Source organism: Furipterus horrens, unplaced genomic scaffold (assembly GCF_987537825.1).
Source record: "Furipterus horrens unplaced genomic scaffold, mFurHor1.1.pri manual_scaffold_10, whole genome shotgun sequence".
Taxonomy (NCBI): Eukaryota; Metazoa; Chordata; class Mammalia; order Chiroptera; family Furipteridae; genus Furipterus; species Furipterus horrens.
The window spans coordinates 99,909,410-100,037,146 of record NW_028327180.1 but is presented as its reverse complement, the minus strand read 5'-3'; the positions used below and the strand labels follow the sequence as shown (position 1 = coordinate 100,037,146).

The 127,737-nt window shown below is 55.2% G+C and overlaps 4 protein-coding genes and 2 long non-coding RNA genes across 7 annotated transcripts; 3 read left to right on the top strand and 3 right to left on the bottom strand.

Annotated features, from left to right (window-relative positions):
* Nucleotides 1-3,726: 3,726 nt before the first annotated feature.
* On the bottom strand, nt 3,727-7,142 carry LOC150001052 (oncomodulin). Its single transcript, XM_090290269.1, has 5 exons — nt 7,065-7,142; nt 6,371-6,438; nt 5,698-5,830; nt 4,918-5,027; nt 3,727-3,842 (listed from the first exon to the last, which is right to left on the bottom strand). Exons 2-5 carry the CDS (start codon nt 6,429-6,431, stop codon nt 3,727-3,729), a joined length of 420 nt encoding a protein of 139 aa, XP_090146395.1. The 5' UTR covers nt 6,432-6,438; nt 7,065-7,142.
* A 29,480-nt stretch (nt 7,143-36,622) lies between these two features.
* On the bottom strand, nt 36,623-40,311 carry LOC150001051 (uncharacterized). Its single transcript, XR_016513623.1, has 3 exons — nt 39,995-40,311; nt 39,435-39,665; nt 36,623-37,025 (listed from the first exon to the last, which is right to left on the bottom strand). It is a non-coding gene; the product is annotated as an uncharacterized LOC150001051 (long non-coding RNA).
* Nucleotides 40,312-45,908: 5,597 nt separating this feature from the next.
* LMTK2 (lemur tail kinase 2) lies at nt 45,909-96,024 on the top strand. 2 transcript variants are annotated; one of them, XM_090288614.1, is made up of 14 exons: nt 45,909-46,208; nt 61,832-61,956; nt 63,137-63,281; nt 64,038-64,111; nt 66,911-67,029; nt 68,701-68,788; nt 77,951-78,084; nt 82,298-82,382; nt 83,533-83,654; nt 85,241-85,390; nt 86,583-89,571; nt 94,033-94,165; nt 94,415-94,657; nt 95,540-96,024. In XM_090288614.1, the coding sequence occupies exons 1-14, from the start codon at nt 46,130-46,132 to the stop codon at nt 95,566-95,568; spliced, it is 4,515 nt and encodes a 1,504-aa protein (XP_090144740.1). In that variant the 5' UTR covers nt 45,909-46,129; the 3' UTR covers nt 95,569-96,024. The 2 variants fall into 2 exon arrangements, with proteins under 2 accessions (XP_090144740.1, XP_090144739.1); XM_090288613.1 differs by having other exon boundaries at nt 45,909-46,214.
* A 3,796-nt stretch (nt 96,025-99,820) lies between these two features.
* Nucleotides 99,821-102,457, top strand: BHLHA15 (basic helix-loop-helix family member a15). The gene is made up of 2 exons (XM_090288610.1): nt 99,821-99,889; nt 100,501-102,457. Exon 2 carries the CDS (start codon nt 100,554-100,556, stop codon nt 101,115-101,117), a length of 564 nt encoding a protein of 187 aa, XP_090144736.1. The 5' UTR covers nt 99,821-99,889; nt 100,501-100,553; the 3' UTR covers nt 101,118-102,457.
* Nucleotides 102,458-102,461: 4 nt separating this feature from the next.
* LOC150001048 (uncharacterized) lies at nt 102,462-103,406 on the top strand. Its single transcript, XR_016513345.1, has 2 exons — nt 102,462-103,017; nt 103,065-103,406. It is a non-coding gene; the product is annotated as an uncharacterized LOC150001048 (long non-coding RNA).
* A 1,142-nt stretch (nt 103,407-104,548) lies between these two features.
* On the bottom strand, nt 104,549-123,829 carry TECPR1 (tectonin beta-propeller repeat containing 1). Its single transcript, XM_090288611.1, has 24 exons — nt 123,600-123,829; nt 123,061-123,243; nt 122,680-122,802; nt 121,641-121,766; nt 119,893-120,067; nt 119,693-119,793; nt 116,982-117,083; nt 115,822-115,967; nt 113,412-113,902; nt 112,974-113,119; nt 111,962-112,117; nt 111,347-111,496; nt 111,073-111,230; nt 110,199-110,326; nt 109,281-109,383; nt 108,763-108,859; nt 108,606-108,685; nt 107,760-107,816; nt 107,148-107,325; nt 106,783-106,918; nt 105,941-106,033; nt 105,146-105,252; nt 104,882-105,001; nt 104,549-104,717 (listed from the first exon to the last, which is right to left on the bottom strand). Exons 1-24 carry the CDS (start codon nt 123,822-123,824, stop codon nt 104,568-104,570), a joined length of 3,531 nt encoding a protein of 1,176 aa, XP_090144737.1. The 5' UTR covers nt 123,825-123,829; the 3' UTR covers nt 104,549-104,567.
* Nucleotides 123,830-127,737: the final 3,908 nt, after the last annotated feature.

The window sequence follows — 127,737 nt, the reverse complement described above, 5'->3', positions numbered from 1 at the left end:
CCTGGTGATTCCAATTTCATCTGTCTTCTTGAGTGTTTGCAGGGTAATCCCATACCTCGGCGTTAGCAGGGAGATGGAAGATAGGTTTTTTGCGGAAACTGGATTCCGCGGGGCTCGTTACCCAAAGTTAAACTGCTGTTGTCACACAGAATTAACTATGAAGCATGTAAACCCGAACAAAGGGATGAATATTCAGAAATTGTCACCGTTTTGCCACCCTTTTTGCTTGAGCTGGAAAGAACAGCGAAAGCCTATACATTTTTTTTATCATAAATATTTTAAATGGGCTGTGCTGAAGCAAAATACCAAGTAATGTTTGAAGCATTTTAATCATTCTTATTAGCCTCAACAACTAAACAGAGTCATGAAGCTGGCATTGAGATTATATTCCATTAAATTATCAAGTACCCAACCAAACTGTAAGCCACAAAGATAAGTAAAAATAACCCAAATTAAAGTCTCTGTTGCTTCCCTATTTTGTAAGCAATCAGGGAAAATAACAGATATCAGGTTTTTTCAGCTCTGTAACCCAGGATGCCACCCAGACCCTCATCTCAAAGTTAAAATACACCCTTCCATTGCTGAGAACATGCTCTCTCGGGGGAGGTCGGTGGTCATCTGCAAATCAGGTAAACAGAGGAACAATGACGGAAATACAGTGGTTTAGCTGTTTGCCCACTCCTTTTTCGGGACTGTTGGAATTTCATGCAGGGTTTTTCCCATTTTGATTTGACTCTGGATATGTTATATTTAAAAGCTTTCCTTGGTACGTAAATGTACAGTTGAGTCTAAAAAGGCACATATGCAGGGCTTTCAGCGACTTGAGTGCGGGGTGAAAGTTTTTAAAATCAGAACTTATTGTTACCTTGGCTTCATAATAATAACTGGGTAAACTCTACATCTCTGTGTTTAGTTTTCAGTGACTGCTGCACTCCGCTTTTAGAGAGGCCAGCCTTATCTCACTGCTCTGTAACCCTAGCGGCCAGAGATAATGCCGCTAACGGTTTGCTATATATCCTTTCGCCCTTTTGTTTCCCTCTTAGGTACATGCTGACCAGGACCCATTTAAAAATGAATTGCTTTGTATGGAATTTATGTAGTGGCTAAAGTCAGGTAGTTTTTGAAAATATTTTTTTGTTTTCAAATCATACTTCACCGAAGATTTGTAAATGCTAATATTTCGGCAATATTTCAACCTGAAAAATGACCAAAAAAAAGTGCTAATTAACAAATATGATCAGATGCCCAGAGCTGTTGTTACCTGCATTCAGAGGCGGAATACCTACCCCCGTGCCCCCAAATACCCAAATCCAAACAGCATAGTTAAAAATTGATACGAGCTAAGACAAGATTACCGTTTCATTTACGTGTACCACCCGGCACTTTCTGAGCGTTAAATTCAGAGAGATGTCATCTCTGGTTGCCACTTCTTGTCTGTGGGCAGAGACTCTAAAATTAATTTCCTAAAACTGGGTTGGAAGCATGAAAAATGACTATATTTGAAATGGGCCAAAATAATTTGAACTATACTTTTGAAACAGCAGAAAGAACAAAGCTCATCCTATCTGTGGAATAATTGATCATTCTATCTGTGGAAAATTTGGGGCAGTATATCCTCTCATACCCTCCAAGACAGTCAGAACATCAGTATGCCCCAATGACAGTGTCCCATGGGTGCTCCACATAACCCACCCAGTCATTGTTCCTACACAGATGCTGTCCTGAGTGACAGAAATAATGGAGACCCGTGAGCTTTACCTCGATTGAGGGCTGAGGGGGCCTTTGCTGGTCCAAGGGTGTTGGATGGCTTTTAATTGAGAATGGAATGTGGGAAAAGGGCTCCGGGACCCCTGTGTGTCATTCAGAAGTGTCGCCTTGCTGAGAGAGGCCAGTGCAGTGAATCCGAAGTAGGGCATGGGTCTGCGCACCCACGTGCGGTGCGGAGGTGCAGGCAGCGTGTGCTCTGCGTTCAGAACCAAGGCTCTCAGGTCACCAGCGGGGGCCAGGAAGGCCCTCTTGCTACCTCTGTTCCAAGGGGCTCGCGAGTGCATCTGGGGGACAGTTTACACAGCGGGAGCAGCGGGGGGCTGGAGGTGGGCTGGAAGTGCAGGCGTGTGCCCGGAGAGGCCGTGAGGGGGCTGGCCGAGCCCCAAGGGCTTCTGCATTTTCAAGCTGCGTCTCCCCGTGTCGACTCATCTGAAAGCGACCTTTGTGATTTTTGTCCCCCAGATGCCACCTCTGATATTCCTCATTCTTCTTCAAATCGCTGCGCCCCCAGATGCCTGCACCTCCCCTCAACCTCATTCCAAAGCACAGAAACCACGTGTTCATGCTTCATTTTTTCTGATGCATGTTAAAATAAGCACAGTTATTAAAGGAAAAAGTGTTGACACCTGACCCCCTAAAGTCACCTTGAAGCCCCCTAGTAGTCCGTACCCCCCATTTTGAAAAGCTGCTCTCACATGACCCTCCAAAAAAAAATAGGGGTTCTTGGTCACTGAGTGACTTAGGGTGCGGGAAGAGCCCAGGGCCTCTGTGAGCTTAGGACTGGGGTGAAAGGCGTGCGTCTTTAAAGGCGCCCCAGGAGGCCTCACCCCCTAGGGCCAGTGAGCGAGAACAGCCTTCGCTGCCTGCCACCTGGAAGTGAGCCTAATGAGAATTTCCTGGCTCGGGGTCACCCCACGCCCACGAAAACCCTGTAATAGGACCCCCAGGCCCGCCTCAGATGTTGGGCCGGTCGGTGCTGTAGGTTCAGGTGGCATCAGGTGCGAGCCAGGAAAATAGTGGCCGAGAAAGGGGGGGGGGGGGGGTCAGGGCCGGCCAGCCCCCAACGGCTTGGTTTTCTAAGAGAAGAGAAGAGAAAGGTTGAAGGCCCTGCAGCCCCAGCCCTCGCCGCAGCCTCGCGCTGCTGGCGTTTCGCTTACCCGTCGCTGCGGAAGTCCGACCCCAGCAGCGGAAAGCACACAAGCAGAAGCAGCCGTCCGTCCGCTAACACTGCTGCCTGTTGGCTTCCCGCTCGGACAGATCGCTGAGAAAACCCTCTCTCGACAAGGCCCCTGATTTGTGACCTTTTGTATCGGCCCGTTTTCCCCATCTGCTCAGGCACAACCCAAACGCCACTCGCTGAGGGCGTGGCGGGACCAGACCTCTTTCTGAAAGTCCCCGAACTGCCTTCGCCCACCTCCCTTCCTGAGAAAAACCACACCCACGCGTCTGCACATGATGAGAAACGGGTCTTTATTGGATGCTTTGTAAAGGCGTTGTCTGCTGAGGGCCTTCCCGGGGTCACCGCGCACACCCACCACCAAAGTCAGGGACCACCGGCCACTGGATCGCCTCGCCACAACACCGAGCAAGGCGCCCAGCGTTTCGGGGGGAATTAATAAATAACTTAGGGGGACGACGTGGGGTATCCCATTCTCCTGGGGTTCTGGAGGCCCTCCAGCTGCTTGGGTCTAGCTCCGTGGTCTGGGATCTTTAAGAATGTACCATTTCCTGGAATTCTACAACAGAAGAGGTGAGAACAGGGTCAGAGGGGACGGCCCGGCACCTTCCAGGCCTGCTCCGGCCGGTGAGCGCGCCGAAGAGCAAGGGACACGGGCCAGCTGTCGGGTGATGGCGCAGCCCCGATGGGCCCAAAAGGGAGAAAACGTGCGCGTCCCCGACGGCAGGGCCATGCCGTCTAAGTGCCTCCCTGTCCCGCGCAAGCGAACTTAGCAAACGGCGCTAGCTTGGCGACAGGCCCTCGTGTTCGAACTCGACAGCCCACAGCCGTTTCTCCTGAGCACCCAGTGAATCCGGTGCCACGGGCGATGAAAGCCTGTGAGCTTCGGCCTTTGGGTCTGGTGAGTTTGAGACAGAAATGGGAGGTTTTCGTCTCCCCTGTAACTACGCTTCGCATTGCTAAGGAACATTCCATAGGGCGGGACTTTGAACTAACTTTTCTCTTTGAACCCTAACGTGCCCCCCAAAGTTTATGTTACTAAAAGAGAACAATAATAATAATAATAAGATGATGGTGGGGTGGATGCTATAGATAGGAATTGAAAACTGGGGATTTACTTCCTATTTATTCGTAAGCTGTGCCTATTTGGGGGCCTTTCGAGGTTAGGTTTAAACAAATCAGCCTTCCCTTGCCTACACCGCTTTTCTGAGTTATTTAAAGAAGCTACCTTCGCCCCCAATGTGTACGTTATAGTGGCATCATTTTGATTAGGTTTTAAAATAAGGATCTAAAGTAGCAGTTGTAATGCCACCATAAGGGCCACCCATAAGTTCTCTTGCGTTGGCACGCACACCGTAGCTAAAGCACATGCAGGCACTGTGACCAAATCAGACCCAAACGATTCTATGGCCTTGCAATTGTGCTACAATTTGAACCTCCGGCTCCGCACCCAGAAGACTCCATAAATGGGTCTGACGCGGTAGCTGTGTCCTCTGACTCCTATTGCCCATTTCGAGGCTAATATCCAATAAACCATGTTTGTTGAAACCCTTTGCTAAGAGGCTCTCCTACCTAGACAATAGACCCTTTGGTATGAGACACCCTTGAGAGGTGCTCAGATACCGTGCGTGGAAATCCCTTGCACCATTTTCGAGGTACAGTAGGCTGTCCTGCAAATAACTGGCCAGGCGACTGGCTAGTCCCCTGGTCAGGTGAAGGGTGTTTTCTGGTTCATAGACAGTGACCGGCGGGCCAGCTCCTGTGGTCCGTCCCCAGGCGTTATTTCAGTCTCTCCCTATGTCACGTGCACGCGCGCTCTAGTCCCGTTTTACAAACGTGAAGGCCGAGGCTCAGCAAGGTTAAGAAAGGGGGCTTGTAACCCACATCCGTTGGGTCTCGTAGCCCAGGCCCCTGCCTGCCCCCTGCCTGCCCCCTGAGCGAGCCTCTTATGCCGCGTGCAGGTGCGGACCTACCGTCAGCCCCGATCTTCCCGTCCCCGTCGTTGTCCGCAGCGGCCATCAGGGACTTGGTTTCCGTCTCGGTCAGCTCTCTAGCGCCGCTCTCAAACTTCTGGAGGAAAAACCTGCAGGAGCACAGAGACCAGGGGAAGCCTCTGAAAGGCCCCTCGTTTCCCCACGCACCCTTCCCCTCCCTGTCGACGCAAACAGCCCCTCTGCTCCCAGCGACTGCAATCACCAACGTCTCAGCGAGCAGAGGTTTCATTCAGCATAGAAACCATTGGTGGGCACTTGGTTTTCTGGAAGTTTTTTCAGAGTTTTGTTGGTATATCCATTTGCCAAAGGAGACCCCTAAAACTAGTGAATTTTTGCCTCGCCAGTCTTAGGTGCCTATTTTAGATGTGTGGTCAACTGGCTCATGTCCTTCCCTTTCCTTTTTTAAAAGATTTTACTTACTTATTTTTAGAAAGAGGGGAAGGAAGGGAGAAAGAGAGGGAAACATCGATGTGCGAGAGAAACATTGGCCGGTTGCCTCTCACACGCCCTCAAACGGGGTCCTGGCCCACAGCCCAGGCATGTGCCCTGACCGGGAATCGAACCAGCGACCTTTCGGTTTGCCGGATGATGCACAAGCCACTGAGCCCACCAGCCAGGGCTCCTTCCCTTTTTTGAGGCTCTGCTGAATGGCTGGCATCAAAGCTGGCCGCTGAAGAAACACTAAGCGAACTGGCCGCCCCTGCACCCCAGTCCCACTGCCGCTGCTGGTGTGCCAGACAGACTCAGGACAAAGCTTACTTAAGCTCTTCTTCATCCAGGTATCCACTCTGGTCGTTGTCTATGAACTTAAAAACATCCTTCACCTGACTGGCCGACATCTTGGAGAGGCCTGATGTCTGGAAGAATTTTTGGGGTTCAAAAGTATCTGGGTCTGAAGAACAGAGAGTGGGTTATTCCGGTGCCCATTGGATCGCATCCTGTGTTTGCGCCAAGGTGCTGAATACACGGGTTATTAAAAATACTTTTTGTCGTATCATTGAGCTCCCGGGAAACTCTACTCAAAAGAAAGTCTTTTTGTTCTTAGTTTTTTTCAAAGACGAAGAGGGAAGTGACTGGTTGAAGATTTTTAAGCAGCCTAGACTGGGTTTCCTCTCCTTGCCGCCGCCCTCAGCTTCCCCTCTGCTCCTCTGTGCCCAGCGCCACTGTCTAACCGGTGAGGGAAATGCCATCGCTGGCGTCAAACAGGCTACATGGCAGCCAGCGACCTCCTTTTGCACTTTTAGTCTCTTTTGCCCTAGAGAAATATCACCATATGCTCCGACTTCACGTCCTTATAACCTTAGCTAATGAATAACGGTTTTATTCTATGATCCCATGACTTTTTGGCGAAGTTCATATTTTAGCTTTTTGCGGCTTTGCCAGGAGAGCAAATGCGTGAGAAGAACCCACCCGTGGCTCAGGGATGCTTTACCTTGGCACTCCTGCAGGGCTGCCGCGATGTCATCTGCACTGAGGACGTCTGTGATGCTCATCGTCCACCTGTTCACACGGAGTAAATGGCATCTGGTGAATGGCAGGCAGGCACATGCACCCCTGGGGGGCGTGCCCTCTCTTTGGCCCATGAAAACGGCACATTTGTTGAGAATTTTTAAAAAGTGATAAGCGTGGGATTAAGTAATGGGGCAGACTCTCCAAATGAAAACCAAAGACTGAAGAGATCCCAGCCCCTTTGCCTCCAGGCCCTCCCCTGAATACACCCCAGGGATGAAATTAGAAGTGCAACCTAAAGACCGGCTCGGTTTCATTTTCTTATAAAAATCACATTTACATAATCGGTCACTTACATAAGCTTCTATAAACTATTCAGAAGTCACCGTGTTACAATTGCAATAGCATTTTCCTATGCCAGCCGGAGAAATACATGGTGCACATTCCAGTGAGAAAGGATAGCGCTTGGGCTGCATGCAGACCTTCTGTGGGAGAGATGCTATTTCTCCTGAAGGATGGGAATCAGAGACATGAAAAGCCCATCTACTGGAGATCAGAATCCTCCCAGGTGTCAACTCCGTGGGAAAAGAGAAATCTGAGGGTAGCACGCACCAGCCTGATATGAGCACATGTAGGAAAGAAGAGTCTGGGGTCTGGTAGGACCACCCGCTACTCACCGTTTTGGATTTCCCCCAAGAAGAATCAGAAAAAAGAGTCGAAGGAGCACAAAACGGATGTGCCTTTGCTGCCTTACTGACCTACCTTATATAGGATTGAAAAAGTGATAGTAAGAACCTCTTAGATTTCCTTTTCAAGGATCAAGTGGATGTAGCTCGGGTGTCTTGCCTTACTAACTAAACCTCCTTTTTTTTCTATTTATATCTCAAGGGAGTGTGGGTGGGAACAGCCAATTTTTAAAAACAAACCTCAACAAACTTTAACTCAGGTTTCAGTTCTGCAAACGAACCCCTCTGGCAAAACGTGGAGAAGTTCCTAGAGGCCTGGTAAAGAGGAGACAGGCTGAAATGAGGTAAACACATGTGGGGGTGCTCCGTAAACTACAAAGGGCACCCCAGATGTTAGTCGCTGCCAGCCGAAGCAGGTCTGTCGTCAGCCTCTGAAAAACTGTGGCCGCGTGAGGCCAGCCTCAGTCCAGAGTTGAGACTCTGAGGGAGTGTGTCAGATGGACATGTGGGACTTGTCCAGCAGACGGATGGTACTGGGTAGCCTTGACTTTGATATCTCCTGGCGATGTCGTAAACTGCACACACTAAAAAGGCAACGAGGGGGAACCTCCCACCACTCCCCGCCCCACAGCTAAAATTTGCAGAAAAAACATGAGGCCTGAACTTGTGACTGCAAGATGGTTTTGCTTTGAGCAAACATTAATTGAGTCCCCTCTGCGACCAGGGCTGTGCCCGACTTTTTTTTTAAATTATGGTCAAAACACATAACATGTAACTTACAATCTATAGCACAGTGGCATTAAGTATATGCACGTGGTTGTACAACAGATCTTTAGAGCCTTTTCATCTTTCAAAACTGAACTCTGTTCCCATGGACCAAGAGCTCCCCAATCTCCGTCCTCGGAGCGCCTGACCACAACCGTTCTACTTTCTGTCTCTTGGAGTTTGACTGCATTAGATGCCTCTTAGAAATGGAGTCACAGTGTTTGTCTGGTTGTGGCCGGCTTATTTCACTCAGCATAATGTTCTCAAGGTTCATCCATGTGGTAGCATCTGCCCAAACCTCCTCCTGTTTGCTGAACTCAAGTTTTCTAAAAGTCAAAAACCAACTCCATTTTATGATCAGAAATATTCAAGGGCTTAGACGTAGACAATTCAGGAGCTCTAGAGAGAGGCCTCAGATGCTACTCTGTGTAGTATGACCTGCACAGTCATCTTCAAATAGCCCCAAATATAGTCCCCTGCCTCCGCCCGGCGTCATACTTTAGCTGGTGTCATCAATGAAAAACTTCTCCCAGAAACACCTACAGCATTGTTTCAGATTGATTTTAGAGACAGAGGAAGGTGGGGGCGGGGGAGAAACATCAATTACTTGTTCCAGTTACTTATCCATTCATTGGTGGATTCTTGCATGTGCCCTGACTAGAGATTGAACCTGCAACCTTGGTGTATTGGGATCACTCTCTAACCAACTGAACGACCTGGCCAGGCTCCCTAGAGCATTTCTTAAATTCTCAAACCTCAGGCCGGCACGATTTCTGACCTGCCCACATTTTATGCCCAGTGTCCACTGGCATGGTGCCTGACCTAGTCAGGTACTCAATAATTATTTGATAAGTAGATGCATAAAAACAACAAAAAGAACTTGAAAATAGGATTACCAGCCAGCATCAACTTGCCCACTCTTAAAAAACAGTTTCTGAAAATAAGTCTCAAGAGTTTTGAGTTAGGTTTCTGACATTAAGTTGCCGTGGAAACTCTGAGTCCTTTTTTTTCCATGGAAGGGTTTATGATTGTCCATAGGGAAAAAAAAAAAAAAAAAACCTTAAAAGAGTCTGCCCGCTTAAATGAAAACAGCATATGGGTTAAACCAAGACACTCCAGATTTTCATTCTGTTTTTCTGGTAGAAAATAAAGATAGCAGAGACCCGATAAACATGTCATTTGAATCAACAAGATAGCCAAGATTATAACTTAAATTACATTCTCTACAATCTGGGGTAAAACTATTGAGTCACACAAAAGGACAAATAATGTACGATTCCATTAATATGAGGTCCCGAGAGCGGTCGGGTTCACACGGATGGAGAACAGAAGGCGGGTGCCGGGGACTGGGGCGTGGAGATGGTGAGTACTTATTTAACGGGTGCAGAGTTTCAGTTTGGGAAGACGAACAAATTCCGTGGATGGATGGCAGTGACGATTGCACAACCACGTGAAAAGCCACAGAATTTGACACTTAAAAATGGTTAAAATGGCAAAATTTATGTTATGTGTATTTTACCACAATAAAAAAATGCTCATTCAGCAGTCTTCATTACGTTGGTCGCCCACTGACACCCACTCCCAGGAAAGAGCAGAAGGAAGATCTGGAAGTAGGTCTTAATTTGAGCCCAGCTCCGTCCTTGACCAGCCCTGGGACTCTGGGCCTCAGTTTCCTCTTGGAAATAGGGGTAATGCACCTGCTCTGTCAACTTCCCAGAGTCCTTTGGGAGATCAGGGGACCAAGTGCAGGCCTTCAAACATCGGGTGAGGTCTCAGAGTCTCCTGCTGAATCCCACCCCGATCCTGGGGCTGCAAGGGGATTTTACCCATGTCCACTCTGCTCAATTGGCAGGGGCTTTGGAGTGGAAGGAGAGGATGCTGGGATCCGCTACCCATGTCCGCTGTGGGGAAGACAGGCTGTGTGTGTGAGCGTTGCCCCTGCCAACCGCCCTGGACTCTCCCATCACACTTGTGTCTCAGATAGTCGATGCTGTTCCAGTCCGCATCCCCAATGTCACTCTTAATCCCCAGACTCCCTCCTCCCAGAGACCCCGCACTGATCCCCTGCTGATTGCCTAGCCCTGCGACGTCTCTCTGCCCATGCCGGCCTGACCCCTCTCCTCACTCACTGGCCTGTCCTCAGTGTCATCGTGGTCTGTGCCCACCTTGGTGACAAATCTCTTGAACTTGTCTGAGGCCCACTTTTCAATGTGTTTGCCACTTCCTACAGTCTCAGTAGATGGCACCTCCTAAACATTCCTCAGCTCCATCTTTGCGCACCCCACTGTCCCCACCCTAGCCCAAGACACCGTCATCTCACTTGGGAACAACCGTGGTTCCTAACTGGCCAACCCCCATCCACTTGGACTCGCAGGGCGGGTCTTTTTAAAGCCCAAGTGGGCTAATTTCCTAGAGCCGCCATAACAAAGCACCACAGACGGAGCAGCCGAGAACAAGGGAAAGTTCCTGCCTCAAGTTCTGGAGGCCAGAAGTCTGAAGTCCGGGTGTTTCGAGCCTCCCTCTGAAGGCTCCGGGGGAGGCCCCTTCACTGCCTTTCCCAGCTTCTGGTGCCTGCTCGCAGTCCTGGGCGTCCTTGATGTGTAGCTGTATCACCCCGATCTCTGCCTCTGGCGTCACGTGGCCAGCTTCTCCCTTTGTGTCTGTCCTCCTCTGAAAAGGACACCAGGAAATTTGAAGGGATTTAGGAGCTCCGTATTAGGAACTGGAGTCAAAGACGAAGTATTACAATAAAAGGTGCCCGCAGAGCTTTTACCACCTAGGAAATTACAAGGGTTTTAGGAGCTCTGCGGCAGGAACTAGGGGCAGCAACCAATATATAACACATAATATATATGTGTTATCTCACATCGACACAATGAGATCTCAAGGGCTCTAGGACATAAACACTCATTTTATATTTATTATTTCCACACCACTAATACTTATTCATAGCCAGTTATTTAAGTTAATAACTTATTCCTCATGCCAGACACATAATAGGCACTCCATAATAGTATTGAGTAAATGAATAGGAAGCCCTGATGTTCTAAGAGCTTGGGTAAACCCCCCAAGGTCAGATAGCTGAGGGAGTCAGGAAGGGTGGGCTCCCACGTCTTCCATCACTCAAGGCCATGCCAACAACAACGTGAGGCTTTAGAACAATCTCCCAGATTTGGGCCTGGCTCTGACACCTGAGGTCTCCAGAACTTCTGGGTCCAGCGCCCCTTCCTGGAAGTTTGTCTTACTGGATGGTTTTCCCTGGGCTCAGATTCTCAAGGGGACGTTGACCCAATTCAAGGAGCCCCTCCTCCCAGCACCTGCGTCCTAGGGAAGAGCAGACAGAGAAGAGGGGGTCTGGGGCAAGAGCAGCAGCCCCCTCCCCTTACGTTGGGTTTAGTTGCGATTTCTCTTTAATTAACTCACTCAAGGTCCATTAAATGTACCGCCAGCCCAACGGTAAGCTGAGACGGCGATGCTCATATTTCTCGTTCATGAAAAAATCAGCCTTCTAAAGCATTTTGTTTCTTTTCTCCTCTAACATTTCGTACATGTCTGAGCCGTGTGGGGCTCCCCTAATATTTTTGCCCTTGGTCAAAAGTCCACAAATGGATCAAATAAACCACAGTCTGTCACTTGGCAAAAACTTCAAGAACAGGATTTTAGTGGGGAAAAAAATGCTCAGGAGCTTCTTGCCAAGAAGTCCTTGAACGTAGAAGCCCACGGGGCAAGGAGGGGCGCTCCCGCAGATGACCCAGAGCGGGCTGTCGCAGGTGGCGGCTGAAGCAGAGGCAGTTTGTTCACAGGTGGGAGGGAGGGTGTGCTCAGGAGTCCCAGTTCTTCAGCAGCCGAAGCTGGAGTGGAACAGCTGCGTAGTGTCGTTGTGACATCGTTGTAAGGCGCTGCCAACCTGTTTTCCAAAGGACATTCAGTTCAGGGGGAAACCTGTTTTCGCACGAGGGTGGCCGAGCACTGTGGCAGCAGTCCTGTCCCCTCGGAGGCAGGGTGCTCAGCAGTGAGCGCGAGTCCCACTTTCTCCGTAGCCTCACCAACGCTTGGCATGGTCATCTTCACAATCTGGGACCTTTTCATGGGTGTGCAGTGGCATCTGGTTGTGGTTTGAATCTGCATTTCCATTCCCCCGCCTGCCACCCTATTCATGTGTTGAAACCCTACCTGGATCATATTTGGAGGTGGGGCCTTTGAGCGAGGATTAGGTCATAAGGGTGGAGCCCTCACGAATGGGATTAGTCCCCTTATTAAAGAGCCCTCCAACCGGGCCTCCTTCTGCCACTTAAGGAAATAGCAAGAAGCTGGCCACCTGTGAACCAGAAAGTGGGTCCTCCCCAGACACCCAGTCTGCCCGTACCTTGGTGTCAGACTTCCCAGTCTCCAGAACCGTGAGGAATAAACGTCTGTTATTCTGAAGTCCCCCGGTCTATGGTGTTCGGTTACAGCAGCCCGAGGGGAATGAACTAAGGCACCTCCTCTGCCATGCATATTGTGAATTAACTTTCAAGACAGGATCAATGACAGCATGTTTATCTGTTGATGAGGAGGATTTATTAGGCCATGAAAAAGGGACGATGGAGGGGAGGGAGGGGACAGTCATGGGGTGATGTCCTGGAGAGACTGAAAGGGGATGGGGTCTGGCGACGCACGGAGGGGCGGGCAGGGCCAGGACAGGGCCAGTTCATCTTCCAGAGAAAGGCGAGAAGGCTGAGTAGGCGGCGCAGGGGCTGGGGGCGGGCTCGTGGGGTCTGGGGGCAAAAAGCTCTCTTCTGATGGTTTCTGTCTTCTCAGTGGAGGAGGGGCCGGGGCCTCTGCTCAGAATGAAGCTGTGTGGGGCTCTGAGGAGTGAAAGAGTGACCTGAGGAAGGGAGAGGGAGGGAGAGAATTCGAGATGCGGATAGAGGATGATTTCCTGGAAGGAATTTTACTTGCAGGAGGCATTTCAGACTTCAACGACCTGCAAACTGTAACAGGCACTATGGGTAGTTTGATACCACTGGCCATGACCTGGGATCCCCATTAACCAAATTTGGTGTCACCATGCCCCAGTCACCTGATCTGGTCACCTGGAGCCTCTCTGTAAGTGCGTAGGGTGCTTTTTGGCCAGTGTCAGCACAGCTGAGTGGTATGATTCGCAAATGCCTGAATTATTCATGTGTTTGACCTATTCGAACGAGAACTTTGCCCAAAAGGCTAAATTATTAAGCACCTGGGTGCGCTCTTGGAGGACGCTGTCTAGAAAACCGGGACACAGCGAATTTTCATGCTGGTTTTGTTTCTCAAGGGAGTTGAGCCTTTGTTAACGATTCACAATTGTTCCCCAAATAAAAACGGTGGTGCCAAGTGGCATTAACATCAGAGGGCACAGAGGAGAAGAGGGAGCTCTGATCATTGACAGGAAAGAGCACCAGTCCTTACCTGGCCCGAAAGCCAGGGCTTTTTAGAACATCACGGGTGTGGCTGAGGGCGGCCACACCGTTCCCTTCGCTTCTCAGACCAAGGAGACTTTTTAAATAAACAAAAGTCACTTCTAGCAACAGAGGAAAATTAAATTCAGGAAATAAAACGCATTTGACAGTGCCCGGGAGCTCAGGAGAACTGACTAGCACTTGAGCAACACACACCCTGTGCATTTAGAGAAAGGGAAGTCAGCTGAATATTTAAATAAATAGATAAGGACTACACTGGGGTCCTTCGTTGTTCATGTTTAGAAGACAAAAGACATGTACACACCTAAGCGGAAGTAAGTACGCCAATCTTTTAGTAATGGCATCATTGTCTGGTTTTTGTTCTTCACGTGGATAAAACTTTTAATTTCTTCATCCCACGGCTGCAGGGCAACCTGAAGACCGTTTATAAATGTTGTGTGTATTTGGGCAAATTTTCTGTGTAAGTAACAGTAGACTTTCCTTATTTGTACTCGGGAGTTTTTAAGGCTGTTGGGCGTTATGAAAAGGATGTGATATGCACGCATATTGAAGCATTTGCAGGTGACGTGACATTCTGTCTAAGATCTGATCCACCATTTAAAGGGGGGGGGGACCCTGGGAATAGATGAACCCTGGCGATTGGCTGCGCAACAGTTAGTTACTTATATTGTCCTCTCTACTCTGTGTATTGACAAGATCAAGTTTAAAAACTCATCATGAGATCCTCTTCTAAACGGAACTTAGAAACCAGCAGGTTATACTTTCTGAACTGACAGGAAACTTTCATGAATTTCCCGTTGCTATGACTTCATGTTTTGGCGGTTCCTGACAGACCGAAGCCGAGGTGAAGCGGGGTCTTGAGGAGCTGTTTGCACCCCCATGTTCCTAGCGGCGTCACTCACAACAGCGGAAACACGGAAGCGACCCAAGTGTCGCCCGACAGACGACCGGCTCGGAACAACGTGGCCTGCACACGTAACGGGTGAGCCCTGCGGGCACGTGGGAGGTGACGTGAGCATCACAGAGGGGCGACTCCCGCGTGATTCCCTTTATGCGAGGTGCGTCGGGAGTCCAAGCGCAATGAACAGGAAGCGGCCTGCGGGCGGCCGGGGCCGGGGGGCCGGGGAGACGGGGTTCTCAGAGCCGGCAGTGCCCGGTCCGCTGTGCGCGCCCCCATCTGCGAGCTGTAGGAGGTTCATGAGGTGCCCCGTCTGGTCCCAGATAATTCCCCGCGCGGCGTGGTGCCGTGGGCCGCACGAACGGTACACAGACGCGTGTTTCTGGGCCTGAAGCTCCAGCCAAGCCCCGCTGAGCCTCGGAGAAGCCTCGGGGGGGCGCAGGCCTGGAAGCGCTCCCAAGGACCCGATTCGCCGCCCACGCTCTCTCCTGGAGGAGAACCGCGGGCCCCCCTGCGGGCCAGGGCAGCGGCAGGGGCCCCGCAGAGAGGCCATCCTATCATTTTGTTTTTTTTTTTTAACTTTTTAAAAACTGGGATAAAACTTACATGACATAAAATTGGCCACCTTCATCCTTCGGAGTGTGCGGCTCCGCAGCAGTAAGTGCATTCCGGTGCTGGGCATCCATCTCCGTTGCCTGTCACCCCGAACGGAGGCTCCGTCCCCATGAATCGCCCCCAGCCCTGGCAGCCAGCATCCGGTTGCCCTTCCGGTCCCCGCACGTCCCCACTCATGCAAGTGGCATCGCGCAGCTCGGTCCCCGCACTTCTGGCCCGTCCACTGAGCACGGTGCCCCCTGGGTCCCCCTGGGTCCCTCCGTATCGCAGCAGGTGTCAGACTGTCCTTCCTTTTAAAAGCTGAACAGCAGCCCGTCGTCCCAGGCGTGGGATCGCGGGATCGGCGTTGGTTTCCGACCTGGGTCGGCGGAGGGCGGGGAGCCAGGCTGCCTCGGGTCGGACCCCTGCGCAGAGGGGGGGGGGCGGTAAGTGATCAATACTTCGCCCCTCAGAACCCGGGTTTCCCCAGCCGTGAAAACGGATAGTGACAGTAATAGTAGTGACGACAGGGTTGTTCTGAGAGATATTTAAAAGGGTACGTTTTGCTTATCGGACGGTGTCTGGTCCCTCCTCGGCTTTCCGTCACTTTCGCCTCGTTTTGCGGGGAAATTCGGAGAAAAGGGACGCCCGCCCCGGTCGTCCACCAGGGGTCGCCGCTGTCCGCGGTGCTGAACCCCGGCCGCGCCGCGCCTGTCGCCTCCATCCCCCGCGCCCGTTGGCGCCCCGCGTCCAGAAAAACGCCTCCAGCCGCTGGCAAAGCAAGTTCCCTGGGCGTCCCGCTGCCCAGGGGCGCCCCTGCCCAGGAACGGGCCGGGACTCCTGCGTCTCCTGTGCGGAGGTGGAAGGGGGTGTCCTTTGTCTCCCCCAGGACCCAAGCCGAACGTGGAATTCAGACGTGTCAAAGGCCCCATTCACAGGGGCAGGCAAAAGGTGTTCGTGTGAAAAATAATATTAGTCTATAATTAATAAATAATAACGCCAGAGTAAGCTCTCTGACCCTACGTCTGCCCGCCCTGCATGTCCGATGCCCCCCGCTGTCTGGCCTCGCTGCCGCTTCGGGAGGACTTTTTGGCCGAGCCGTGAGCCGCTTGCCGAGGGCCCTGGACTCCGGCCCACGAGGTGCACGCAGGAGGGCACCCCCCGAGCAACGGCTGACGGCACACGGAACGGGCAACCACTCCGAGAAGGGTCACCTCCCGCGGACGTGGACGGGGCGGACAGTCCCTCTGGATGGGGGGGGTTATGCCCTCACAGTCCCATCAACAGGAGCCAGAGGGTGGGCCTTGGAGGAAAGAGGGTCCCTGGGTGTTGCGTCAGAAAGTCCTGACGCTCAGCCCTTCACACCACCCAGGGAGTGTGATCGCGGCTGTGGGCTGCAAACAGACAGCTTAGCAGAGGGCCTCTGGGGGTGCTGAGATGGGGCCACCCCGGCCGGGCTGATGCCCGTATGCAGTACGGAGCCAGACACGGCCCCCGCTGGGTGCGCTAGGTGACAGGACTTCTTGTGGGGGTCCCGGCTTGTGTTCGCTCCTGACCCCAGGCAGGCAGCTGGACCAGAGTCCTGAGGGGGTGACCCACTCGACTAATTTGGGCATGTGAGATGCTGAGGGCAGCTCTCCCTGGCACATTGTCCCCCAGACTTACCTTCCACGGAATGAACAATGCCCGGGTGTGACAAGGATGGCGCAGCCCGCCTCAGGGTCAGTCAGGACCAGCCTGCAGGAGCTGGGCGCCCTTCTGGGGCCTGGCCAGGGTGGCCGGGATAGAGGCCCAGGCGGTGCCGAGAGAGACCTGGCAAAGCAAGTCTCCTAAGCGACAGTCTGGGACACAGGGAGCTGCCTTCAGAGCCCCGGGGAGTCACAACCCCAGGGACCTCTAGCTCTGGGTTTATCCTCTTTCCCCACAAGAGCATGTTGGAGCATGTTGGAGCATGTTGGAGAAGACTTAAGTTCTTCTTCAGTGAGGCTGCTCTTGTCCTGGTCAAGGACCACAAATGCTGTCCTGACAAGGTCACTGCTCCTCCTGGACAAGCCCGCCTGGGAGAAGAAGGCTTTGTGGCTGAAGCTGCCAGCTTCTGAAAGCTGCCGAGGCCCTTAAGGGTTATTTTTCCTTTGTTTTTAACTTGAGATGTGGTCCAACCTAAAACTTGGCGCCCTGATCTCTTCATCTCCAAGAAAGGCCTTCTAGGTGGGTCACGTGTGTGCGTATTGGGGTTCAATTCACAGAACATTAAGCATTTTAAAGTGCACAATTTTATGGCATTTAGTACATTCACAAGATTGTGCAACCACCAACCCTATCCAGTTCCAAAACATTTTCATCACCCCAAAAGGAAACCCCATACCAGTAAGCTGTTGCTCCCCATTGGCCCCCATTCTCTCTCCCATGATAACCGCCAGTCTCCTCTCCATGTAGATTTTCTGATTCTAAATACTTCATGTAAACAGATTTATACAATATTTGTCCTTTTGCGACTGGCGTCTTTCACTCAGCATAATGTTTTCAAGGTCCATCCCTGCTGTAGCAGGAGTCAGTGCCTGACTCCTTTTCGTGGCTGAATAATACCTCAGAGTATGTATGTGCTTCACTGTGCTTTTCCGTTCATCCTCCGGTGGGCATTGGAGCTGTTTCTGCCTTTGCGCTATTGTGGGCGATGCGTATAAGTGTTCGTTTGACAAGTGGTTTTCCATTTGGGGGGGCTACATACCTAAAAGTGGAACTGCTGGGTCACACGGTGATTCTATGTTTAACTTTGGGAGGAACTGCCAGACTGTTTCCCACCAGCACTGGCGATGCGTGAAGTGAAATCCGCATCCTCACCAACACCTGTCATTTTCCGGTTTTAGAAATTACAGCCATCCTAGCGGGCCTGAAGGGATTCAGGGTTTTTCTAAGATGTGTTTGGCATATACTCATTAAGGAAATCATATCGAATATCCTCTCCTAGAGGAGTCAAAGAATCTATGTCCAGAAGTAGTCATGACAGACAGACTTCTTAATTCGTGGGCTCTCTCTGGGCACGCTCAGATGCTAACGGCAACCCCGAGCTTCAGGTAGACGGACAGGCCCGGCCCCAGGTCGCAAAGGGATGCTCTCCTCTCCTTCCCCAGAATATAAACTTTCTCTACTTTACAAAGAGGCTGCAATTAGAGATGTCAATATTAATGAGAATAATATCGAGGATTTACCGAGTGCTTAACCACATGTCAGACCCAGGGCATCGATTGCATGAAATAGCTTCTATTTTTATCTCCACCTCAAGAATGAACTCCCTGAAGCTGCACGACTATTTAACGGGAGTTAAGTGGCTGTTCGTGCTCCTGGGCTTAGTAAGGGGCTGAGCAGAAGCCGAACCTGGGCCGTGGGAGCCCCGGGCCTGTGCACTGAACCCAGACATGCGCTGCCTCTCGAGGTAACCTGCTCCCTCACTTCCCAGCTGCTCCATGAGGGGCCCCCGTCTCCATGCAGGGAGCGGGACCCAGGGCTCTGGGAGCCCGGCCACGGCTCTGGGCAAACCTGTCCCCCCACTCTGAGTCTCTGTTTCCTCATCTGAAAGCAAGAGGGTTGGACTGAGTGACCTAAGTCACATCTGCTCTGACACCCCTCACCTCTGCAACTGGACAGAGCAGTGTCAATGTCCTTTGGGGGGACGATATCAGTCATCACCACGGCTGGGCTAAGAAGTAAGGAGCAAGAGTGAGTCTTTGTCCCGGAGTCCCCAGCTGCTCTGCAAACACTTGCAACCAAAACCAGCCCCGAGGGTCTGGGGTCTGGTGATGAGGGACGCACCCTCTGAGATAGGCAAGCAAAGGAGAGAGGAGAGCCTTGCATTTTGGGCCCGCTCCTGAGCCGGCCCATCCACACAGGCGCTCTGGGGACAGGAAGTGCGCTCTTGGTCACCACCTCAGGGGCTGACTTGCACGGCCCCCTGCCAGGAGGGCCCGATGGACTCTGAATCCAGTCTGATGCCAAGTCTGGACTCCGTAACTTCTGGTCAATTCTCCGTTTAATCAAGAAGAGTGGGTCCCTGGACTTGGCTGCCGCGCTGAGCTAACGCTTCAGAAACGCGTGTTAGGCTCGCAGCCACGGCGGAGGGCAAGGCAGCGCTTTTCTGCCTTGTCATTGTGACTCTTTTCACAGGAAGCAGAAAAAGCCGTGCTGGGAAGGGGGTTCTGCCTGGGAATGCCAAGGGTCCCCCCAGAGAGCATGTCTCGATGCGGCTTTTTTGTGGAATTTGGAAAACTTGCTAGTTAACAGGTTAGAGAACGTACAGATCCCTTCACCTTTGGTCAGGACAAGGCCCCTTTTCTGCAGGGAGCTAATGCACGTCTCTGGAGGCAGGAATCAATGAAAACAGGTGACAGGTGAGGGTGGGGTCCTTGGGGAGTCGCTTCCCCTCCCTGGATCTGTGTCAGATAAGCCTTACGTGAGATGTTTTAAATTTTCATATGGAGAAGGTATTATGGGTGACACATGTATTCCTTGGGTAACTTAATCTTAATTTTTAAAAGACCTCTCAGTTGAACACCATGGTTTTTCTCCTACCGTCCTTAGAAACGTCCTGATCAGCAGGTTATTGTGTTCTTAGCCGTGTTCTCTCTTCTCTGGTTTTCTTCATCGACCTTCTGTCTTTTCAATTACCTCGTGTACTGGTTTGCTTTGGCAGGGGCTCTGTCCCCACGCGTTAGAATGTGGCAACAATGAGGTCACATGGAACTTACTCTGTGCCAGGCTTCCTTCTAAGTGCCTTGCTCATAAATTAATCCATTTAAACATCTCAGCACACCCCAGGAGGGACTGTTCCTTTAAATATCCGCATCTTACAGGTGAGGACGCTGAGGCCCAGAGAGGTGCGGTGATTTGCTCCAGGTCACGGCGCCAGGAGTGCAGCTCAGCCACAGACTCTGGAATCCGGCTCTTAACCCCCAGCTCCCGCTGGGACTGCGTTGCTGGTCCTAAAGACGGGCCTCAGAGCTTAGTGACCTTTCAAGGCAACAGTGGGATCCCCAGCCTTCCCTTTGGGTGCTCCTGGGTGGGGCCCCACGGGTGTTTGAAAAGCCAGATGCCCCCTTCTGCGGGATTTCCCACTTTCATGCAACGTAAGCAGAGTCCATATCTAGAGCCCGGGGCCTGGCGTCTGAATGCGGCCAGTGTCACAGGGACCCACGGAATCATCGTTTCTTGCTATTTTTATCTTGAGAGAATGCATCTAATATTTGCAAACGCAACAGGGTAAGTGGCTAAATCTGGGGAAAGTGCACAGCCAGGCTGAATTTCTTATGATTTAAGCAGAAAGCTTGGACTTCTCCTCAAGCCCAGGGCTAAGGGCAAAGACGACTGCCAGGCAGCGCCCCAGGACTCGGGTGAGCCCAGCTGAGCAGTGGGCGGCAGTGGGGAGCAGCGGAGGCTGGGGAATGTGCGGAGGGGTCCGCTCCTGCTGTGTGCGGACGGCACCCGAGGGAGAAACAAGTCTGTGCTACGCCGCCCACGTCTTGTTTTGGGCAAAGTGACCAGAAAGCGTGGACTCTGATACTTAAGGAACACACTTAAAGGGTGGGATTTCCTCTCTGTCAAGGCTTGTCCCCTCTTTGGCAGTGCACGGTTCAGGGTCACTAATGGCACTCACAGTGTGGTGACGCCATCACCACCGTCCGTCCTCATAGCTCCTGTGGACTGGCAGCTCTGCACTCACTAAATCACAGCTCCCCCGTCTCCCCTCCCTCCGGCCCCTGCGACCACCACTCCACTTTCTGTCTCCGTGAACGTGACAGCTCGGAGTATTTCAGGTACGTGGCATCGTGCACTGTTTGTCTTCTGTGACCGGCTGCCTCATTTAGCATGATGTCCTCAAGGCTCATCCGTGCTGTGGCCTGTGTTAGGATGGCCTTCCTTTTTAAGGCTGCGTAGTATTCCATTGTGCATACAGGCCACACTTTGCGTGTCTGTTCATTCATTGTGGACACGTGGGCCGCTTCCACACTGGCTATTGTGAATAACGCTGCTGTGACCATGTGTGTACAGGTATCTCTCGGAGAACCTGTTTTTAATTCTTTTGAGTATATACCCAGAAGAGGGATTGCTGGATCATATGATAATTCTATTTTTAATGTTTTGAGGAAGATCCTGTTTTACATGGTGGCTGAACCATTTCACATTCCCAATGACAGTACACAGGGTTCCAATTTCCCCACTTGCCATTTTCTGTTTTTTGTTTTTCTTTTAAATCCAGTTGCCATCCTAATACATGGGAAGCAGTACCTCAATGTGCTTTTGATTTGCATTTTCCTAAAGATCAATAATATTGATCATCTTTTCATGTGCTTATTGGCCATGTGTATCTTCTTTAGAGAAATATCTATTCAGGTCCTTTGCCCATTTTTAATCAGATTGTTTGTTATTGAGTTGTAGGAGCTTTTTATATATTTTGGATATTAACTCGTTATCAGATATATCTCCCCCATCCCATGGGTTGCCTTTTCACTCTGTTGATAGTGTCCTTTGATACACGGAAATTTTTAATTTTGAGGTATTCCAATGTATCCATTTTTTTCCTTTGCGGCCTGTGGTTTTGCTTGATTTTTAAAAAGCCATTTTGTTCCCGTCCCTCCTGGACGACAGCAGTAATGTCCTCGCTGGTCTCCCCGCTCCCGCCCCTTCCTGCCTGTGCCCCAGGCCCCAACACAGAGCAGCTCGCCTGGCGGCCAGACATCCTTTAGAAGCAGAAGCCTTGGAATGGTTCTGATTCACGCGGTGCCATGGCAACAGCATGAAAACACTATGCTGAGTAACGAGAGACAAATAGTGTGTGACCCCATTTATGGAAAATGTCCGGAAGAGAGGGACTCATCCATAGAAAGTGGACTAGAGATGCCAGGCTCTGGGATGGAGACAGAATAGGGCAGTTATTGTTTCATGGGCACAGAGTTTCTGTTGGGGGGTGAAGACATTTTGGAAATAGTGGAGATGGTTGTGTGATATTGTAAATATAATGTGTGACACTGAATTGTACACTTAAAGATGGCAAAGTGGCAAGTTTTATGTTATATATATTTTACCACGTTTTAAAAATTAATAATGTACCCAAACCCCCTGAGTTGGACACTTTAAATGGGTGACTTGTATGGTACCTGAGTTATATCTCAATAAAGCTATTTAGGAAAAAGAAAAAAGGAAGGCTTGCCTGAGGTCAGTGCCGTCCTGGGGTGAAATTTTACCCTGACCTGGCCCTTGGTGACCCCTCTGGCCTCCTGCCTCACTCCTCTCTTACTCCTCCTCAAACCACGCAGATCACCGTTCTGTCCTTCCCATGTACCCGGGACACCCGCACGCAGGGCCTTTGCGTGTGCTGTCCCCTCTGCCTGTTCCCCAGGTATCTGCATGGCCCGTCGTGAGTGCAATAGCTCTGCTAAGTTCTCTGAGTCCTTCTGGGAAACCATTGAACTTGAGTCTGGTCTTGGGAGCCCTGATTTTGAATTTATTTTCACAGAATTTTGGCAGCAACTTATGTGGCCTGTGTAGGTATCTGTGTAACACAGCATCTGCTTTCTTCTGCTGCCTTTTGGGGTCCCCTAACGGTTCCAGTCCTCCTCCAACCATAGTTAGCTCCTGCTCTGTCTCCTGGGGTTCTTGGAGATCACCTGGGAAGTGGCCACGGTGCACCCTTCCATGCTGGCTTGAGGTCTGAGGACAAAATCTTGATGCATCAGCGTGCTCGGCTGGCCAGGCCACTCCCGAATGTTGTGGAGGAGTGAAAACAGGCCACATATCCAAAAGGGGGAGAACAGCAAAATGAATTATGGTACAGCTACCAGATGGGATGTGAGGCAGCTCTTAAAAATAGCCACCACGAGGGCCGCAGCAATATATAACAAACGTCCGCAGCATGTCAGGTAGAATAAGCAGGATCCAGAACCGTATCCGGGCTGCCTGGGACGATGTAACAGTGCACCTGCAGGGAACAGAGAGTGGACAGATGTGGAAAAGCGCAGGGTTGGCATGGACGGTTTTTCTTTGTTTTGTCCTCTGTCGTAAGTGATGGAACCGTCAGGTGGAGAGAGGGGAGAGGGCAGAGCCACGCAAAGCGGGAGGTGGGGGGTGGCTCTTGACTCAACAGGAAGACCTGGGCGGTTGGGGGAGGGGTCTGCGGCGCTCTAGCCGCAGGGTCTGGGGTCCTACCAGGTGACGCGGTCGTAGGACAGGCCCGCAGAGCCCACACTGCCATCTGCACCTGTGTCTCCCGAGCGTGAGACATGGCCCACTTAATTTCTAGACAAGTGGGATTGTTTTCTTGGTGGTGGCTTACATTATGGTACAATGCACCGAACATTTACTTCCGGTACAGTTCGGTGGGATTAAGTGCGTTCCGCTCGTGTAACCGTCTTCCAGCTCCAGAACCTTTTCATCGTCCCCAAACGGAAACTCTGCGTGCGTGGAGCACTGCCTCCCCGTCTCGCCTTTTCCAGGTCCTGGCACCCACCCTTCTATTTTCTGTCTCTAAGAATTAGACTGCTCTAGAAACTTGGTGTAAGTGGAATCCTACCGTAGTTGCCCTGTTGTATCCATGGCAACCAAGGTCACTGCTGGCTGGACCAGTTCTCGAGCCAGGCTCTCCCGCGCCACCTGGTGGCCTTTCCAGGGGCGCGCTCAGCGAGAGGTCCCCAGGTGTGAGGCGGAGGGGTGCCTTGTGGAGCACCCCACGCAGAAAGGACAGTGTTTTCCCGTCACCCTGGGTCCCTTGTAGCTGCGTCTGCTGCCCCTAGAGCAATGACATTTCATTTCAGAAACTGCGTTCATCAGACTTCGGCTGCTGCCATTGACCATCGAGGGTTTGCGGGCGTCTCCTGGTGCCCGACAGCACTCTGGCCGTTTAGGGGTGTGTCTTCATGGGGACCCCCAGAGCTTTCAGTTACAAATCACTTGAAGACCCCAAGAGAGGAGAGGGCTTCCTAACATGCCCATTCTTTTACATGTTTCATAAGTTTGTTTTACTCTAAAAGTAACATAAATTTGTACAATCATCGCACGGCCCACACGTAACCAGAACTAACATCTGAGTCTTTATCCTCCCAAAACCACCCTGATGTACTCACTTCTGAGAGGTTGATTTCTTACCAAATTGGAAATTCACAGCCTCAGGGTGATTGTCCTCCAGGACTGGGGCGACAGGCTCCGCTCTTCTGCTTACTTGCCATTTTGGGCAAATGAATGAATCTCTCTGTGCTCAGTGTTCTAACCGTAAAATGGGAATCCTAACTTCACCTACTGGGCAGGGTCATTGGAAAATTTTTGGTGATCAGATGCATATAAAACAATTGGCTGAACACATAGTAAGCAGTAGGACCTCAGCAATCACTCAGATTACAGCCAAGTATATATAGCGCGCTATAATTATGATATTCTGCAATCCACTCCCTGCCCCCTACTTAACTCCCTGCCCCTCACTTAATATGACAGAAGCATTTTTTTATATGTAAAGCAAACACGCCATGTTTTCCTTCACCTGTGATCTCATTTTACTGCTCACAGAGAACACCTCACTTCTGACCTTTCTGGCCACCAAACATGTTGGGGGGGGGGTTCCCAGTAAAAGCACTTCTCTGCAACACCAGCTGGCTGTCCGCCACTTTGACTCCATTCTGACGCTGCCTGGCGATAGTGAAGGGCTCAGTCCCCCCAAACTGACCCCACCCCCAACGCACACATCCAGATGTCAGTCACAAGCCCGGGGCCCATGCGCTCTGACCAACCAGCTACGGAGCAGAGGTTACAGGGACCCCCCCCCCTCCATGCGTCCTTTTAATTTGCTAGAGTGCCTCACAGAACTCAGGGGGCACTTATGCTTAATAGTTTATTATATAGTAAAGGATCTGACGATGGATGCAGGTGACCAGCCAGCCAGATGAAGAGATTACATAGGGTGAGGTCCAGGAGGGTCCCAAATGCAGGATTCTGCCCCTGTGGAGTTGGGGCATCACCCTTCTGGTGCGGGTGTGTTCACCAGCCCAGAAATTCTCTGAACCCTTTACTCTTGGGGTTTCATGAGGTTTCATCACGTAGTCATGATCAATCATTAACTCCATTTCTAGCCCCTCTCCCCTCTCTAGGGGGTGGGGTGAGGTTGAAAATTCCAAGCATCTAAGGATGGCTTGGTCTCTCTGGTGACCACCCAGAGTCTCCTCGTTAGAGCCAAAGATGCTCCTAGTGCTCTTACTAGGAAATGATGAAGGACTTAGAAGCCTTGTGCCAGGAGCCCAGAGCACAGACCAATAAACATTTTCCATGCTCTCACACTCTATACCCTTAAACGTGATCTAAGAACGTGATTCTTAATGATCACATGTTTGCACATACGGATGTGCCCAGTAAGTCATGTAACCCTCTCTCCCCTTTGGGCTGAAGAGTTCCAACTGCTGCTTTCTGGAAACAGCGCCGCAGAGGGCATGCCTGTGAGCCGCTTCCTCTGTTGGTGATTCATCCACTTTTACGTTCAGAAAGACCCCCCCCTCCGCAGGGTCAGATGGACGTTCTCCTAATTGTGTCTCATTCCCATGGCTCCATATTTGTAAACTGGACTCTTTAACCAATTTGGACCCCAGTTTGATACCATAAAGGGAGGGCTGAGAGGCCCCCTTTCACAGGAGCCTAACTGGCCGTCCCAGCGCCATTTGCCGAAGCCCCAGGCTGTCCTCCCTGGCTCGCTGGGTCACTGGCTGTCTGCTGGGCTCGTGTTCCGGCTCGCACACCTGCATGCTGGATGCATTTCGGTTCTGGTGGCCACAGGCCATCACTTCATGGAGTCCCGGGGAAGCTCAGCCGCACAGCGCTGGCCACACCATCAAACAGAGGCAGTCACGCCCCGGGCTCTCCTCCACCTGCGCTGTCTTTGCTACCTTCCCCAGCCATGAAAAATCCTAGGTTCCTAGAAGCCCCAAACTCACCTCCCCCAGGCGCGGCCACATCCCTCCGCAGTCCTGTCCGCACTTGGAAGTCTCAGCACTTCTGTGTTTGGCCTTGCTGTGTGCAGCAGAGCATGTTTCCCAGAGAGGCCCTGTGACATGTTTATTCACCCTCTGCGTTCTTCCTGCAGAAATGGATGGACTTGTCTCCTCTGAGACGTGGAGTCTGGTGCCATCCCCACCAGTCGGGGTCCTGGGGCCACCCCATCCGATAGAGCCCAGCCAGATGACCCTGTGTGACTTCTGAGACGGGGCCACGAAAAAGGCACACTTCTGCCTGGCGCTCTCTCTCTCCCCCTTTCTCTTTCTCTCTCTCTCTTTCTCAATGCTTGCCTCCGGAATCCATTTTCTTGAGAAACCCAAGGCCATGTGTAGAGGCCACATGTAGGTGTTCCAGCCACAACCCCCGCTGGGATTTCAGCAGCTCTGGCCAGTAACAACTGGCAGACATGTGGGTGGATAAGATGATCCCACCCCTAGCCTTGCAGTCTCCAGGAGGACACAGACCTCAAGAAGCCCTGGCCGGTAGCTCAGTTGGTTAGAGCACTGTCCTGATATGCCAAGGTTGTGGGTTCTATCCCCAGTCAGGGCCCATATAACAGGTAACCAATGAATGAATAAGTGGAAAATGAAATCAATGTCTTTGTCTCTCTCTCTCTTATATCAGTAAATAAAAACAAAAATAAAAAGAAGCAGAGAAGATGGGGAATTATTCTTTAATGAGTACCGAGTTTCTGTCTGGGATGATGAAAAAGTTCTGGAAATAAACAGTAGCCGTGGGTGTATGACAGTGTGAATATGCTTCCCCCTAAAATGGCTGAAATAAACCCTCCGTGTGTTTTACGACGATACAACATGCTGACGTCTTCTCCGCTGTGTCCCACAGGGGCCTGCCTGGGTGCACACGGGCATCCTAACCGCCTCTGACAAGGACACCTGTCGTGTGGATCCGGGCCTGCCCACTTGGCCTCATTGCACTTAATCAGCTCCAGAAACAGACCCGTCCTGACTACTGGGCTTTGGGTGCAACATGTAAATTGGGGGGGACCCCAGTCAGCCCATAGCGGCCCCCTCCCTGTTAGTTTTGGGTTCTAATTCTGAAATGAGAGGAGGGTAAGTCTGTGCTAGGACCCCGGTTCCTGCGTCTTCTGGTTCGGGGCTGCGTGTCTAGACCAGGACAGGAGGGAACACCCAGCCAGTGCGGTGAGGCCGCCCGACTCCCCAGCCGCCCTTGCGCCTTGGCAGGATTAGAAAGTGCCAGTAAAACTGTGCGAAGTGATGGGTGTCCAGACAGGTCCAGGCCGGCAGCGCTCGCCTCCCCACAAAGGCCCAGGAGAGGGAGAAAGGTCTGCTGGTTGGGAGGAAGAGAACCAACCTTCAGCGAGCGGCTCCCTGGGAGCTTCGGCGACGTGAGGCCCGTGGGGAGGTGGCGAGAGAGGAAAGTTCCCATCTGCAGGGGCCGTGAGAACCCTCCGGGTGTCCTAGTGGGGAGGGTCAGGCCATGCGTAGAAAGGAACAGCAATGTGGCTTCGAATAATGGTGGGGCCCTGAAGTGAAACCATGCGGTGTGATAGGGGGGTGACAGGAGGTGCCCGTTTTCAAAGGGGGATTGGGAAGGCCCTCTCTGAGGAGGTGGCATCAGTGCTGGGCGTGAAGGCCCAGGAGGACAGAGTTGTGGCATGGTCTAGAGCAGGGTTTCTGAACCTCAGCACGGTGGACATTGGGAGCAGGATAATTCTTTGCTGTGGGCGCTGTCCCATGTCCATGGGCCTCCGTGGCCTCTACCTGCCAGATGCCAATAGCACCCCCCTTAACCACTCCCCCAGGTTGTGACAAGCCAAGATGGCCCCCTGGGAGGCCAACTCACCCATGTGGAGATACATTGATCCGGAAGGTGGCATTCCAGGGACAGGGTACGATACACACGGAGGTGCTGCCGGAGAAACCAGCTCGGACAGGTTTTCTGGGAACAGAGGTTTCCGAAAAGGAAAGCTTTTAGGGAAATGACAGTCCGTGGGTGGAGTCCAGCGGGGCAGGGGATGAACGGGGAGGTGGGCAGGGGTCAGAGCCGGCTGCAGCAGGGGCTGGATTTTATTCTGACGTCAAGCGAAGACACTGGACAGAAGGGACAGAGAGGGACCTGACTCTGGGTGGGAGGGGGTGGTGGGCACGGGTTTGGGGGTGCATTTCCCCGGGCTGCTATCACAAATTCCCACACATTGGGGAACTCAAATCAACAGAAATATGTCTTCCTGTCTGGAGGCCAGGAGTCCAGACCCAAGGTGTGGGCAGGAGGCTCCAGAGGAGGCGCCTTCCTTGCCTCTTCCTGCTCCTGGTGGCCCCAGGCATCTGTTCCTTGGCTTGTGACCCTATCCCTCCAATCTCTGCCTCTCCGGCCACATGGCCTCTTCCACGTGTCTTCCTGTGTCTTAGAAGGACACCAGTCATTGGGTTTCGTGCCCACCCTAAGTCCAGGATGACTTCAGCTCAACATCCTTAGCTAATGGCATCTGCAAAGACCCCATTTCTAGCTAAGATCACACTGTGACGTTCTGGGTGGGTGTGAATTTGGGGGGACGCTATTGAGCAGCAGAGTAGGCTGCCCCCGCCTCTAGGCAAGACGTGGTGGGGCCTGGGTGACGGAGCCCCGAGGAGATGGAGAGCCTTGGGCAGGCCAGGAGGATCACACGGCAGACATCATCCCCATGTTCTGGCCGGCCGTGCCCACGGTTGGCACGTAGGCCCAGGCCTGGCCTCCCAGCGTGTCCCTGCCGCCCGCAGGAGCCACCTCACAGGGCCGAGGCTCAGGGTCACCCTTCTCCCCATCTGGGGCCCGCTGCTGTGTTGGGGCTCCCCCAACCCCGCTTCTCCAGCGCCCTGGGGATCTCCAGAGCTGGGAAGATTCTGAGAAAGCACACGCGAGTCCCTGATTCTCGCCTTCCCCCTAAAGCTCTCCTGTGGACATTTTTCTTTAAGAACAGAGATTAGGAGCCTGTATCTCTGGGCCAAGAGCAAACCAGAAGAATGTCCCTGGCCCTCCCGTGCGCGCTGTTAGTGCAGGGCTGGGCTGGTTTTTCAGGTTTCGGTCAATGGAGGGCTTTTGTTCTCTACAGAAACTAAACCAAGGGCCCTGGGTCCCCTGTCCTATTGGGGCCCATTGAGCACCGCTGGCAAATCAGCCCAGGTGTTCTTGGCATGCCCTGCCCCCACACATGGAGCCTCGGTCCTCCTGGGAATGGGGTGTGACCCTCCGGGAAGGAAACTCCACCTGCAGGAAGCCTGCTCCCACCCAGGGCCCCTCCAGCGTGTTAATTAGGGCTGGAGTGGGTGGGGGCCCCACTTGCAGGATGGCCTGGGGTGAAGATGTGGAAATGGCATGGAGAGGTCAGCGTGGGGTGGGGCGGGGCATGGGCGGAGCCAGGAGGAGGGGCGGGCTCCCCGGGACACCGAGGCATGGGTGTGCTTGGGCCACCCAAAGCCAAGTGCTCTTGGTTTGACTGGGGTGGCTCATGGGTTTCCAGAGAGCTCCACTCAGCCTGAGCTGTTTGAGAGCAGCTTGCGTTCCTGCGTCCTCACTGAAATGGCTCCCCTTGGCGTCTTCCACCACAAAGCAGGGCCATTACGTCTACCTCTTGGCTGGTCCCCAGGGGCCTTGGTACCTGGCTGACAAGGATGTATTTTACCGGAAGGAAAAGGACACCTGAGCTCAAGTTGGGCTAAACCATCAGGATGTTGGTCATCTCTCAGAGCAAGGCGTCTCGAGGGTGAGTGGGTGGGTGCATCCACCCGTTCACAGTGCCGGCAGGGCCAGCGGGCTGGCGGGGCCTCAGGAAGGCTCCCTGAAGGGTTTTGAGGTGCCCAGTGCCCTTCGGTGTCACTTCCAGACACAGAACTTCCACAGAGAGTCTGCCTTTCCTGCTGAATGTCCCGTAGGGACAAGACATCTCATTGAACAGGGTTATGCCCTGTGGCCACGCGTGAGCCAGTCCCTGGCAGGGACGCTGAAATTATACGACTGGCAGAGACCCACCAGAATTGATGGGGTGGAGCTGGGGCTGGGGGTGGGGCTTCCCTCCCCCCAGGTCCCCCCATCGGTCCCCTGGAATCCAATGAATGCCTGGGTGAAGAGTGGGATCTGCCAGGAAGGAGGAGGAACGTGGGAGTGGCTGTCGGGGAGCAGCCCTCACACCTGGGAGCAGGTGCTGGACGCCAGCCCTCTCTAAGCAGACTCCCGCCGCGCGTGGCCCGGGGTGCCCCTCACGGGGGCTTGTTCCCTTACTCGGGCCATGGATCCCAGGTGACGGCCTCACCCAACTTCTTCACTGGGTCTGCCCTCGCTTGAGAAGCGGTCACTTGGAAGTCAGGACACAAAGTCTGGGGGTCCCCCCGACTGTTCCCACTTCTGTCGTCCACTGCAAAGTTCAGAGTCCCCCAAGACCACCCTCAGTCGTCAAGTCTGCACATTCAGGGGGCTCCCAAGACCCCCCTCGGATCTGATAATCAGCCAGAAGGACTCCCAGAACTCGCTGAGGGCCGTCACACTCACGGGTGTGGCTTACGAGAGCGGAGGTGACAGACTAGTCCCCCAACAGCAGGAGCTTGTGGAAGGGGCCTGGGAGGGTCCCCTGTGCTGGGCTTCCAGTTGTCCCCTCCCAGCGGAGGTGTGGACAGTGCTCACCTCTCCCAGCAATATGTGAGTGTTGCCAGCCAGGGAAGTCCCCCGAGTCTCGGTGTCTGGAGTCTTCATTGGGGCTCCCACTCAAACATGGTTGGCTCCCCATGTAGCTGACCTCAATTTTGAGCTGATACTGTGTGCCTCAAAGTCCCCACCATAAATCACTGTGTGGCCAGAGGGCCCTGCTAATAAAGACACTTATCAGGCAGGACATTTGAAGGGCATACGGGTCACCTCCCAGGAGCTAGGGGCAAAGACCAGACTTCTCTTTGGGTGAAGTCAATTGGAGCAGCTGTCTTTGGAGGCTCTGAAATCACCAGAAGCCAAGAAGGAACAGGGAAGGCAGATCCAAAAAGCCCAGACTGAGTCCCCCAGAAACATCGGGGTGGGGGGGCCGTGTTCGAGGTCCTCTCACCATTTTTCCTTGAGCTTGGCCCCTGGTGACTCCCTGGGCGTCTGGATTAGGCACGTGCCTGGACTTGGAGGGGTGGGGAATTCTCTCCATCAGCATTTTAGAGCACGGGGAGGGCTGGCACCTCCCGGGTAATCGGGTAATCGTGGGTTTTGTTTCCAAGGGGTGGAAGTTGTTCCTGCTGTAATGAGGTGAGAATTCTGTGGCAGTCATGTCAGTAATTGCTGTGCTGACAACAAAAGGCGGAACGGGACGCTACTGCTGTCGGAACAGTGGTTTGTTGTCCACGGTTCCCAAGAGAAGGGGGCACACCATGCCCCACAGGGCCCCCCGGAGAAGCACCAGGGTCGGTCAGGAGGTGGGGGAGGGGAACTGTGGGCAAAGGCCTTTATTATGGGTTTTTCTGGAAGGAACAGGCGAGGCAGGGCGAGCAGGCTTGGGACTGGCTGGTCTGGATCAGGGCAAAGGGCTCTGGGGCGCAGAGCATGTCCCTAGTCGCGTGGTGTGTGGTCCTGGGTGATGAGGACAGGTGGGCAGTGGCCCAGAGTAAGAGCCCCGCTGCCACTGAGCACAGGGCTGGTGGGTTTGCATCTGGAAGGTGCACTTCGTTCCTTTACCACCTTACGGTTTGGTTAACCCTGGCGGGGCAAGGGGTCGGGGGGCAGTCCCTCCAGAGTCAGCAAGGCCCCCGGCTGTCACAGCGTCAGAATACAGAAAATAACAGACATGATGGATACAAGCGGCCAGGGCTTCCCATCACCCACTGATCACAAGTAATGATCACAAGATCCAGGCCACGGGAGCTGCGCAGGATTTCGCCAGGCTGAGAAGGGGTTTGCAAGCAGGGGAGCTGGCGTGAGCACAGGAGAGGCAGCCTGAAGCTTCCTGTGTGTGCCCTGCTGACCAGAAAGGTCTGGAAGGTCAGATGGCCCAGGGCGCCACCCCAGATGCCCCTCTTCCTTTAGATGCCAACCCCTCGGCACCCTGTTGGTTTCCACGTCGTGGGGGGACCGTACCCCGCAATCCCTCTCATACCTGTGCCTTTGCGTTATCTCTGCTGCTCAGCCCAAGTCCAAGTCCGCTCTCACCTGGAAGAACACAACAGCCTCCTGGCCAAGCTCCCCATCCCTGCCTCCTGCTACGTTCATAACACGTCGGTCTGACCACGTTACTTCCGTTCAGAGCCTTCAGTGGAACTGATACTGGAGGACATTAAGGAATTGTTGATTGTTTCTGGTGGTGGTGGTACTGTGGGTTTTGTAAAAATAAAATGTGCTTCTTTACCGTTTGGAGAAGTGCAATGAAACATCTGTGAGTGAGATGGTAGGACGTCTGGAATTTGCTTCGTGATAATGGGAGGAGGAGGAGGGAGCCGGCGGAGGCGAGACCAGCTTGACCTTGAGTTGGAGGTAAAGCTGGTGCCAAATATGGGGGGATCCTAATATTCTGCCTCCTCCTCTGGGCACCCCCCCATCAGTCTCTAGTGTTCCCCCTTAGAGGGAATTCTGTTCTGTGCTCCACACACACCCCAGAATTAAATTCATCTCTTTTGCTCCATACCCAGGCTGGCTGGGTGCCTCCATAGCTCTGTGTATTTGTCTCCATTACTGTATTTCTTTTTTTTTTTTTTAAGATTTTAAAAATCTTTATTTTCAGAGAGAGGGGAAGGGAGGGAGAAAGAGAGGGAGAGAAACATCAATGTGTAGTTGCCTCTTACACGCCTCCTTCTGGGGACCTGGCCCGCCACCCAGGCATGTTTCCTGACTGGGAATCGAACTGGTGACCCTTTGGTTGATAAGCTGGCGCTCAATCCACTGAGCCACACCAGCCAGAACTCATATTGTATTTCTAACGCCTGTTTTCTTATCTCCCTCATTCGTTCATTCATTCACTCTGCCGATCAGTATTTATTGGGCATTTACAGCAAGCCACTGGGGGCGCAGTGGGGACTGTGTCCGTCTGACCCAGCCGGGACTGCTGTGTTCTGTGGTTACACCTTTCCCGGTCCTCCCTTATCTCTGCACTTCTGCCTGCACCTCCTCAGTCCATCCGCTCCTGCCTGAACAACCAGTGCTCCCTCTCCTAACTGGCCTGCCCGCTTTCCTCTGTCCACACGTCTCATCAAGAAAGTGATTCCACTCCCTTCAGATAAACACCCAGAAGTGGGATTGCTGGGCCGTAAGCTAATTCTATGTTTAATTTTTTGAGGAGCCTCCGTACTGTTTTCCATAGTGTCTGCACCAGTTGACATTCCCACCAGCAGTGCACAAGGGTCCCCCGTCCCCCATGCCCTCACCGGCACTCACCTTTGTCCTTTTGATAATAGACACCTTAACAAGTGCAAGCTGATACCTCACTGAGGTTTGCTTTGCATTTCCCTGGTGGTTGGTGATGTTGAGCACCTTTTCATGTCCCTGTTGGCCATCTGTACTCATATGTCTTCTTTAGGAAAATGTCCATTCAGTTCCTCTGCCCACTTTTTTCATTGGATTTTTTTTGCTATTGAGTTGTATGAATTTTTAATGTATTTTGAATATTAATCTCTTCTCAGATATATGACTTGCACATAGTTTCTCCCTTTCCCTAGGTGGCCTTATCATATCGCTGGTGGTTTCCTTTGCTGTGCAGAAGCTTTTTAGTTTGATGGAGTTCGATGTTCTTTTGATGAAGGCACCCAATATTTGTGTACCCTCCCCCTCGCCTCTCAGGGGCTCCCCTGGGCTGCGGGCCCCTGGCTCTCAGGCCTTCTCCTTCCCTGGGTGTGCCAGCACCCCTCCCCCACACTGGGCCGTAACGTCGTGCTGTTACTTTTTTATTGGCACCCCTCTCGGGGCCAGAAAGATGAAGACAAGCTAACCTAAGCCAAAAGCATGTCCTGTGTCATTAACCGAACAAGAGGTGTGGGCAGCCACGTGTCGGGGCCGCTCACGGAGCCCAGGAAGGGGCCCTGGGCAGAGCGTTTACACTCTGGACGCCGGCGGACGCTGCCCACGGGACTTTGCGCAGCACCAGCGTGGCCGTAGACTCTACATGAGCGATGGCTGTGGCTGTTCCGAAACAACCTCCCTTTTGGGGCCTGAAATGTAAATTTCCTATAATTTTCATGTTTCATGAAATATTCTTCTTTTGATTTTTTTCAACCATTAAAAATGTCCAAAACCTCTATGGAAAACAGTACGATGGTCCCTCAAAAAATTAAAAACAGAGCTGCCATATGATCCAGCAACCCCACTTCTGGATTTAGAGCCCAAAGACACGAAAAGAGGATGTCGAAGAGGTACCTGCAGCCCTGTGGCCATCGCGGCATCACTCACAACAGCCAAGACATGGAAACGACCCGTGTCCGTTGAGGGACAGACACACACAGTTGGTGTGGTGCACACGTACAGGGCGGCACTGTCCGGCCACGACAGAGAAAAAGGACCCTCCTGCTTGTGATGTGGATGGACGTCGATGGCATCATGTCCAGTAAATAAGTCAGACTGAGAAAGACAAGTGCTACCTGGTATCCCTTACCTGTGGAATCTAAAGAAGCTGAACTCATAAAACCAGAGGCGTGGGGGCGTCGGGGAGAGGTCGAAGGGCGCAGACTTGCCACGAGGAGATAGATAAGTCTTGGAGCGCTCCTGCGTGGCACAGGGATTGTCCTCAGTAATGCTGTGCTAGAGCCTTCAGAGCTGCCGGGAGACTAGCACTTAAATGTTCTCACCACGAGGAAGGCAGTGGTCACTGTGTGGCAGGGTGAGGGTGTCGGCTCACAACCACGGCGGTACCCACATTGCAGCCCGTGAAGGTGTCAGACCCGCACGCAGATGCTCACAAGGCTAACCTGACCCAGTGCTGCATCAGCGATCTCTCGTCGGTTAAAACTGCCACGTGGACCAGGGACCAGACGTGGCCCGGGACTGTAGTTTGTGGACCCCGGTCCTGGGCGGTTCCTGGAGGTTTTATTGCTCTAGGGAAGGACGGGACCGAAAGGAACAAGGCACTTATTGTCTCCCACCTGACTTCTGTAGGCATTTATGGCAAGTCGATAGTGTTGAAATCCGAGCTTTGTCAGGAAGGAAGGTGATTTCCCAATTTCCTTTAGCTTGTATTAACGTAGGCAGGACTGGCTGGCTTCAGCCTTTTCCCTATGGGCTCGACCAGAAGGGGGAGTGTGCCCTTGTAGCACGCTGAGGACAGTGAGGAGAGAGAGGGACCGAGGCAGGAGCGAGCAGGTGACGAGGCCCTTGTTTCTTGACCTGGCTCTTCCAAGCCCGCCCCCGCCCCACCCCGCCCAGCGGAAGGGCCGTGGAACCCGGCGACCGACTGTGGGGATCCTGCACTAGAGAAGGGGGGCTGCCCTTCGCGTGGGTGGACAGGGAGCGGAGGTTGCTCCCGCACTGACAGCAGCACACATGAGCCAACAGCAGGCGTGAGCCGTGCTTCATCGGCACCGGCTTGTGCTGGCCGATGGATGTCATCAGTCGGCCATGGAGGGAGCTTTCACACTGTGAGCATCAGCAAATGCTGCAGGTCAGGTCTTTGTGTTCTGGAGAGCCCGCTGTTAAACATTTTCCAGCACTCCACTGGGTGACTCTCCATTGTTCTGTGGAGCGACAGAAGCTACCTACAGTTGTGCATCTGTGACTCCCCTTATGTGACGGTCAAGGACACGCACAACTCATCTCCAGTGACGGAGGTCAAGACAGTGGTTACCTGGGCGGGGGAGACTGACCAGGAAGGAGTCTGGCCAAGTGCTGGAAACGTTGGGTATCTGTGCTGTCTGGTGAACTTTAAATGTAAGATCAGTTCTCTGGGACGGAAGACTGCTTGCTCAGCCTGTGAAATGAGAAAGCTTCGTCTCATGTAAGGCTGTCATGTAAAGGGGTGCGGGGAGGGGGGGATGATATTCACACTGATAACCAGTAGTCCAATGAGTCTGTCTGGGTTCTTACTTGTAACCACAGGGTCTGATTTGAACTGGTTGGGGCAGAAAGGGGGTGCATTAAAGGGTGCTGGCTAACTCAGGATCCCCAGGAAGGCTGCAGCACGGGGCTGGGAGTCTCCACAGTCAGGCACGAGCCTGAGCACACTACAGAGCAGGGGGCACCACTGTTAGAAGCAAACAGCAACCCCTTTGGTTCCCTCTCTCTAGCCACTAGATGCCATTTTCGTCACCTTCCTTCCAAGCGGAGATGCCGGTTTCTCTCCAGCTCCTAGGTGGGCACCCATGCATCTGATGGGTGGAAGAGAGTCCCATGGCAGGACCCCAGCTTCCAGGGAAGCTAGGGGAATAGTCGTCAGCCTCCCACGGCCGGTGCGGGACAGCCAGAAAGAATGACACATGGCCACTACGGCCACCTCTGGCATTTCCCTCAGCTGCTGCCAAGGCAGAATCTCCGATGGCTGTTTGCTGGACTGAAGAAATCTCTGAGGACAGTGGCTTAGCTCCAGGGCTTAACCAGCCGCACCTTTCCATGTGTTACAGGGCCTGGCACTTCCGACTGATGAGTCTGTGGTGCCTCTTGAAATCCCCTGCTTGTCCTGAGGACGAGGATGTGCGTGTGCGGCTGGTCCGTCCTGGGGAGCAAGTAGTTCCTGGCCCCGCAGAAAATCCCCCCTACGACGCCTGCTCCAGAGATGCCGCTTCCTGCTTCTTTAGCCCCAAGAGGAGGAGGTCCCAGCTTCACGACCAGGAGAGGGGAACCGTCTGGTGTTAGGTGGGTGGGGGTCAGACCGGACCTCGGTTCAGCAACCTTGATACTTGAGGTCCGGCTAAGAAAGAATTCAGAGTCAAGACTCAAAATGTAAGAGAAAGTTTATTTAGAAAGTCACAGAGCTAGAAGAAGTGAGCCGGAGAAGAAATGGGCTCAGGGAACAAGTCCCAGAGGCAAAAGCAGGACCCTTGGAGCTCAGGGGAGAGGCAGGTGCGGAGGAAGGAGAGAAGGATGGGAAAGGTGCAGACGTGCTCCTGGGTGGGAGAGCGTGCTGGGTCCTCCCTCCCGAGGGCTTGTAAGGGTGGAGATTTCAGGGAAGGTCCCAGGGGAGGATCCCAGTAGAATATTCATCAGCTTTCCAGGTATGTCCTTTCAGGGTCCTGGTCATCCCTGATTGGTCCTCGCCAGGACAGGGTTCATGAGTCATCGCAGCTGGTCTGTGGTCCGCCCTGGCCTCACCTGTCTGGTTCTGCTGCTTTTCTGGGCCTGGAGCTGAGAAACCACGGAGGCGCAGAGGGCCTTGATGCGGGGCAGAACCTCACTGCGCTGGGGGCTTAATGCTTGGGGGCTGTGCTCCAGCCCCGTTCGTGCCCCCTCTAAGGGGGTCTGACCCGCATGACTAGCAACGTGCCAGGGGAGGAGAGGTCAGGGGTGGGTCTGAACCATATGGCCAGTAATATGTATGAAAGGTCAGGGGTCTAGACCATGTGACCGGCGATAAGCCAGGGGAGGAAAGGTGACCCTGGGGGCGAGGTCCTTGTTGTCCCAGTTCTGCCTGTTGCTAAGCACCCGAGGCTTTTTGCCCTGTGACCGTTTGTACCTGGCCCATCGTCTGTCTCTGCTCACGTCTGTCTCGCTGCCCACCACGGAACCGTTTCCTGCAAGACTTGGACTCCGTGTAGATGCCTCATCCACAAAGCAGAGAGCTTGGCGCTCCATGCTTCTGAAGGCCCTTCCAGCACAAACTGATGTTCTGGGGTTGGGTGCTGCTGCACTTTCTAATCTTCCTGGGGTCCCTCCAGGATGCAGGTGTTGACACCAAGGATTGTCCGGGGCCAGAAGACTTTGCAATTGGCCTAATTTCCATTTCTGTTAAAATTTCTGCTTGCTCAGCAATTTCACCTCTGGATCTAAGCCCAAGAGAATTGAACGCAGGGCCAGGAGCAGACATTTGCACCCCCACGTTCCTAGCAGCGTTATTCACAACAGCCAAAGCGTGGAAACAACCCGAGTGTCTATGGACAGGTGGACGGATAAACATGTGGCCTCTCCTTACAAAGGGATATTATTCAGCTTTCAGAAGGAAGGCCGCTCTGACGTCTGCTACAACGGGAGCTGACTTTGAGGACATCACGCCAAGTGAAAGAAGCCGGTCACAGCAGGACAGTGATTCCGTTTCCACTTGTACGAGGCACCTGGAGAAGTCAGATTCGTAGAGCCAGCAGAAGAATGGCGGTTGCCACGTGCTGGGGGAGCGGGGAGGGAGGGAGTGTGTACTGGGGCAGGGTCTCAGTTTGGGGAGGATGAGCTCCAAGACAGGCCGCGGTGGTTGCGCACAGCGGTGGGAATGTGCCTGATGCCCCTGCACTGCGCACTTCACAGCGCTTACAGGGGTGCGTTTTATGTTACGTGTATTTACCACAATAATAATTTGAAACTGTCTGCTTGCTCAGAGCCCAGTGTCTTCAAAGACTCTCGGCCAGACTAAAGCCAAGTAACATGTCAGAACTCCCCATTAGCTCCCTTAGTTCACCGATGGTTGGACGTAGTCAGCCCGGAGGAAAGCACCCATCCAGCCCTTCCCCCGTTCATGTGAAGGAGCCATCACGTGTCGATGGCCAGGAGACCTAGACCTCGGAGCCATCAAACCTGAAGGTGTGGGCCCCGCTTAGACATTCTAAAATCGCATAGCATGTCCTGTCCGAGCACAAGCCGACTGACGGCTCCAGCTTCCTGCTGAACAAGACACACCCCACCCAGGTGTTCATAAACACATCGCAGATGGAATCGTATCCCCACGCATCTACCCCTTGCTCAGAAACAAGGCCCACCAGCTATCGGCCATCACCAAACAGCAACAGCCTTTCAGGTAACATTTAAAGAGACCACGTGGCCTAGAGCCAGCCGTGCCCACCAGAAACAAAACGCTCCACTCCCCTAAGCCGATTCAATTGTCTGTCTAGAATAAAAAACACCTCCCAGCAGGCAGCAGATTCAGCGGGTGAGGATAACAGTGCATAAGTGAGCAGCCGGTGCCCACGGTGTGAGATCAGGCCCCCCTGGCCCAGCCAGGGACCCCGGCCCCAGCGCCAAAGACGCAGACGTGCGGAAATGGACATTATCCCTTTAGTGCCATCTGGGACATTTTCCACTGCACAAAGCATATTAAAAAAGGCCCTCAAGATTCCCTAATGGGGAAGCTCCGCTGCGGACAGGGTCTCTGTCCCTGACATCATATTGTTCTGAGCCGAGTCTGTGACACCCATCTGCTTAAACGCAAAAAGCAGCACACAGTGAAGAAAAGCCCTCCCTTTTGCTTATAAACTAATTCAGGCTTATTGTAGAAGAAAGAGAAAATACAAAAAGAAAAAGAAAAGACCAAAGGAAGACACCCCCATAGACTACCTGCCATTCAGAGATAACCTTGTTAGTATTCTAGTTTTTGGTGATTTCTTTCTATTCCTTGTGAACATGTATGAATGTGAATGTGGGACCATGTGGCCTCCTTTTACTTAGTGTGGTGACATGGCTTTTTCCCTTGTAACGTGCTCACTCCTGCATGGCCTCCTTTCCTACCTTTTAAGGCCCATGGCCTCTGTCTCCTGGCTGGACTCCCTCCTGCCGTGCATTTCCCTTTCTCATCCGGCTTTACCATGGTGTGATTTTCCACTATTTATTTACCTCTCCATTGGGGTCCCCGTGTTCAGGGCATGCAGGGCCATGAGGCCCTTCGGGGGACCCAGCAGCTAGCCCCGCTGGACCCCAGTTCCCTGGCAAGGACTCTCACCAGCCGGGCATCCTCTGCAGACAGCTGCCACTCACCACCAGCCTTGCCTTGAATGGCTCACGAGGCCCCGTCTGCTTTCCTTCTTGGGTTTGTTTAAAGTGTAAAGATGTTGCAGTAGAGCGTCCCTATAAGAATGGAATCAGCTTACCTGGTTTCCATTCCTTAGCCGCCTCCAGAAGGGAGTCACAGATGGTTGTTCTCAAAGGAATTCAGGCCATGGTGGGGCCAGACCCACGTGAACACGGCATCAGCACAGGAGGACAAGGCTGTTTCCAGGCCAGGGGTGCCCACAGGTGTCCCACACACTGGGTCTGACTCCTCCCAGGGGCAGGAAGGTCCCCATTCTCCACTGAGGGCTTTTGTACTCTCAAGACCTAGGACAGACCTGTGTCAGCCCTTGATGCCCAGGCCCGCTCTGCCCCGCCTCTACCACCTGGACCAGGATGAGCCTTACCTGTTCACGGGTGGCAGCCTCAGCCCTTCATGAGGACAGGTGAGCAGGTGGGACAGAGCTGATCTCCCGCACAAGGAAACAGGTGTGAGGAGAGGCCCAAGTGCGAGCTGGAAGGTCCGCCTCCTCATGATCTTCTTGCTGCCAATCAAATATCACCCCTCCCCCAGTCACCCTTGGGGAAAACAAAGCTGTATCTGTAAAGTGGGCACGGTGCCAACCCCAGAGGGTGACTCTGGGGAGTAATGAAGTAGCACATATTAAATGCTTGCATGTCACCCAGACACGGCACGTGTCTGAACATCCTGAGCACGGCCTGGAATTGTGTGGTTGGTCCCTGAAACTCCGAGGGAGGGACATGCACAGTCACCCTCCTTGAAGAGCTGTGGTTTGTGGATGCAACCCAGGTGTGCACAAAACCGTGAAAAAGACCATTTCTAATAAAATCCGATGGTTTAAAAAACAGCCACACCTCCCTTTGCTATAAAATAATAAATTTACTGAGCATTAGAGAAACGGCCGCACGTTCTGGCTGAGCCTGTTGGCAGATGGTGGAACCGCCCTGCGTAGCTTCGGGCACAGGGAGGTGGGGCACAGGGAGGTGCAGGAAGTCACCTGGGCCTCCCACTCGGCCCCAGCAACTCGGGTGGGGTGAGGGGTGCTTCTGGGAAGGTGCAGCTTCCTGATGGGCACTGGGCCACAGGTAAGATCAGTGACCCTCCTGGTTAATCGGAGTGACTGTGACCCCAGGTCTGAGCAGTTGGGTCTAGAGGAGTCACTTCCTTACTCATTGTTTTTGTGGATCACACGGAGCATTTGGTTCTCTCACATTTCGGGGTACACTGAAAGAAAAGGAAAGTTGCTCTTTCTGGCTGTCCCCTTCGGAACACCACACACACCTCAGATGGGACAGGGAGGCACTGCAGAAGGAGGTGGAGAGCCCAGGCAGGCATTGCTGGAGGGGCCTCCCTAGGAGTCCTGCTTTGAAGGTTCCAGGCCTCGAGTCCTAAAATCCCCTTCTGGCCCAGGGCCAAGGAAGGGCCAGAGGATGGCGCTGCACGGGCTGATTTGGGGGTGGGGGGCAAGCCCACATGCCCCTGCCTGCCCTGCCCAGCTGCCCTGAGCCCACGAGCCCGCCCTACCCTGCTGAAACTCCCCCTTGCACAGGCAGGCCGCCTGGCACCCTCCGCCCAGCGGCGCTCCAGCTAGCCCGCAGGGACTGACGCGGGAGGCTGCCTTGTAAGCCAGCCTCGGTTTTACAAGCTTGGGGCAAGGCTCTCATGACTGGTAGGGACGCTGAGCCAGGCAGGACTTTCCAAAACAGTCTTGGCTCTCCCTGTCCCAGAATGCCACTCCCTGAGAGCTGGGACCTCATCTTCCTGTTTGCTCCGGAGCCTGGAATGTGGCCTAACACCTCACAGCTACCGTCTATGTGTGTTGAAAACATTGTGTAATGATTGGTGAGGAGCACATGTGATAGCACATGTATCCTGCCGTAGACACACGCTGCTGACATGAGGGGGGCATTGGTTGCACACACAGGCATCAGCCCACCGGGGTCCTGTCACCCCCTGAACCCACGACCTCTCGCCAGTGGCTGCCTGAGACCCTGCTGGCACCAGCACCTTCTAGCGGTGGGCGTGTGGCCAGGAATTCCACAGGCAGGGTCCCCCTCCTGGGACTTCCGTTCTGATGGAGGGGGACAGGCAGAGGGAAAGGCGCTCAGAGCGGTAACGACATCTAGTGGAGGTCAGACAGGGATGGGAGGCCAGCAAGGCCCCGCTGAGGATATTTGGACCCAAGGGAGCCAACAAGCAGAGATGGGGGGCGGAGCATTCTAGGCCAAGGGACCCGCCATTGCAAGGAGTCCCGAAGAGGCAGCTGCGTGGGCTGTCTGAGGAGGGGCCAGGAGCCTGACTCCAGTGAAAGGCACATACATGGAGAGAAGGAAGTGATAAGGTGCAGGAGGGTGTCGCAGCGTGGGGTGTTCGTGTTTGCCCTGAAGCCAGAAATGGAAATAAAGCTCCCTCTATCCACACCCGGGGGAGAAGTGGGAGGAATCGGGGCCTGACCCAGCCGTCCTCCCGTGCCATTCTCAACCTCCATGGTCCTCACCAGACTCCTCCCTTTCCCGGTTAGGACTCACCTAGCCTTCTGTCGGACAGTGATGGCCTCCACTTCGAAACATCGATGATCAAACATTAAAAACCCTCTTTTTCATCCGTTTGTTAAACTACCCCCCGTTCGTCCTCGGGCTTCTTCCTTAAGCCTCATCCCCCGAAAGAAGACTTCCCGGGTCCCCAGGCACACTGCACAGCCTCGCACCGTCACGACAGTACATTCACAATTGATTGTGTCACTGGCAGTGTGATTTCTGTGCCCGACGATGGCACAAGGGCCAGGCGGGCAAGGACGACGTCTGTCCTGTCCCCCACAGCATCTGCACCGCCCAGCACGGTGACTGACAGAGAGCCGACGCTTCGATGCTTCATGCATGCCCGAGGCCTGGGTTCGGGAGCGGCCCCGCGGAGCTGGCTGCACCCCCTAGGAGCGGCCAAGGGTCTTTGCAGAAGCTCTCAGTCGCTGAGTTGGCTGCAGGCAACCTCTGACCCCCGAGAGGCTGAGCCGGCCGTGAAGTGGCTGGAGACTGAGGACAGCCGCTGAGGGGTGGACCCTTGGGCTCAGGACATAAGTAGGACATAAGTAGCCACCGAGGGGGCCGGGCCGTGCGGAGGCCGCCAGGTCCCACCTTGGGAACAGTGGGCTATAGGACGGCCCCGTGGCAGGCACCATGGCAGACTCGGAAGGGCGCCTGTGCGCCAGCTGCTGGGGCCGAGAGGGCATGTCCAGCCCCCGGTCTTCATAGTGGGAGTGGTCGTCAAGGTTCCTATCACCCGGCTTTCCCAGTAGCGAAGGGATTCAGCTGCTGGGCGGGCCAAAGCGGGAAGTGCCAGCTCCACTCCAGGAGGAGAGTCCGCCTCTCACAATGGACAAATGGACGTCATTGAGCAACTTCTGCCTTCAGGGTAGTACTTGTGTCCCTCCCCCACTCTTCTCCTATCCCCACCTCTGTCCCCATTAGAAGGCAACTCCTAATAGGGCCTCTCACCTGCGCGATGCACATGTGGCTTTTTGACCCACGCCTCGAAATCACAAAAGGCCTTCTCTGCACACTTGGACATCATTCGGTTTTGATGTTGAGACTTGACAAGGACTCGAGCCAGCTGGTCTGAGTTTGGACCCCCCATGTGCCACGTGGCCTTGGCCAAAGTACTTAACCTTTCTGTTTCTCAATTTCCTCATCTGTAAAATGGGAACAATAGCTTAAACCAGTCTGGAAAAGCCACATATTGTATAATTCCATTGATAGAAAATGTCCAGGTTAGGTAAGTCCATAGAGACAAAAACAGATTAATGGTTGACGGGGCTGGGGGAGTGGGAAGTGGGGAATGACTGCTAATAGCTATAGAGTTTCTTGTAGGAATAAAGTATTTTATAATTAGGTGAAGTTTAAAGAATTATTACTTATAAAGTGCTTAGAACAGTGTCTGATGTGTAGAAAGTGATTTTTAAGTCACCGTCAAATAAAACTCATCTCCAAGTAATGAGCTGATAAGTTTGGAGAAAATATTCATAGTGCAATTTAAAGGACAATCCCATGGCTGAATCTTACTGTCGTGTACTGTTTATAAATCCTGCAATTATGTGTGGATAGCATCATTACGTTACATTATACATTATGTAGTATATTAAAAGGGTTAATTGTTAGACTTAAACTTTAGCATTTATTTGAGTCTTGCTTCAGCATTTCTGTTCTTTCATCCATTCACTCATTCATTCGTATTTTTACCATATTAGTTGTTCTCCCCCAAACCGGAGGTGGTTCAGCTGTCCTTGACTCGGACGGTTTTAGACAGAAGATCTAGAAGGCAACAAAAGGTGAGGACTTCATACAGAGGCATCTAGGCGGAGAGTCGGGATGAGGCACGTGGCTTCGGTTTGCTTGGCAGAGAACTAGGAACCTCTGACTTGCAATCGGCGAGGTCTCCGTATTTGCCCGAGGGTGAAGTAAAGAAAAGTAACGCAACCACAGAAAGGGTTCAAGTCAGCAAGGGGCAGCCATCGAGACCCGGTGGAGGGTGCCCTCTGGCGAGGCCAGCAGTGTGCAGAACAGATGTTTGCCAGTTGCCGTGGCGTAAATTAACCTGCACACCGTGGCTTATTTCAAGCTGCAGACATGATAACCCTGAAGCCGGAGTCGGGACAACACCGTGTTTTCTGCTGTAGATCCGCGGTAGACGTAAGTGACCGGACGCACAGGGAAGAGCAGGGTGCAGGCCAGGACACCCCACCATCACAATCTGGGATTCAATCCCAGATCTGGGCCAAAGGCTGTTTTCTGATTCCTCCGTGAAACTAGACAAAGCACGCAGCTTTCTGTTCTGTAAATTCTGGAATTCTCCAAGGGAAGCCCGGGGCAAAGGTGCGAGTGGGGAGGTGGGCAGTGGGGTAAAGGTCGCCACGAGACACCCTCGGAGGAATGTGCACCTTAACCCCCGCTCTGTGAAGGGGGAACAGAAGTAAAAAAACACACACACACCAAAACAAAAAACAAAACACTTTGGGGCTTGCTCAGACACTAACGGGATCTGCTTTGGGGTTGTGGTCTGCCGGGCCGTTGCTGGGGCGGAGAGCCAGCAAACGCGGGGACCCCTGCCCGGGCTGCGGGGCAGGTGTCGGAGCCCAGCGGGGTGACCGTGACCGCGTCTCTTCCCTAGGCCTTGGCCTGCCTTCCGGCTCCCCAGCTCTGTCCCCGCCTGGGCGTCCGCTGGCTCGCCCCGACCCCTCCACTCGCGTGCCGTGGGCGTGGGTTCTGCGGCCAGCGCTGGGTCAGCCCCAGGACGGACATTGGAGGCGTTGGGAGGCCTGGGGAGGCGCTCATGCTGCCCGTCGGCCGAGTCCCATCTGATAAGGTTCACATCGGTTCCTCGCACGCGAACGGGGCTCGGGTGGGAGTGTGTTTTCCGGAAAAGCCTCCCATGTCCCCGAGGCCCCGGCCCCCCATTGCCAGGTGCGTCCCCGCCCTTCCCACTGGGGAGAGCGCAGCCCCTGCGGCTGTGCCTGGCTCCCCGGGGCAGGACCAGACACCCCTGTTTCAGGCGCTCCTCCTGGGGGCCGACGCGGGCACAGCTCCTGTCCTCAGGGAGCTTACAGTCGCAGGGGTCGCGGCGGCGGACTGCCCGGGGCGGGGCGGGGCGCGCGGAGGTGTGAGTCATCGCCGCGGGGCCCGGGGAGCGGCCCTCCTTCCGTGACGTCGCGCGTCAGGTGAGTCGGGGCAGGGGATGGGCGTGTGCCCGGCGGCCGGGATGGGCAGGAAGGGCGCTCCCGACGGAGCGGACGGCCTGGGCTCGGCGGCTGAGTCAGTGCGTGCGAGGGGAGACCGAGCCTGCTCTCGGTGAACGGAAATGACACCCCCGAAGCGCCTTGGTGGCCGACGGGGTGTGCAGGTCCACCTAAGCAGAGGAGCCCGAAACGGCTCTGACAAGTGAAGAAGGCAGAGGACCAAACACGCTTTAAAAATTCTGCGACAAAACATGCAGGGCGGAGTCCGGGTGTTTTTTATTGTCGTCTTCATACTTCCCTGTATCTTAAATTTACAATAATTGCCAGCTTTCCCGGCTGCCCACGCACTTCTCCGTCTGCAGGGGGCGCACACGCAGACGCCCAGCCTCCGCCAGGTTAGTGGGCGGGGCCTCCCGGGCTCTGTGGAACTGACGGTTGGCTGGAGGGGCTGTCCGTCACGGCTGCACGCCCCCGCCCTACGTCACATGACGCAGCCCATCATGGCGGCGGGAGCGCGGTTGCCCGGGCCCGCGGTTCCGCAGGGCTGCTGCCGTTGCTGCTGTTGAGAGGCGGCGGCGGCGGCGCGCGCGGGCGGACGGCTGGAAGGATGGTGTTTCCGTGGCCGGGTCGGCGGGTGCGGTCCAGGAGCCGGGCTGAGGTTTGGCCGGAGCGACGCGCGCCCAGGAGCAGCCGGCGCGGGTGCCCCTGAGGCAGCGTCTGGCGGCAGGAGCGGCTGACGGACGGACCGACGGAAGGCGACCCGGGAGCCGGCCTCGCGGCCGTGCTGTGGGCGAGATGCCGGGGCCCCCGGCGCTGCTGCTGTGGCTGCTCCTGGCCGTCGGCAGTGCCAGGGCCTCGCCACTTCCGCAAACAGGTGCAGGTGAGCGGGCCCGCGGCGGGCACTGGGCTGCGGGGCCGCCGCGACCCGGGGCGGAGGCAGCAGGCCGGGGCCGGCCGCGGCGCCGAGGGCTCGGAGGGCCTGCCGGGGCGGGAGGCCCGGGGAAGCCGGCGGCTGGGGAGGGTTCAGCCGCAGGGGCGGGCTGCCTCCGCGGGGCCGAGGCGGGGGCGCGGCGGCGCGGCGGGGCCGGGGAGGGCGGCGGCCGGGCCCCGGGGCGGCCTGCGGGGCCGGCTCCCGACCTGTTGCCCGCAGGCCCTCCGCCCGCATCCCTCCGCGGCGGCCGCGCGTCCCTTCCCACAGGTCACGCGCCCCGGGCGGGCTCCCCGCATCTTCTCAGGAGAGCCGTTCCTCCGCTCCCCTCCTGCCTGGACGCGGACGCCGGGCGAGCCCCGCGGAGTTTCCTTCCTTCTCCGCGACTTGTTCCGAAGTCACCGACGGTGTTCGACGCCGGGCTCTCCTCCGGGTGGGGTCCCGGGGACGGGACGCGGCGGCCCTGCAAACGCTCCCGTGGTGGGAGGCCGGCGGTGAGGGCAGCGCCTGGGAATCGCCAGTGACAGCGCGGCCCGCGGGCGACCGAAGCTCCCGTGTCGGCGAAGTCAGGGTGACTGCCCCCGGTTCTGTCCGCTTTCGTTTGCGGCGTCCTTGCCTGGAGAGAACCCCCGCCCCCGGCAGCATTCTAAGCTGGGTCCCTTTTTTCCAGGAAAGAAAGACAGGCTCATTGGTCGTTGTCATCTGCTGCTTGTCTTTGCAGAGAAGGGGCTGAAATCGCATAGGTTCCTAGAATGTTTGAGCTGCCTTAGACCAGTCCAGTTTCTTCATTTTTCTGTCGAGGACACTGAGGCTGGGGGTGGGGGGTTCAGGTGACCCGCCCAAGGCGACAGCTGAGCTGTGCTCAGTGGTCACTGAAGCCCGAGTCTCAGACCCCCTCGCTGTGTGCGCCGCGGCGTGGAACTGTTCGGGAAGCCTCTTGAAGTCGGGGGTGGTTTTAGGGTGGTGTTAACGGGGTGCAGAACGTGGAAGTCGCTGTCCCCCGCAGAGCCACGTTTTTCAGACGCATCCACAGTGAAGGCGGACGCCGGGTTGTGTCGCCGAGTGCCCTCTGCTTGAGCGCTCGCTGCTGTCCTCGCCCCGGGTGATGGACGCTGCGCTCCTGCCGCTGCCTTAGGTCCCGCATGCGTGGGGCGAGTTGTCTTCTGGGCCGATGGGTGAGCAAAGGAGTGTTAGCGCGGGATGGGCGGCCCCGGCGGGCGGCCCAGGAGGTCTCTGGGAGGTTGTGAAACGCGCTGTGGGAAGATGCCGATGCTGGTTTTGAAAGATATTGATGGTGAGATTGGAAATCAGTCCTAGGGTAGGGCAGGAGAGTGAATGAGAAGTCGAAGGGATTCAAGACGTTTCCAGATGACTTTGCACTTAATTGACTATATATTTTGAAAAGATTCTATGGGGGAACCTACAGAAATGTGCCTTCCTGTAAACGTCTTAACATGTTTTTTTGTTCCATTCTTTTACTGTTTTATGGAGGGAGGTATAAATCATAAAGTCTTAAGTCTTTTGGAGTGCTGTAAAATGATTAGGAAAATTAACCCATAAATGGAAATTTCAAATCTTGACATAAATAAATATTTGGTGATTTCTAGCAGCTTTTTGCAGATTTTCCTTTCATATTCTGTTGTTTGAAAGTGTGTAGTTAGACAAGTGGCTTCTGAATGACAGGTAAATAGAGTTAAATTCTGTGGAAAAGATGCACAGTCACACGTAGGTTTTGGGGTTTGTGTTTCCATCTAGAAGAGATTATTGGTCCTGGTAGCAGAGATAGATTCTAGACCAAGGACAATAAAGAAACCTCTGAGCTAATCCTGGTACGTGAGCGCACTGGTTAAGAAAGAGGAACGAACCCCTTTGAACATATAGGGTAGATAAGAGATCAGTTAAAATGTTGCAAGCAAAATAACTGTCAGGCTTCTAATTATCTGGGGTCTGTAGTCCATAGGAAGGTAGGGCTGACCACCTTCAAATTCAGGACAGAGCGTGGCGTAGGGTCTTATGCCTCCTTGGCCCTGTTCATTCTCCTTAAGTGCAACCTGGTTAACAGTGCCTTGGAGAGGGGGTGGTTTGTCAGAGCCAGGCTGGAAAAAAATATTTGCATTTTACCCTTTGCCAGCCTATTTGCATGGGGAAAGAATTGAGGCAACTTCCTAAAATTTAGCATTTAAGTTGAAATTCATTTATCCAAGGGTTTTTGTTTGTTTTTGGGGGATAATTTACTATCATTTCTAGGTTTAGAAGTTGAAACGAGTATTGACCCATTTAATCATAACAAAACTTCGTAAATATGTGGATTGCCTTTGCCCAGGAGAGGCAAGAAGGCATTTTTTGGTTGAACTTTATTTTGGGCCTCTGTCCGGGAGTCCCGTGCACCCTCTCTGGAAGCCGCCTTGCCTGAGAAGCCCCCTGCAGGGGCCCTTGTTGCGCAGCCGGAGCTTGTGCTGGCCCTCGCCGCGAAGCTCACGGAGCGCAAGCCCGCCGTTGTCACGGTTAGATTGCCAAACTAAGACTGCAGTTAGGAAGCTCTTTTCTACAGATCACGGTCATCGGATTAGTCTTCTCTTAGAAAAGATGTAAGTGCCTTTTACGAGACTCTCCGATTCATATCATAAAGATCTTGTCTGCGTGAAGGCATTCCTCTCTGTCCTCAGTTTATTAATATTAGTAGTGGTCAGACAAGGAAGCCACTTCTACTGTTTGTGGCATATTAGGTCACGGAGTACAGAGGAAGCTTTTAGCAGCTCCAGATAAAGGACCTCGCGGAAGTCGGCGGGGCCGGGGGGACTCAGCTACTGATTAAACAGCAGCCTGTGAACCCGGGGCTCTTGTTTTAGATTCAACAAGCAGACGTGTATCTTGAAAAAGGTTTCTGAGGGAAAGGTAGTGTTTCCTAAAGTATGAATTTTTGTGTTTGTTATAACAGCTTCTGAAAAATACAAGTATTTTCAGCAAGCTTTCCAAGCCAGTTATTTCAGGATTTATCGCTGTAAGGCTTGAGGACTGATGTAGGTTGTGAATGCCGTAACTCCTTCCAGTTGGAGATATTTTGGGTCAGCTAAATGCGCTCCTGCGCAGGGCAGTAGGAAGTCTGTCCAGCAGTTTTGTAGCTGATTAGCACTGAAGTTATCCAACTCCTACAGTTTTGCTGATATCAATGTGCTGTTTATGCGGCCCTTGAAATTCACAGTCCTTGGCCCTGTCTGTCCCCTGTGGGCTGTGTCACTTAGATAACAGCTGCACATGTGACCAGAAAGACTTTGTAGTGCAAATAAGGGAGGCCAGGACTCTGAAATAGTTAAGGAGTCTTCCAAAGGTCCTCTAGAGGGACCTCTAAAGAGAACCCAGTTTTCAGTCCAGCCGAGAGAAAGCCGTGAACCAGGCGCAGGGAGCGCAGGCGCCGTGGAGGGAGCCTGGACTTTGGAGTTTGCCCGGGTGTGCGCCTCCTGGGCCACTTCGGTAGCCTCAGGACCTTGGGCCGGTTACGTAGCCTTGGCCAGCGTCTTAGACTCAGTTACTAAGACAGGATCACGGTCCCGTTTCCCTGAGGGCCATTGGGCCGGTGAGGCAGAGGCAGGGTGGCAGGACGTGTCTGCTGCTCGGTGGGCCCTCAGCAACGCAGACTTCCTCATTGCTTCGGATTTGTACATTTGAGGGATGACCTTAGAACTGACTAGGGGTGGGCGGTATGGCTCTAAAGAAGGAGCTCAAAGTGGGGTGCCTAGAACTTGCTGGATTAAAAAATCTTTGTTACTCAGTGATTTGTTACATGATGGGTGAAGACCAGGCCCTTACATCTAGCTTAAGTACGGTATGTAGGCCGGTATTGTTACTTCTTGAAATTCATAATGTCGGGGAATTACACTAGACATTTTTAAGATGATCTGGATTAGTCTGCTTTTACATAATAAACCTCCTTCTAAACATCAAGCTGACTAAGGCCCTTGCATGTGAACAGTTGCTGGTTTTAATTTAAGGGAACCCGGAGCGATCTAAGGTTAGTTAGGTGACCTCAAACAGAATTGTACACTCCTGCAGAGCACCCCTGGACCAGAGCCCGGCCAAGGCTGCCGGAGGAGATGTCGTTTGGGGAGATGGCTCTGACTGCCTCTCCCTCTTTTAAAACCACGTATTTTTGGACCCTCCTATCTGTGCTTTAGTTTTTTTAAAAATGCTTATTGCTCAGACACGAGGAAAGGAATATTATAGAAAGGAGAAGCTGGGCAGACCTCCTCGTCTAAAACAGACTGCTCTCTTTAGGGTTGTTTTTAGACTCGGTTCTCAGCCTTTCTGGGAATCTTCATAGGAAGACACGTTGTAAGAGTAAGCTGGGCAAGTATGGCCAAACCAGTGCGTCGGAGGGAAACACTGGACTGAAGGATTTTTAAATTGTAGCAAGTGACTAGTTTGAAACCACACCCTAGTATTACAGTTATTTGCCACAAGGAACAGGCAGGCATATCAGAAAAAGAGCTTCACTATTTCAAAAAAATGTTTTTTCCCCCAAGGTTAGCACAGTGCAAAGATTCCAGATTTCACTTGACGTTGCTGTGATTCAAGTGGGAAAACAAGAACCGCTGATGCCTCGCGTCAGGTGCCTGAGTGCTCTTTGCAGCCCTGCCTTCCCTGCAGAGCCCTTCCTTCGGGCCCAGTCCTGAGAGACCCCCGCCCCGATGAGCTCCTAGAGTGTTCACGCGTGGGACAGGAGGCGCCGTGCGGGGCAGGGGGACAGCACTCTGTGTGTGTGTGTGTGTGGGTGTGTGTGTGTGCAAAGGAGAGGATGTAAGCTTAGAGTCTGATTCTTCTGTGAACGTGGCTTTTCATCCAGCCACAGCGCACCACCTGAAACGAGACCATTTATACTTGTTTTATTTTATTTTTTCATAATAAACCTTTTCTTTTAGAACAGTTTTCGATGTAAAGAGAAGCTGCAAAGGCGGTACAAAGAGTTGCTGTCCACGCTTTCCCCAGATTCCCCTGTTGTTCACACGTCACATCGGTGCGGTACATTTGTGTCCCGTGGGGGCCGTTGCTAACACGTTACTGTGAGCTAAAGCCACCCTGTTTCCAGATTGCGGCAGCGCTCCCCAGTCCTGTTTCCGTGCCCGGACACCACGGACATGGAGTGGTCACGTCTCCGTAGGCTCCTCTGGTCTCTTCTTTGTTTGGGTGACCTGGACCGTTTTGAGCAGCACTGGCCCCTCTGCTGGCGTCTGGGTGCTCTTTTCCGCGCGGTTAGATGGGGCTGCGCATTCTGGGGAGAGGGGCAGCGCAGAGGTGAAGCGCTGTCACCATCAGACGTCACAGGTACATGCCTTTAACACAGCTGCCATGGGACGTTTGGGCGAAACTTTTACCAACTCACGAAGGGGCCCACGGTCCCTTTTAGCAAGTTCCAAGCCCCCCAAATCATTCTAACTAAATTCTTAAGCATAAGAGGTTTCCCTCCCTTGGTCATCGGACCGAGGTGCTGTTTGTCAGCTTCCTCCACGGTCACGTTCCCTTTCCCGCCTGGTGCCACACCGCACGTGTGCGTGGGTTACACGCTCCGCCTCCGCGAGGGCGAAGTAGTTGTGTGTGCGATAATACTTACCATTCTGCTGCAGGGAAGGGTTAACAGCCCCCCGCCCCCATTGATTTCTGTATTCAGTTCTTGTGTCAGTACGGACACGCGGCCACCGATGTCATGCTCAGGGTGACAGCCCGAGTCCACACCCGCGTGGCCCTTGGACGCTCTTTCAGCTGACTCCCGCGTCCCGTCGTTTTCCTTCCTTTTTCTAAACACCACGGTACTTGCTGATCCTACAAGAAGCTAGAGGCTCATGTCATAGGCCCCTGCTCCAGCCCCAGGATCAGCCACTTCCCAGGCTGTGCCTGTTGTCGAAGAAGGACATAGAAACCAGGGTCCGGGCACAGGATTCGCTCGCTGCTACCGAGACACGCACACTGGGGTTTAAATCCTCTGCTTCCTCTGTGGGATCCTGGGCGTTGGGGAACGAGTGCGTGAGATTTTGAAGGGACAGAGGACCCCCTGGAGACAGGTGACTTAGAAGGGTCTCGCCCATGCTTTCTGTCCTTGATCGCCTGTTAATCAGCTACTAGCACCACCATAGATACCCTCCGTCCCCTGTTAATGATACCGTGAGATGGGCAGGAAGTTTTTATTTTAGAGCAATGGGTATTTGAAAGGTGATTTGCTTGACTCTCCAAGAGTAGCTTAATCTCTAAGAATGTGAGGGAACCCTCTTTGGCTTAAGAATTTAGAGTTATTTTTAGGGGGGTCTGTCAGCTTTCAAAACTGTTGAAAGGCATTGTGAGCATCTCCTTTAACTGGTGAAAGTTGAGATCACGGGTCTGATGGCAGGTCTCTTGAAGAACATGGGGGGTAGACGTGTGTTGGTCTGTTTACAGAGCTTTTCTCTTTTATTATGGAGAAGTTCAAACATGCACAAAAGTAGAGGAAATACTATAATGCACGGTCACGTACCCATCACCCACCATTAATAATTTCTAATTTATAGTTAGTGTTGTTCACCTGTCCATCCCACTGGCTCAGACCCGGTTGTATTTATGTAAATCCCAGCTATGGGGTCAGTTCAGCTGGAAATGTTTCAGGAAAAAGTAAAGATGTTTTTATAAAACAGGATCACTTCATCAAGATCACCTGGGAGTGCATGTTTTTGAGCCCCAAGCAAACCAACTGAGTCAGGTTTCTGGAGGCTGGCCTGGGGATCTGCATTTACAGTACTTTTCTGGTGAGTTCTCTGCCCCTGCTACACAAATATTTTATCTTCTACTAGAGATAAAGTAATACCAGTTATTTAATAGAAATCTGTTGGCCTATAGAATTGGTGAGATTCAAGGAAGGAAGAACTATTTAAAATCTAAAACATTTAAATTAATGTCAACTTGTAGAATCTGAAGAGGTGGCTACTCCTGACCACTGTATGGGAACATTGTTCTGAAGAATCTTCCTGGGAAGAGCACCTGTTTTGTAACCACAGAAGAATGTAAACACTCCAGAGCAGAACACCCTTGCAGCTCTGCATACCTTTGATTTTTTTTTTTTTTTTAAATTTCAGCCGCTTCTTTGGAAGCCAGTATAAATAATAACCTCTTTACGTTTTATAAATATCCTGTATAAATAATCAGTAAAAACTGTGAACCAGTAGCCTGACCATCAGATGCGGCACTGTGAGCTGAGAACTTTGTGGTGTAGACGTGCCAGGCCTGACCGCCAGGTTCTGCCCACTGCAGCCCAGCCTAGCACGGAATCTAAGCTGGGGCAGATGTGACCCAGTGACATTCCTGATCCTCCAGGTCGTAGATGTGCATACTACCCTGGGTGAGCCTGGGCTTATGCAATAGCTTGCAGGGTTGTTTCCCAGTAAAACATCTCATTAACAACTTGGTTTTTAAAAAGTTTATTTTTTTCAAGCTGAAGAAGAAAGTAACTATCTCTGAAAATGCCAGATTATAGTGATTGTATAATCAGTTGGGTTTGGTTGCTTAAGAAAATCATAGGCTCACCTATTAGTGGAGATAATTCAAGACTCCTTTTTTTTTTTTTGGCAACATGTATGCCTTGAATAGGAGAAAAGAATTTAGTTACAAGCTTCTATGATGGAGAACTTTGAGAGAGAAGTTGCTCTTATCCCAAAGGGAAACCACTATAATTTAATTTTTGAAATCTCTTTTTCTTTCTCCTTTTTCTCCATGTTCAAAGTCCACCCCAAATACCTCATATAACCCCCAGCTTTTTTTTTTTTTTTTGCTATAGTGAACAGGAGACTTGAGCTTGATATGATATAATTGCTAATTTTAATTATAGGAAGTAAGTCTAAAAAGTCATGGACTTAGAAGATAGCGGAGGATGAATTTGCAGTCATTTTGCACATTTAAAATATCTATTTTAACCAACTAGTATTTGTAAAATTTCGTAGTTTCAGCTTTTTATTGCAAACAGAAGTGTTGTGACCAGTTGGTTTTACCCCCCAGATAAGCCTTTAAGTTTAGTTTTATGTATGATTCACACTGCAGGTTCTTCCTCAGAACCGTCAGTAAATTCAACCTGTATTCCTTACGGAGGGAAGAAAACTCTTCTGGTTCTGCCTGGCAGGGTCCCTCTGAGTGGTTCTCTATGTCAGTAGCAACTGTTACTCTCCAAGGGTCCGGCCTGCCAGGTACAGCCCAGAGCCCCACGTGCCGCCAACTTAAGTCTGTTATTAAAACGCAGCTCCCGAACAGTGATTGCCAGTGAGACGCTGACAGATAGCGGACTTGCCGACGTGGTCCCCTGGGAACACACCACCAGTGGCCTGCTGCCTGGGTGCAGCCCAGAAATCCGTAACTTAACTTTTTCTTTAAGAAAAAATGAAGTTTAACCCAGGACCTGATTACCGATATTAACCATAGGGGCACTTGGTGGACTCTGGCCTGTTGGAATTCTGAGTCTTTGGAGGAGGGACTGCAGAGCCGACGTGCAGGTTTGCCGGTGAGGGAGCTGAGGCCCCGAGGGAGCAGGCTGCCGGTCCGTGGGGGGCTGCCGGCACAGGGTGCGGTCCCGACGCCCGCCCACCCGGTCACCGAGTTCATGGCCTGGCTCTGTCGGCGGAGCTCTTTATTAGTGAGGTGCGCGCCCGGAGACCAGTTCCAGCCATTCTCTGCTGGGTGTTTGTTTCTGTTTAGTCTCTGAGAGTACTGGTTCGTGTATCGGTTCTTGAAGTATGGAAGATAGTTCCTTAGTGAGAATTAAGAATCTGAAGTGCTAGCTTCCATGATTAGGCTTCAAAAAGCACATTCCTTTTTAACTTTTTTTAATTTGTAAGAATAATTAATTTTCTGTGAAATGAAGTTGCACTGTTTAATTCAAGGTGATGAAGATATTTCTGATTTTTAAAAAATATGACAAATTGTAAACATTCACTTATAAACATGTTATTTCTTTCTAGAACGTCTGTTAGTTGAATGTTGCCTTTCTTGGAATGAGCTTCTTCCTTTTGTTCATCTTTTGTCTCTTCATTCTGCTGGGAGAGAGCCTCCCTGCCCCACATATACCCACATACTTTTCATATAGCATCTTCTCATGCGTATAATATCTCCTCTTATTTCTGAGGATATTAGGTATAGTTGTTTTTAGTTTTTTTTTTTAAACACCTGCATTGTCTACTTTCTTCAAGTACCTTTTTGTCTATTAACTTTTTTCAGGAGGGTTTTTTCCAAATGTCAGGTCATCCTCGAAAGTCTGTTCATGTTTAAGAGTGAGGGACACTGATGGGAATTGTCCTTTCACCCCACGCTGATGTCACATCTGCTGCCAAGCCCTGGGCACAGCCTCTCCCACCCCTCCGCTGTCACGGAGTGCAAGGGCGCGCACTCGGGGCGCCACGTGGGAGCTGTGGGACCGGAGAGGTGCTATCACCTCTACTGCTCCATTTCTTCGCTTCTGAGCGGGGCAGATCACAGCCCCCCCCCCAGAGGGTTGCTGTGGGACAGCGTGAGTTCAGAATAGTGCCTGGCACACGGTAGCTATTTTTGTAGCCCGCCGGGCCAGACCACCATCGTTTCTCGCATGAATCCTTGCAATATCAGAAATGTGTTTTCTGATCACTCCATATAAAATAGCAACCTCCCCCATCTCCTGCTTTATTTTCCCACATGGCTTATCACCACCTGAGGTGCCCTGTGTTTATCTGCTGGCTTTGATGTCTGTCTCCCTGCACGGGCATGTGCGCTGTTTCCGCCTCCAGACTCCCAGGGCCGGCGGCAGGGCCTGTTTTGTAGGGGATGCTTAGTGAACGTTTGGGGAAGGGGGGCATGTTTTGGGTGGGCTTTACAGTAGGGTGATGGAGCAGCGATTTCAATAAGGAGGCTCCCTGCCCCCTGGCGCTTCATTACCTGTAGGGCTTTCTCTCGGACTGGACACCTAAGTGTCTGGAGGCACCTAGTTATATTGGGTTCAGTTGTCATTGGGCCTTATTTTTCTGTATAACAGAAAGACATATCAGTGGAGCATTATCAGGACCCTAGAGAACCTTGCCTTTGTGTGCTGTAGAACCTTGCCAAGCCAAGGTCAGTGTTGTAAGCAGCTGCTGGCTTAGTATGAAGACAGCACTTTTAAAAGGAAGCTTTATTATGGAGACCTTTGAACATGCACAGAAGTAGACAGAAGAGTAAAATGAATTTTCTGTGCGCACCCCCCAGTCCCAGCGTCTGTCCCTGTGGCTGTCCGGCTGCCTCCGGACTGCCTCCGACTTCCTCTCTGCAAACTCTGAAAGGCCACCTGGGCTGAAGCTGTGTTTCAGTTGTGTTAGTAAGACACTAACTTAGACCTTAGGAAGCTAGAAAGCTTCCGAGACCAGGAATAGACTCTTATCAAGGTGTTGGGGGAAATTTAACTGAACGTGAATTGCCAGCAGAACAGGTAAACTGAGAATGCTTGTGGGAGTTCCCTGAGAGCTGGGGACTAAGTGACACATTACTGATAGTGGGAAGGGGCAGAGCCACCCAGTACCGTGTGCGTTAGGGTACGATTAGTCACGGGGGACAGATCTTCGCCAAACGAGAGCGTAAAATTACCGAAGGACTGCTGCTTTCTCCGTAGTGTTTGACCCTGAACACGAGTTCATCCTGTCAACCAGGAGATTAACATGGGCTTCTTCCCCCTTCCCTCTCTTGCTGGGGCTCCTGAGTTGGGGTCTCCCACCCTTTTCTCCTCCCCTCCCCCAGCCCCACTTCTGACTGAGTGCCAGGCTCCGTGCCAGGCCCTGGGAGCCCTTGGTGGAGAAGACAGGCCTGGCCCCCACACTGTGTGACTTGCGGTCCAGTGGGGAAGGCATATGGGCTTTTGGAATACCAGTGTGACAAGATTCTCTGATGGGGAGGTACAGGGCGCATTGGGCGGGGGTGGGGGGCACGGCAAAGGCAGGGACTCTGGTCTGTGGGACCAGTTTCCAAGTTGAGATCTGAACGGCGGGGGGTGAACTGGTTGGGGAGGGGTGTCCCTGGGAGAGTCTCCCAGCAGGGAGAGTGGAAACACCCCTGAGGGAATAGGAAATACTACTTGGTCTTTGTCCCCCTTGCCCCGCACGGAGCTCCTTAAAAACCCTAGGAATTTCCTGAGCGATAGGGGTGCTGGGAGCATCTCTTGTTATTAATAACAAGCCCGCATCCCCCATCCTGAACTGGTGGGCCCCAGACAGCTTCAGCCTGAGGCTGGCGGTCCGAGGAGCCAACCAAGTGATTGGAGGGTTTGATCCCCGCCCATCTCACGACAGGAACCCCTGGGTAACCAAGCAGCGAGTGTGAGGGAGTTTCTCTTCATAAAAGTGCGTCAGGTAGTAACCGAAGATTGACGACAAAATTAGAATATCAACAATTTTGCACTTTTTTTTCTTTAAAGATTTATTTTTAGAGAAAGAGAGGAAGGGAAACATCAGTGTGTGAGAGAAATATCAGTCACCTCTCATATGCCCCCAGCTGGGGACCTGGCCCGCAACCCAGGCACGCGCCCTGACGGGGAATCGAACCGGCGACCTTTGCTTTGTAGGGCTGTGTCCAACCAACTGAGCCACAGCAGTCAGGGCGCATTTTGCAATTTCGAATGGATTGAGCATTGATGATCATTTCTTTTTATCTATGGACCTTTAAAGTCGTTTATTTAACCCAAAAATGGATTCACTGGTAACTTTAGTTAATTACATATATGTTCAGGTCCTAATGGACATTCTAGGCAGGGATTTATAATGGTTGAATTAATAATCAGGTAGTACTCCTGACTTAACTCCGAGTCATTATTGGGAAATTGCATGCTCCAAATTACCTGTCTGTAAGACAGCTAACAGGTACCTACCTCTTAGAGTTTCTCAGGGTTTCTGCTTATTAAATCAAGTGCTAGATATCTATTAAAATGGTTTGGAACGTCAAATGACAACTCACAGAATGCGTTTTAGAGATGCCAAGGATGCTTTGATGGGCGTCTGGGGGAAGCAGACCGAAGGCCCCAGCCCACTAGTTCCCCTGGGCCCAGTTGGCACTGGGTAGAGCTGCCCGAGTGTTGGGAGACACTCCGGTTGTGGCTGGTGTTTTTCTTTAGTGGGTGACGGGTTTGATTTGTACGTTTTGAATGTCGTAGGCTGAGAATGTTGAAGGAAAACCGTCTGGCTTCCTGGTTTCCTAACCGTTGTGGTCAGGAACCTTTCAGGGGCTCGGTTTGTCGGGTGGCCGCTGGGGCGGGGGGCACTGCAGTTGTAGCCCCGCACGGCGGGACTCTGCTCCCTCCCTGGGGCTCCTGCAGACCCGTTGTGCCTTCCAGCCTGTGCGAGGTTGGTTCTAGGTCTTCGTTTTTGGGGAGTTTTTCCTTCTTTGGTGTTTTTTAAAGCACAGTACTTTGGATTAACTGAGAATAATACAGTAAATAACATACTTCTTAAAAGTGGTAAAATGTAAACATTTCTATTTACAGCTACCTAGTACGTTCCTTTTCAGGCAGTAATTTGTCGTGTCCTCTGGAGGGACTGGCAGACCCCGGGGCTGTGAGAGCTGCCCCCAGTGAGGGGACTGAGTCAGGGGCGCAGAGGCCCCGCGGTGGCCTGGCAGGGACGGGCTTGCAGGTGGAGCAGGGGAGTGAGAGGGGGGCAGCCCCCGGCGTGACTAACACGGGGATGACTTCTCCTGCCTACCCAGTGACTCACTGGGGCGGCCGGATGAATCAGAGCTGAGCTGCTGTCGGGCAGTTCTGATCAGACGCTGTGATAGATAGGTGGTGTATGCTGGTGAGAAGTCGTGGGGGAGAAGGGAGGGAGAACCAAGTTAGCGTTTGCTCTGCGGAGTTGGGAGGAGAGCCTCAGAAGCGGGAGCTGTCTTAATCCACAGTCGCAGGCTTCTGCTCTTGCTTAGGTGAGGCTGCCTCCAAGGGTAAAAGGGAACCTCGTTGAGGCAGAGCAGTGTGGCACCCCGGGAGGCACGGGGATTTACGCCCAGAGCCCCTGAGCCCGGAGTCCGGCCCTGCCACGTTCCCGCTGTGTGTGCTTGGGCCCGTCAGTGGCCTTCTCTGTGACGTGGAGTGGGTCGGGTTCCCGCAGGGGGCTTGTGACGATCGAGTGCAACCTTACGGTATTTTGCCAAATCTCAGGCACAGCGGGTGGTGACACACCGTATGTCTGTGCCCTTGAGGAGGAGCCTCTGCGGGTGAAAGCCGCTTTCTGGTGGCCTGCGCGCCCGAAGTGCAGGCGCGTTCCAGTGCGGCGGGCAGGCTGCGCTGTAAGGATAAACAGCGTGCGGCGGTGTGAGAGCGCGCTGCTGCCGTCGGCCGCAAGGGTCCTGCCTAGCGTTCGCTGTGTGAGTCGGGGGAGGGAAGACCGGGTTCTGAGCGGAAGCGCCGGTGGGGGCCCGCAGGCTGAGCTGCGTGGGAGCGCAGGCGGCTGCCGCGCGGGGAGAGGAGGCGGCCGTGCTGGGGCCTCCTCGTTCACGGGAGCTGGCTCTCCGCCGCCCTGGAGGTTAGAGATGCGCACCGCGGGTGCGGTTACAGAACGCCTCCTGCCTGTGAGCGCGCCCGTCCCTCCAGGCTGCTTTTGGGGAGGAGTCGCCGCGTCACTTTGTGCTCGGTGTGTGGGCTTTCCTGTCTCGGGTTCGTCGGGTTCGAACCTGCAGGTGCCTTCCAGCCCTGGTGAATGGCAGTGCATGGCTCGTACATGCAGAGTCTGAGCCCCTCGGGACAGTGCGTGTGTCAGCGTCGCCTTCACAGGGGACCTTTGTTGTTGGAAAGGGGCTCGGCCTGGTGGCGGGGGGCGTGAGGCAGCTGTGCTCTGCGCTGAGGTCAGTCTGTGTTCAGGAATGTGCTTTGCTCACACAGGAGTCGGGCTGGGTTTGTCTTCGGGCTCCACGGTTTCACCGCAGGAAAACGGTGGCACCCCTCGTTAGCGTGGGTGCCTCTGAGCACGCGATTGGCTGTAGACGAGGCTTCGGAGGAACAGCTTGTGTCTGCACGTTTGTGGTGGCCGTTTCGCAGCGATGCCGCCGTCAGTCGTCACCTGTGCGCCCTCAGCTGCTGTCATGTTACACGTCAGTTACGTCTCGGAAGGGCGGGGGCAAACGTTTATTTCCTCGTGCAACACCGGCAGGGGAGCCTCCCCGGCGGGCGCTGAGGAACGTGCGCAGAATAGCGCTGGCCGGGAACGGTGTTCCCCAGAGGCCGTCTCTCCGTCGGGAGGCATAGGAGGCTGGTGCTCTCGTGGGGCCTGCGCGCTCCCCCCCGTAAGGGCCAAGTGGTAAAACAGTTGGGGCTTCGGGGCTCACGCGATGCCGGCTGCGTGGTGCTCTGTTGTGTTTTATTTTATTTTGAAAACAGTCCTTTAAAGATGTAAAGCATCACTCTTAGCTGCCCCCTGCCCCTGCCACTGCTTTATTAAGAGGCCACAGGCAGGGTTTGCAGACCCCGCTCTGGTGGGGAAGCTCCTGATTGTGAGCAGGGCTCCTCGGAGAAGTGGCTGATGGAGCGGGGAAGGTGGAGGAGGAACCTGGAGCCACCTGTAGGGCCAGCGAGAGCCGGGTGCTGGCGAGGAAGAGGAGGGCGCGGCGTGTCCAGAAGGCCCCGCGGTCGGCTGGAAAGAGCTCCCAGGGCCGAAGCTGGAACCATTTGAGCGACAAAATGATGATGGTGCTGGATTATGACCCGAAGAATGTAAAATATCTGTGAGTCCATAACTGTACAAGTGAGGGAGGAGGAGCAGATCTTACTTACAGGAGAATATGTATGTAGAAGAAATGAGACAGTCGTCACATATGTCCGCAGACCTGTGACATTCCTCAGAAAGTACCCCGTGAGCGTACACTGAGCTTGGGGACCCACTTATAAGGTGTGGAGTACAGAAGGGGAAGAGGGGCCACTTCCCAGAAACCACCTGGGCTGAGGATCAAGGTTCGCATGCCTGGAAATAAGCCTCGCCGACATCGGATGCCCTTGATGTGCTGTGAGGAGCAGAGCCATGCACGCTGGCCCTTGTGGATCTCCCGGCACATCTGTACCCGCATCCCAGGTGTGCGGCAGCCCAGACCGAACGACAGTTTACCCTGTAACTGGCCGGTACTCTCCAGAACATACAAGCTCTGAATCACAGAGGAAGTCTGAGAAGCACCAGGGACTGGAGAAGACTCGGGGCATGATGGCTACGTGCAGTGTTCGTAGCCTGGGTTGGATCTGGAAAAGCAAAAGAACATTAGTGGGGAAATTGGTAAAATCCGAATAAAGTCTACAGTTCAGTTGGTGGTGGACTGATGTTATTGCTGTCCTAGCTTTGACAGATGTGCCGCGGAAACAGAAGTCGTTGATGTTGGGGGGGGGGTAATGGGGACTCGGGATTGGCTCTGGAACTATTCTGCAAATCTAAGCTTGTTTCAAAGTAAGGTTTTTTACAGCCCCAACTTCTTATCCTGGATTGATTATCAGTATTGAGCATTTAAGCATCATTTTATTACATTTGGAGGAAATATATAGATTTGCTTATTAAAGTTGACTTTGGAATGTCCGTGTTGTTAATGTTGCTTATTTCTCTTCCCAGGGGACTCGCCTGCTGCAGAGGCTTCCTTGTCTGCTGTGATCCTGTCTGTGTGCACGTTCATCGCATTAATCGTGGTAATTGCTACTTGTGTGTCCTGCTGTAAGGACCCGGAAATAGACTTCAAGGTGAGCACAGACAGTGGGACCACTCAGAGTCGTCCTCTGACACATCTGGCAGTAGAACGGCTAAGCGTCATAGTCCCTTGGGAGCAGGGGTGGCAGACTTCCCTGTAAGAGCCAGACAGCAAGCACACGCTGCCATTGCAAGTAGTACACGCCGTGGGCCACGCAGGGTCTCGTAGCAGCCAGTCGGCTCTCGGCTCTGCCGCCGCGGTGCGGACGTCCGCCGCAGACCGCACAGATGGCTGTGGCGTGTGCCTGTCAGACTTCATTCACAAAATAGACGGCCTGGGTTTGGCCCGCTAGCGTTGGCTCGCTCACCCCGCCTCAGAGCATCATCCACGATTTAAGTTTTGAAAAGGAGGAATAAGGCCTGATGACTGGACCCACTTGCTGCAAGACCTCTAGGGAAGAGCAGGCTGGTTTTAACTTTTTTCCAAACTTCTGTATGTTGGTGAGTCTGAGGCTGTTAAGGTTACCAAGGCCAGGGGGTCCCCGAGTGTGTTTGCGTATGAGGAGGACGTCTTCCAGGTTACCTTGAACCGTACAGTTCCTTAAAGGGGAGGAAGAAGAAGGCTGCCGGTTGTAAATGCTCGGGAGGTGTGGGGGTGGACACAACATAGAAGGGCCTTCGTGCGTCAGCGCTTCGGGGGTTTTCTGCCTGGGTTAGTAGCCTTTTCATTCCACTCTTTTCAGAGAAGTAGGACTTGCTTAAAAATACCTTTTCTGAGTCTTTTAATTTTCTTGTTTTAATTGAAATCACAATGCAACTAGAAATGCATATACAATTTTAAAATAAATTTCTTTTGATTTAATGTGCAAAGAGATCCATGAAAATGCATAATAATAACTTAGAAGTAAAAATTTCAACCTATAAGAGTATTTCCATTTTAAATTCCATGGTCATTATAGAAAATTTTACATTTAATCTCAAGCTTTCAGTTTTAAAAGTTACATAAAAGGTGTATAATTTATTTTCAGATCTTATTTAGTCTGCTATTTGGAGCTGGAGAACACAATTACATATGCTTTTACTTAAACTAAATATGATTTGGGGAAAAAAAAATATGGCTGTGTGTTCCAAATGAGTGAATAAGTGTTCATATCTTAAATGTAAGCCAATGCTTTTTAGGATTTGCTCTCAAACTGATCTGTTAGATATAAGATTGCTCTTCTTTTATTTTAGGAATTTGAAGATAATTTTGATGACGAGATAGATTTCACACCACCAGCAGAAGACACTCCCTCTGTTCAGTCCCCAGCTGAAGTGTTCACACTTTCAGTACCAACTGTTTCACTGCCAGCCCCATCCCAGTTCCAGCCTTCTGTAGGTGAGGCCTGGCCTGGTGTCCTGTTTGCCTGAGTGACTTCTGAGACGGGAGACTGGGCCCTTTGCTGCTAATCGTAAAATAACTGGACTCACTGTCTCCTCAGAGGGCTTACTTCTTTTCCTTTTGCTCCCCGCTGAGGCTGAATGCTCAGCCCCAGTGCACTCCTGCAAAATCTGCGTCCTTTCCTCTTGGACTCTGGGTCTGTTAGAAGAGTAAACTGGCCGCCTCGAGTCGTTCAAAGGGAGCTCTTGGACGGAGCTCCTGCCTCTGTTTTGGTCGGCAGGCTTCTCTCCTCGCTCCGCACTGGTTGTCCTGCTGAATAGACATGCCGTCGGCTGGGGTGTCCTGCGTGTGGGACGGGGTGTGTGTTTGGATTTGTTCATCAGGTGGACTTTTCATCTTAAGATACGGAGGCACCGTCCCTGGGGCTCCCCACCCACCATAAACAGGACTGCGTGACGGTCAGTGGGACGGCGACTAGGGGGTGCAGTGGGGCAGCTGGGTCAGAAGAGAACAGGGCAGGTTATTAAAGAATCAGGACGGGATACTCATTCAAGGCTCTTGTCAGTTTTAAAACTTGGAAATATAGTGGCGTTGCTGGTTTGAAAGCGGTGTTTTATGTATTTATTTCTCCCTTTATTAGCACAAGCATTAAATTTATGTTGGTGTTTGTATTTTGTAGGTTGTATATTTACTATTTAATTTATTTCAGTTAGATACCTATATTTTTAAATTTTTTTTTCTTTTTTCCTACAGAAGGTTTGAAGTCTCAAGTTGCTCGCCACAGTCTAAACTATATACAGGAAATTGGAAATGGCTGGTTTGGAAAGGTAAAGTGTTGTTCACTTTTATTTTTTTCCCTTCTACTTACACCGTTTAGAATTTAAAGCTAATTAAGAATCGTATTGCGTGACGTTCCACGTTCTCTCTAGACGTTATAGTCCGGTTGCAGTTCCCTGCTGCCCTCTGCAGCCTCATGGGAGTGTGAGCATCAGCGTTCCTGGGTGGTTGGTTGTTCCCGGGAGGCCTTTTATTTATGTATCGGGGCCTCTTCTAATCGCTGGCATCAGAACAGTATGAAGGGGAGAGACACCAGCACTTCGGAAGCTTTGTTATCTTCCACAAGCTAAATTATTTGCTTTTTTCCTTGCTTTGTCTCCTCATGAGACTCTGTCATTACAGACAGGAGGTGTTATCAGAATGGGGGGCAGCACAGAGAGCTGTTGCCCGTCTCTCACAGCCTGCCCGGTGACCTGTGGTGACAGCTGTGTCGTTGTGTTACCGGCGTGCTCAGAAGGGTAATTTTACTATCACAGCTGCTCCCACACTGCCGCGGTTGCCCCGTGACAGGCTCCCCACTGACCGGTGGTCGCGTCCTGGGCAGCGTGGCCGAGCCGGGAAGGGCACGTGCTCCGTGGTCAGCCGCAGTGCTGCTTGTCTTCCCACTCAGAGCCGTCAGGCCTGTGCCCTCCGTGTCACCTGGACTTCATCAGCTGCCGAGCCTCCGCAGCCACTTAGCGGGACCTGTGCTGTGTCACTCGGGGTTCTGGGTACCGGGTGTGACATGGAGGGAGGGGCTCAGGCCTGGCTGTAGGGCGCTGGGAACGGAGCGGCAAACCAAATGAAGCCTTGCCCTGGCGAGGCCGCGTGCTGCAGCGTGGTGGTGGCCAGGCGGGCGGCCGTTGGCGGTAGGGGACAGCCGGAGCGGGGGAAGGGTGGCGTCTGAGCCTGACTTACTTGGGGCGAGGTGGGCAGCCCTCCAGCCATGGGTGATGTGGGCCTTAAGGGGCTCACCCCTTACACGGGTCGCTCGGCAGTTCGTCGGAGAGAGCCGAGGGCACCCCAGCGGCTTGTTAGGAGGCCGTGGGACTTAGGGTGGACCAGCTCTGGAGTCCAGGGGCAGAGCGGAGTCGGGGTGACTGCGCGCAGCTGTCCACCGGAAATGGCTGAGCCTGGGGCAGCGGCGTGGAGGGGGCAGTCGGGAGCTCACCGCTGGGGTGCAGGGCACAAGGGCTCTCGGGCATCCAGGCGGGGACCGCAGTGGGCGGTTGGACATGCAGATCCGCCCTCAGGGGAGAGGTTCCAGGCCGGAGCCAGGAGTCCGGGAGGACTCAGTGTGGAGGTGCGGTTTGAAGGTGGGAGACTAGATGGAAGCACGGAGAGTGTGAACACGGAGACGGGCCGGCAACACGGAGCGGGGGGACCTGGGGAGAACCCACCAGCGAGTGGGGGGTGAAGCGGCAGGTGCAGAGGTCCGGGAAGTGAGGCCGAGGGAGATGCGGCCCGGGGCCCGGGGGCCCCGCAGTACGAGGTCTGTGAGGTCCTCGCATGGAGGGGGGTCAGGGGCGAGAGCCAGCACGTGTAGACAACTCTGTTGAGGAGTTTACTCTGAAAGAGGGCAGAGAAGCGGAGCGGGAGCGGTTTGGGACCAGTGCGGTGGTAGGAAAGCGTGTCGTTAACGGGTTCGGAGGGCAGGCGACGCACTTCTGGGTTAGACTCCTGAAGTGGGTGAGCCGGAGGTGAAAGGACTGGTGACAAGGAAGTGCAGACCCAAGGTCTGGGCATAGTGTCCTTACCAGCCAGGCCTAGGCCCGTGGGGGTGTTTGCTGTGCGCTGGGGTCAGAGGAGGTTGTCGGAAGTGCGGTCAGCGAACCGAGGCCACAGGGTCGAGGGACCTGTGCCTGCACCCCTGACGGCGGTGGAGCGGGGGGAGCCAGGGGGCAAGTTGTGGCCCGTCTGCTGCTCTTCTCTGCAGGCCGTACCTGATGCGTGTCAGGCTCGTTAGAAGGGCACAAGGTAGCGCTTTGAAACAAAGAATGTGACTTACTTAATTATCAGGATTTCTTGTTCTGTTTATTTTTCTGCCTGTATAGTTGTAATAAATACATTAAATTCTGTTCAATGTATACTCTGTTTCCAGGGCATTAAAATGAATCTATTTTATAAAAAGATAAAAGACTTATTTTAAAAGGAAGCCTTTAGTTTTGATCATTCTCAAATAAAAACTTTTGCTTCATCATTTTCGTTTTAGAGATTGTATTTTGGAACATCTTTGCATCGTCCTATATTATATTTAATATTTCACTTCTAACTTGTACTTATTTTCTTTTTGTTTTGTGTTCTGTTAATTTCAGTGTGCTGTTTTCTCCCCCAGAGTTTTAACTAAGGTTTTAGTACAAGATGAAGGCCTGGAATAATTGGAATGCCATGGATTTTTAGCATTATAATGCGGTGACAGTTTGTTTGCACCTTGGCTATTTGTCAGTTGGTAAAGGAGACAGAACTCAGTGGAAGTGTTTCTGAGAAACATTTAAGTTATGTTTGAACTCAACTTCTAAATTACTCTTCTGTAGCACCATTGGTAATTTCCATGAAAGTGTAATACATTTTTAAGTGCATAGAAAATAAATACACATAAATACATGAATGTTGGAAATACCTGATGACTGGTTTAAAGTTGAAGGTCGTATTTTGCTTTTCCACACGTTTTGTGAGGTAGTATTTAAAATAATCGAAGGCCACCCGCTTGTTGCTTAATTTATTTTCGTGTGTGCCATTTCCTAATAAGTGAGACACACTTCTGTACCATTATGATGGCAGTGAAATTAAAACCTGTTCTTTGGTTTCAGGTCCTCCTTGGGGAGATTTACACGGGCACCAGTGTGGCAAGAGTAATAGTGAAGGAGCTGAAGGCGAGCGCAAGCCCGAAGGAACAAGATGCTTTTTTGAAAAATGGAGAACCTTACTAGTAAGTGACCCTTCATATGTGTTCCGTAGACATAGTTGGTGGGCTTCTGAGAATCACTGTGTTTAAAAATGCATTGGAATTGTGTTGTAAGGTGTATAAATGTACCCCTGCACCTGATACAGTACTGCGTACCAGCTACACTAAACTTGAAAAGGAAAAGAAAAAGCAACACAAGTCAGGAGGGAGCTGCTGAACACGAGTGTTCCTTCCTGGTCAGGAAAACGATGGCATTGTAATCCTGGGTCTCAGAAGTGGAACAAGATTGTCAGGGTTCTTGGCAGCAAGTTGGTTTTGGGACCATAAGGGAGAATGAAAGGTTGAGGCGCGTCAACCAGCAAGACGCAGGGGACCCGAAGGACCCTGGGCCCTGGTGTCGCAGCCGGCACCTCTGGGCCTGCTCATGTCTCTGCACGCCATTTTGTGTGCCCGTCATGGGTCATAGTAATGACAAGGAACTCATTTAGAAGATTCCTCTCTTTATCTCCACGTGGACAGATAGCAAAGCTTCATCCAAGAAACAGTATTTTAAATCCACCACTTAAAACCACAGTGTTGTTAGGCCTGAAGAGCATCTTATCTGCCAAAATCGGTTTGCTTTTGACCTAAACCAAAATATTTCTTAAACCCTCAAAACACCTAACTTTGAAATTTCTGCTTGCAAAATACACAATTTAAAATATGATCCAGAGTCTCGTAACATAAGACGCAAAGTGAAAATGTCCCTCAGGAGGTACATGGTTAAACAGACCGATACATGGGGACCAGGGGCAATTTCTCAGCTGCAGGAAGGAATGGACTGTCAGTACAGGCAGCCACTGGGATCATTGTCAGGGCCCTGTGCTGAGCGAGAAAAAAATCAGCTTTGCAAAGGCCACGTACTGTGTCGCCATTTACATAATCATCTCAAAATGAGGCCGGAGTAGCTGTCGCCAGGGCTTAGGCCTGATGGGCGTGAGACCCAGGGAGGTGGATGGGACTACACCCAGATAGCCTGGGGACCTGTGTGGTGACGGAGCACCTCTGTGTGTCTGTTGAGGTGGTTGTGCGAATCTACACATGTGATAGATAGGACACAGAAGTACGCACATGCGTGCTAGAGTCGGTGCCCCGGTTTCGGCATTGCACGGTAATTGTCAGGTGCAACCTGGGGACCCCGGGCTGGGAACGCGGGACCTCTTCATACCGTCTGTGTAACTTACGGTGACCTCCTAATTGTTTCCAAATGAAAAGCTCCTTAAAAAACAATTTTGGTGTTTTGTTTTGGACAAAATTTTTTCCAAAAAGAGATTGCATATGCTGTGGAAATTTATAGAAATAGTATTAAGCTACATAGCCTGAGGAGTAGCTGGGTTATTTATTTAATATATGGATTGAAATGCTTATTACATTTGTGTACTTAGCCTGCCTTTTTAAAAATGATGCTTCGAAGTGATGATCTATACATTTAAATTACTAAAATTGAGGTTCTTCTGATAGGAGTTCTGTTTTGATTTTTGAAAATGTTCACATGATTGGCTTTGAATTATTTAATCATTAGATAACAATGGATCTGTTGATATCCTCTTCGCAGCCTAGCATGTGTAAGTCGGTATGGGCGTTACATTTGGTGCGCTGTGTGAACAGTGTGCTGGGTGCTGTCTGATGATCAGTGCTGTGGCTGTTTTTCCCCAGTATTCTTCAGCACCCAAACATCCTGCAGTGTGTCGGACAGTGTGTGGAAGCCATTCCCTATCTCCTGGTGTTTGAGTTCTGTGACTTGGTAAGTTTTTAGTAGAAGTTTAAGGTCAAGCATTCAAAAGGTTATACCCAAGTGTTTTTGCCGGGTGGAGATGCTGGGTGAGGGACCGCTTTCATTCTGTCCCCCGTTTCAGGAACTTTATGAAGTATTTATTCATTAACTTTGATAATAGTGTTAGTGTTGTTTTATGTCCTGTCCCTGTGCTAAGCCATTTGCACGCAATACCACGTTTAATTATACTTCCCCATGGTTTATGTGTGAGTGAAATAAGGCCCATGGAGGTTAAGAAGATGTCTCTCCAAGTATATGGCAGACCTGGAGCTCGGATCTGGGTTGGCCGTTCCTGGAAGCTTCAGGGCTTGACCCAGTGAGGCTTCTCGCAGCGCTTCCCAGTGGAGGTGGCCCAGAATCTCCTGACCTACGGAGAACCCATACCTGTCCGTCTTTAAAAGTAGTAGCGAATGTCTGTAACATTTGTGTTTCTAAATAATTAGATGATTTATTTTCTTAACCTGAAGTGAATAGCCTAATTTCTTAGCATCGTATTGTTACTTATTGATTTACTCTGATATGTAATTGGGTAGGTAGATTGTTCTTCTTGAAGCTCTTATAAATAATAATATTTATGTGACAATTTCCCATAAACCTCTTTTATTCAGTTTAGGTTTTGATTGATTTCTTGGCCTTGACTCAGTTTGCAGAACATGGAGCTTCCGTGACCATGTGCAGAGAAGTGGGAGTACACCAGAATAAATCCCCAGTTAATTCAGACAGTATTTTTCAGCTGGTAAAATTGAAAGAGCAGTAAACATTGTGAATTTTTGTTTTAATTCTTAAATATCATTTGAATATTACTCTCATTGGCAGAGGTAGTTAATTCCAAAGAAAAATTATTATTAAACTCAATATACAGTATTAGCTTTCATTTGATTACAGTATATAACCAGCCAAGTCTAGGCGGCTAATAGGAGCAAAATGGCCCTCTCTCATCTTCCGTGGTCACATGGCTCTGGGCGGCCGCAGCTCAGTTCCAGACTATGTTTCCTTCTTCTTCACCCTGGGATCAGTGTCTTCCTGTGTCTGTAGGTGCTGGGAGGGGGTGGGGGCCGGGAATGTATGTTCCGGTGCTTTCTACAGTGTATCTCTGTGGGTCTTAGGGGTCAAGTTTATAAGGTGGTTCCTACCGCCTGTGTCCTTCTGATCTGACGGGGCCGGGGGCCTAGAGGTAGAGGGGCCCAAGTCAGTTTTCTGTTAATGATTGAGAGGCATGTTCAGCTCTGACTGGTTATGGATTTTCGTTCTTTTTCATTATACTTCTTGTTTTGCTTTGAACATTTTGATACTCTTTCGTGTCAGGGACATAGATTGAGAATTGACTTAACTTCCTGTAATTTGAATCTCTTTCAGATTAAAAGCATTACTAAGGATAAAGTCTGTGTTTACTGATAGTAACATAGTTACACCAGCTTTCCTTTGGTTAGAATCTGACTGGTTTATGGGTGTCAGTCCTTTTCTCTGGTTTACATCTCTTGCAGATTAGTTTTTGTTAAAATTCTTTAATCTGCCAGTCTTGGTTATTTAACATGGAATATTTGGTCCATTTGCATTTATTGCATCTGCAGCAGATGTGGAATTGGGTGTATATGTTTCGCAAATCTTGGCTGTTGTAAAGAGCACTGCATGGGACGTAGGGGTGCGTATACTCTTCCTAATCAGTGTTTCAGATTTCTTCCCATAAGCGCCAGAAGTGGGGTTACTGGGTCATAAGGCAGCTCCTTCTTAATTAAAAAAAAGTTATTTACTTATTTGTTTGTAGAGCGAGGGGAAGGGAGGGAGGAACATCGATCAGTTGCCTCTCGCACGCCCCCAACCAGGGACCTGGCCTGCAACCCGGGTATGTGCCCTGACTGGGAATCGAACCAGTGGCCTCTTGCTTTGCAAGGGCCAACCCACTGAGCTACACCAGTCAGGACCCATTTTTAGTTTTTTGAGGAAATTCCATACTCCTTTCCATAGTGGCTGCACCAAGGCTGCACTGCCACCAACAGGGCATGAGGGTCCCCGTTTCTCCGCATCCTCGCCAGCACTTGTTGTTTGTTGATTTGTTGGTGACGGCCATTCTGACTGGTGTGAGGTGGTTTCTCATTGTGGTTTTTATTTGCAAAGCTTTCCTTGGTAGGGCAGAGCTAGTGGCTATTTTCAATTAAGTCCACCATCTAGTGGTACATTGATCAACAATAAAATCTGCAAAACAGTAACTGCTTCTCAAAAAATTAAAGTAGAATTGCCTTATGGTCTAGCAGTTTCACTCCCAGGTACACAGAATTGAAAGTAGGATCTTAAAGAGACTTTTGTGCTCCATGTTCAGAGCAGCATTATTCACGATAGCCAAGAGGGAGAAGCCACCCCGGTGTCCATGAACCCATGAGTAATGAGCAGAAGTGGGTGTATCCGTACAGTTGCACTGTGCTAAGTGAAACAAGCCCAGTCACAGGAAGACAAACACTGCATGATTCTCCTCACATGAGGTATCTAACGCAGTCGAGCTCATAGAGATAGAAAGTGGACGGGTGCTCGCCCAGAAGGGCTGGGCGGAGGGGAGTTAGGGAGTGGGCACTGAACGGGCGTGGAGTTCCAGGTGGGGAGGATGGGAAGCATTCTGGTGGGTGGGTGGGTGGTGGGGACAGCAGCTGCAGAAGGGCGTGAATGCACTTACTGCTCCTGAACTGCATGCTTAGAAATGGTGAAGATAATTTTATGTTCTCTGTTTTCCATGACTTCGAAAACATTGATGATTACCTACTGTTATTTAAAGTGTTGTACCAGGTGTTGCCTATATTAGCAGGAAGCTAGAAATTTCCAAATTTCCCTGGGAAATCTGTCTGCCAGTGCTTGGAATGGCTAGTCTCATGTCAAAGTAAGGCCTGTAATCCAGGGACCCCCCCCGCCGTGCTCTGCGGCGAGAGGTCCCATTTGTCTCCTTGGGCGTTCTCGTGCTCATCACCTCCAGGTCCAGAAAACTTCACAAGCTCTCCTGCAGCAGGGCCCGGGGTCTCAGCAGGCCCACCAGCACGGAAGCCTGCTCTCGAGGCCGGTGTGGGTGGACTGCGTGTCGGGAGCGGTTGGGCAGGGTCAGCCCACTGAACCAGAGGGCCTGCCTGAGAAGAGGGGCGTCATCCAAGTCAAAGCCACCCACTTGTGAGGGTCCTGAGGACAGAGGGTAGTGGCCCCGGCGTGGGACTAAGCAGCCGCGGCCGCCATGAAAGGAGCCACTATCTTCACATGTCCTTAGTAGGTCAGGGGCTATTGAATGGACGGGGGCCTTTTCAGTCGTCGGCAGGCAGCGATGGTGTCCACGATAGCATCTTTAAGTGGAAAGGAGAGAATATTTTTGCACTTACTTAAGTAATTCCATGTGAGATAGAATTACCAGTCTGTTTTCAGAAACACTTTATCTTAGAATTTTCATGAAAGCAAATGAAAACTTCCTGAGTGGGTTTGGCATCGGGCCGCAGCCGCTGCTGTGGGGCACTGGGGTGTGACGGCCGTGAAAGGGCCTTGTGTATAGCGTGCGGCTTGGAAGGCGCACAGCGCTGTCACGTGAGCAGGGGGGCAAGGAGGTTGTGCTGGGGTGAGGATCGCTCATTCAGCAAAAGCCTATCAAGAGCCGATGAAGTACAAAGGGCCCTGGGAAGGAGCACAGGGGTGAGTCACGCTGCCCCTGCCTCTCCTGCCTGCAGCGCCGGGCGGTCCTGCCCCGGCTGCTCCCCCGGCCACTTCCTTGTGTGTCAGTCGCCTTGGGACGTTACCTAAGCTCCTTAAGGCTCTGTGCAGACGTCTGTGAAGTGGGAATGATACTGTCTACCCCACAGACTACTCTGACCGGTAATAAGGTGATGAATGAACATTGCTGGGCATATAGTAAGTGCTCAAGAAATGGTAGTTGGTTCCCCCCCACTGTTGGTTAGGTAACTTTAGGGACCATAATTATTGAGCAAAGGTGTGAGTAGTGTGAGTAGAAGAAATCTAACTAGCAAGCCTAACTAGAATCATTAGGGAAGGCTTTGCAGAGGAAGTGTGCTTGGTCTGAATGTGGACGAGGAGTGGATCAACTTCCTTAGCAGGAAACATCATCAGGAATAGTGTGAGCCAGGCCGGGAGGCCGCCGGCGCGTAGCAGGTGCTCCCGTGGGCAGCAGCGTCGGGGTGGGCGTGGAGTGCCACGTGGGGAGAAGCAGGTCGGCATCTGCTGGCAGGGACCAGCCAGGTGGAAAGCAGCGGCAAACCACTTTGGAGACCCGGCTGCAAGCTGAGGTGATAGGACGTAGGTTAAACTTGGCTCCGTCTCACTCTTTCTCCTTTCCCTGGCCCGGCCGCCACCTCGGGCCCACAGTCCTGGCTGTATGTGGGCACGCTGTCCCGGCTGCTGGGGGCCGGGCCCTTCCTGCCCTCCCTGCGTTTCCTGAGGCTGCTCACCTGGCAGCACATGTCTTCACGGCTGGGCACCGAGATGGAGCTGGTGCGCGGGCTGGACATGCGGGGGGGTTTTGATATCACTCCTAGAAAACTGAAAGTCCTATGTGTGGCTCGCATCCTGTCTCTGCGGGGCAGCTGTGCTCTGTGCTGTGTCCCTGGAGACCGTGTTCTGAGAGCCAGGTGACTGCTGAGTGCGTTTTATAACAGTCCGCACCGCTGTTCTTGAAGTAAGGTCATTTGCGTTTCCTAGTTACAAAGGCAAAACTTTCAAAACTGTCTTTGGCTAGCTTTAATGTGCAAAGTAATGAAATAATAAATATAAAGCCCAATACAGTTTTGAAATTATAGATGTTCTTCTAATTTCATTATTAGATTGTGAAATTGAAATATGATGGGACTGCTTTGGGGAAGATGGTTGTCCCAACTTTGATTTGGGAGGACATCTTTTAGAACTCAGTAAGTGTTTTCATTTTTCACGCACTCATTAAGCAGTTACAGTCGTCCCTCAAGAGCCTTGTATGTAGTAGTGCAGTGTTTCCATGAACTCACGCACCGCCTCCTGTAAACTGTAAATCATCTCTGGGTTACTTATGCCTAACACAACATAAACGCTCTATACAGCTGTTAGACTGTCCTGTTCAAGGAATAATAAGGGAAAATGTCTACATATTCAGTTCAGATGCAGCCATTGTGGGCCTAACTACATAGTCCGTGTCAGCAACAAGGGAACTTCTTTCCTGAATAGTTTTGATCTGTGGTTGGCTGATTTACAGATGGGGAACCTGTGGGTACAGAGGGATGACTGTATTTGCCAAGCTTGTGCTGCTCTAGGCCCTGGGAACACGGACCCAGACAGAGTCCCCGTCCTGTGTGGCTTATTTCTGGTGGGCAGGACAGACAAGCACTTTAATAAAATGCTGGGTAGGATGGGGCGGGGGGATTAAGCAGTGGCTCCTCAGGGTGGGGGCAGGAAGGCCACGCAGGGGCTGCTACAGTGACTGGCACGGGGGGTGGGGTGGGGGGTGCCCTGCACTCAGGGAGCGCAGTGGGGTCCTTGAACGGCGGTCTGATGCTGACTCCGGTGCAGATGTAGGGCCGGGATGGGCTGGGTGCTGGTGTCTAGAGACAAGCAGCCTAAGGACGGCATCCCTGGTTTTGGTCTGATCTGCTGGAAAAGCTGTGGCACTTCCGAGAGGGAGCAGCCTGCAGGGGTTCCACGCAGGACATGTGAGTGAGGTCTGAGGTGCCCCTGAGGTCGTCAGGAGAGGTGTTGGTCGAGTCAGCGACTGGACTGGGCGAGTGAGTGTAGGGTTCAGGAGGCGGCCAGCCGGGCAGCGTGTTTGAGTGGCTCTTTTTTCATTCCCCTGGGAATGAGTGTCGCAGTGACCAGGATCAAGGACTGAGCCCCGGGACGTGCCAGCACTCAGAGGGCAATGAGAGGAGGAAGATCCAGGAAAGGGCACCGAGAAAGGGCTGCCCAGTGGGAAAGGAAGAGAGCCAGGAGGCTGGTGAGGAAGGAGGGACTGGGCCAGTGGCCACGCCCGTGGCAGAGGCGGTCAGCCGTAGCCCCGGGGAGCAGCTGCAGCTGAACCCCATGTGCGCACAGTGGGAAGGAGGCGGTGGGGTTGGGGGGGTGAAGGATTTGCATGAGAGAGTCAGTGGCCAGGAGGAGGAACAGCCAGAACAGACCCGGCTTTTGAGGAGGAAATTGGGAAGAGAGGAGAGACTTGGGCGGTAGCCGGAGAGGAGCTGCGGGAGAGGAGGCCTGTGTGGTCCTGTTGGGTGTCCCTGAGGGGTGCTGAGCATCAGACAGAGGGGTGACCAAAGGCAGTGACAGACGAAGGTGGGGAGCGGGGAGCTCAGGTGGTGGTGAGGAAAGGGCCTGGGTGGGGGACCAGGGACGGGCCCCGGGGGCTGCAGCGTGAGTGCTGCGTGCGCGGCTGTTCAGGCCGTTCATTTGTCCTCTTGTTCCGTTTTGGTTTCAGAATGACACCCCCCCCCCCCAATTATCCTATTAAGCATAACTAACTAAATTCTCAGTTATAGAGCTGTTTAATTCTTTGGTTTTTACATTGTATTGAAATTAATTAATTGGTCTCAGTGTCCTGCAGAAAACTGGACGACACTCTCCTAGCAGTTTCTGTTGGAGTTTGGGGGGACACTTGTGAACAGCCCATTCCCAGGCCTGTTCAGGAATGACGGGGTCTGGCCCGGGCAGCGTTTCCCTGGTGTCTGCGGCCTGCGTTCTCAGCGCGGCTCTTTGCTGCCATCTAGTGCCGTGCGCTTTCTTGTTGGGTTTTTTTGGGGGCTTTTGGGGAGGCTCTGGGCGATTTTTAAAACTTGGATAAAGGAAACTATTTTTTCAGAAGACATTGTCCTTAAGTGATATTTTTCTTTTCATAGCAGACCAAAGCAATAATCCCTGTCTCCTCACTAACTATCATTAAAATAAAATAAGCCAGATACCTAAATACAGTTTTGCTTTGGATAGAATGAATCAATTATTAGTACTTATTTGATAAAAACATTTTTATTGTAATTAAAGGTTTTGTGCTGATTTTTCTTTTAAATGGAGAGCTCTTAAGGATCTTTCTAGAACACAGATCTCACCCTGGGTCCTGCAGTCTCAGCCAGGAGTCACAGCGTGCGGGCCCCGCCCCGCAGTCACCGTGGGTGTTCACGCCCTCCCCCGGGGGGTGGGAGAGGCTCGTAGTTGCTGGCACACTAGGAGCATTGGGAGTGTTAGCGGTAGAAAGCAGACTCCTCTGTTTGTTATGTTTGTCTTCTCGTGGAATTGGGGAGTGGAATCGGTTGTGGGGAGAAGAGACCTTAAGAACAGTGAGTGGGAATGAATATACTTTGGACAACCTTGAGAAGTAAGTGCACCCCGCTGCTGCCCCTCTGCCTTCGTGGCCAGCGTCACCCGTGACGTGTTCCTGGTGTGTCGGCAGCTTCTGTTGGGGCTGAGAGGTGGCCAGGCCCGGCCCGGCGCAGCCCGGCTTCTGTGGGCTCCGGAAAGGGGCTAGACAGGGGACGCTCTTGCCGTTTCATGGGTGACATAGGTAAGGTAGGCTGCTTGTTGTCACATTTAGTTTCCCTGTGGCCTGCCTTATGTGGATCCCATGGCCGGCAGGCCTGGCGTTGCGTGCTGGGATTTTTCTGGGTTCATTAACTGCCATCCAAGTCTGTCTGCATTCTGGTCAGAGCTGAGCCTGGGGAAGGCGGGGGGCATCTCCGTGGGCAGGAAGGTGTCGTTTCTGCCCCTGGGTGGCTTGTGGTTGCAGGGGAAGGGGGGGCGCCCTTGCCGGTCCTGAGGAGCCACCACTCAGTCTGGGAGCGTCCTGTAGACCATGTGACTGACTAGGTCATTTACATTCGTTCTGATCCGATAAGTGGGTGAGACCTGCATAATGATTTAATTCTTGTGCCAAACAGAACTTTCCTGCCCAGTGGTCGCCTGCAAAGAAGGGCCGCCCACCCTCTGTTAGCAGCTCCGGCGCCTGGGCAGATTTCATAACCTCCAAAGACTCAGGCCCACGTCTGGCAAGACATTTCAAATTATAAGAATTATCTGAGGCCACCCGTGTAGAAACCAGCACAGTGTCGGCGCTCGGCTCAGAAACCCCAGGGGTGCTGGCGAACAGTGCCCGGCATGCGCCCGGCATGGCCACGCCGGCAGAGGTCACTGAGGCCGGGGAAGGGGACATTCCACCTCATCCGAAGGGACTTCATGTTAAGTGTGAGCAATGTTTCTGAAGGGATTTGTGTTTTAAAGTTTCATTCTGAGAGGAAGTTGGTAAATTATGTCTTTGGTAACAGTGACATGAAATGTATTCTTTAGTTGGTCAGGACAGCTTCCTCGGGTGTCTTTTCTTGACTCAGAAAGAAAACGGAAAGCTATTGGCCTGCTTTCTACATTTAATTAACATTTATATAAAGCTCTAATTTGAAATTAAATCTCATCAGTAAATATTTCGTCATATGGTGGTAGGAGGAGATAGAAGATTTATTTCCTCTGAAGTGTATTCCCCCCAACACTCAGTCCTGAATTCAAGGGCCTTAAAGTCACGGAACAAAGCCAGGCGCGCAGGGAGCCGGGCCCGTCTGCGTGAGAGTCTGCCGTCGTCCTGCTCCTGCTGCTGTCCTTTGGGCTCTGTGTGACTTCTTCTGGAGGGCTGGGAATGTCCCTTCTCACAGGGCCCTGGGGCAGCTGGTACCAGCGCTGCGCGTGCTCCTCCCCCTGCTGCCCCCTGCCTGCTGTGCTCGCCCTGCCCCTCGTTCACGAGCGTCTGGGCTGCGGTCCTCGGGGGTCATGCTGTCTGACCGCGCGCCCCGAGCGGCCTCCAGGGCACGGTGACGGGCTCCGTTCCTCTCGTAGTTACCTGGGAGTCTCTGTGCTTCTGCACTCACGTGCGCATCATTGCAAACTTACCTTTTGTACTGTTTTGTTTTATATGTGTTTATGTAACAAAGAGAGGCTAGCGTTTCATTTAGTTAGATCCTGAACGGTGAACGGTGCTTTCTGTACCTTTGAAGTATTTGGTTGGAGTATTTTGTAACTTGAAACTTGTTCAGTCTGAGATTCTTTATTAAGCTAAATCCAACTAATTTCTAATAAATAATCTTAATAGCTAATGTCAGTTAAGGCGCATGCTTGGTTGGCAGTTGGTTGTCTGCTTTCGAAACCAAACTGGACTGGTCTTTGCAGGGCGACCTGAAGGCGTACCTGCGCAGCGAGCACGAGCACCCGCGGGGGGACTCGCGGACCCTGCTGCTGCAGAGGATGGCGTGCGAGGTCGCCGCGGGCCTGGCTGCCATGCACAAGCTGCACTTCCTGCACAGGTGGGTCCGTCGTCACGGGTCGCCCGGAGGGGCGGTGCGGGGTGTCCGAGCGCCCGGGGAGGCTTCCGCAGACAGGCTGTGGCGTCCTCTCTTGGTTTGAAATGCGATCGGTGCCCTGTGCTTCCCAGTGTCAGAGGGAGGGCTGAGCTGGGCTTCGTTTAAACCCACACCGGGAAACAGAATGTCTTAGTACAGCCGAAGGTCTAGAAATTACTTCCCAGATTTCAAAGAATGTCCCAGGTGTACTTGGCTCAGCGTTGAGAATGAACAGTCCCGGCTCCTGCCGTCTCGCCACGTGTCCTTCCCGGTCAGTTCTCGGCTCCGGCTCTGACGCGGGCTCTCATGGTGCGCCCCAGTCCCTGTCCTGGGAGGGAAGGGACCACCCGATGGGCTCACAGCACCTCTGCACATGCGGCCCTGTGCTGGGTCCCGGGCAGCGCTGCCGGAGGCCGGCCCCTGCGGGGCTGTGGGGACCGGGTGCGAGCAGCGCAGGCTGCTAGACACCCTCCTTGGGGAGCTGCCTGCTCCTGCGCAGATGGCGGCCGCTCCTCGGGCCACGTTGTGTTTTATTGAGATCACTGATGTAATTTTCGTAATGAAAACAGCAAAGGGCTTCGCGTCCTGCCTAAGATGATGGTTCTGCTGAGTCTGCTCCAGCCTGTGAGCTCTGCCTGACGCTCCCAGTGTGTTTAAAACCATCTCTGGTCTCCTGGGAAGCCAGGCACTGTCTCTTCAGTTGAGTTTGCTTAGATCATTTAACTCTTAATAATCCAAAGACTTGAAAAGTCTTGAGTGTATTGACATGACGGACTATTTATGAAGTATCGCATTTTTTAAAAAGCACGTTGGACTGGGATGTATTTATAGAGTAACTTTTTTTTTCAAAATAAGAAAACACTTGGTTGTGTTTATAGAAGAGGGTTTGCGTGAACAGACATGGAAAGGAACCTGTCAGATCCTCAGCATCACTTCAGAGTGGGGAAGAAGGAACACTATTACGGTTTTTCTTACACATCTGCATATCGTTTGACTTGCATAGTGAGCAAAAGTCATTCTGAAAAAGTGCTTTCTGAAAGACCCAGAAGATTTTGGGTTTCTTGAGGCTCATGGTAGCCTTCCCTACACAAAACTTCTGAATAGAAAATTTTGTTTTGTAATGGAGCAATCTATGTTTTGCTTATAACAGGTCGTACACAGCCTGTTTGTATGTTAATCTTTCGTTTAACACAGATGATGATCACCGAATTCTTAGTTTAGGAGTTCCTAGATTTTGGAGAATGGAGCACAGAAAAGGGACTATCATATCAGAACCAGCAACATAAAATTATCAAAGAGCTAGAAATTGTGCTTAAAACCCAAGTACCTTGGGATGGTTGTATTTTAAAAAGTGGCAAAGACGTCAGAGAAAGTGTTATTTTCCTCAGAGTTTTTTCAGGTTAAAGTTTTACTTTATTTAGCATCTCGTGAGCTTTAGAACAAATAAAGGTGGTAGATTAAGTCACATGGTTGGGTTCTGTTCAGGCACAAAATCTCAAGGGAAAGAAGATGCTTGAAACCATTGACAACTGTCTCATTTGGTTTTAAAAAGTAGCCATATTTTATGTAAAATTTCCACGTGGGGTAGAATTTCGGGATTTTAGTTATTTTTTTGTTGGTCGCACCCTGCAGAGCATGTTTCAGGTTGGAACGTAGAGTGGTCATTGGCTGACTCAATGTGAGACCTTCTGTGTTGGTTGAAAATAGGACAGCCCCCATGTCCGGCTGGACACGTCGGGAAGCTGATGGGGTAACACTGAAGCTCCCCGATTAGACGTTAGTGTTCCTTGTTGTTTATGAAGAGACCTGTGGCTGGGTCTCAGGGAGCCTGCGTTTTCGAAGCTGAACACGGGGCATCTGTGACGTGCAGTCACCTCCAGTTGCTTTGCTTGCTGGTTGTTGCCAGGAGGTCAGGTGGTTCGGGGAAGCGCAAGCAGGTCACGTCCGTGGAGGTGCGGACAGTTTGAAAACGGCCGCGGGGACGCCGAGCTGCGTGTCACAGCGGCCCCTCTGCAGATGGCGGGCTCCAGGTGCAGCGGGGGCTGAGGACAGTGCTGGCCTCGCTGGGACCCGGGGTGGGGCCTCCGAGACCCGTGGGCTCCCCGGCTCCGGGGGCGGCGAGGGAGCCGGCCAGGGCCGGGCCGCAGGGCACCCCCCACGCACCTGTTTTCCAGCCTGAAGGAGGGGCGTGCCGGCCCTGTGTGTGTTTCCTGCCCCAGGCGGCGGAGCACCTTCTGCTGCTGAGAAGTCACACCTTGTGTCCTCCTCACCGTTAGCTTTGCACGCTCTGGGCTTCGGAGAAGGTTGATTTTTACCAGATCTGCACCGGCTGTGGAGGCAGAAGCCCTGTGCGGGCGAGGCTGCCCACCCTGGCGCGCGTTCTGCTCCCGCCCTCAAAGGGCCCGCCGCGCTGCCTCCCGCCCTCCACCCCGCAGGCCGGAAACCAGGGGCCTGTTCTGTTCTTCAGAGTTGAAGTGTCTCTGTTTGTAACAGTGGAGTTGTGGGGGGCGGTGCCCAGGTCCCCCAGACACATCCACAGGCCCGAGGCTTCTGGGTGCAGCGCCGAAAATCAGCACAGGTGAGCAGAGGGGGTGCGGAGGGGAGTGTAACGTAGCGGGTGGGGAGTGGATCGGAAATGCAGGTCAGCACACGTTTGTTGTGGGCCGGCCACACGCGTGGGATAGTGCGCTGGCCGTGGTGCGTTGTTGTGGGTAGTTCCTGGTCGCGAAAGGGGGCAAGTGCTCCTGGACAGTGTCGCCCGGCCTCGTGGCCCTAATGAAGTCACTTCGGCCCCCTTTGCCTCAGCGTCCCTTTCTGTGGGCAGTGCCCCCCTCCAGGGTTTGCTGTGGAGGCGCAGTGAGCTGACAGCACACACAGGTGCTCAGAGAAGTGCCCGGTGCAGGTAAGGGCTTGTAAATATCAGCCGTGTTGGGTCGTTGCGCCAGCGTGGGGAGCACGGCGCCCGGGGCTGCATAAGCCCTGGGCACTGCTGTCGTGTGCCACCACGCGTGTGCTTCAGGCAGGCGGGCTCTGTCCGCCACGCGTGTGCTTCAGGCAGGCGGGCTCTGGAGGTTAAAATCTTTGAAAGGAAGAGTTTAAGAATTGGTTGAAGGTTTTGCTTTTCTGTAGTCATAAAGGCACCTTCTTCTGAAAAGAGTTTATTTATTTGTAGAGGAAGGGGAAAGGGAGAGGAACACCTATGTGAGAGAGAGTCATCGGTGGGTCGGGGATTTGGGGCCTGGCCTGCAGCCCAGGCGTGTGCCCTGACCAGAGGGGCCGGGATGTCTGCAGGACGACACCGGCCCACTGAGCCACACCCATCAGGGCGACCAACAGTTTAAAGTTTGGACTACAGAAATTCAGTTTTTGATGACTTTCATTTATGATCTAAAACTGTAAGTCAGGTGTCCTCTATTTTAATTTAGTATTCTTTTCTATTTGTATGCCTACTGGTTAAACACATCCTGAAGGCTAAAGCCAAAATTTAAAATATTTAATGTTTTCTATGTAGGGATTTCCTTTTAAAAAAAGCAATTTTTTCTTTCCAAGTTATGTGTGTTTGAAAAACAACTTGTTCTTAATAAACTATGTAAGTAAAAATTTTTAAGTAACGCTAGAAAATAAGCTCCTGCCTCCTCGTGGAGCGGCGGCGCTGGGAGAGATGAGAGAATGTGAAAAGGGCCTCCTTATGGCACCGGCACGTCTTTGGGTTAGAAAGCCAACATTTTTAATAATGGACATTTGGGGTCGTTTGAAGTTGTAACTTGATTAACCTTTACCTAGACTATTACTCAAGTAACACAAGTTACTGTAAAAAAAATTCGGACAATCTAGACAATAGTGTTTTAGTGTTCTTTCTCCATCACTCTCAAAATGATCGGAAATGAGCCGCAAATCTGATGTTACTACAGAACAAGGTACACATATGGTCAGTACTTCACCTTAGCAGTTAGTTATCTGCAAAAATATCTGATCATCTCCATTATTTGAGTTGTTAAAAATATATATAATCCTTTTTCTATCCAAAAAAAAAATTTTTTTAAAACATAAATTATTAAGCAGGGAGCTCCAGATTCCACTCTGATTACTAGAGAGTCTTTCCCGTGGCAGCGGGCCGTCACGTTTCTGTGCGTGGGTTCCCCTGTGCTCGGGCTCACGCCGCTCTCTCTGTTCCCAGTGACCTGGCCTTGCGGAACTGCTTCCTCACCTCGGACTTGAACGTGAAAGTGGGAGACTACGGCATCGGGCGCAGCAGGTACAAGGTGAGCCTTGGTCTGATGTAACTTTTCACAGTCCAGAGGTGGCAATACCACAGAGCGCCACTCCGGTTTTGGAAGAGGGGCTGGTTCCAGTCATGTTAGTGGGAGTGTTGGCGTCTGTTATGTGGTTTTTCTTAATCAGTGGCTTTGTACTGAGGTTTGGTGACAGCTTTCCGGATGCTTTGTTTAATAAGACTTAGACTAAGTGTAATTGGTATGGTTTGATGCCATATAATAACTGTCAGTGTACACATGGGCAATATAATTATTACCACGTGTATAATAACACACACGTCACATAAGTATTTTTCCATTCTATAGCCAGTAGAATTTTGGCTCAAGTTCAGTAAGCTTGGGACTTAGGTTTTAAACTCTGTCATAAATCTCTCCCCCGAAGAAATGAGCAGATGAGGTTTTATCCGTGTGTGACGGTGTAGCCCAGCTGAGGGAAGCAGCTTGATGTGGGCCCATGAAGGCAACTGCCCTGGGTTCCCACGGTCGGGAGGCCGTGGGTAAGCCGCTTGACCTGCTTTTTCTAAGCAGCAGCATGAGGGTGGTATGTGTTCTGTCCCGTGGGATCCAGGTGGAGACCAGAGGGGCCCTGTTGTCACAGTACTTTGTGACTAAGAAGCATCAAGCACATGGAGTGGGCCATTTGTCTGCGTAGTGGCGCTCTGAGGTGCTTGCCTGCATTATCTCATTGAATCTGCACCCTAAAGGGAAGGAGGTCTTGGATCGCCTCATTTTACGGATAAGGAAGCAGGCCCAGCTTTTTGTGTTCTGCCCCGAGTCCTGCAGCTGGTAAATAGTGGAACGGGGACTCACCGCCCAGTCTGTCTGAGGCCAGCACCCTCATTAACTGGCCCCGCGCCCCTCCGCGGGGCATGAAGCCCAGCTCTTCTGTGCGTCAGATACAGCGTGCCTTCCTTTTCCAGGAAGGATGACTGAGCGCGTGTCTGTGGCTCAGAGACCGGCTCATGAAGCCCAGGAGGCTTCGGAGAAACCCTCACCCACCTTCCGCCCAGAAAGTCCCTCTTCATGCCCACTTGCTTTTTGGTTGAGTATGTGTTTTCTGAGAATGGCCTGGCATTAAATCATTGAGCTCATTAGAAGTAGGATAGAGTTCAAAATTCTGTGCCTTCTCACCCAACAGGAGGATTATATCGAGACAGACGATAAAAAAGCTTTCCCGCTGCGCTGGACTGCCCCGGAGCTAGTGACCAGCTTTCAAGACAGACTGCTGACCGCAGCTCACACCAAGCAGAGTAACATTTGGTACGTGCCGACACTGGAGTGTCTTGAGTCCCTGTGTGTCTGCTCTTGCTGCTTGGTGGTGTCTCGTTTCCTTGGGGACTTTTTGTGGTGAGGATCTCGGAAACCTAGGATGGAGGAACAGCCCTCCAGAGGAGCCACGTTTGCTTCTGTGGGGCACCTGGGCGCTGTGCGTGCGAGCGCCCCCGATTCGTCCAGGGCTTCATGGGTTCAGCCTGAAATACTCTCAACTGCTCGGATGATAGGAATTTGGGCTACAAATTCAAGTAAGGGCCAGCTCTGTGATTACAACTTCTTAGTGACTGCCCCCACGGACATGCACACACGCACAGCATGCACTCACATTCATGCACATGCATGTACACACACACGCCCACAGCATGGCAGTGCCGCAGCGGCTCTCCCCTCAGGCTGCTGGAGGGGGAGGTAAGGGCAGCTTTCTTCCCACGGTGAGGCCCCTTGCCTTGGGCAGGCCCAGGGCTTTGGCTCCCCACCAGCACCCCAGCAGCCTCAGAAAGGAGAACAGAAGCCAAGCCCCGTGCTTCAGCAGGGGGAGGTGCGCGGTCCGCCCAGCTGCGGGCTTGGCCCTGGGGGCTCCTGCCCCTCGGCGCCTCTCAGAAGATGTGCGCTCTGCTTTCTGTGCTGTCCTTGGTGGGGGGCGGGCCCTTGTTCCCGACAGTGTGAGAAGGCACTGGTGACAGGGGTGGCTGCAGCACCATTTGCTGCAGGAGGCAGGCCCAATTGCCCTTTGCCAAGTGACCGAGAGGGTCAGTGCTCCGGGACACGGTGCCTCCCAGAAGAAAGAGGCCCCACGGTTCTCAGGAAGCTGGAGCCCGGGCAAGGTGGAGAGTCGGGCAGATGGCCCGAGAGGCCTTGGCTGTGGCAGTCATCCCGCAGGGCCCGGGCACCCACAGAAGAGAGGGTGCTGGGCAGGGGCTGACCTGGAGCCGGGGACATGGGTCCCCCTCCCTGTGGCCTGTCTGAAGAGAAGAAAGGGATGCTGAAGCCCTGACCGGTGGGGCTTGGGACTGAGTACCAGCCTGCGAACGGAAGGGTCGCCGGTTTGACTCCCAATCAGGGCACATGCCCGGGCTGTGGACTGGGTCCCCAGGTGGGGGCGTGTGAGAGGCAGCAGATGTTTCTCTCCCGCTCTTTCTCTCTTCCCCTCTCTGAAAAAAATTAATAAATGAAATCTTTAAAAAGAAGAATATTTATCTTTTATCTAAGCAGTTTGCTGAACTCTTAAGTCATTGTAATGATCTTCCATATAATTTCTTCTGAAGCTGAGAGTCATACTAGCTCTTCCTTGCAATCGTGCCTGTGTCTCTGTTCCTTTTTCTCTTTCTTTTTTTTGCTGTGGCCCAAACTGCCAGATCTGTGTACACTGGTCCCCGTGAGGAGGTGTGCCTGTGCGGTCCTCATTGTACTGAGCGTGTCTCTTGAAAACCCTGTGCAAGCACTGTCTTTAATAGCCTTTTCAGGACAGACCTTGTCCTTCAAGCTCCTAATGCCTGTGCAAATAAAAATGTGGCTGTTAGGAATTCAACATCCAAAGGGAGAGAGAACGAACCGCTTTCTCTTTTCCACAGGTCCCTGGGTGTGACGCTTTGGGAGCTTTTTGACAATGCTGCCCAGCCGTATTCCAACCTCTCCAACTCAGAGGTCCTCAGCCTGGTCATTCGAGAGAGGGACGCGAGGCTCCCGAAGCCCCGGCTGGAGCAGCCGCACGCTGATCGATGGTCGGTGACCCCTGCTCTGCCCCGGTCTCTTCGGAGGACGGGGAAGTCCCGCGTCCATGGGTTTTAAGTTAGATCATCCCTGCTTTTACACAATACCTGTTAGAAGAACCAATCATTTGTATATTATTCATGACTTTTTTTAGAATTAACATCTAGTTTTACAAGTTAACCTTACTTTTGAAAAATGTGTAGCAAGCAGGAATTTATGTATTATGTGCAATTAAAAAATGTGAATTCTGAACTAATTAAAAAAGTCAATAGTAAGGGAATTGTTTTCAAATGAAGCTACTTATATAAGTGATACCTAATGTGAGAAAAGCATAAAAATGATAATATTTAAAGTGGCAGTTGAGACAAATTTGCGTAATGGATGTTCACATTTGGAAAAAGACCTACTTATGAGTCTTTGGATCAGTTCTTACTCCAGTTCCCATTAGGATGGGGTTCACCTCTCTTTCGGCCTCTGTCTGCGCCCCTGCCTGCCTGCCTGGCGGTGCCCTTGAGGCGTGGTGCCCTGCTCGTGGGCAGCACTCAGCTTCCCAGGCCGTGGGGGTGCTGCTCCAGGGTAACCTGACGTACACGCTGCGAAGTGCACACGTGGAGGCTGTCCTCGTCTCCGGGCTCCGTGTGGCTACGCTTGGCGGCCGTGCTCAGCCGCCCTTGGAAGGCCCGGCTCCTGCCCGCTACCTTCTTTGGGCTCCATTCTCTCCCTCTCCACACTCCAAGAGGGCGTAGTGCTGCTGTTTGTTGGGGGGCCGTTAGAGGTTAGTCACAGCGGCATCTGTCCCTGTGAATTCCCACCGAAGTCTGCAGACACGAGGGAAGCACATCCCTCCACACAGCATGCCTGTGGCAGCTGTTTTAAGAGGAGAGCACATTAAACCTGTTCTTTTCCAAATTCAGTGCCTAAGCCGCTGGTTAAACACCAGAGGAACAAATGGCAAGCAAAGGACTTGCAGGGACCCTGTGCAGTGGCCCGAGAACACAAAAACCAGTGGTCTGGGTGTGCCGTGCCTTCATCTCCCCTTCACGGCGGCCTCACTGCGGACTGGACGCCTTCCTGTGGTCAGCAGTGATTGAAGCGCAGAAACTTCTAGGGTGCCAAGGTGGCTTAGGTGTTCTTGTGAAGCCTTCTCTTATTTTAAAAACGATTTGCTATCAGCCCATTAACTACCTCTCGTGTGTCCCTTAGGTATGAAGTTTTACAGTTCTGCTGGCTGTCACCAGACAAGAGACCAGCGGCTGAGGATGTGCATAGACTGCTCACCTACCTGCGCATGCAGAGCCAGAGGGACTCGGAAGCTGACTTCGAACAGCAGTGGAACGCTCTTAAACCAGACACAAACAGCAGAGACACTGCCAGCAACGCTGCGTTCCCAATCCTCGACCATTTTACTAGGGACCGGCTTGGTCGTGAAATGGAGGAGGTCCTCACCGTGACTGAGACCAGCCAGGGCCTGAGCTTCGAGTATGTCTGGGAGGCCGCTAAGCAGGACCGCTTCGGTGAGGGCGGCCGGGCCCCCCCGGATGAAGCCCTGTCTTACACGAGCATCTTCTTTCCCGTCGAAGTGTTTGAGCGCTCTCTCTCAGACCCTGGGCCCGGGAAGCAGGACGCCAGCGGCCAGGATGTCCCCGCCAGAGCCCCCGGAGTGGTTCCCGTGTTCGATGCCCACAACCTTTCTGTTGGAAGTGACTATTATATCCAATTAGAAGAAAAAAGTGGTAGCAACTTGGAGCTCGATTACCCACCTGCACTGCTTACAACTGAAATAGAGAATCCAGAAAGAACAAGTGACGAGGTGCCCCGGTTTCTGACACTCAGGAGTCTTGAACTGGAGGAGTCCAGTACAGATGAGGAATTCTTCCGAAGCAGCACAGACCCCAAAGACACCAGCATCCCTGAGGACATGTGTGCTTCCAGGGGTCCCGAGAGCCCTTTCAACAATATATTTAATGATCTTGACAAATCGGAGGACCTGCCCAGTCACCAGAAAATATTTGATTTAATGGAACTAAATGGAGTTCAAGCTGACTTTAAGCCAACCACTTTAAGTTCAAGTTTGGATGAACCCAGAGACTCAGTCGTAACAGGCAACTCTGGGAAAGAAAAGCCCCGTAAACTTTTTGACTGTGAGCCTCTTTGCTTATCAGAAAACCTTCTGTACCAAGATAATTTTGATCTGCTGAATGTGCAAGAATTGTCAGAAAACTTTTTATTTCTTCAAGAGAAAAACTTATTAAAAGACTCATTGTCTGGCAAAGAACATATAAATGACCTTCAAACAGAACTTAAAAATGCTGGCTTTACTGAAACCATATTAGAAACTCCATGTAGAAACACTTTGGATACTGAACTGAAGTTTGCTGAAACCAAACCAGGCTTTTCTTTGTCGCAGGAAAACGTAGGCACGAAGGGCCACGATACCGGCGTTGTGCCCCAGGACCACAGTTCGAGCGCCTCGCTGCTGTCTTCCCCGGGAGCGCAGGTGCCTCCTCCCTCCGTCGGCAAAGAAGGAGCACCTTGTCACGCGCCTCCAGGTGTGTCCCTGAAGCAGGGGGACGCTGCGCCCGGGCCGTTAGGTGTCAGCATCCACGAGGACTGTCTCTGCCAAGAAACAGATTTAGAGTCTGCGGCTGTCTCAGCTGAAGTTCCCTCTGCGGACGCCAAAACACCCGGCGGTGGCCACGGGTCCCAGGACCCAACTCACCAAAGTGGGGAGGTCTCAAGACGAGCCCAGAGTGACTCCGTTCTTGTTGATGATGTTTTTGCCAGTAAAGTGAGTCTAGGGAGTGGTCTTCCAGAGCTGAGGCAGAACCTGCAAAATCAGCCGCTTCCAGAAGCCCACCGTAGTAATAGTCTGCTAGAGAAAAACCCGGACGCTGCGGACACTTTGAATCTGCTGGACTGTAAGGATGCTACAAAAGAGGGGCGCTTGGGGTCCGCCCTCTCCTCGGACTCTACCAGTCAGGACAGCCTTTTAGAAGACAGCTTGTCCGTCCCCATTCCAGCGTCAGAACAGTTGACGGAGACCCCAGACTCTCTGGATTCCGTGGACGTCCACGAGGCTCTGTTGGCCTCTCTAGGCTCCCACACTTCTCAGAAACTCCTGCCCCCTGACAAGCCTGCCGACAGCGGGTATGAGACGGAGAACTTGGAGTCTCCTGAATGGACTCTGCACCCTGCTCCCGACGGTGCCTCAGCCTCGGATGTGGCCCCAGCAGGTGATGGCGGTCATGGCGAGGTGCCTCCCAACCCTGTCATTGTCATCTCAGATGCACCCGATGGCCACACAGGTACCGAAGTGACCGCCCAGACTTTTGCAGCCGGCTGTCAGGGCTCGTACCGAGACTCGGCTTACTTCTCAGATAATGACTCTGAACCTGATAAGAAGTTGGAGGGCGTCCCCGGAACCTCAGTGTCAGCCATGGTGTTGGTGGCAGATCAGCCCCTGCCTGAGCCTGTCATCCCAGAGCAAAGTCCTGGCACCAGGGACAGTTGCCTGGAAACCCAAAACAGCCAGCCAGACCAGAGTTGTCGGTCTGCCTTGCAAAATTCCAGCCTCCTGGAACCAGGACAGATGTCAGAACCCGCCCCGTCAGGCGCTTCCCAGGAGCCGTGTGCTCCCGAAGCCGCGGCTGGCAGCCCCTCGAGCTTGCCGAACTCGGAGCTGAGCAGCGGCGAGGACCTGGAGGCACAGGGGGGGCGCCCCTGCACGATCGTGTCCACCGGGACGAACACCAACGAGCTCCTTGCGCTGGCCAGCTCCACCCTGCGCTCCGGCAGCCCGCCGGACCCGACGGGGGACAAGTCCTCACCCGGCCACGCGGAGGGCCCCAAGCTGAAGGAGCCAGACATCGAGGGCAAGTACCTGGGGAAGCTCGGCGTGTCGGGGATGCTTGACCTCTCCGAGGATGGGATCGACGCGGACGAGGAGGACGAGAACAGTGACGACTCGGACGAGGACCTGCGGGCGTTCCACCTGCACAGCCTGAGCTCCGAGTCGGAGGACGAGACCGAGCACCCGGTGCCCGTGATCCTCAGCAACGAGGACGGGAGGCACCTGCGGAGCCTGTTGAAGCCCCTGGCCGCCGAGGCCACCGACCAGCTCCCAGGTGACTGGAAAAAAGAGAAGAAGGCGGTGACGTTTTTTGATGATGTCACAGTCTATCTGTTTGACCAGGTATGTGACCTCCAAATTGTCATGTTAGAGAATTCCAGTGTGGTAGGAAGTGGGGTGCGCTCTGTTTTCCTGGTTCTCCTTCTGTGGCCACAGGTTGCGTTATGGTTACAGTGGTCCGTCTCCATATCGCCGTTCACTTATCGCGGCCTCCCTGTATTGCGGGATTTTTAAAAATATATTTAATTAACGTGGATTTTTTGCTCTATCACGGGATTTTGCAGTACTGTGTACGTATGTTGTTAAAGTTACGTAGGTTTCAGACTGCAGAACATGTTTAAGAATATAAGTGTTTATAAAAGCGTGGAAAAGGTTCATGAGGGAGCGGGAAAGGTTAATGAGGGAGCGGGAACGGTTTATAAGTGTGTGGGAAGGGTTTGTAAAGCCTTAAATATATATAAATACTAAAGTAAATGTAAGGTTCCTACTTCGTGGATTTTCACCTGTCGTGGGGGGTCTAGAACGTAATACCCGTGGTGAGGGAATACTGCACTCAAAAAAAATAAAAAGAAATTTGCACTTGGTTGCCATTGCAATTCCAAGAATACGCAGAAATGTAGTTTGCCCAGGGAACCCCCGTTAAGTTAAGGAAAGACTTCTGTGGGCTCTCCCTGTGTCTCCCAGAGGAGTACTGCTGGAGTCAGTCACCCTTCACGGGCCGGATTTTTATAATCTGACAACAGGCGGAAATACCCACCATGGGGGTGCGAGCTGGGTGGCCTGGCTCCTGCGCAGCCCCGGAGACGCCAGCGAGCCGCAGCGCTGCGGGGCGGCAACAGGGTCCGCGGCCCTTCCCCCCACCCCCACCCCCACCCCCGCAGTGCAGCGGAGGCCTGCCGTGCCCCACTAGGTGGGCGCAGGCCTCGCCGCCTTTTAAAATGAACCGGCCAATAATTCAGAGACTCTTTAACAAGTATTCGCTGTTGACTAGTCTCTGCAGTGCTTGATTTGCTTCTTGAATCCGCTGGATAGTAAGTAAAGCTCAGTCACAGGCGCGTCGGGGTGGGGTCCCTGTGTTCCGGGAGGTGCGGGAGCCCTTGGCCCTTGTCTCTTTAAAGCCACCCCCGTCTCTTGGTGTTGGTCCTTGGAACCCAGACTGTCACTGCCCCTTGTCCAGCTTGGTGCCTCTGCTCTTCAGGCTCGTTTTGTCTTTTCAAGAACAGGGACCGAGGGGACTCACCCAGCACGTGGCCTTTGGAAGCCGGCCCTTCCCTGTCTGTCTGTGTTTCCTTTGAGCCCCGTCCCAGTTGCGTGGGCCGACAGTGTGGGTGTTCCACTGTGCGGCTGTTAACCAAGAGGGCTCCCTGAACACACGTGCTGGGGGATAAGCACCCAGGGGTGTGGTTGCTGGGCTGTGCCGTCAGTGTGTGTTCAGTGTCCGTAGGGAAAATCACCTCCACGGGGCTGTGCCCGGGCACCCAGTCTGCAGCGCAGGAGACAGTCGGCGGCTCCTCGCCTCTGCCGGCGCTGGGCGTCGCCCCGGGTCTTTATTTCAGCTCTCCCTACAGGTGTGGGGCCGTGGCTCCGCTGGGACCCCCAGTCGCATCCCCTGCAGGCCGAGCAGTGGTGCTGCGGGTCCTCCTGGGCCGACCGTGTGCCCGTGTGTGCGCGCGTTTGCTAGTCGGTGACATCATCCAGCTCACGCCTGTTTTCTAACTGGGTTCTCTGTGTTTTGAGTTTTGAGCTTTGAGAGTTTTTTAAAATAAATTCTAGATATGAGTCCTTTGTCAGAGATGAGGTTTGGTAATATTTCTCCCAGTCTGTAGGTTGTCTCTCACCGAGCAGAAGTTTTAAATCTCGATGGATTCCCATTTATCCATTTCTTCCTTCCATGGAGTGCACTTCTGTATGGCCAGGCCGTCGTCCCCAAGCCCCGTGCCCCAAAGTTGTTTTTTTTTAAAGATTTTATTCATTTATTTTTAGAGACAGGGTAAAGGAGGGAGAAAGAAAAGAAGAGAAGCATCCATGTGTGGTTGCCTCTCACACGCCCCCAGCTGGGGACCTGGCCCACAGCCCAGGCCTGTGCCCTGACTGGGAACCGAACCGGCGACCCTTTGGTTCTCAGGCCGGTGCTCAGCCCACTGAGCCACAGCAGCCAGGGCCCAAATCTTTTTCTAAGAGTTTTATAGTTTTATGAGTTTTGCCTAGATCTATTATACACTTTGAGTTAATTTTAGTATAAGGCTTAGGTTGGGGTTCCTTGTTTTACGTTTGGGTGTCCAGCTGCTCCAGGGCCGCCTGCTGAGAAGACCCCGCCCCCCCCATCCGTGAGCAGCCTGGGGCCTTCGTCAGAAACGAAGTGGCCGTGTCTGTATGGGTGTCACCGCACTTCTTGTTCCGTTCCGCTGACCTGTGTGCTTACCTCTGCCAGCACCTCACGCTTGTGACCAAGGCTTGATTAAAATCAGGAGGTGATTCCCCTATCATTTCTGTTCCTTTATAAAATTGTTTTGGCTTTTGTAGTTCTTTTAATTTTCCATATAAATTTTAAAATCAGCTTGTCTGTATCTTAAAAAATAAACCTACTGCGCTTTTGATGGGAATTGCATAGACCCGAAAGGCCCGCCCAGGGGCCGCAGCACGTCTGCGTCTGTGGTTCTCAGCGCACAGGCCTCTGCGCCGCGGGCAGGTCTGTAACTAAACCGGCCGTTTTCGGAGGAGCTGTTGTAAAAGGTGGTTTTTAAATTTTGGTTTTCATTTGTGTCTGGCCAGGATATAGAAACGTGGTTGGTTTCTGTGTGCTGACCTTGTGTGCTGCTTGCTTGCGTGTTAGTCCGAAGAGGTTTTCGTTGTGTTTTTTATTTCTCAGACACCTCACCGGCTCTCTCCACGGCCGCCATGCTGCCCGCCAGGGGCAGGCGTGCGTCCTCCTGCGCGGCCCATGCCCGGCCTTCCTTGTTCCCACGCGCTGCGCTGGCCGGGGCTGTTCAAGGGGGGGGCGGGAGTGCACGTCCCGGCCTTGGGCCTGGGCTGGGGACCGCGGTCAGTCTTTGACCGGTGGTGGTGACACAGGGTTTTTGCAGATGCTGTTTATCAAGTCAGGAAGGTTCTCTTCTCGTCTTAATTTGGGGGAGTTTTTATCCCAAACTGAGTTTTGTCAAATGAATTTTATGCACCAGGCAGTCGTCCTGTTACTGTGCTAACGTGGTGGGTCACGCCGATGGTCCGGGCGTGAGTTAGCTTTGCCTTCCGTGTGGTCGTGAAGCCGTACCCGTGTCGTGTGCTGCTGGGCTGGGGGGCTTTGTGTCCGGGAGGCGTGCTGGTCTGTCGTTTGGGGGGGTTGCTTGCTTGTTTGGCTGTTGGGGTTTTTGTTGTTGCTGTTCGGGGCATTGTCCTTGGTTTTGGGATCTTGCTCACGCTGGTCTCATAAAATATGTCGGGAACTATTGCCTCCTGTTTCTAAAGGGATTGTGGGGATTTATTGATCTTTTTGAAGAACTGCTTTTGGTTTCATGGAGTGTTTTTTATTTATAATTTTGTTTTTAATTTTATTGATTTCTGCTTTATCTTTATCGTTTCTTTGCTTCCACTTGTTTTAGATTTATTTTGCTCTTCTTTTCCTGGACTCTTAAGGAGGATGCTTAGGATTTAAGACCTTTCTTCTTTCTAATATTAGCAGTTAATGTTATAAATTTCCCTCTGTGTTCTCCTTCTGCTGCATCCCACTAATTTTAGTGTTGTATTTTCTTTCACTTCAAAGTATTTTCTGATTTTCCTCAAGGCTTCCTCTTTGATCCGTAGATTGTTTATAAATATACTAATTTCCAAGCTTTGTGTGGGCCGGGGTTCCCCTTTCAAAGTTTTTGCTGTGCTCTGTGAATTCAGCGCCGCCGGAAGCGCAAAGCAGGCACCGGGGCGGGCGGACAGCTGCCGGACTCTTGGGGCTGGTTCTGGAAGCCCCTGGTGCTTTTCCCTCTGCGCTCCTGCGCAGTGGGGTGACACGGGCCTGGCTTCCTGGCCTGAGGAACAGCAAGGGAGTGCCCAAGCCTCTGAAAGCCCCAGGGACGCTGCGGAGAGTGAGGAGCTCAGAAAAGTAACCCCATGGCGTTGCCTCTGAGCTCCCCGCTCGCCTCCCGCGTGGCGGCACACCTGGCCCGGAACACACCGTGAGGCTCTGAGGCCCGAGCAGTCGGGGCACCGCTGCCCCCGGGCCCAGCCTGGCCAGCGGGTGGCATGCGCACAGGGACGGGTTCAGGAGTCCCGGCCAGGAGCGGCGGTGGCGGGGTCAGGTTCCCGGCTGGTTTGGTGTCTCATTCCGGCCTTCTCCCCCTGCTGGCCTGCTTGCTGCTCCTTACTCCTCAGGCTCCAGGGAGCAGCTGCGTGCGCTCTGCCCGGGCGTCAGAGCTGCGCTCAGTGAGAGAGACGGGGCTGCGTTCCTGCCCCGGAGCCCGCCTGCGGTCCGTGCATGGCCGGTGGCTCCCGGGAGCCGGTGTTTGCTCACGGGCCTTTTGCTTGGCTTTTCAGGAGACCCCAACCAAAGAGCTGGGACACTGTGGAGCGGAAGCGCATGGCCCCGAGCGGAGCAGCCCAGCACCGCTGTCAGGTCCCTCCTACCTGAGCAGGTGCATAAATTCCGAGAGTTCGACGGATGACGAAGGTATTTCAGTTCACAGACACTAGAGACGGGTTTTGAAGACACTAAAGAGAGTGCATTGTGACTCACGTAAACTCTCTGAGGCTAACGTCAAATATTGCTTTAAACGGGCCCCTGACACACAGGGGGTGCCCTGCTTCCGGCTGGGCCCGAGGGGGGTGTGCCGGCCTGCAGGGTGCAGCTGAGAGTTTGCTCCCTGCCCTCCGTCCTGAGCCGATCGGCGGAGAGTGATGTCTCGTTTTGTACTTGCAGGCGGAGGCTTCGAATGGGACGACGACTTCTCCCCAGACCCTTTCATGGCAAAGACAACGAGTAACCTTAGTTCCAAGCCTTCTCTGCAGACGTCCAAGTACTTCTCGCCGCCGCCGCCGCCGCCGCGGAGCACGGAGCAGAGCTGGCCGCACGCGGTGCCCTACTCCCGGTTCTCCATCTCCCCCGCCAGCATCGCCAGCTTTTCCCTCACGCACCTGACCGACTCGGACATCGAGCCCGGAGGTGAGGGGCAGCCTGGGGCACCCATCCCACTGAACACAAGTGCACGTCAGTCTGATGCTTTCCTGGCTGCGCAGGGCATTGGAAATGCTTTGTGAAGCTCTTACCGTCTTGATGGTGTGCCACGCCCCACCCTCCTGGGCCCCCCTATCCACAGGCTTCCTGCAGCCTGCGCCCCCCCCCCCCACCTATGTGAGGGGCCGCCTTTTCTTCCTCTTCTTCTGCTTTTGCTGCTCCTGCCCCGCCCCCACTGCCAGCTCCTTCTCCCCCAGAGAAGCAGTCCCTCCCAGAGCTTATGCTCTTGGCTTTGGGATTGAGCCCAAATGTGCCCTGGTTTTTCCAGGACTGTTGATTTTGCCATTAAGTCTTGGTCTTCATGTGATAGCAGAAGACCTGGGTGGAAATCACGAGCAGGGCGCATTTGAAGTTGTATTATCTGAACATATGGACTCCTTTTTCCCCCATAATTAGATTGGAAGATAAATGTTAATAGGTACATTTTTTTTATTTGAAGTTTGCAGATCAAATAAGAACTAGGAAATATAAAGAGCTGTGTTTGTGTTTGGGCTTTTGCTTAATTGCGCTGATTAGATAGTGCCTCCCGCACTGTCCGAGGGGCAGCTGTGTGCCGCCCGGAGCTGGTTCTCTCCTGTGCCCTGGGTCTGCCCCAAGTCATGACATTGACCCAGCGTGGGAGCCAAGCAGTTGTGTTTGCCAGCCTGGCAAGAGCTGCTGCCCCGGGAGGAACACACGGGGCTCGGCAGGGGTGGGTGTCCGCACTTGCGGCTTCGGTTCCTTTTTCTGAGCACAGGTCAGACGCGTCTAGGCTGTTTTTATCCGTGACAACCATTTTTAACCCAGCTTTGCTTGCTCTCTCCTGAATAGGAAGCAGCGAAGACGGAGAGAAGGAGTAGACAGGGGGCTGGTGCCCCCGGACCCCGGGCTGCTGCCCGCCAGGCGGCGCTTCCACGGACACCTGCCGGCGGGATGGGGAGAGAGGCTGAGGAGGCGGAGAGGAAGCCGGCACTGGGCCCTGCCCGGTGCCCACGCAGGAAGCCCGTCTCAGGGGACGTGGCCCCGTCCAGCGTGGTTTGCTGCCCTGGCGGCCGCTCTCTCCCGCTGAAGACACTCGGGCTCTGGGCGTCCTTGGGGAGGGCTGGCCCTGCTCGGGTGCGCGGGGACCTGGGGGCTCCAGGGTGTTCCTGGTTTCCACGTGGGTGTCCTCTGCGTCCACACGTGTGCGTCCCACCTGCACACAGGGCCCCGAGGACACGAGGTGGAACTTGGCACCAGTGAGCTGTATTTATTATTTTTAAAGGAATCACTAACTGCTTTCTGTAATTGCACTGTGGATAAATGTTCTAAGAGTCCCTGATATTGTACAGAATCTTAAATTATTCAAGGAAAATAAGGCAGGTCAAGCTGGTGCTACCCACTAGTTTGATTCTTCTTCTGTTTTATAGTTTGTTTGCATGGTACTTGTAAAAAACATTTTGAGCGTGTGCAGTCCTTAGAATTGCTGGAATTGTACATATGGTGCCCTTTCGTAAATGGTAAATGATTCCGAGTGTTAGTGTTTCATGCCCTTATAGGGAATATTTTTGATGAGTCCCACAAGACCGGCCTTTTGTGGACAGACTGAGATCCCCATTGTCTTCTCTGTGAGGTGGTTTCCATGTAGCAGGTGAGGCTCTCGGAGGAGCCGAGGGCCTTGCAGCCTCTCCATGCGATTCTCCCACCCCACTCCCCAATTTTTTAAGCCCTTTTGGTAAAAAGCGACAGGTTATACGCCCCTGAACTCAGTGCCGGTTGGACTGTGCAGGCCCCTGCCCACCCCAGGAGTGGAGTGTGGTCCTGAGGCACTTCCTGTCCCAGTCGGCTGCTGTCCCGTCTTCTGCTTGTGTTTCAGACGCGCAGACTGCTGAGCTTCCCGTCACCCTCGGCCCTCCTGCGGCACAGGGGCTCGGGCTGCACAGGGCCGTTCGATTCCGTCTGTGAAAGCCCAGCCTGGGGGCTTGAGCCCTGAACAACCCCAGCGCTGGGTTTTCCTCTCAGAAGCCGCTGGGGTCTGCGGCCGGGGGCTCACACCACGTCCTGCAGTGCGAGGGGGGGCCGCTGCCCGCACGTCCTCCTGGTCGGCACCGGGGCAGCCCTGCACGGCCACATGCACCTGCGCTGACCCTCCCCCTACATTAAGCACCAGGTTGTCCCCTTGTTGGAAAGGGACTGAGTGTGTCCAGCGCAGCCTCACGGTGTTGGTGACCTCTCTCTGCAGTCCTTGAATTCTGCTTTGGCAAGCGGGAGGCTCCAGGGGCTAGAGTGGCGTGCGTGCGTGGAGAAGCAGACCTGCAGCCCCGTGGGCGGGCCCTCCCCCCTGGGTGTCCTCTGGTGCTGCTGCCCCGACCCCAGCGAGCCCTGGGCTGCTTCTCCGGGCTGGCACGCTCTGTGGTGTCGGTCATGGGAGCTGGGTCCGGGGGCGAGATGGAAGTCTGAGTACTCGCTGGGGTTTCCAGGGTGAGGCTTGGCCTTTATCATCACGGCTGGTTCACTCCACTGACCTTTTATACTAGCAATAACTTTCCAGAGCAAGAGAATTCTGAAGGAAAGAGAGTCCCCTTTGCCCCGCACTTGCTGTGAGCGGGGATCACCAAGCGGGGCGCACTGCTGGGAGCTGGACCCTGTGACAGGCACTTTGAAAAGTTAACAGGGCATTCGTTAGAAGGTGATTTTGCCAAAATTGCCAAACACTGAATTTCTTACTATGGACACTTCCTGAGCTTCTGAATTTTTACATCTAACTACCAGCTGGGTATAGAGAGGAAATGAGGTGATATTAGTTTTTTTTTTTTTTAAGTATAGGTTTAAGGGGTTCAGATTTAATGACTAAAATCAAGCAGATCCATAGAATATATAGTCTTCTTACTACAGTGGGCACAGGCTGTATTTGGTATCTTGGGGTTGTCCATTTTTTCACTACGATTAAGGAGATTTTAACAACATAATTCCTATTTTAATTAATTTTTAAGTCTGTATCACTCTCATAATTAATTGCCCCCCAAGAGCATTTTATACATTGAGTTGGGGGGTGGGTTGGAGTAGTAGCTCTTACTGTGGGGTTGCATGGTGGGGAAGAACTTATATTTATAATCAACATGTAAGTGAACATGTCCTTTTGAAGTCTCAAGCAATACACAGGAAATAAATCATGTACATTTAAATTTTCAGCCATTTTTGAAATGCCAGCATGTGCTTTGTTGTTTGATGCAGTTTTTACTCAGTTGGTTTCCAGGAATGGACTTTCAGGCAGCACTTCCTCTAGGAAGTTATGCAGTGAAATAAACCAGTGGGTTCTCTAGGTAAAGTGGGGGACGTTTGACATCCCCGGCTCACAGTGACGTTCCCTGGTCTCCCTCGGAATCTCTTACCAGGTTTTAACTAGTCCTACTTTGGGGGACCTTACGTATTTTAAATCCTGTAATAAAAATAATCTAACCTTCATTTCCTTCCCAGCTAGCTGTTAATTTGTGTTATCAAATGACTACTGCAAGTCAGGAAGAGAAATGTAGAAAATGCTCCCCAAATCCTTCTGAAACTTGGACTGTGGTCTGGGGAAGAAGCCGTCCATCAAGGGTGAAGAAGATCAGCAAAGCTGAACCGAAAACACATGCATTCTGTTTTTAAATGTACAGGCAATCGTTCCTACAGAAATGGGTTTATTTATGAGAAGACGTGTGTCTTGTTGCCATAAAATGTCTATAAAAACTTCCTTTTAGTATTATTCCCCACAGGGTGTTTGTGGGGTGAGGGCTTGCTGTGTGCTTGTCCCGGGGGCCCAGGTGTGCGGGAGGCAGCTCCTGGTCTTACCTGACTCAGCTGGTCACCTGAAAACTCCATACGTGAGCACGGGGCTCAGTCACAGGGGCTCCGAGATACTCGCCGTATGAGAAGGAGCCTTAAAACAGGGATGGCTGGGCAGAGTTGCTTCAGATCCAAAGCTCAGAAACAGCATTCCCAGGTTGGGATGGGGTTGGCTCAAGCTTTGCGTTAAAAAAGAAACTTCTCTTTAGTATATAAATCAATTCTTCAGGACGGGTTGACAGTATTGAGTTACCAACAGCCTGTTAATTTGGATGGTTGGGACGCGTCTCGGTTCACGTCTGCCCAGCCCTGGGCTGGCCCTGCGCTTCCGCTGCTTCATTTCGCCGCAGGTGGCGACCCGGGGGCAGTCACGCCTGCGGGGTTCCCTGCTGTCCTTCAACGCGGTCGTAAGAATCCCATTCACGGCGATATCACAGTCCATGGACTTTCAGTTCAGATTGTGTACATTTTTAAATTGTAAGATTTTTACTGTATATTGATGCATAGTGTGATTCAACAAATTGCTTGTAATTTAAAAACTATTTAATATTCCAAATAAATATAGTTATATATTTATAAAATCTGTTGCTGAGCTTATTCCATGTGCCTCGCACCGAAGGCCGGGGCGGGGGCGCCTTTGCCGCGGCAGACGGAGCCCCGGGGAGCGGGGCCGTGGCCTCGGCGAGGTCCAGAAGCCTGTGGGTCCGTGCGCGGCCCCTGCGCCCAGGCTCGCGTGCCACCGGCCGCGGGGCCCCAAGGAGCACCTGAGCCGGGTGCTCTTAGCGCCTGTGCAGCGCCCGTAAGCGGCGAGGGACCCGGCCCGGGGCGGCTGCGGAGCGATTAGGGGAAGCACGTGAGACCGAGAACCCGGGACCTGCGCGCAGGCGGCCGCCCAGGCGCTCCGCGGGGCCTGGCGCGGCGCCGGCGGGGCGGGGTGGGGGCGTCCCCGAGCCCCGCGCGCTGCCCGGTCTGCCCGAACAAGGGCTACGGCTGTTCGGGGACAGGACAGCGGTCCGTTTAAGAAACTAGCGTTTTAACAAAACGGCTTTTCCGCTAAGTCTCCCGCCTGCCTCCGTGTTCTGAGCCTGAACCTCAGGGTCAAGGGCAGCGGCCAGGTTCAGTCCCGGGGCTTCGTCTGCGCGCCCGCGGGTCCCCAGAGCGGCGGCCTCAGCCTCCCAAGCCGCAGCCTCTGCTCCGCAGCCGGGGTGGGGGCGCGGCCGCGGCTGCAGGTGCGCTCCTCCCCCGCGGGCACCGGCCCCGCCCCGGCCCCGCCCCGCGGGTCATTTACATGTGGCCGCGGCCCCGCCTGGGGCAGCTAAAGCGACGTGTCCTTGTCCCCCGTGGGCAGCCCTGGCGAGTGCGGCCGCGGGTCCCCAGGTAATGATGGGGCAGGGGTCGGGGGTGGGGGGAGCCGCGGGGGTCAGGACCCGCAGGGGTCTGGAGAGAAACCTGGGTGGGAGCCCTGACTGGGACCATCCACGGGTTAGCAGCTGTGGGGGCTGCCGCAGACTCCGGCCACAGCAGTTCTGGCCCCAATGTTGTCCCTGCATGTGACACCCAGCGGAGCAGCAGTCAATGTGGTGGCCGGAATTGGTGCCAGTCCATCAGGGCCAAGGGGGCAGGGGGCTAGGATGGGGCTGCATCTCCGGGTGGCCTGAGCCAAATGTCAAAGGCCGCCTAAGCTCAGGAAGCCCTGGCGGCGGGCCGGGGGGTGGGGGTGGGGTGGGGTGGCAGTGAGGAGCATGAGACTGGAGAAGAGTCCAGGGCTCGGGACGCCTCACCAGGGGGCAAGGGGCCACCAGGTCAGGGAAAGGTCTGAGGCGTGAGCATGGGTGTGGGGCGGCGGGCCAATGAGAAGGACCCTGGGGCCGCTCACTGTGCACCAAGCGGGCAGCTGCCATCGGGCAGTGAGGAGGCTGCCGTGGTGGCTGTCCTGAGGGTCCGCGGGCCTGCCGAGTGACCACAGGGTGGCCTGTTCTGGATTTCAGCTCCCAAGGCCCCGCTCAGAGCCTTCGCCCCCTGGGGCAAGCAGTCTGGAGCCATGAAGACCAAGACGCGGTCCGCCAGGCGCCGGGTGCCTCCGCAGAACGCAGAGGCCACCCCAGGGGACCAGACCCCCAGCAGGCCCCAGCCAGGCTCCGGCGCCCAACTGGCCAAGGGTCTGCGGAGCAGGACGGCGCGGGCGCAGGGAGCGAGGGCCGAGGGCGGGCGCCGGCGGCCGGGGCTGTCAGGGGCTGCGGGGCGGCGTGAGAGCAGCATCCAGCGGCGGCTGGAGAGCAACGAGCGCGAGCGGCAGCGCATGCACACGCTGAACAACGCCTTCCAGGCGCTGCGCGAGGTCATCCCGCACGTGCGCGCCGACAAGAAGCTCTCCAAGATCGAGACCCTCACGCTGGCCAAAAACTACATCAAGTCGCTGACAACCACCATCCTGACCATGTCCAGCGGTCGCCTCCCGGGCCTGGACGGGCCGGGCCCTAAGCTCTACCAGCACTACCAGCAGCAGCAGGCAGCCGGGGGAACATTGTGTGCCACCGAGTCCCAGCCGGAGGGCCACCTGCAGAAGTACTCCACACAGATCCACAGCTTCCGGGAGGGCTCCTAGCGCCTGGCCCTGGTCCCACCAAGAGCCCCAGACTGGTGGTGGCACCCCACATGGACGTGGCCCCAGCGGCTTCATTTTCCCTAAACTCAGCTGCCTTTCTGGAACACGTCCTGGCCCCCTGGGGACAAGACCTAGTTGAAGCCATGGCCCTGGGTGGCATGAGGCCCAAACCTTCGTGTAGGTCCCAGGACCTGCTTTTCAGTTAACTAGGCAGGAGTCGACAGGCCTTTATAACTCAACTCTCTTCACTCCTGACTCCCCCCGGAGGCAGGGGAGATTCCAGGAAAAGGTCTCCTTGGTAAGTCTCCCCAGTCACTCCTGAGGCCCAGGCCCAGAAAGGGACCTCCTCCCGCCTGCGTCAGAGCCTCCTCGTCCGGGCTCCACTGAGGCTCGGAGCACAGCTCACGGCCGCTCGCGGAGTGGGGCTGAGCCAAGATGGTTGAAGTGTCTAGTTAGGCCCGTTTCAGACAGAAACCCTAATCAGATGACCTCAGATTACTTCTCAAGGGGCCTTCAGAGGTCCTGGAGGGGCTGGGACATCTTCCTGCCTTTCCGGTGTGGGGGCTCCTGACTGTGGAGGCACTGAGCCGAGTCTCAGGGCTTGTGGCCTGGCGCCGACGGGGCTGGAGACGGGATGGGGAGAGAGTGGCTGGGACTCTCAGCCGGGCCCTTAGGCGAATGGCTTCTCCGCAGGCCTCCCTCGGGTCCCACCCAGGTTTGCTGCTCACTGTCATTGTCACTGACTGGTGGTCCGACAGGACTTTAGGATGTTCTTGGGTCCTGGTTGGGGTTAAGGGCCCTGCGGGCTCTCTGGGGAGGAGTCTGGGGTGGCAGAGCCCCTCCCCCACGCGGTGCACTCCCCAGAGGCAGCACGGGCGTCTTGGCAGGTCCCCGCAGGCTTGGGCCAAGCTTCCTTCTGTGGTGTTCCTGCCCCGCTGGCTTGGACAGGCTTGGCGACTTTGCTCCCAACTTACTGGCACCTCCCCTCCCTTGTCCCTCTGCCCACAGCCAGTGCGGGGACAGGGCCCTTGGCAGCCTCAGACAGGAACCACAGTGACTGCGGCTATGAAGGTGCAGTTGGCCGGGCATGTGGGGGCCTGGTCCCGTGCCGAGCTGTACCCTAGGCCCTCCTGGGGCACTGTGGGTGGGGACAGGGCAGGAATAAGGCTGTCACAGTCGAGGGCTTGTCCCTGATGCGTGGCCCTGCTGTCCCATCCCGGGTGGTCCCGGCCCAGCCGTCGATGCATTTCTGGGCTGTGCGTCAGCCCTGGCAGCAACAAGGATAGCAGGTGGCACCTCTCGGAACAGCCGTTCTTGATTTCTAACTTCCCCGGCCCTTCCAAGGCGGCCGTGGGAAGCCTGTCCTTCAGCCCGGGTTGGGTGGGGCCCAGGTGCCCCTGGACTGCCCCTCAGGCGTGGCTGCTCTGGGAGGTCAGGGGAGTGACGGTCAGGAGTCCACCAACGGGAGCCGAGGTGCAGGCAGCTCTGCCCTCAGGACAGAGGGGGTCCACGCGACCCCTTCTGGGGGGGGGGGTCTGCTGGCTGCACACAGAGAGGTGAGGCCTGCAAACGCGGTGGCTCTTGTTGTGGCTGAGCCACGGCCAGGGCAGGGCTCTGCGTGCCCCTGAGCTTGCTGAGTGAACCACACACTGGCCCAAAGCCGAGCTCTGTCCGGAGGCCATGCCCTGGGCTCGCGCGCTCTGTCCCAGCCGTGCACCCGCACCTCCTCTGCTTCCCAGGGGGTGAGCCCAGCCCGGATGGCCGGGCCTTCACTGGAGGCTGGAGGCCATCTGCACGCCCTGGGGCCGCATCACCAAGGATCCCTAAAGGTCTCAGTCTCGCTTTCGGGGTATGAAGTACGAGGGTGGCGAGGGAACCGGTCTGGTGACAGGCAGGTGAGGCCTGCTGCTGCCGCCTGCTCCCTTGACCTTTGTCTTGGACCCTAAGCCCAGCTGGACTCTTGTCCTCCGAGGAGTCCTAACATCAGAGACCTCCACACACCAGCCCTGGTTGCCCGGCCCCCACCTGCAGCCTTGGACCTGCCCGCAGACCAGACCTCTGAGCGAGCACCCCAGGTGGAGCGCCCATCCGGGAGCTGCGAAACCAGACCTGCGACTTTTCTGTCGGGGAAAACACCCCGGGGCCTGACCAGCTGGTGCCCCAGCTGGTAATTGTGGTGAAAATGTTTCTTAAATGACCCAAATTTGCTTTGCATTTTTCCTAATGGCTCCTTCAAAGTACTCATGCAATCAACGCTGTCAAAACGGAAATAAAAGATTTCACGGCAATTACTACGTCTGCCCCATGCAGTCCAGCATAGGGAACCGTGCATTTTAATCGCAATAGAGCAAAAAGAAAGAAGAAAAAGGCTCATCATTTACACTCTGGTTTAAGTTTTTATTGACTAAAGCATCCGGGAATCGAGATGGTTCAGTGATGCTGAGCAGGAAACAGCTGGTGCTCAGGGGCCAGCTAGTCACAGCGGAAGGGCAGGCGGGAGCTGGAGAACAGACCCCAAAGGCCCGTGCAGACGCTGACGAGGGGACGTAAACACGGGGACAGCCCGCCCGCACGGGCCACCTGGGCCCTGGGCCCAGCCTCACGTCTCTTGGCCCCACCTGCAAATGCAGGCTGCTGGCTCCCTCCAGTGCCCCTCGGGAGGGCACCCGAAGGAGGTATTGGACCCTCTTGCCAGGCATCTGGAAGAAGCTCCCAGGGAAAGTGTCTGGATGTAGGAGGCAAACTCGGGACGTCCCCGAATGGGGTGTCATTGGGTAAAAAGCAGCCCAGGAGCTGCAGGACAGGAGGGGCGTCTGGGGAGGCACTTCCCTACCTACCCCTCCCCTGGCAACATGATTAGAAGTAAAAGTTGCCCCCACCCCCCAAACCCATCTGGGGAGGGGCCAGCTGAGGCACTCGGACAGCTGCTTCCACCGACGGGGGCCCATCCCACCCAGGGAAGAGGCCCCTCCAGCATTTGCTTCCTACATGGCCACTCCTGCCTGAACGTGTGGAATTGACCCTGTCTTCGGTCCCACTGAGAAAGGATCACAGCACTGACAGCGGCCCTAGGCCCGCGGCCAGTTTTCTGTTCTGGACGCCCCGGGCTCAGAGGGCTCCTCTGTGGGCTCTGCCTGCCCCGGGGCCAGAGTTCCTGGGAGGTTCCAGGCTCTGGGTTCTGCCCTGGAAAGGTGGGAGGCAGAGGGGGAGGGGTGGGTGGGAGAGGCCGGGGTGAGGGGTCCCCGCCCGCCACCCGGTGCCCTCCTTGCGGACTGGGACAAGCGTGAGGAACGTCCACAATGCTTCACATTTCCGGGCTGTTTCTGGTGCCCCTGAGGCCACGACCCCAGGCGGGGTTCCCTCAGGCCACGGCAGGACCCACATTTCAGCAGAGGATGGCTCCCTACGAGGGCAGGCTCACAGATCGCCGGCGCCCCGGCGAGGGCGGGCTCAGCAGCAGACAGGGCCCTCGGCCTCCTGCGGGGCGCCGGCCGCACTGGAGGGCCTGCTGGGGAGGTCCCGCTCGCCAGCCGTCTCCTGGGAGGCGCTCCTGTGGGCCCTGGTGGCATTGGCCCGGATGGAGATGTGGTCCCAGCCCCCCTGGAAGGTGAGAGCCGGGTCACCAGGGCGGCAGGGGGTCAAGGGGCAGAGACCACCCTTCCAGACGGCCCTGAGGGCCCTGCCTGGGTCTCCCGCCAACCCAGGCCGGTCCCAGCTCAGGGGGCCCGGGCGTGTGCGACACCACCGACTGCCGGCTTGCTCACCCCGATGCCGTGGTCCCAGCCCTGCCCCTTGGGATGCAGCGGCTGCACGCCTGTGCGGTGGCACACGGTTCCCCGGCTCAGGCTGTGGCTCCCCTGGACTTTGTTGGCGATGACCCAGACCTAGAACGCAGCCCTGCTGAAGGCCCGGCCCTGACCGTGGTGGCCCCGTGGGGACCGCGGTGGGGAGCCCAGAGCAGGGCCCCGAGCCCCCTGAGTCCCCAGCCCCGAGTGAGCGTCTGCCCTCTGTCCCCGGGGCACCCAGACCTGGTCCAGGGGCCCCACGGACACGCGGCGCACATTGTTGGACACGTGCTCCCACGCGGAGCCCTGTGGGTAGCTGGGCGTGACCCCCTGGCGGTACCACAGGTTCCCTGCGGAGAGAAGGACACGGCCCGCACTGAGGCCCAGCGCCCAGGGCCCCCGCAGGGCCTGCGGAGTGGGGGTCCGACCACCCTCCGTCTGCCTTCCCTGCCCTCGCTGCCACCGGCGCCACCGGGCTGGGCGGGGCTGGCGCCTGTCTGCTTTCTGCGCATGAGAGACTGAGGACAAGGACTTCTTGACACAAATAAGAGGACGGGTCTGGGACCGGAGCCCTGGGTCCCCGTCCAGCGCCGGCCCCTTTCTCGCCTTGCTCAGTGGGGACAACTGCCCAACAGGAAAGGGAGCCGGTGACAGGGTGCTGCCTGAGGCAGTGCCACGCGGCCACCTCCCAGCCCCCAGTGGCCTGCGGCGGGGCTCCTGGGTCACCGGCCTGGGTGGCACCTTCTAGAAGATGCTCCCAGCACAGGCCCCGCCGTGCAGTGTGACCTGGGCCCCGGCACTGGGCCTTCGGCGCCAGGCCCAGGCAGGGCTGCCCACCGGTGGGGGCTGGTGTTCCCCACCCTGGGGGACATGGGGCAGGGACCTATTTGGAAGCTGACCTCAGGCTGGGCGGCCTCTCATGGTGGCTTATGAAGGTCTTGTGCCAGGGACCTGAGGGCCACTGAGGGTCTCATCCCATTGGGCGCTCAGGGAACCCCAAACCCCCCTGGTGACCGCGGAGGACCAGGAACGACTTGCCATTCTCGTCCACAGCGAACACGGACGTCTGGCCCACCGACACCTGCTTCAGCCTCTGTTTGGGGGGGGACGGGATGTGGTACCAGCAGTTACCTGAAACGGGAGGTGGGACTGGGGTACAGCCGGGAAGCACCAAACCTGCGAGCCCAGGTGCCGGGAGCAGGTCGCCTCCGCTCCCAGGGTGGGTGTGCCCTGCCGCCCGCCGACACCCTGGCCTCTCCCAAGGCCTCTCCGTGGCATGTTCCAGATGGTGTGGCTGGGGGGCCACCGTCACCAACGGGCACGGAGGTGCCCAGCCCGGCCACGGTGGAGAGCCAGCCTCGCGGCCGCCGTGCAAACCCAGCCCCTTGACCCCATGCAGCGCGGGTGACACACCAGCTATCGCTGCTCGTCCGTCTGTCCGTGTGCCAGCACCCCATTGCCATACTATCTAGACGGCCAGCCAAGAGCAAGCCGGCCCGGCCTGCCCTCTGGGAAGCAGCCGGAGCGGCCACTGTAGGTGGGCTGTGTGGGGCCACCCCAGGAGGGGCCCGAAAGGCCTGTCCCCTGACGGGCAGGGCACGCAAAGTGCCCACCGCCAGCTGCCCTGGCAGGAGGCAGAGGATGATGAAGGGCAGCTGCGAGGGGCAGGGGGAACCGCCCCGCCAGGGACCTCATGGGGGGCGTGGCCTCTGGGGACCCCGGCTCTGCCCCAGCACCCGGCCCCCAGGCCGCTTTCAGTAAACGCTGGTCGAGCGGAACTGAGAGTTGGGAGACCTGCCAAGCAGCTTCCCTCGCGGGTGGGAGCGCATGCTGCCGGGCTCTGACCGGCCCCACGCCTGGCGCGGCGGGGCGGCACTCACCAGCCGGCTGGGAGAGGGACACGGAGCCCCTGTGGAAGGCAGAGCCGTCGCGCGCCACGGCCCACACCTGGCCGCAGCCCCCGACGGAGACCGAGGCGAAGGGCTGGTCCGTGCCCACGTGCAGCCAGGAGGCGCCCTGGGGGCGGAGCGAGGGGGTCTCTGAGGGCGGCGGGCCCAGCCTCCGCCCCCCCAGCCCCGGCGGCTCCTCATGCCCACCTCACCCCCGCCCCAAATGCCCAGGGCGCGGGGACCCCGGGCAGGCCCCACAGTGAGTCCTGTTTCTGGAAGAATCTGTCACAAACCCGAGAGTGGCCACAGGGTGGGCAGTCCCGGCGGCCCCCAGAGACAGGGATGAGGGTGCTCACCGCAGGGTTGAGCTCAGACACGCCCAGCCGGCAGAGCACGTCCCCCTTGTCACTGATGGCCCAGAGCGCGATGCTGGGCCCGTTCCCGCCGGCCGGACTCTCGGGGATGATGGACACGTCCCTGAGGGCGATGGGGGCCACCTCCAGCCAGGGCCCGCTGGTCACCAGCTTGCATTTCCTGTCCAGTGGAGACAACGCACCTCTGGGCACCCGGAGGCCACTGCAGCCTCCAGCCACCGGCCCTGCAGCCAGGAGACAGCAGACGGCCACCAGGGAGCCAGGTGGCCTCGGTGGGACCCGGGGAGGTCAGGCCAGCCCGCCGCCCCAGCCCCTGGGGGAGCACCCCTTCCTGCGGGACGGCCCCGCCCTCCCGCCCCTGCCCCCAGCCAGGCCTCCTGCCCTGCGGGTCCTGCTCGCAGAGGCTGACATGACATTTCTAGTATTTGTTCTTGAAACCAAACCCTTCAGAAGCCGGAGAAGCCGGGAGCCCGCGGGCACTTCCTGGGCTGACCTTTACTTCGATTCCGTTCCCCTCCCCGCCCCTTCCTCCTGCCGGGCCGGGAGGAGCCCGTGGGGGGGCACACCCCCGGTTACCTTGTGCTCAGTCTTTACCTGGCCCAGCACCTTCTCCTGACGAAGTCCCTCATGGTTTTGTACCCGTGATACGAGCTGCCAGAGACAGAAGTCAACCTCAAGACCACTTTGTGGACGTTTCTGGAAGCTGACGCCACACACACATTCTCCCCCCGCCCCCCCGTTCTGGGCACGGGGCCCCCGGGAGCCCGGCAGTGCGCTGGGAGGGCGGCAGCGTCACAGGGTACGATGCTCGTCCTTCGGGCGCCTCTGGCCTGGCCGGGACCTGCCCGGGGCCAGGACGTGGGGGCTGCCCGACCGGGGTGTTCCGGCTAAGGGAGCCCTCACCCCGCCCCCCCGCCCAACCCTGCCCTTCTGGGGGACAGTCGATTGAGGGTCCGAGGCCTCTGACATCGGTCACCGTCCTGGGTCGGTGTAGAAGCCGGGGCTCGCAGCTCAGCAGGCTTGTCGCGGCCGCTCCTCTCACGCCTGCCCCCAGGGTGGTGCCCGCCTCGCCCATGCTGTGCTCAAGTGGCCCTGCCCCGCTGCACCTGGCTCATCGCTCAGGGCCTGGCCAACGTCCCCAAGGCCCCAGCAGGCCCTCCCACAGCCCGGACCCGGCAGAGGAGGGACACGGCCAGGGGTCAGAAGGGCCGTGACGGCCCCCCGAGCCCATCCGCCGCACCAGGGGCACCGGCCGAGCTCACCCCACACCTCTCCTGGCCCCGAGCCTGCTGGCAGCTGCTGCGGGCACGCAGGGCCTGCCCCTTAGCTGAGACCGGGCGCCCGTGGGGCAGGGGCAGGGTGGGGGGACCCCGCGGGGAATGGGGGCTGGCCGTGCGCACCAGGGCCGCCCAGTGGAGGCAGAGAGGGAGGGGCGCTTACGAAGGGAAGTCGCTGGCGTACTGCCACCCATCTGGGTCGGCGCCCCCGGGGACGCTGAAGTCCACGAACCAGTCAGAGACCTGGGGAGGGGGCGGTCAGCGTGGCAGGCCCTCCGCTCCCCGCCCCCCAGCCCTGCTGCCCCCCGCCCGGCACTCACCCAGGCCCACTGGGGGGACGGCGGCTTTGTGCCGGCCTTGGTGCACTCCTGCAGGCCTGAGGCGTCGCTCCACATGTACCGGTCGGTGGGCAGGCCCCTGCGGCAGGACGAGGGGGGCTGAGCCCTGCCCAGTGACAGACATGCGCACTGGGACCCCTGATCTCCGAAGCGGTGGCCCGGCCCAGGTCTGTGACCACAACTAGGGGGACCCCACCTCACAAGGGGATCTGGACTGCAGTCATGAGGGCTGTGGCCACTGTGAGGGCTGGGAGCCCACCTCGCTGTCTACACCTGTCCATCAGCCCAGCGACAGACACAGACTGATACATGTCTCGTCACATGTTTACGTTTGGTGCATTTTAGGTCCGTCACACCTCTCAGTAAGGGACTTTTTAAAATACATGTTACCCTTAAAGATTCCAGAGAAAAGCTCTGTACGCAGTAAGACCCAGTGAGGGCCACGTGGGGGCCGGGCGGCGCTGCGCGTGGCTGTCCCGACGGCGGCCCAGGCCGCTCACCTGCTGGTGTAGCCCGTGACGGGGTTCCAGCGCTGGTTCTCGTAGATGTGCACGCTCTTCACGTCTGACTGCGTGTAGATGTTCCCGGTGCTGCTGGCCAGGCCTGGGGGCAGAGGGGGCTGCCAGGGCGCAGGCTGAGAGGGGCTCCCGGGCCGGCCGGGGCTTCTCTGAGCCTCCTGGGTTTGCGCAACCTTGATGCGCCAGGCCTCCCACGCGCAGCCCCCAGTGCCTCCGCCTCACACTGTTATGGCTGGACCCCCCCGCCCCCGCTGTCCCCCTTTCCTGGCACTGGGCAGGTGTGAGGCCCACCCCCCCAGCTCACTCCTCATCAACACTCAGTAACCTCCAGGAGCCCTAATTTCCTCATCTGTAAAATGGGGATAAGGGTACTGCCTGCCTCACAAACTCGGACGCTGTTAAATCTGTGCAGATGTGTGACCCTACGGCCTCAGTGGACCACACGGCTCTACAGGGACGTTCCGTTTCAGTGCGTCTCTGCCTCCGTTTCCCAGGAGGGGACAGGAGGTCCCCGCCTCCCAGAACTGGGGGAGCCCAGAGCGCTCGCCTCCCCAGGGCACACCCCACCTAATGAGGAGCTAGAACTGGGGCCTGGGAATCAGGAGACTCGGGTCCTGGCTGCCCCCACGCACGCCAAGGCCTCGGATGGGAAATGAGGGTTTGGACATGGCGGAGACCTCGGTCACCGCTGTCTAAGACGCCTCCAGGCCGGGACAGCGCACGGAGGGTGGGGGTGGGGGGATGCCTTGTCCCTAGGCTCTCATGCCTCCTGGGCTGGCCCCAGGACCACCCTCCGCAGAGGCTGGCAGCGCTGAGTGTGAGTGTCAACACTGGGACCGCGGCTGCCACAGAGGGACGAGCCGGGGCAGCCGGGTGGGGGGCCGGCCCCGCCAGCCTCACCTTGGAAGCAGCCCCCGCCGTGGCCGCCGGTGTACGCCCAGGCGGTGCCATCATGGCCGATGCCCCACGCCACACCCCGGCTGCCGGCCTCCACCACCCGCAGGTGGCCCCCCGTCTGCCGCCAGAACCTGGGAGGGGGGAGAGGGGGCGGGAGAAGCGGTCCCAGCAGGGCCCTTGGGGCCTGGGACCCTGGGATGGGTGGGTCACAGCAGGAGTGACGTCCCCTCATCTGCTGGGAGAGCCGCAGCAGGAGCCGGCGACAGCCTGCCTGACAGGGAGGCCTTCTGGGTGGGCCGAGTGCAGGGTGCGGCTGCCACCTGGGTCACCCTCTGTGGCTAACGCCCTGCCACTGTCACCAGAGGGGCCTGACTTTTCCTACCGGGCACGGGCACACAGGCCCTCAGTGAGCAGGTGTGCAGACGCACACAGCCACTGCCCCTCCTGGGCGGGGACTCCTGGTGTCACATATGTCTCCCTGGTCCTCACAGGCTCTGGGTGACCTTGGGGGGGGGGCAGAATTGGGAGCGCTGTGTTCCCTGCAGGGCCCTCCGCTGCTCCCCCCACCGCAAAATGCTGGATGCCCCAGGATTCTGTTCACACTGCCCCGTGGGCAGCCTCGTGCCATCTCCTGGTTTCAAATGCCACCTACAAAGCCCTGTCCCTCCCACTCTGATACACAGCAGCTGCTCAGTGGGTGACCTGCCTTGAGCCCAGCCAGGGGTCTGGCCCGCTTTGGGGCCTTCGCACAGCCCCAGGAAGACTGGGGGCCTGGCCCGCGGGCAGCGAGGCCCAGGTGGCCCTGAGGGGGCCCTTCCTTGTGGAACCAGAGCTCTGGCTGCCCGGGGTGACAGGGGCTGGAGCACGGCCAACTCACATCTGGTCGCAGGGCAGCGGGTGCTCAGGGGCTTCCAGGTCTGGGCTGGGATCACTCACGAAGATGTCCCCCTTGCAGGTGACGGACCAGATGGCCTGCGGGGAGGGGCGGCCGTGGACCCTCCGGCTTTCACAGCAGGACAGGTTGAGCAGGGCCAGCTGGCGTGGACAGATGGCTGGTCACCACCAGGAAGGGGACCGGCAGCAGGCCAATGCTGGCGTCTCCCAAGTCTGCTGCCCCTGATCCCTGGCCTGTGGGGACCCCCGCCACTCACCCAGTCATTCATGTCCTGCTCGGTGGCAGCAGCCAGACGGACCGGCCACCTCTGCCGGGTCCTCTCAGGGGTGTACAGGGCGAAGGAGTGCTTGGCCTCGTTGAGCACGGGGACCAGCGCCGTCACCTCATTGAGGAACACGTGCAGGTACTGCGCACAGAGGATGGACGGCAAGCCTGTCACCGGGATGGACAGGGACGGCTGGGCCCCTCCCGAGTGCACAGAGCTGGCCCGGGCCCTGGCCTGCCGGGTTCCGCGGTGGGTGCTGGAAGCTCTGTATGGAAGCTAGTTCATGAGCAGATGCCTGCGTCCATCTTTGGTGATGACGAGGGCACCTGGGAACCAGACTGCCTGGGTTCAAACTGCTGCCCTGGAGGGGCGAGCGGCTTCCTCTCTGAGCCTGATTTCCCAGGAAACCAGGATCCTGTCAGTGGCTCAGGCCAAGGAGACTGCTCTGTGGGGCCGCCACTGGCGGGGGCTCTGTCACCAGGGGCCAGCTGTTCACAGGTGCCAGACGGGGTCCTGGGCTGAGCGCCTCAGGGCCAGTGTCGCTCGCCTGCTCCTGCGCCCCCTCCAGGCTCCCGCCCCATCGTGCCCTGCCCCCCCCCCCCGTACCTTCTTCTCCTCGTGGACCACGTAGTAGATGAAGAGGATGCTGTCCCGAGCCCCGTCGTGCCCCGTGAACTGCTCCAGGGCCACGCGGACGTCCACCCACTTGTGGGGCTTCCAGTCACACCACCAGTGCAGGGCTCCCGTCTTCACCCACACCGACTGCGCACAGGACCGGGCCGCGGCACGGTCACCGGCAGCCCCATGGCCCAGGCCCTGCGTGGGCCCAATCCCCAGCACCCCGGGGCCACCGGGGCCTCAGGGACTCCCGCCTGGTGCTCCCAGCCCCCCCACTCCCCCCAAATGACAAGTGATGCTATCAGACACCAACAGGGGCCAGAACGCAAACCAGTGCCACCTACGCATGACAGCCTGTGGGGTCCACACTGTTACCCCTTCTTCCGAATGTGGAAGCTGAGGCTCAGGAGGGTCAGTGCCCGGCCCAGCGTCAGTGAGTCAGCGGCAAAGCCTGGGCACACACCGGCCCGCTGGTCTCAGGGGCCCCACGCTTGGCCGCCGCCGAGATGTGTCTGCGCCACCAGAAGAGACGCAGCGGGTCCTCTGAATGAACCCAGTGGGAGCTTTACGTGTCTTCTGCCTCCCAACCAGACTGGACCTCCGGGGGCTGCGCTCGGCCTGAGGGGGTCTGAGACCACCCTCCAACCTGTCCTCAGTTCTCCATAAAACACTGCACCACCTTGGCACGTGGGCATCCCTCTGGCAGGGAGAGGGCTGTGATTCCTGCCAGCACACCCCTGAGGTTGCCCTGATCTCCGGGCCCCAGGGCCTGCCCTGTGCCTGCCACGTGGTCGGGCCTGTAGCTCTTTAGGGCGGATGGACAGAGGAACGCACTGCGTCCATTCTGGACTCATAAGGACCTAGACGGCACGGCTTCCCATCTGAGAGGGACGGACAGAGGGATGCATACACCTGTCTGCTTCTCTTCCCTCACCTCAGGGCTGGGGTATAGTAGGCGCTCAATAAACGCCCGAGAAAGAACATGTCAGCGAGCGCTCACCTGCTCCACAGCCTGTTCATAGTGCCGGAAGTTCTCCAGCTCCCGCTTGGTCCTTTCCGTGAGCTGCTGGAAGATCTGCTTCCGCCAGGCGGCTGTCTGGGCCGGCGTGATGGACAGGGACAGCGTCTGCATGGAGGAGGACAGGCCTGCGGGCCGGCAGGAGCTTCAGGGCCAGGCGTCCGGCCTGCCCAGAGCTGGGCAGCAGCCCGGCGTTTGGGTCTGGTTCTCAAATTAGCCCTTTCTTGCTAGAAAGCTGCGAACCCTGTGAACTGCCCGGAGCCCTCCCACACTGTTCCCCCCGACGGCCTCCCCCGTTCCCCCCAGAACAGCCGCCGCTGCCAGGACAGGCAGAGGCTGGACAGACCGTCCGAGCACAGGGCAGCGGGCCTGTGCCAACCCCCGCCCCCGCTGCAGGAGCACCCCCCGGGGCACCCGTACCCGACAGGACGGTGAACCACTTGAGCACAGTGTGGGCCTCCACAGCGCAGCCGCCCCCGGACACCCAGGCCCACAGCGGGTGGTCGTCGGCGCCGTAGGGCTCCTCCAGCCCCAGCGGGGGCAGCCCCAGCGAGGAGACGCTGGCCGTCTCAGGACAGCCGGCAGCAGGGGGGTGGGGCGCTGTCTTGGGCTCCTTCAGGTCAATGTTGGTCCACGGCAGCTCGGCCGGGGTGCAGGCCGGGCCGGGGCAAGGCTCAGGCCCCAGGGGCTGATCGGCCGGGCCAGCGCCCCCCACGGCATGCTCTGTGGTCTGGCTGGTGCCTGAGTCCGAGGCTGAGCTGCCCTCAGGGTTCCCGGGGCGGTCCAGGGACTCTGCAGGGACAGGCTGGTCAAGGGCCGGTCTCTCGGTCTCCGAGGAAGAGGCATCCATGTCGCTTGGGGCACACGAGTCGCCACTGCCCCTCACCTCGTCGCCAAAGAAGCAGCCAGCGCTGGGGACAAAGGGGACAGAGCTGTGACTCCCTGGAGGGAGGGACACACGCTGCTGCCCGGAGGCCTGGCTCCTCTGCTCCACCGCCGAGAGCCTGTGTGACCCCCGGGCCAGCCGCAGCCTCTCTGTGCAGCACTGGGGGCTGGGCCCTCGCAGCCTCACCCATGCTGATCAAATCTGTCACCTGGGGGTGGGGAACTGGCAGTAACGTCGTTTTTAAAAATGGTGTCACGATACATCTGATGTAAAGTTTACCATTTGAGGCCACACAACGCAGCGGCACTAAGTGCATTCATGTTGTGCCGTGAGCACCACCCAGTTCCAGAACCTTCTCATCACCCCAATGGAAACACCGTACGACTGAGTCCCTCTCCACCCTCCTCTTGCTCGGTTTCCTGGCAGCCACCAACGGGCCCCTGCCTCTGTGGGTCTGCCGATTCTGGACACGTCATCCCTATAAACGGCACTGTCCGCGGCCCTCCGGACTGGCTCCTTTCGCCCAGTTTTATTTATCCATCGCCCACCAGGGGCCACCTGGGCTGTTTCCGCCTTTGGGCGACCGTCAGCGATGTTTCCGTGACCGTTTCCGCACCTGGTTCTGTTTCTTGTTCTGTCAGGTACGTGTCCGGGAGTGTGACTGCCCAGTCACGTGGCGACTCCACCTTTAACATCTGGAGGAACTGCCTGCCCGTTTTCCAAGGCTCGCCTTCCTGCCAGCAGCGCACAAGTTCCAGCCTCTCCGTGTCTGGTCCGTACTCCTCCTGCCTTTCCGATCACAGCTGTTCCGGCGCGTGCAGCGGCCTCCCACTCTGGTCCTGGTGCGCGTCTCCCCAGATGCCGAGCACCTGCGGCCGTTCGCAGGTCCGCTCCTGAGAGATGTCTGTTCTAGCCCTTTGCCCTTTTAGAACTGGGCTGTCTGTCTTTTTATCGTCGAGGGGAGAGGGTCTTTGTCTGCATTCTGGGTGCTCGGCCCTGGTCAGACGTGTGGTTCGCAGGTGCTTGCTCCCGCTGGACTGTCCTTTCTCTTCCCTGATCGTGCCCTCGGATGCAGGTGACTTTTCACTCTGATTAAGTCCCGTCTGTCTGTCCTTCTGTTTCCTGTGCTCTCGGGGTTGTACTGAAGAAGCTGCTGGCAAGTCCAAGGCCACGCAGGGTTTTGGCATTAGGGGTTTCAGAAGCTTCTCCGCTGATTCCGACATGCTCAGCTCAGGAGACGGAAGCCTCTCGTCAACGGGAGCAAAGCCTGCCTGGCTGACCACCAAAGCCGGTGTGCTGACCACCTGGCTGGGGGAGCACAGGCGTGTGGACCAGGGCCTGGGAGGCCCCAGGCTGCACGCGGGACTGCAGGGGGCAGGTAAGCACTGTGGCCACTCCCCTGCGGAGCGGAGGCGGCTCAGCTGATGCCAAGTCACCTGCCTGCCTGCACTCTACCGCGTGCGCGGAGCTGGGACTCTCAGCGCGGGGACCCCACGGCGCCCTGCAGCAGCGGCCGCGCACCTGGGACATTGCAAGAAATGCAGAGTGTCGGCCCACCCAGACCTGGGTGGCGGGGCCTGGTTAACGCTGAGGGAACAAGCCCCCAGAAGACTCCGGGGCGTGCCCCAGCCTGGGTCCCAGCTGAGAGGGGCTGCCCACCCCCCCGCAAAGAGGCCTTTTCTCCCCCAGACCCCGCAGCTCCAGAACCAACACCCACGGCTCCCGACCTCGCCACCTGCCGCCTCCCGCCTCCCGCCCCTGGGGTGAGCTGGGGCACCGGGCACAGGAAGTGGGGAGACCCTACAGGATGCAGTTTTTTCCTGCCCGAGACGAGGCCCAGTGCCCGGTGGACAGGGTGGGCGGCAGCCTCCTCTGGACACTGCCCACCGGGGCCACGGACAACCCCCCAACGGCCCATCTGCACCCCACCGCCCCCGGGATCACCTGAGGAGACTGGAGGAGCTGCCGGAGTGTGACCGGTCACTCTCTCGGCTGGCAACAATGGCCTTCCACGTCTTCCCACTGAGCTCGCTTGGGGTGACGCCCTGACGGAAGTACACGGCCCGGTCCTCGCAGCCGATGCCCCAGACCTGGGACAGAGAGAGCTGCTGCGTGGGGAGCCGGTGCAGACCTGGGGGCTCCTCCCCCTTTGGGGGTGCGGGGAGAGCGCCCCAAGGCTGGAGGACATGTCTGTACATGCAGTGGGGTGTGTGCAGAAGTCAAATCCAGGAAGCAGAGCCCAGAAGGGTTTGGAGCAGCAGGAGCCAGAGGAGGCGGGGGAGCCGGTGGCCGCTGTGCTGGGACACGGGGTCCACCCATGTCCCCATCTTGTCCCTGGTGGGATGGAAACTGTTCCCCATTGAAGCCAGAGAGTGATCCTGGTCTTTTTTAAGATGCAAAATAACCTCCTCGATTCTGATCTCACTTTCCACAGGAAAGGTGGCCAGGCGCCTCTGTCCCCCCGCCTTCCCCGTGCGGGCTGAGGAACGGAGGTGTGCTGGGCAGCTGAGGGCCCGGGGAAGGGGTCTAGAGAGCGATCTATTTTGAGCATAGCCTTGGGGTGCATGGAGGGCCCTAGTTGGCCCAGGGCCTGGCAGAGCAGTGGCCTTGCTGGGAGGGCTTCGGTGTCTCTGTCACTTGGCCGTGGCAGGCTGGCTTTTGTGCTCAGTCCGTGTGTGCGCCAGCTGGCGCCTGTCTTGCCCGAGGGCTGCGTCACACGGCTTACGGGGGTGGCGGGAGGAGGGCCAGCACCCCTCGGGAAGAGCCTCTACCACAGCGCAGCAGGGGAACGTGTCACTCTTACATGCTGGGTCTTAAAGAAGTGCCAAACCTCACATTTATGAGGCAGCTACGCCATACGAACCAGACGGTGACTAGAAAGTGAGGAAGACCAGTGTCCTCCTTCACCTGGGGACCCGAGTCCCCCTAATATTTCCCTAAACTCTTCAGGTCTCTGCTCACTGCCACCGCTCTGGGACCCAGGTGGAGCCAGTCCCCTGGGTGCCCTCAAAGGCTGGGAGAGGGTGGAGGCACAGCGACCCCCGCCCGTGGCGGCACCGGGAGGGCCCGCTGGCAGGAGGCACGGCCCGGAACCACGTGCTCACCTGGTCGTTCAGCCCCACGTTCACCATCACCATTTCTCCCACCATCTCGATCCAGCTGGTGCCACAGGGGTTGTGAGAGCTGACGCCTCTGCGGAACCACACCTGGGAAAGGCACAGTGAGTGCCGCCCTGCAGGGCCGCTGACGGGGGCGGTCGGTTCCGCTCGGTCTTTTAAATTAAAGTGCGAGGAGAAAAGAGGGGTAACCTGATCCTTGGGTTCACACCACAAACGAACACAACACATCTTTGAGGAAGGGAACGGTCGCTCATGTGCCTCTCCCCCACAGCCCTGCCACCGTCCCTCAGGGCTGAGGGTCACCTGTCCCCAATCACACTTGTCCTGTCCATTCTCTGACTGAGGGCATTGTCCCTCCAGGAGACACAGCTGCCTGAATCTTTCTAGAAATTTCTTCCCACTGGTTCAGACACTAGTGGCAGGTGTTGGGACCAGGCAATAGCGGCAGGTGTCAGCTGTTTCAGGGCAGAGGGAGCTGGGAGGTGGGATGTCTCGGCAGGGGGTGGGAAACGACACCTACAGGGAGGATTCTGCAGGCTTGAACATCTTGGATATTGCCGCAGGCAGTGCATAGTAGTAGGCTAATTTGTTCAAAGAACAAAAACCCACTTCTGGCCAAGATGGAGGCCTAGACAGACACACTGCGTCTCCCTCCACAACTAAGAAGGAATACAACTACCTTAAAACTAGAGACAACCAGAAGTTCCAGAAAACTGAGCTGCATGAAAGTCCAACAAACAAAGACATAAAGAAGAAATACTCATCCAGACAGGTAGGAAGGGCGAAGAGGACACAGTGTGGTGGTGGCAGCAGCAGGCCAGTGGAAAGCGCAGTCACACGTTTTAAAAACTAGGAAGGGATACCTGGGGAGCGCTCCCAGCACCAGACCAGACCGCAAAGCTCACGGCCCAGCGCCAGGGAAAATCAAGCCTCATTGCTTCTGACTGTGCAGACCAGTGGGGCTTGGGGCAGAGGAAGAAACTGCTGGTCTCTCAGCAGAATCTGTTTGTTTAAAGGGCCCCCATGGTCCTAGAACGTTCGAAGACCCACCCACTCTGGGAACGACGGCCAGGGCAACAGCTAGAGAGGCACCAGTTCCATACGGAAGCGGGAGAAGTGCCTGGAAAAGGAGCGAGTACTGGGCAAGTGGTATTGTTCCCTCTCAGACCCCTCCCCCACATACAGCACCACAATGTGGAGAAACAGGTCGCCCTGTACTGACAAATACCTAAGGATCCCCCCTTACAATGTAACAGGTGCGACAGCTCTACCTAAGACACAGAGGGAAACAAACACAGGAGCCTGACAAGATGAGGAGACAGAGAAGTATGGCCCAAAAGAGGGAACGGATCAAGGTTCCAGTGGGAGAACTAAGTGACAAGGAGCTAGCCAACCTAACAGAGGAGAAGATAGCCAACCTAAAAGACCCAGAGTTCAAAACACTGGTGATAAGGATGCTCACAGATTTGACAGATATGCTTGAGTACGGCAGACGCATAAGGGAAGAAGTAAAGGCTATGCTAAGTGAAACGAAGGACAATCCACACAAAACCAACGGTTAAGGGGAGGAAACCGGGGTTCAGATCAACGATTTGGAACATAAGGAAGAAAAAAACAGTCAACCAGTGCAGAATGAGGAAACAAGAATTGAAAAAAATGAGGAGAGCCTAGGAACTTCTGGGACAACTTTAAACGTGCCAACATCTGAACCGTAGGGGTGCCAGAAAGAGCAGAGGAAGAGCAAGAAATTGAAAGCTTATGTGAAAAACTAATGAAGGAAAACTTCCCAAATTTGGTGAAAGAAATAGACATACAAGTCCAGGAAGCACAGAGAGTCCCGAACAAGCTAGACCAAAGGAGGACCACACCAAGACACATCATCATTAAAATGCCAAAGGTTAAAGATAGAGAATCTTAAAAGCAGCAAGAGAAAAGCAGAGAGTTACCTACAAAGCGGTACCTATAAGACTATCAGCTGATTTCTCAAAAGAAATTTTGCAGGCAAGAAGGGACTGGCAAGAAGTATTCAAGGTGATGAAAAGCAAGGACCTACAACCAAGATTACTCTATCCAGCAAAGCTATCATTTAGAATGGAAGGGCAGACGAAGTGCTTCCCAGACAAGGTAAAGCTAAAGGAGTTCATCATTACCCAGCCATTATTCTATGAAACGTCAAAGGGACTTACTTAAGAAAAAGAAGATCAAAAGTATGAACATTAAAATGACAACAAACTCACAACTATCAACAACTGAATCTAAAAAATACAAACAAAACCCAACTAAGCAAACCAGAACAGGAGCAGAATCATAGGTATGGGGATCATTTGGAGGTTATCAGCCGGGAGAAGGAGGGGGAGAAATGGGGAAATGGTGCAGGGACTAAGAAGCATAATCGGTTGGTACAAAACAGATGGGGAAGTTAAGAATAATATAGGAAAGGGTGAAGCCAAAGAACTTATATGCATGACCCATGGACATGAACTAAGGGGGTGGGATTGCTGGAGGGAAGGGGGGGTACTGGGAGGAGGGGAGCAAAGGGGAAAAAATGGGACAACTGTAACAACATAATAAAATATACTTAAAAAATGAATCAAAAAATATTTTAAAAAATAGAAATAAATTCTGAACTAAAAAATAAAAATAACAAAATCCTACTCTCCCCCCGCCCCCCAAACGTGAGCGGGACCCCGGCTTACTTTCCGGTCCTTGGTGACGGCCCAGACCACGCCCACTCCCGCGGAGACGTGCAGGATCCCGTTTTCAGGCGTGGGCGGCTCCACTACGCACCAGGAACTTCCTACGCGGCCCCAGAGGAAAGCGCAGGGTCCCCATCAGCGAGCGCCGTGGGGAGACGCTGGGCGCCCCCCTCTCCCAGTACGGGGTGTAGGGCTCCCACCTTTGGGGTTGTTCCTGTTGATTCCTTCCCGAACCAAGGCCTGCCCCTCCCAGAGCGTGACCCACAGCAGGTCCTGGGGTCCACAGCTGATCTGGACCACCTCTCCCGGGGTGTCCACGAGGGACCACGACGAGCCTTCGGGGTTGGGGTGGCTGACGCCCTCTCTGTACCACACCTGAGGAGAGCGAAGCCCCCAGGAAGGGTCCGGCGGGGTCGGGCGGCGCGGCTGCGTTTGCATCCGCACACGCACAGGCCAAGGGCGGCGCGCGGGGAGACCAGGGACGGCCCTGGGGACCCTCGTGCCAGATGAGACGCGCCCTCACCGCTGCTGAAAGATGCGGCGCTTGGATTTCTGCCTCCCGGGGGGGGGGGGGCAGACCCGCTCCCTCTGCCCGCTGCGAGAAGCCCCTGCTCAGCCCCGCGCCCCGTGGGGACCCGGCCCCAGCTCCGGCGGCCTGCGCCCTAGGGCTGGGGCGCTCTCAGAACGCCTGTCTCGGGCGGAAGCCAGTCCCCTTCACACGAAGGTCTGAAACGTCCACTTCTTCTCTAGCCTGAATTCGGTGAGCACAGTCAAACGTTTAAGACTGAGAAACCCATTCATATCGTCCGCACTGCCTGGGTCATTTCATCCAGAAGGGGCTGCACACTGCTGGGTAGCCCAGGAGGGATGGGGACCCCTCCCAGGAGCTGTCCCCATACCGTGGACCATGGCCTCCCAACCCTGTCCCCTCACCCTACAGCCCGCTCGGCAGCACCAGGCCTGGACAGCCTCCCCCGCCCCCCCGCCAGTCTGCCCCTGTTTCCCCAGCTCCTCCCGGAGTCCGGGTCCTTTAATGGACCACAGGGCTGGTGTGGAGTGGCCCTGGCTCCCAGCCAGTGCGCAGTCGCCACAAGCGCTGCTCTTGAGCACCTCCCCCTTCTGTGCCCCCTTGGCGGGGGCTCTGTCCCAGGCGATCGCCCCACCATCCTGCAGCGTGGCTCAGAAAAATCTGGGGTCGACCTAAGCCCGGGCCAAACAGGGCCCCAGGGGTGAGCCTGACAAAAGCCTGCCTTGGCTGTTCCAGGGAAAGAGTACTGGACGGTCACAAAGTGCCGGCCAGAGCCGGGACCCAGCGTCGGCTCCCCTGCACTCAGAGCCGCCAGGGGCTGGCTTTCCTCTTGTTCAGTTCACAAGCTCCCTGCGAGGACGGTCTCCTCTCCAAATAGCCACCCATCTGGTCACGCACCCACCCACCTGTCTACCTCTCCACCCACCTATCCACCTGTCCATTCACCCACCCTTCCATCCATCCACCCACCTACCCAGCCCCATTCACTCCCCCCCCCCCCCACCCACCAGAGACTGCTGTGCAGAAAGTGCCTGAAGGGAGCTGGCAGGGAACTCTAAATCTCACTGAGGAGACACAATTGACAGCACCTGAGCCCAGAGGGGGCACTGATCGGTGCTTTGGGGGCTCAGAGGAGGGACAGGTGAGGACCAGGCACAGGATGGCAGGTCAGAGGCTTCTGGGAGGAGCAGGACCCAGCGGGTCACCAGGACAGCAGGATTCACAGAAGGGACGACTTGGGGACCCTGGTAACATTCCATATGCTCAGGCTAACCCTAGCTGCGGGGACAGGAGGGGAGGGGTCTCAGGGACAGCCTCCCCCTTCCTCCACCTCGGGGAGGACAATGGAAGGCCAGCTTCCCTCGTGCCCCGCTCCTGACCATGGCCATTCCCGCTCAGCCACCTCTTGTCCAGCCTTACCTTTCCCTGCAGAGACACAGCCCACACAGACAGGTGGCCCACAGGCTCATCTGTGACCTCCCACCCTCCCACAGAGAGGTCATTGAAGGGGTCGGGCAGTTGTTTGGGGTCATCCTTCGAAGGGATCTGAAAGGAACAGGTGCGAGGCAGTGGCCCTCAGTCCCTGCAGGCGCACGGGCCAGTAGGTGGCACTGCTCCCCGCCCGGCAGACACCCACTGGCACTGCCCTGCCCTCCCCAGCCCTCCACATGCCGCCTTCCGCTCCGAGCTCAGTGCACCGCTGCCCGGCTCTGCACAGCCGGCTCGTGGGGATGGAGGGTCCCCGCCCCTGGCTCCCCTCTACCCTGTCCTCCCTCTGTCAGCCACCAGGCCCTGGCTGCTGTCCCCAAGTGGTCACTGCTGCTCCAGCACGGAGGCAGATGCACACGCAGGGTCTTGGCTTTGTGCTTTGCAGTGACCTGACTCCGTCCCCCACCCAGAAGGGGGCTGATCATAGGGCGTGGCCCCGCAGTGGAAGCCCTCTGTGACGCTGGCCGTCACCCTGCTCTCCGGCTGCAGCCAGCCAGAGAGGCAGGTAGGCTGGCAGCCCGACCTCACAGCGTGGGCCCTCCGGAGAGGGCTCAGGCCTTCCTCTCATTCAGGGCCATGCAGGACCCCAGCCCAGGCCTCCTGTCCCTAAGCTGGGAGGTTTGTCTGGGCCGAGAAAACAATACAAGAGCCAGAGTGGCTCGTCTGGGGGTGAGGAAGAAGTGCGCAGACGGAGCCTTATTCTAGCGCAGGGCAGCCTGGAGACCAGGGTCAGGACAAGCTCTGTGCTGTCCTGGGCCAGTCTGGCCTGCCTCCCCATGTGGCCCTCTCCCAGACGAGGGGCACGCAGTGCCAGTGTTCCTGGGAGGCAAGTCAAAGGCCAGGTCCCAGCGGGGGTGGGGTGTCCCCTGTGCACAGGTGGGAGGGCAGAAATGGGGGTCCACGTAATCCTCCCAACGGGGAGCCTGCTGCGGGCCCTGCCCCACCCCCCAGGCCACGCACTGACTCTGACCTTGGCCCAGGTGTCCCGGGACTTGTATCTCCTGTAGCGGATCCACCGCCGCCTCCGCACGCATGAGTTCCACTTCTTGTCTCTTGTGTAGGTGGCAGGGAAGTCCATGGCATATGTCCACCCCTGAAACACAGAAGGGCGCTCTGTAAGGCTCTGGGGGAAGGAAGTGATAGGGCTAGGGAAGGCGGGGAGCAGGCGGAAGGGGGAATAGCACTGATCCCCACCAATCCCTTGCAGAAAGTGGGGAGCAGGCAGGGCGCAGGCTAGGGTCAGCAGCCATATGGGGGAAGGCGGGGCGCTGGGGACAGCACTGAGGGGTTTGGTGGAGCCTAACGCGTTCCCTCCCCACATTGGAGCCACGCAGGACCCGAGTTCACCTACCCCTTTCTCGGTGGGCTCCCCTCCAAAGTTCTCATCCACGTACCAGTCGGACTCCCATTCCCAGTGCGGTGAGGGCAGCGCCACCCCATCCAGCGGCCGATGCTGGAGCCCACTCACGTCGCTCCACGGCCAGCGGTCACTCGGCAGGAGCTTCTCACAGAAGCCGCCCACGGGGTTCCAGCGCTGAGGGCGGGAGGCAGGCACAGGCGTTAGGCCTATAGCCCCCTGGCTCATCTCCACGGGGGGGAGGGGGCGGGGGGCCTGTCTGGAACTCGGGGATCGGTCGGCCAGCACACTGCCGCGGCCCTGAAGGGCAGAGAACCTGCCACAGGACACAGTGCCGCAAGGGGCAGGCAGCGGAGGGCAGTCCCGGGCTCCTGGAAGCCGCTGGGAGCCCACCCTTGTGTGAACCCGACCAGCCTGCCTTGGTGAGCTCACAGCACGGGCTCTGGGCCCTCTGCCACTCAGGTCCTTAGGCCACGGGGACTGGTCGGGAGTCTGGGGCACGCAGGCTTTACCTCCCAGCGCCGGTGCCCCACCTGGTTCTCATAGGCCTCCTCTTGGCGGCGGATGGGGACGTCGCTGGCGCACACGTACACGTAGACCTGGTTGTCGCAGGCGATGCCCCAGCAGCACTGCGTGGCCGCGCTGACCCGCTTGAACTCCAGCTGGGTGTCCTTGCACAGCTCCCAGTGCTGCCCGGCCGTGGAGAGCGTGTACACCCGCCCGAAGAGGTCCACCGCCCACAGCGCCGAGCTGGGCATGGCGGCGGGGGCAGCTGCGGGGAAACCGGGGGCGGCGGGCCAGGGTCAGTGCCGTGTCCGCAGCCAGCTCCAGCTCCCCGCCCCAGGGGACATCCAGCCAGGCAGGGCCCCCCGGAACCCCCAGCCGGGACTGTCTCACGCGGTCCAGACAGCGGAGGAGCAGCCGCGCCACGGATCAGAGGCAGAGCCCAGCTTCCAGTCTAGGGCCCCTTTCCGTTCTTTGCCTTTCTGTCCCTCTAATTGTGGGGCTTTCTTTCAAACATATAAAAAAGTACAGACAGAAAAAGGTAACCTGCAAGTCTCTCCCTTCCCGAAGTTATGAACATCATTATTCAAATTGCATTCAGAGCTTTCGTATCAAACGAATAAATGAAAAGCCATAGACTGAGCTCAATCCCAAACATATACGAGTCCTGCTGCCTCCCCAGGAGGCCTCTGTCCCATGGCGGAAGGGTCCCTTCCCTCAGGCTGGTCCCATTGGGACCTTCCTACATGGGTTTGGTGGGGGCGGCCCCCCTGGGCCTGGCACCCCAGCCAGAGCCTCGTGTGGTCCTGCGGGAGCCCTTGGCTGCGTGGCAGGGGTGTGAGGGTCCTGTTGTATGACCACCTCCTTCTCTTCCCCATCCCTCTCTTTCTGCAACTCTCCATTTCTGTTCCTTTCTCTCTCCTCTTCTTTCTGCTTGGCAGGGGCTGAGCGAGGACGGGAAGGAGAGTGGGCCAGCTCTGCCCTCTGTCACTGGCCGCCCCCCACCCCGGGGCTGACTGTACTGCGGCCCCTGGGGCGTAGCTCCCGGAGCCTCCCACCATGGCAGGGCCACGTGGCCAGACCCACACTAGCCCAGTAGAGCAGCTGGACGAGGGTGGTGGGGGTGTAGCAGTGAGAGCTCTCCCGCATCCGAGACTGAAGCCTGCCCAAGGGCCAGGATGTAGGGAAGAGCCCAAGGGGGAGGGGACACGGCCAGGCCAGTCTGCTTGGAAACCGGAGCTAGCAGGAGACAGGGTCTGGGCACCTTGAGCTGGGCTAGGCTGCTCCTTCAGCCTGCCAGAGGCATGTGGGCGCCTCGGGAGGCCGGCGACCAGAATGTCACCATGAGATGGGCCCTGTCTGAACACAGGAGCATCTGCCACGGGCAAACAGGCTCTGTGGGGACAAAGAGCCTTACAAACGCCAAGAAGAAAGGGAAGTGACAAGCTGGAAAGTAAGTGACCGAAGAATAAGGAACAGGAAGAAGGGAAGCAGGAAGGACAGAAGCCAGGGTTCGGGAGCATGAGGACAGGAAGTAGAGGGAGGGAGCCTGACCAGCAGAGTGGAGCTCACATGACCCCGGGGCGGGGGGTTTGCAGCAGAACCCCCATCTGTCCGCCCAGGGCACCAGCGCCGAGTCGGACACAAAGGAAGTCAGAACACCAGCCTTCTGGAGCCGTCTGAAAACGGGCACCTGCATCCAGGTACTTGAGCTGGGATCCTGGAAGAGCTGTGGCCACCCCCAGACACCCCTTTGTGTCTCCCGGGTCAGGCCAGAGGGTCCACTATCCCTCTGTGGCATCTACCCTATGACTGAGAGGGCTCCGAGCTCCCCCGGGCCCAGACTGCTGAAATTCAGCTCCTGGCCACACCTCTTTCCAGCACCACCTAGTTGACTAACCTCTGTGCGCCTTGGTTTCTTGACCTATAGAAGGCCGCAAGGAATCATGACCTACTTACGTAGTTGTGAGAATTAAATGAGATAATATGGATATAGAGCTTATCGTAAGTAGTGCCCAGTACCCAGCAAGAACTCAATGGGTGTCACTGATAGCGCTGTGTTACTTGGCACAAATCACCCCTTACCTTCTCTCTCTTAAAAACAAAACAACAACAACAAAATCAAGTCCCTTTCTGGTCAGCCTGAGTCTTCAGCCTCTTCACTTCCTCAGCACCTAACAGTGCTTGGCACCCAGTGGGTCTTCTGCCGAAATCACGGATAATGACTGCCGCCTACAGCCATCACACTGCCAACACCCTGAGTGGACACGGAAATACTGCTCCAGGGAAGCCAAACACTTGCTTACTAACGACTGAGGCTCGCAGCCATCACAGGCGGGCAGGTGTGTGTGAAGCGGCAACAGTAAAAAGTCAGTAGTAGGATCTAGGGGGTGGGCAGGTGGGTGTTCACTGCATCATTCTTTCAGCTGGGCTGTATGCTTGAAAATCCTCATCATAAATTCTTGGGGGACAAAGTCAGTGTCGGGGGTGTTATTTTAATATGAACCCAGTCTTCGGAGATCTCTCGCAGCTGGCAGTTCACTGTCCAGGCCGCCCGCGACCTCAGGCTCCTTCTGCAGGTCCAGCTCCGTGCACGGTGACTGTGTCGGCTGCACCTTCCCTCCGAGACATGACTAAGCAGGAATTCCCGCACAGACGTAACTGAGCCCTCGGGACACCTAATGGAAGGCTCTGCTGCGGAGAAGGGATGGGGAGTGGTGGCGTCTGCAAACTGCCTTCAGGGCGTGGCTGGGGCTCCAGCTAAAGACAACGGGGTGACCCTCCTTCCTAGGTCCGCGGCACCTCCTTTCCACCTCTGCCAGGGCGCCGCCCCAGCTGCTTCCAGGGCGCCTCCCACGGGAGGTGATCGGGTCACCTGTCAGGGACACTGGGTCCCTGGGTCGGAGGACTCTTGAAAGGAGGGTTGGAGCATTCACTCCAGGATTAACCCCATTCTAGCGTGTCTTTGTTTTGCAGGGGTGAAGGGATGGAGGGGCCACCTTTCAAGAAAGTAACTTTAGCTTCCCGGGAACTTAGGCAGAATGAGTTCCAGTCGGGCCTCATCACCCTCAGAGCCGCCTGCCCCTCTGCGCGGGTTTATTAACAGATCCCTTCAGAGATCAAAGGTGCCGAAGGGGGTGTGGGTGGGGGAGAAGGGTCATAATTCCACGGAGGCTCCGGGAGCCTTTTCTTCTCGGGTCTGCCTTAGGCTCCTTCCTGAAAGGTGGCCTGCTGGTCCGCTTTTCTATCACACCGGGCCGGTGCCGCCCCTGCGCAAACAGAGTCCTGGCAGCGAAGGCCGCTTGCCGCCGGCCAGCTGCGGGGGCTGTTGGAAGGCGACCTCAGGGCCCACAGAGGCGGCGGAAAACAGCAGGACGGCCACGGCGGGAGAGCCCTTCCAGGGGCGCAGGGTGCGCCCGGCGCCTGGGGCAGCGGGGGCCCTGAGCCTGCAGCTCTGAAGGTAACCCCCCGCCCCATGCCCGTGGGAGCGTCAGCTGGTGGCATTCCGGTTCCGTGCACCTGGGCGACAGGTGGGCCCCCCGCCCGGCGCCCAGCAGCTCAGTCGGGCCGCCGGGCCCTGGCCATCTGCGCGCGCTAACCGCACGGCCAGGTTTGCTCCCACCGCTGCCCAGAGGAGGGGCGGGCGGGCTCCGCCCAGCGCGACCCCCGAACGCGCCAGGGTCCAGCGACCCCCGCCGCGCGCGTCACTCGGGTGCTGGGGCGGGGGCATCCCCGGGCCGCGGCGTGCCGGGGGCGGGGGCGGGGGCGGCGCCCGGACCCGGGGCCGGAGAGAGCGCGGCGCAGCCCCTTCCTGCCTCCCTCCCTGCCGCTGTCGGGGCCATCGCAGCCGCCGGGGCGGTAGGCGCCGCTGCCCGCCGCTGCCCCGACCTGGCCGGGGGCCCGGGGCGCCTCCCGGAGCTCAAGCCGCCGCTGCACTCACCTGGGCCGGGGCCCCGCGGGCAGGGTCGCTCCGATCGCTCCGCCGCGGCCGGGAGAGCGGGCGCGTAGGAGGCGGCGGCGGGCCCGCGCCCATTGGTCTGCCGCGCCGTGACGCAGGGACGGCCGCGCGCCATTGGCTGAGGCGCGTCACGGGCCGGCCTCGGGGTCGCGGCGGGGTCGCGCTGCGCTCCGAGCTGCGAAGTCCGGTGGAGCCGCTTCCCGCGCGAT

Excerpts from the sequence above, each read along its gene's own strand:
- LOC150001052 (XM_090290269.1), bottom strand. The coding sequence starts at position 6,431 with ATGAGCATCACAGACGTCCTCAGTGCAGATGACATCGCGGCAGCCCTG. Across the intron at positions 5,028-5,697 it reads CTGGATGAAGAAGAGCTTAA|GTTTTTCCTCCAGAAGTTTG; the intron begins GTAAGCTTTGTC and ends GTGCTCCTGCAG. Across the intron at positions 3,843-4,917 it reads CGGGAAGATCGGGGCTGACG|ACCCAAAGGCCGAAGCTCAC; the intron begins GTAGGTCCGCAC and ends CAAACTCACCAG.
- LMTK2 (XM_090288613.1), top strand. The coding sequence starts at position 46,130 with ATGCCGGGGCCCCCGGCGCTGCTGCTGTGGCTGCTCCTGGCCGTCGGC. Across the intron at positions 82,383-83,532 it reads TCGGGCGCAGCAGGTACAAG|GAGGATTATATCGAGACAGA; the intron begins GTGAGCCTTGGT and ends CTCACCCAACAG. Across the intron at positions 94,658-95,539 it reads CTCGGACATCGAGCCCGGAG|GAAGCAGCGAAGACGGAGAG; the intron begins GTGAGGGGCAGC and ends TCTCCTGAATAG.
- BHLHA15 (XM_090288610.1), top strand. The coding sequence starts at position 100,554 with ATGAAGACCAAGACGCGGTCCGCCAGGCGCCGGGTGCCTCCGCAGAAC.
- TECPR1 (XM_090288611.1), bottom strand. The coding sequence starts at position 123,824 with ATGCCCAGCTCGGCGCTGTGGGCGGTGGACCTCTTCGGGCGGGTGTAC. Across the intron at positions 107,817-108,605 it reads TACGCCAGCGACTTCCCTTC|CTCGTATCACGGGTACAAAA; the intron begins GTAAGCGCCCCT and ends TGTCTCTGGCAG. Across the intron at positions 105,002-105,145 it reads CCGTGGGGCCCCTGGACCAG|GTCTGGGTCATCGCCAACAA; the intron begins GTCTGGGTGCCC and ends GCTGCGTTCTAG.